The sequence below is a fragment of the Accipiter gentilis genome, chromosome 8, assembly GCF_929443795.1.
Source record: "Accipiter gentilis chromosome 8, bAccGen1.1, whole genome shotgun sequence".
Classification (NCBI taxonomy): Eukaryota; Metazoa; Chordata; class Aves; order Accipitriformes; family Accipitridae; genus Astur; species Astur gentilis.
The window spans coordinates 30,959,896-31,081,237 of record NC_064887.1 but is presented as its reverse complement, the minus strand read 5'-3'; the positions used below and the strand labels follow the sequence as shown (position 1 = coordinate 31,081,237).

Here is a 121,342-nt window from a genome sequence, read left to right as displayed (position 1 = left end):
CGAGACCTTGTGAACTTCCTCTCGGTGAACTCATTTGAAATAGCTGGCGCCCCTGCCCGTATCAATTAAATATGGAGCGTTTCACGCAAAGTAGTTCTTAGGTGTGGTAACTTAGCTCTTGGGGATTTTGAAATGTTTACAGACTTGCCAGAGGGTAGGAAAGAGGAGAAATATTTATGTGTAGAACATTCTGTCGTTTCACTTGGCTGGTAAGAATGATTAGCCCCCTTGCCCAAGGCTCCTTATCCCCTGCTCTTTAACACTAATGAATGTAAATGACATAAAGGCAGTACCGTGAGAAGTCATATACTATTGTCACACTATGACCAATACTGAATAGGGAAAAAAAAGCCCAACAAATAGAAAGCACTTTACACAGCAGGAATTACTAGGTAATCTGGGTAACATCCTTTTTCTGTTTGCTGCACTTCACTGTGCGTACAGTATTATGGTATCAGTTGATTTGTTACCTGCTCCCAAACAAGTCTCTGCAGCTCCCAGGAGATTTACATTGCAATGTTTTGGATACTCTACAAGTCTTATCCTGGGGATGGAATATTTTACTGATTGCCAATTACCTGGAAGTCCTCCTCAGCACAAGGCAGTGTAAGATTAATGTGAAATAAAGAACTTATGCACAACATCAAAATTTGGACAGTTAAAATGCTTGTGGTGAACAGGAGTGAAGCAAGCCTGTATGCAGAATGCTATCTTCAAATCCAAAAGGTTTATTACACTGCTACCAGCCGATCAGCTGGATAACACCTAACTGTAACTTGGAACCAGTTCCTATGCAAACACTATGACTTCAGGCTTGCAGTCATCAAAAAATAGTGTTGATCGGAATAATGTGTTTCATTTTATACCCTAAGCCTGTTTGGATTTCATGTTGGTGAAAATTTCAAAACCTCCCCTTCCCAGGGTGTTCTGATTCCAACTTAATTAGGAGGGCAATTTCATTTTTCGTCTTGCTAAACTGTTCCTTTTTGTTCAGATGCTTAACCAAAACATTAATAAATTGTTAACCTCCTGTGGATTAAAAACAGGCTTTTCCACCTGGCATAGCTATGTCCTTGTCTTAAGGTGAATATTTTTCTCTTGCTTTGAATTCCACATTTCATATTTTTAACCATCTTTTTAAATTACCAGTATCTGGGGCCAATAGCAGTATCAGTCCTGATTTTGGGATGGAGTGCTTAGCCCTGAGCTTTAATCCCTGTTGTGGCCAAGGTCAGGCATTCATAAATGAACACTGCTAGGAAAGCTACAGGACATGTCTTTAAATATAGTGATCCTGCCATATCCGTATGCATATGCAGGTCCGAAAGGATATATTTGAAGCTTGCGGCAAACAATGTATTCCACATTTGCATAGCTTTTGTTTAAGATACAGCGCAATGCTTTTTCCCTAGTATACACAAAGTGCTTTGTTTTGACAAGAGCTGAAAGTATTTTAGTCCAGCCTAGTGTACAGACTCACCCCTCTGCCTATTCCATGCATCTGTCAGAGATTAGAAGCATGGCTCCCTAGAGAGGTTTTTTATGAGTATGGCTTATGTTTTTGCAGTTGTTTGAATCGATGCTGGAAGACAACAGGCAGTTAGGAGAACATGAAAAACAAACGCTGGACAGACAGTTTTGGAAGAAAACTTGCTGTTACTTTATGTCCAAGAGCACATCTACAGCAGGAGAACTAGCATGGTATGGTAGTGCTGCATGGTTTTTCAGATACAGTATGAACTGTGGCTCAAGAGCTTCCAAACTGACTTTCATGGATTTGTGTAAGGATCCACATAAAGCATTTCATTATGTCTTGCACTGCACAGAGGTATATGAAGGATTTCTCTCCTCCTGTGCTCACAAAAGTTATGGAACAAGAACCTGTTAATTTGTGCCTTATTTCTCTGGTGGATTTCATTGGCCAAGATCTGATTTATTTGCTGAATTAAATATCACTACAAAAGTAACTCTGTTCCTGCTAATTTGAGAATGAGTCATCATTTTGTTGACTTCTGTAAAAAAATGAGTAGATAACCGAAATCTCCTTTTCTCCCAATCTTCTAGTTTGCACCCTCATCTTTTTCCAGTGAGAAAAAAAAATGAAAATGCCTATTTTGAGAGTTAGTATACCTGCTGGGTATTGCAGCTAAGAGGGGAAGATACATATAAAAACCTCTGGGAAAAAAAGGAAACAAACTTTATTTTGCTAACTTAAAAAATAAAAGATAATAATTAACATTAAGGTAAACAACACTTACAGAAATAAATGTTTTGTTTAGTTACTAAATAAAGTACTGTTAGGCAAATTAGATTACAAATTTGAATTGACGTGCAAGTTGTACAGGGTATTCATCCTAAAAAAATCCATACAAATTTTGCGGTAGCCACCTTGCTTGTTCTTTGAATTCATACCACCTCCTTTTGTCCATGTGACGTGACATGGTATGGAAGTTTTGTGAGAGAGGATTGTTTGCCTTCTCTCATTACAAGAACTGTTCAGCTCACACAGGTTGTCAAAACCCCTACCTTTTGCAAAGCTAGGGGATTAGGGTGAGCTGCAAGCTCTGCAACACCAGGTTATTCTTGTGTAGCTGGGATAATGTCTTCATTTCAGAAACTGGACTTAATAAATAATGGGCATGGGTAGTTGATAATTTTTGGCTTGCTGTTGTTCTTTTGTCTGTCTGACAGCCCAGAGAATAAGGGTGAAAAATTAGCAAGACTGACAATGATCATCTGTTTGTAGGTTCTCCTCCTGTTGTCTTCCCACTTCCTTTTCAAAAAGGAAAAACATTGGTTTTCAAAGTATTTGCCAATTGAAATAGCACAGCAAGTTACTCTCAGCTGAGTATGTACGTGTATATGATTCAGGTCTCTTTTTGCTCAAGTTCATGACAATGTACATGGCATGAATAGCAATGTACATATGTGCCCTCTTGTATCTCCTCTCTCTGGTTCTGACCTCAACATTCTCCTTGACAGGTTTCCAGTTTTTTATGTTTCGTGAACTCTACTAGATAAATATGCTTACGGCATGATAAAGTATATCTAAACTTAGGAAATTAAAAGTAATTGTGAAAAAAAAGTAAAAAAGAGAAATAATATCACACAGATTAGCATTTCTGGGAGAGGACACAAAGTTTATCCACGCATCTGATAGCTCCCAAAAAGATGATGGATCTGCTTTCCAGGGAATATGATTAGAGAGGGCTAATCTGAGTAGGTCATCGCAGGTCATTGCAGTCCACTCAAGTATCCCTGTATCCATTAGTGCAGTGTAATTTAAACTGAGATAGACTTTTACATTTTTCATACTCATTTTAGATGTAAGTAAAAATATGAAGGTTTTCCTTTGGCATACTTCCTCTTTTAAATGATGACGATATTTGATGAAGGATCAAGTGTGGGTAGTTGGGGCATGATTTGTACACACACTCTATTGGGTATAGCTAGGTGTATTTCTGCATACTGTTCTATAAATATGTGCTTGAGTTTAAAAATGTGAACACCTAGATGAACAAGTCATAAAGAGCCCAACACATCTATCTATAGCTCTTCAGGGCAACCAGATTGAGAGGAGAATGTCTGAGCAAATCATAGAGACTCACAGATATTTGACAAGATAGAGACTAATTACCATCAGCTCCTGAAGGTACAGAAGACACAGCCAAAAATGAGCATACTCTTGTCAATGTCAGATGAACAGAGGAGCTACGATTAAGACCTGATAGCCATTGTCTCTTGTCCTTTGTGTCATTAAGGGAAACCTTGGCCACACAATCATGCACATTCTTGGTGCATGAATGCTGATCAGACTACTTGAACACACACATCGTACTGCTTCCGACCCTGTGCGTATGAGAGTGTGAATATAAGTAAACAAAATCAGCTTTGCTTTAGAACAAAGTCACCTTCCCCTTCTATAAGATCTTACACTGAGCTTTCATCCATTGTTACTGTAATGTTATTTCCTCCACACTGTTTTTCAAAGGCAGCAGCAGATTTTCATACCTATCATTTGGGTAACTAGGGCTTTATTAGGCTTTAACTTTGTCAGAAAAGAATGTTTTATGTACTAATTTTTCAGTGACAAATTTATTAACCAAGCCTCTAAATGCCTTTCAGAAAGCTTCTGTGAAGTAGTGGTTCTCTTTGTGCTGTCTCATTGCAACTTAAAAATGGGAAAGGTGGAAGCAAAATAAGATTGGTCTTGTGAAGGACTTTGATTTAAACACATCCTCTGAATATTTACATTGCAAATGGCACAACCTTGTCCCCAGGCTTTAATACACAGAATTATGATGAGGAAAAGTGGTCAGTCATGAATTTGCCATTGTGATGGTGTGTACAGTATGTAAAGTCCAGTCCATTAATTTAACACTGCCTTGCTGAATCTGATTAATTAATGCTGACTTGGACTGACATACTCTAAAGGGCCATGTATATCTATAAGGGTAACAAAAATAGGAGTTAAAAAAACTGGGATTCTAGAGGAAAAGCTTAGAAATAGCTAAACCTGGAGAAAACTGAATGGGAGGCTGTTGGTTTTTTAAGCTACTAACACAAAACCTGGAACAAAGATAATGTAGGTGTATGTATTATGTTACAGATTTTTGTGTGATGCTTCTGCTGCTGTTCCAACTTGTGACCCATTCAGTTTAGAGGAGAGTGAAGATCCATCTATGTATTGCCATACACCAGTTGTAGATATTTATGTTCTGTGTCTAGGATTAGAACTAGTTACTTAAGGAGATGTTTATTCTTAAGAGCAAAACCTTTGCATTCTTCTATATTGATAACACAGGAACATATGGATCATATGAATGTTCTCAATTCTTGACATAATCACAGTCTCAAAGCTTCTGTCATTCGTTACCAAGTGACTCATTCTAGCAGAACATGGGGGGAAAAAAAGGGTTTTATTTAAAAGAAAGCATAATATTAGGAAGTGAATAATTATTTTGTGTGTTTCTGGTTTGTCACAAATTTCCATGCTTGCCTTTTTATGTGAGGTACTATGTTACCGTGTTAAGCTTCATCAAAGATATCCCTGAAGAAATGTAACAACCAGGATAAATGAACCAGTTCTTCCAGAACTGGAACACGAAGGGTGATTTTGAGATTAAAATTAGGTTTTTGCCACTAGCTTCATGTGTAACTTGGTAAGAATCGTTCAGGCTCCTGTGCCAAATTCTTAAGTGTAACAGCAGAAGAACAGGAATTGTTTGTCACCTTTGCGTTATCTTCTGAGCAGGGGCACTCTTCTGAGTTCCTACAGAATTTAACATACCTGGATTGCAGCATCAGTGGGAATCTCTGGTGTTATAAATTGCAAATCGTCTCCCTAACAAGATGGATTGAAGGTTTATTATTGTAAACTCTGGACATTAGGTGTGATTTATGCTGATTGGATTGGCCCTCTTTATACATTTTCAATTAAGATGAATTTTCAGGTCCCTCTTAATGCATGCTGAGGAGGGATCTGCAAACATAATTGTATTTGGAGAAAATTTCTTGGAAAGTGCTCAAATAGTCTAAAATGTGTAGGCTGTTGTATCTCTACCTTTGACAGGTGTAGGTGTCATTTAATGACTCAGCTTTCTGCCTAATACGGGGTATTTGTTTTCTAATAGCAGCACTAGGTGGCACACAAGGTCAGGTCAGAGCACCTCACTTCAGGAGCCAGGGTTTACCTGCTCCTTTGGATCACCACTTGAAATGACTGCACTGAGCCTGTGGCTCACACTCCAAGGCCTCTTGCCATCTAATTCAGCTTACTTCAAAATCCAAGAGATGCTGAAGCTGTTCCTGACGACAGCTACATTTATGTGCAATAGCCATTAGCGACGTCTAGATGTATTGTGCCACCTTCCTGCAAGCACAGTTAATTCTACTCACACTTTAGAATGAAAAATCACCAGAGAGTAAAGTGCACATAGCTGACAACAAGCAGCCTCAGTGTGGAAGTTCATCCATTCTTACTTCTCATAACTTACAAGGAAGATGGAGGCTTGGTGGTCTGTGGGGTTGATTGGATGCTGGATGGTTCTTGCTGAGAGAGATCTGCACAGAGTCTGTGCAGTGAATTCCTGCTGTAGCCAGGTCTGTGCAATCAAGGTGAGATCCTGGAGGGGAGGAGCGTCAGTGGGGGACCACAGGTTAACACCACCACTCTGATGGAAGCTGTTTTCTGGTTCTGTTATATGTCATTTGCTTTGTCTTCTTGTACCTTAACTTGCTAGTATCAATTTTGTAGCATACTTGAAAATAAAAATGCATTTTATCAAGTAGCTGGTTTACCTTTAAAGACTTCTTTTTGGCTTCACTAGCTTTATGCAGATGTGTATATCTTTGTTTTAGACTGGTTGGTGCTGAGAAACTCACAAAGAAACTCCCTAAAACGCCCACCCTCACCCTACCTCAGAGCAAAAGGGTGATCAGCATGCCTCCAACTGCCAAATTAACTGAGGGCTCCATGCTTCAATACTCATGAACAACAGGATGGACCTAAAGATATGATGAGCCAAAGTTTGCAGTTGTCTGCATTAGTCAGATACAGTCAGGTCAGTTGAAGCTAAAGCTGAATGTAAAGTTCCGAACAGATTTCTAATTACTGAAAGCCTTGGCCAAACCTGGTGTATGAAATTCAAAGTAGTGTTTCTGAAGGGAAACTGTCTTAGCTGTACTTATTCAGTGGTGGATAATAAAGCAGCTCACTCTGAGGAAGACACTGCAGAGCTCCCATACACTGAATATTTGAAGCCACAGGAAGAATTTGAGAATGTTTTGCAAACTAATGTAAATTCTCTCTATATGAAAGTATTATACTAACATTTGTTTAGGTACATCTGTGCTCAGGCCCAGCTTGATGGTTTTGCAGATGTGAATCCACATGACATGCCTCATTCCAGGATAACTCTGCTTACCCATGTGCTCTCTGCTGCTCGACATGCTGTTGACTGAGTAGGACCTCTCTTTCTTCAGTTCTGGCTCAGAACCAGCATATTTCCACCTGAAGTTTCATGATCCTGATATTAACATCTAACTATCTACTTATGTATGTCTCACTTCTAGCAAAGGTTTTAGCTGTATCTTGTATCTCTTTTAGTGAAAAACACAGCACAGTGGCATTTATGCCTCATGTACATGCCTGTCACTATCCAAAAAATTTCCCCAGTCCTTCAGGCAAACAAAGACAAAGGAGTGGCTGAGCAGGAACACAGCTAGGAAGCTATGAGGCATCAAGACAAGTCAGCAGATAAATCATCTGAGAGAAGAGCAAAGAGTTAAAGCTGATAGCCTAGTCAAGCCATCTTTCCACAGGGTGAAGACCTGTATGGGACTGTGTCCTGGGAAAATACCCAAGAATTGCAGTCTTTGGTGAACATTAGCAAGGTAAAAATTAAATCCAGAATCAACAAGGACTCAGAGAATCATGAGTCAGCTGATGCGAGGACATTTTTGTCATGCAGAAGAGCAGCTGGCTGCCAGAGAGTGACAAGCATCCTGATGGAAAGCTTCATTCCTAATCATCCAGCTTCATTAACAATAATTTCTTAAGCCCGAGCGGGTCCAGTTGTATAGAGAAAACCTCAGCTGGTAAGTATTTCTCCTTTGGTTTCTTTTATCTTTCTTGGTTGCGAGTAATTGTTATACACTGTGATGCAGATTGTGTTTGCCTTGCTTTTCGTGCATGATATTGGCTCATATCATACTGGACGGATGTACTTATATAGATACAGAGAGTGTGTGTGCACATATATGGTACATCCAACCACATTAACATGTATTTACGGGAGTTTCGGAGAGTCTAGTGTGAAAGAAATAATTTGCAGTGTTTGAAACTCTAGACTTAATTCCAACCTGGATAAGAAATCTATAGTATTGTCCTAGGTTCAGCTGGGATAGGGTTAATTTTCACAGGAACATGGGAGGGGGCACAGCCAGGACAGCTGACCTGAACTAGCCAAGGAGCTATTCCATACTATGTGCCATCATGCTCAGTATATAAATGGGGAGTGGGCTGCAGGGAGGCTCTCTGCTCTCTCTCTGCTCTCGGTGGTGGAGGTGGTGGAGTGTTGGGTTCTGGCTGGTGAGCAGTTTCACTGTGCATCACTCATTTTGTATATTCTTTTGTTAGTACCATTGTTGTTGTAACTTGTCTTTTTGTGTTATTCCAGTAAACTGTCCTTACCTCAAGCCACGAAGTTCCATTATTTTTTTCTTTTCTCCTTTCTGATTCCCCTCCCCATCCCACTGGAGCAGGGTGGGGAGGAGTGAGCGAACGGCTGCATGATGCTTTATTACTGGCTGGGCTTAAACCATGACACTCCTTTTTGGCGCCCAATGTCTGGCATGAAGGGTTGAGATAACAACAGACCTGGTCAGAGTGTGTTAAAACCAATTTGTTGTATGCATTTCTTATATTAGTTAAATAGTCACTAGTCACAATGTTGGTTCATTTGTTCACATGGTGGCGTTGTGTAAGTTCTTATATGCTCTATATATTCCCTGCAGTTATGTTTATCATCTCCGGGAAAGGGACCCGGATTATCATTTTGCTCTACTGGGTAATGTCGACTTATGAAATTATTACATTACTGGTCACGAGGTTAAGCTGGTATCTGTATGTGGCATTGATATCATTCCCATACCTCAGGTAACTTCTATCAGAATTTATTGGTAATTGCACCCAATCTATGGGGAAGTCAGGGGGGGATACTTCCTCCCATTCATTCACCTCCTCTTTCTCCTTCCAGCTAATTACAACAGCTTTTGAGAATTCTGAATATCCTTGGGATGTGCAAGCCAGCATGCTGTTAGTGCTATGTCTTCTGAATGTGTTTCAGGTCTTGTTTAGGGCTACAAAAAATTTTTTTAAGAACACCGTCAAGAGATCTGCCCCAAGGCTGGATAGTCATGAGTGGCATGGCATGTGGGAGAAGATGGGCAAGTATCTAGAGAACTTCTCACCTCCAATGGTTTGGAGCTTCACTCCTGAACAACTTCAGGACCCTGATAGAGTGATAGAATATTTGAAAGGAAAATGCTGTGGCTATTCCAGAGAGGCACAACTTACCGCACTGTGCTGGGCCCTGGCCAGTATCTACCAAACACTGCTTGATATTATGCAGCACCCTCAGGGGGAAGGGAGGGAAAACAGACCAACAGGCACTGCGGCTACCCCAACCCTGGAGACAGGCACTGCAGCTGAACCAGAGAACCAACCTGTGCCAGTATCAGTCACCCCTATACAGAAGAAGAAATACACAAAGAAATCAGTTTGCTTAGTGAGGGATGAAAGTGAACCAGGGTCATCATGAGAATGGGAGGAAGATGCAGAACCTGAAATAATCACCCGATCTCTATCCCTGAGGGAGTTGCATGACATGCAAAAAGATTTTGGCCGCCAGCCAGGTCAGCACTTTGTTACCTGGCTGCTCCGATGCTGGGATAAAGGGGACAGTAGTTTGGAATTAAAGGGTGGGGAAGCCAAGCGGCTGGGATCCCTGTCTGGGGAAGGGGGCATTGACAAGGTGATTGGGAGAAAAACACAAGTCCTCAGCCTCTGGAGGAGACTTCTGTCAGGTGTGAAGGAAAGATACCCCTTCAAGGATGATGTTACATGCCACTTAGGCAAGTGGACCACCATGGAGAGAGGTATCCAGTACCTGAGGGAATTAGCCATGCTGGAGGTGATGTATAATGATCCAGAAGATGAGTAGTCACCTACAGATCCAGATGAAGTCCAATGCACACAACCCATGTGGCGGAAGTGTCTATGAAGTGCACCACTGACCTATGCCAACTCATTGGCAGTAATGTCCTGGAAAGAAGGCTGTGGACAAAGAGTGGACGAACTGGCTGTCCAACTCCAGCAATACGAAGGAAGTCTCTCTTCCTCCCTACGGCTCTGTGTCTCAGCTGTAGAGGAATTGTCCTGGGAGTTCCAGCAATTCAAAGTGGATACGTCCTTCTCCCCACCTGTACAGGCCCACATTGCAGCTATTAGGAGTAAGCGTTCCTCTGCTCAAGAGAGAGGAGATAAAAGGTACACACGATGGGGTACCCTGTGGTTTTACCTGGGTGACCATGGAGAGGACATGAGGACATAGGATGGAGAACCTACCTCAACCCTAGATGCATGGGTATGTGAGTTGTGAGAAAAAGCAGTCAGAAAATAGGATTTTTCCTGGAAAAATACTGCTCCAATTTCCTGCGAACAGTCCCCCAGACAGAGTAGAAGGGCTGATCTCATTTCTGATCCTCTTAAAGGGACTTCTGATTCACATTTGTGAAAAGTGAGTAATGGATACTCTGACCAGGATTAGAGGGACCCTGCCTCCAGCCAGGTGGAGGAAAGGGACAACTGGGTCTACTGGATGGTGTGGATTCGATGGCTTGGCACATCAGACCTACAGGAATATAAGGCTCTAGCGGACACTGGTGCACAATATACCCTAATGCTATCAAGCTATAAAGGGTGGAACCCATCTGTATTTCTGGTGTGACAGTGGTGCTCCCAAGAGCTAACTGTATTGGAAGCTGAAGTGAGTCTAACTGGGAATGAGTGGCATAAACACCCCATTGTGACTGGCCCAGAGTCACACAAGTATGTAATTTCTGAAAGGTCTAGCTGTAAATAAAATTTTAGATAAAATGTAGAGAAAATCTTTAAATTAACCGTTTTTGGAACTTGTGGTCATCTCAATTTAGACATAGATTATTTCAAGCTAATAAACCAAGGGATTCATATGGATGCAGAGGCTTTGTGTAGTGCTGATGGTTTCAGACTGTCACCATGCCTTGTGGATCCCATTTGCACCAGGGGCCTGTTGCACTCAAAGAAGGTAAAATTAATGATGGCAGATCAATTTCCCGTCCCTCCTTCTCATCCTTTCCTCCTGCATTTCCATCCAATCACTTCAGTCTGTGGATGAGAAAATGGTACAGATATTTCTCTAACTTGGGAAGGAAGTTCAAGACTATATGTGTGGGTGCTGGGCAGCATAATCTGAGGCATTGCATAACTGCAATAAAAACATACAGAGCTGTTCTGGCATTGTCAAAGTTGGCATTGAAGAGAAACAGCGTGCTTTGCTAGAACAAACAGTTCCCTATTAAGACACAGTGCAAACACAGGGATGTCCTCCTGGAGATTCTTCCAATTCTGTGGAGCTTTTACCACTGTGCTAAATTTAAATTGGAAATATAATTTCCATTTAATTATTAGGAAAGGAGCAGTTAGGTTTTTCTACCTAATCTTTCCTTGCTAATGACTCTCTGAGTCATGACACCTGTCTGGCAGATGAATAAAATGTACTGTGTATGTATAAAACTTAAAAATCTACTGATAATGGGTATTCCTAGTGTGAAATAAGGGTGCTGTGTGGGGAGTAGGAGTTAGTTATTTCTACTCAAGATTTTCCTAAGTTTCAGTAAGCATGTCAGGAAGAATGGGTTCACTTTGGCAACCAGTGTTTTTTGACAAGAAAAGCAAGCACTATTAACCTGGATTTATAAACTGAGCTCAGTTTGAACTATAACAATTGGGACTTTCAAATATGTTGGAATTACTGTTCAGTTCTTAGAAACAATTAAATATCTGGATGTTTTACACTGAAGAATAAAAAATTCAAAAGAAAAATGTTTAGGGTAAAAGGGTCTGGGTCCAAGATATATTTTTTAAGACTTAAAAAGTGAATCAAGCTTTCAAAACTTCAGATGTTGTTTGGTTCAAGCTTGGGTTAAGAATGCCACTTTATACCCAGGAATAGTAATCCACGCCTCCAAAATTCTAACATACCTTTATTATAAAAATCTTCAGGGATTTTTACAACACTAGTGGCTGAAGAGATGACAGCATATTATAAAACAAAGTTTGAGTGAAGCATTGTCTGTCAAAAGGATGAAATCCTGCCATCTCAAGTGCAAAACTCCTTGAAATTTCCAGTAGACTGATAATGGATTGATGAACAGTAAATCAAAGATAATCAACAATAATGGTTTCCTTACAGAAGTAACTACCCAGTCAGTTGTGATTAGTAAGTTAGTTGATTATCTCTAAGTGAATACTAATTAAATTTTGGACATTTGGAAAAAAATTATAATGATCGAACTGCTTTGATAAGGATTGTGAATATTTTTAAACCGATAAACTGATTATTTGTGGTGGCTTCCTAAGAGGATATTGTATTCCTTTGAATTTGTGGTAATACAAAAAAGGGGCATAAAGTTTAAAGTTACAGTAAAGTTTAAAGATACAGTAATATTTCATTATGTTTTTCTTCTACTGCTGGTTTTAAGCTTTGAATTGATGAACTGTTACAGAGGTCTGTATATGGAGAAGCCTGAAATGACATTATATGGCAGGAGTTTGTGAGGGCAGAAAGGCATAGAATTAAACATGCAGTAATGCATAGATGAAGAAATCAGGACAAAAATACACAAAATGAAATTCAGGATGGGAAATGCAAAAATTTGCAGCCAAAATAAAATTATCTGAAAAGTGTAGAGAGAAATAGGGAAGGAATTATGCCATTGAAATTCTGGTATAACAATTCACAGCAAGTTTGTCACAAATCCCCCAAACAACCCAATATGATTTTGAGGATGGTCCCATCACCCACCAGAGTGGGACGTGGTAAGTTTTAGTGCAATTACACCTAGATCATGGCATTCCCTTCTGAGCAGAACACAGCTGGAAGAAGTTCAGAGCAGACTCAGAAATAAAAAAGGTAAGTGGCTGGAAGGTTTCGGTTATGAGAGGGTATTGAAGTAGGTAAATATACTGCATAACTTGACTAAATGAGAACTCACTGGACAGCAAACTATCTATGGACACGGGAAGGGTATTTACAGTAGGATGGAAGAAGAGTTTCAGGTGTCTTTAAAAATAGCAGCCAAAGTAATGGAAGAAACACGCATCAGGATAAATCCTTTTAACAATGATGTCTCACAAGACATCACATTTTCTCTCTGGAAGTGGTGCAAACATAGGAGAGTGCTGAACAGCGCACAAGGAATGGGGGAGGAGGTGGCCTGGTAGCAAGAAGCAAAGCAGGCACAAGCAAGAAGCAGGAGAGGGGGGAAAAAAGAATTGTCCTGTTCTCTCTTTTTCCCAATCATGCTTGACTGGTCCTCCCATTACTGCAGTGGAACTGACTTCTGGAGGACAATCATTCTGCTGACCAGTGGTGGTTTCATCTACTAGAGCCTTTCCAGGTCCAGCTTATTTGAATATCTTATCTCAGCGACTGAGAATTCATTCGGTCCTGCTTAGAACATACATTCCATAGGAATGACAGCAGATCTTTAGTTAGCAGCCCACACATTAATTGCCTTTTTTCAAGCGATTGGTAGCAGGGAGCTCTGATGTTAAGAGAGCCTGAATTCAAGACTGGCCTGGGACCAGAAGGGATGCATGCCCATCCAGAGTAGTCAGAGGAATAAATGCCCATTGCCTACAGTGACACCAACTAATGGGGTACTCATTTCAGAAATGATAATATTCCAGGTCTATTCTTTAGTGATGTGTTATATTTCTAATGCAACAACAGAAAAAAAATCAGAAGGCTTGAGAACATAACTGGAAAGATGGAGTATGAGTGGAAAAGGCTTATGGCAGAAGGATTTGTTTGATGACCTTTACCCATTGGTATTGTTATAATAAATTCTAAGGAAATACACCTAGGAAATTGGTTGTTTGAAACAAATAATGGCCTGAAAGAGCAGTTTGCAGCCTTAGGCAAAGCTTAAAACCAAATACGTAGCAAATTAATCATTAACCACAGTAATGACTTTTTTTCCAACAGTTTATTACAAGAAAAGCAGTCTTTTAATGTCATGTCTGAGAATTATTACTCAACCTTTGGAAATTTCTCCTGGTTAGGCTTAGGATGGTTTACACATACAGAATGGAGAAAGGATTTTGTCTCAAAAAAATGAACGTGTGAACACGAGAATTAATTCCCCTGAGGGAAATACAAGATCCCATAGGATTTTGAATGAAAGTAGAAGGTGGCCACCTATGACCCATTTCAGACCAGCCTTTAAGCATACAATTAAAATAAAGCATATGCTTAAATTTCTTTGACGTCAATGGGACATCAACAGGGCTTAAATGATGTCCTGATTAGAGGAGCTTCCACCACCTCGTAATTCTACTGATTTAAAACCAGACCAAAACAGAAGTTCTTAAACCCAATGTGCCCTTCTATGGGGTATTAAAGTTCTACTGGCAAATATGTGCACAATAGAATAAAAATGGAGTGACAAGTCATATTCGGAACCAGAGCTAGCTGGATTATTTATTGCAAATTTTTGTAAAGCTTTTGCACAATTTCCTACACAGGAAGCTTCATGTGGGGATGTACAGAAAGATGTTTCATTAGGGGAGAGGCAGCAGGGAAAATTTGTACATCCATTGAATTAGATGCCATCCTGCCACATAACAAGGGAGGGAAGAGGTAGCCAGCAAGGAAACGAGTTTTATTCTGATAAGCATAATGCTGGAATGTTCTTGGCATCAAATTAGAGGGACTACTGATGTAAACTGTGCTGAATTTGTTGTCAAGTCCGGTTTGCTCTTCAGCAAGAGATTTCTGCTTGCTGAGATTTGAGTAGTGACGCTTACTGAAGGCTGGTAATGATTTATGTTACTTCTGTAGTTTAAAAAGAAACAAACAAGCAGAACAAAAGAAAGGTCGGGATCTGTAAACCCACAGGTGAAGAATGCAACTGCTGTTGAGGCACCTGGTTTATATTCAGTGCTGTTTTCACAAGTGCTGCTATGCAGAACTCCACCAAATAAAAGGAAGAACAAAGAAAAGATAAATTCTGGAAACATCTCAAGCATAAGACCTGCTTTGTTCTCTTTTATTTCCTGCTTCTTTACCATTTCTAATAACTTGTTACCATAATAATTCTTCACTGGGGTCTTTATGGAAGTTTGAATATATCCTGTCTACTGTTTTTCTCATGTGTTTCATTCAATTGACTGCTCCGTCAAGTATCCTGACGTAAGACTATGTCCTTCTACCAGTAATGGACTGGTTATCTTCCTGAAACATTCCACTGTCACATATTAACAAAAAATATAGTTTATACTTCTATCTGTAATTATTTTTTCTTCAGCTGTTTTACTTGGCAACTTTGCAGGCGTAAGCCCTGTTGTACTGATGGTAAATATGGAGTTATGTCCCTTAAGAGAATTTAATTTGGGCATATCCGGGAATATAAAGAAGCATAATCATTGAAGACTAAGCTGTTGCACCCATTTAGTAATTAATAAAAGGGATTATGCTCTATCAAATAATAACATCCTCTACTAATTCATGTATAAGGTTTGTTTTATCTGGCAAATTGCTGTATATTCTTTTCCAGTAGGCAGTGATACTTGTAAGGGGCAAGTAGATTAAGCATGAAGCTAAAGGGTGTTTCAAAAATTGCAGCACTATCTTCTGATATATTTAGGCTGCGTTTACTGAAATGGGGGTTGCAGCCTGCTCTTTTCTAGCCAAAAAAAGCTTCTTTTTCTGGTCTTCTGCAATCTGATTTTCAGTTCTCGTCTGAGGCACTGGTAAGTGAGACTTGCAGTTTAAAGGGAGGATTATGGAGGGAGCCCCTACCAGAAGAGTGAGAGACACTGCCTGGTGGGGAGGAAGCCACAATATTCGATGAGATGGTTGTGCCTTCATTCACTGCTGCCTCATTGTTGTTGGTCAGTAGTATACACTGGAGAAAAGAAAATAAGAAAAGGTCAAATATCCTGTCCAGCATTCAGCAAGCAATGGTTTAAGAACTTACTGAGGCTGAGGTAATGCCCATAATGTTGCATTTAATGACTGCACATGGATATATCCTTCATGTATTTCTCTAATCTCTGAGTTCAAGTTACTTTACTGTATCTTCTGTAAGAATCTCCACAATTTCCTTACGTGACAAAAACCTACCTGATTCTAGAAGGGTACAGTTCATTATTGTGAGACTTGATGAGTGGAAAGCCTAAGGCACAACCAGTGTTAATTTAGGAATCATCCGTCACAAAGATTTTAATTCTTTATTAATTTAGCTACAACAGATCTCCCCAGATCACTGTGTCCCAGTGCAGGGCATGTACCTTTATTGCTGCAGGACAGGGTTCATAGAGACAAAAGTCTTTTCTTGCCTCATACAGACTTGAGCAGCAGCACTAGGGATGCAAGACTGGGGCGAGGCAACCCGCTTTGTGCCCTTACTGATGTACTCTTACAGTCTTAGACTAGTCAGTTTGGCACTCCACACTGCTCAGGCACTCCTCCCACTTCTCATCTCTTTAGACCAAATTATCTGGGGAAACATATCTGCTAGCTGTGCTTTTGGAGGTCCGTCACATTGGGGCCTTAGGCTTGGTGGAAGCCTAACAACTCAAATAACAAAAATGACAACTCTTTGGAAGGAAAAAAATAAAATAATCTGACCCCAGAAACTTTCAGTCTGCTCTAGTGTTGAATTGATGGAACAAAGCACATTGTGTGTCAGTCTGCCTGCAAGTTGAAATAGCCTCTGCTGCTAATGTTCCTGCTTTAGAGATTATCATTATAATTAAAAAAAACAACTGAGAGTTTAAGAGAATGAGGGAAGGTATAGGAAAATCACGTGGATAATATTTGTAACTCAAAGTTGTGCAATAAGGCAAATCAAAGGATATTCCCAAGCCCCAGGTTCTGAGACATGAAATGCAGATTTTTTTTTCATTCTATACTGGGTTGCCCAGGTTTGTCTGAAAAATTGTAAAAAATATTTCTGAATGCATCATGAGTTATCAGCATTTCTATGTTGATCTCTGTGTTGGTTGCTTCAGATATTTCTAGGTTTTACTTCTATTTCTTAAATTCTACTTGCAAAGTTGACTGTCACTTTGTTATTTTGAGGAGAGTGACAGATTGTTGTGGGGTGGGGTGATGTTGGTGATGTTTGTTTGGTCTTAATATTTTCCAGCCATTTCTGGGAGCAGATGTCTTTAATGATTAGAATACTTCAGAAATAAATAATGGAAGTATTCAGAACAGTATATATAACTTCCAGGATCAACTTGATGAGTAACAGCAACTCAAAAATTCAGCTTTCAAATAGTGAGAAATCTTCCGGTTTACTCTTATTCTGGAGTGCCTTAGACCATTTATAAGATAAAGAAAGGATTTCATAGTTTCTCAGTGAGAGATGTGTAGGTCTGTATAATCTCTGAGAAACAGCTGGATCCTAATTTTCTTGGGTTTATTTGTATATTAAGACAAACATTTGAGACATGTTTAACTTCAAGGTGATCTATTCCTTATAGTGCAAAACAAAAACAAAGCCAGGAAAAGATACAGTTTTCTCATTCTGCAAGTGTAAAAATTGTTCACTTCTGCGTGTATTCTGCAAATTTGGACCCAAATCTTCCCAGGCTTTAAAAATTGCAGGTTGAGAGATTGTTCCATACAAGACTTATTTTTGATTATTAGATGCTTGGTACCAGATAGCATTTGTACATTGAGGTTCAGCTGTTCTAGAAGTATTTTGAAAATTCAAATTCAGCCTCTGTACACCAAAATGTGTTCATTTCCTTGTAACAGAAAAGGATTGTGGGACCGTAACTCTTCCTGGTAGAACAATGTCTTATTTGAGTTTAACTTGTTTTACGGAGTGCTTCCTTGTGGTTAGGAAATATTTTTATGAGCTTTGTTTTTGTCATAATAATATAGTATATTTAGGGCATTAGGGAATAAAGTTTCCTGATAGTTGAAGACTCTTTAATAGTATGTAGGAACTTTACTGAATATACACTGAACATATTAAAAAATAAAGCCACCTCTCTGTCTCATGTAGTTTCTCATATTGGCCTTTGATGTAGCTTTTTATGTCTAACAGTTTATGGACATGATACAAGTGAAGTAACATTCAGGAGAATGAAGACAAAATAACCCAAAGAGATTAAAGTAGAATTTATCAGCAGAAGATCCAATACCTAGCAAATACATTTCTCAAGAGCTTCTTCATGATGGTCTGTCACACCTGGATTCCAGGACAGCAAGCACTCCCTGGAGAATTATCTGCTCTTTAGCAGCAGGCGGCACTCTTTGGAAATAGCACCTGAGCTTTTCACTACTCCTAGGTTTCCATTTTAATTTCTCATATGGGTGTGGAGTCTCTTCTTGTGGTCACAGCAAAGCTCAGATTGATTTTAGTCAAAGGAGAAGCAGAAGAGTAATGGGCATTGTGAAAGAAACACCAAATCCCTTTAGCATACAGGGAGAATTGGAAATCTGGGCTTAAATAACAAAGACAGGGGAGAAGACTAGAGTTGAAATGTTCATTGAAGGGGATGCAGCTGAAAAAATGCTTAACCTTCTTATTCTTACACATTTTCACTTTCTTAACTGCCTAAGCAAATAGTTCCACTACAAAAAGAATTATATTAATCTGAATAAGAAAGACATTTCTGGAGTATTTTAAATGTTTAATTGAAACAGACTTCTTTTTACTGCAAAAGAAGAAACACTTAAAAAAAATACTTCAGAAGAAAAACTAATGCCAAAATGAGACATTGGAGATTTGCTTACAGTTGTATGTTACAGTAGTGGAAATTTTGTTGTAAATAATACAATGAGAATCTTTGCCATCACAAAAAAGAAAAAGAAAAAAAAAAAAAAAGAAGGACATTGTAAGAGAAAAGCATTCAGTTAGGAGAGGAAATGTGCAAGTTACCCTTTAACTGGAGTGTGGCCTTTGAAGAACCGGAAGTGTTCAGAAAATCAGTGACCCATGATGTTAATAATAGTGTGTCAAGAGAATGTTTATTATGCAATAATTCTCAAAAGGGCAAACCAGGTTGTCCAAACACTACCTTCAGCTTTTTAAGAAATATTTTATCTCCTGAAAAGTGTCTCTCATATAAACTATGGGTTCCTTTCAGTTTTCTTGTGATACTTGTGTGAGTTCCTTGCAGAAAACATCATTTGCCTGATTGAAGCCTTAGCCCTCTCTGGGACTATACACTCAAGCACAGCAAGTGTTCAAACTGCTCCATACTGTCAATGTCAGAAACTTATTCCTAAAAATTCCGTATTTTTTTTGAATCATGCAGTTTTTCCATAAGTCTCTTTGCACACGAAATACTTCAAAAAATAGAATAAGCAGTGAGTCCTGCAAATACTTATTCCCCAAAGTAGTAGCATTTTCTTTATTTGAACACCTTCCATGAATAAAGATTTGTAAGAAGGAACATGACTGTAAAGGATGGGACATGATGAAGTCCCCGAATGCCCTATATTTATATTCTTGTTATTGCTGTGATGAACAGAGTACAGTCCCAATGTGTACTTCTCTGCTTTTCAGTAACGTGGCCTTCCACACTCCTGGATACTTTGCTTTGAATGTTTTGAACCACTGTACTGTTTAGAGGTGGGGATGACTTAACTTCTTTTCATTTTTGTGTTGATGCCATTTTTTCAGGTCATGAAGTCTTCACTAGTTACTGACTTTTAGTTTTAATTTCAAACTGAAATGTATTTTATATAGTTTTCTGTTTACACTGTCTTTTTCTGTTCCTTTAGATGTGTACAAGGTGTAACAGGAGCACTCTAGAATGACAGCATATTGTAGGAAATCTAAATAAATTTAATGTATCCATCCTCCATACAGCAGAAGCCAATGAGATTCCCACAGTGGAGCCATTCTTCACGGGATGGGGTTAGAGGGAAAGTCTTGCCTAAAGTTGTGTCTGAGCTTTGATGCTCTCACAGTCCACTAAAACAGCCTCTGTAATTCGTCATACTTTCCCTTACAAGTCTGCTTCAGAAAAGACCTTTGACTGCTTTGTACTTCACAATGCCGTTTCCCACACCCTCTAATTGTCTCACCGCAGTTCATGGCTTGTTTCCATTGTGGACCAGCAGCTGTCAGGGACAAAAGCTAAGAAGGCAGCTCATGGTTTGCGGGCTCTGGCAGATCGAAACACACATACCATGTGTTGATCAGCGGAGGGCAGAACTGACATCTCACACTGGGGTAATGCAGAATGAACAGCAGCAGCAGGTAGTTGTTAGTGGGTTGAAATCGTCTGAACACCCTCCCCCCCCCCCAACCCAACAAACTTCACATAAAAGAGAATGGAAGGAGGTTTCTTAACCTGTATCATTCAGAGATTAGTTGATGAGGCACCCCACAAAATCTTACACAGGCATGATGAGGTAAGTAGGGACCTGCAGTGTGTGTGGAAGAATGAGAGATGAGGGAAAGCATCTGCTAAACTTGTTTTGTCACAGGAAAAAAAATATCATGAAACCCTACCCATAATTTTCTTTAAGAAATAGGATTAAGACCAAAAATAACTTTCATAACAGTATATAAAATAACAGGAACAGTCATAACGTAAAGAAAGCATTTCTTCTTGTGTCAAAAGAAGAGAAGAGGAATTTTTGCTGGCTAGGTAGTCAGCTCCTTATCAAGAGTCTGCCTTGTTTCCTTGGACAGGGAGAAATCAGACTTTTGCTATTCAGAACTAAGTCAGGGAGTTTTGATGGAAATACTGGAGTTCCCCTGCTTGCTGGGTCTTGTGTTTATTTTTGCATTTGCTCTCTGTAAAATCACAAAGAATATAACTAGAGCCATACCCTGTGAATCGTGTTTTCCCTAAATTTAAAATGCCAAGAAAGAGAGTTGGAGATTAAGCCTTGGTTTGCAGATAACCCTTCCTCGGCGCAGTTCAGGGACAGCTAATCAAGCCTGTGAGCAACTTGTGGCTCTCCAGAAGTCTGCACGTGGCTGGAGCAGGAGTGCGCCAAGGTGGAGATGCCTGGGAGAAAGTCGAGCGACAAGACCCCCAGGAACACAGCTCATACCTGCGCTGGAGTGGTGGGTGCTTACGGTCACTTCTGAAACATATGCAGCTTCTGGAAACTCTGCCTCTCCAGCACTCAGCAGTATATAGTACGTGTCTTGGACACTTCAAAATAAGATAATTTGGGGGATTTAGAGCAAAGGAAAGGTGGTCATACCCTCAGCCTTGCCAGTCAATCACCAGTCAAAAGGAAGAAAGTAACTAACTTGCTAAGAGCAATCATATTCATGCCTTTTGTCATTTCTACATGTCTCAAGACCATTATTGAGCTCTTCTGACACATTTTAAATAGTCTTTTCCTACCAAAAGACGAGTCGATGGTGATCTTCAGACAGCAGTTGACGTGAAAGTCAAAAGGACCTGAATAATGACACCATTGTGGTTTTGCTGCATTTTTCTGCTGAATGTTCCCTCAAATAGGCATGATGAGGAAGTGGGTGAAGAGGTTGTCCACATCAAGTAAGTGCTTTCTGAGCTGGCAGTCCTAGGTTTGCTTTCTAAACATAAGCTTGCCCTTCTTTGTGGCAGCACTTACAGTACAGCACTTTCCTACCATGCCTTTTTTCCTTACAAGATGAGACAGAAAACTAGGTTAAAAATAATGGCCAGAGTTGCTCAGCTCTTGCAGTGCATCATAGCAGGAGACCAGTAAGATGATGGAGAAAATGAGGTTTCTGGCTTGCATTGCTTTGCACTGAGGAGTGGCTTGCTGTCCTCTAACTGTGGCTACTAGTTTACTACACATTAAGGAAACTTGTTAACAGAATGTGAATGCCTCTTATTTACCTCTCACTTGTGGAAGTGTACCCTTTGTTTTCCTGTGCTTTGAGGAGGTCCTAGTTGTCATTTAAGCAGTTTTTTAACCTTTTTTTTACCTTTGCTTTTTTATGGCTACATTTTTCAAAGATGTTAGTTCCTATTTAGATGCTAAGTACATGCAAAGCCACAGCAAATTCCAACAAAACTGGGTATTTGGAAAGAGCTTGATGTGAACATCGAAGTGAAACTCAGTCTCATGTTTTGGTGCATCTAGAGAAGAACTGGCTTCTTTGAGATCTGTTATGGTGAGAGCGCTCGTTATGGGTGAGCAGCAGCTGAGGTTCAAGCCTGTCTGGTTCTCCCACTGACTCACTGTGAAGTCCACAAACCCAGGTGGGAGATATTTTTTGGGGTGTTAATGATGCAGCAAATAATACAATACTTCAATTTATAAATATACTTCAGTGTATTCCAAAATACTTCAGTTTTAAATCCTTTAAAGCAAAACAGAAAAAATATGGAAGGGGACTTTAAGGTCATCTTAAATCTTCACAAAGGGCAAAAGTGATAGAATTAATAAAAATTGTGTTGCCATTAAAACCCACCAAAACCAGCCAGCCGCTTCCCTTAATCCACTCCTTCTCACTTCCCCTTCCTCCAGGAAAGGCCATTGCACACAGCCAAAATGTGCGACTTTTAACTTCCTATGTGCCAGATGAGAAGCCAGTGGCATAATTTGAATAAGGCGTGATGGGGGTGTGGTTCAGACTAAAATATTTAATAATGATGAAGTATGAGGGGAAGCACTAGCCTGACAGTGAAAAGACTTACAGTGACAAGGAATGAATTCCATGTGTGCTGCTTTCCATTTGTAAGCCTTAGAATGGTAAAATACTTACTTGGAAGTCAGATTCTGCACTCAGAGACTTTCTTCTCACTGAGCTGAAGGATTTTTATGTGGACCAAGACACAGAGACCTCACAGGCATCCAGCAAGCCCACGTGTGTGGCTCAGTGCAGAGCCATGCAGGTATGCTAGGCTGGGCCCAGGCAGTGCAGCCATGAGTATGGGGCACTGACCCCAAACTACTGCCTCATGTCCCTGATCGTTAGTGTACACTGTTGGTATAGAGCTTCTGGATCCAAATGGTTTACTGATTTACTGTGCTACCAATTTAGGTATCTCTGCATCAGTGTGGGCATAATTTCATTCTGTCACTCTCCCAACTGGATGCTTTTTTTTGTAATTCGAGCCCATGGAAGGGAAGCATCACCTGACAGTTTTAAAAGGATTTGTGGCAAATGTTGTGTTTAATGGACAGAATTGCTGTTCCTGTCCATAGTTCTGAGAGTTTTGGATGCTTCTTGAGTCCTGATAAACCCCTGGCATGAGGCCCAAAGCATCCTGCTCCGCCACAGACCAGAGGGCTGGTGCTCTTCCAGCTGCATCGGGAAGCGGTCACGGGGTGAGGCGGCTGTGTCAGGTCGGGAGACTGACACCGGTGACAGGCAGGACTCGAGCACTTCAGCCTCCCGGGCACTGCTGGGGCCCGCACTGCCGCCCTAACACGCCGGGGACCGGCTGCTAAGCAGGGGCTTGGCCACCACGAGCGGCTGCTCGCCTGGTCCCACAGCACCCAGCGCAGTGCTGCTGGCGGCACTCGGGGGCAGATCAATGCAGTATGGCATAACACGAATATCCACAGATTGTCACTGCAGCAATGGAAGATGTGGATTTTTTCCTGTAAGTTATTTTAACGCAAACTTCCATTTAGCCGCCTGTTAGACAAATGATTTTTTTTTTTTTTTTTTTTTTTTTGTCACAGTCAGTACCTGGTTGCTTTCTACGGCTTCAACATTAACGCTGCTCGTGAAGAGGCCCCGCGGAGAGCCGGGAAACCGCGAGGAGGGCCAGCACCGCCCGTACCGCCCGCCCGTACCGCCCGGCCGCCGCCGCCGCCGCCGCCACCCCTCTCCTCACGGGAGCGCGGGCCGCGGCTGTTGGGCGGGCAGGTCGACCTTAAGGCTGCCGGCCGCTCCTCAAGACTGCCTTCAGCCTCCGTGGAGCCTGGCCGCCGCCTCGCCATCGCCGTACGTTCCGCCCGAGCGGCCGAAGACAGAAAGCCGTACCAAACCCCGGCGCCTGCCACCCCGCAGCCACCCCAGCCGGCCAGCGCCTCACGCCTCCTTAAGAGGCGGCGATCAGCTGACGGCTGGCACCTCCCCCGCCGCGCGGGTGAAAAGCGCCGTATGCCCGCAATGGGGAACGGGACCCTGCCCCAGCCGAGAGGGATGGCCGAGCCAGCGGGACACCAGGCGACCGTAAGCGCCGTGTGTCCCTCTCACGCGCTCATCGGCGGCTCCTCCGCGGGGTGGGAGGCGAGGCGAGGCCTGACAGGGCGGGGGGGGGGGGGGTGGTGCGCGGCTGCTGCGCGGCTGCTGCGCCCGGCCCCGCGGCCGGGCGGGCGCGCGGGCAGGGCGCGAAGGGCCCGGGCTGAGGCGGCTGAAGCACCCGCAGGGGCGGGCCAGAGCGCGGCGGTGAGGAGAGGGGCCGGCCGCCCTCCCTCTCTCCCTGCCCCCGCGGTAGGGCAGGGGGACGGTCGAGCCCCCTTCTGTGAGGGGCGCCCAGAAGGGCGGCCGGGGCCGGGGGAGAGGCGTCTTCCCGCGGGCGCCGCGTCAGGCACCTGCCGCCGCGCTGCCTGCCCGCGCCCCGCTGCGGGCAGCGCGGCCGTGGCCGCCGAGGAAGGCGCGCTGTCCGCTCGCCTCTCTGTCAGAAACGCGGTCGCCGTCCGGCGTCCGGCCTCCCCAAGCAGTACGCGCGCAAAACGAAGCTTTGGTGAGGTAAAAGGGGACAGGGAGGCGTGAAAAAGGCGTTCGCAACGCCTGCCACGTGTGCCCGAGCAGCGCAACGTGTGCGGCGAGAGGTACGAGGGCATGGTGGTGATGGTGCAGCAAGTGGAAGGAGGGACCGCAGAAGTTACGTAAACTGCATTACTCATTATCAGTCCCTCGGTCTTGGGGTGCTAGGTTCGTGCTTGCCTTCGCCCACTGTCACTGGGAACTGCTTTTGACAACAGTTACTGCGAACTCTGCCATCTCATTTGCTTATCCCTGTATAGCATGTGTGATGAAGCAATCATTTTGAAATTTTTGGGGAAGTAAAACAATACATCTGTTAAGGAAAAATTTCACAAAATGTCTGTGACAGCGGCTTTTCTTTTGGGCCTGATACAAAAAAAAAAAGTGCGTAAGAGTTCCTGTTTGTGACTTACAGCAGGCATTTGTTAGCATATATTAGAAGTGTGATCACAGACCATAATCTCTTGTTTTCATGGGGTTACGTGTTCTTCTTTGGGAACAAACTTGCACACTTTTAATGGTGGAGGTTAATTTGTTGTCCTGATTGACCTCTGGTTGGTCCTGCTGCATCATTTGGAGAAGCTGCTGCCTCAGTGGTATGATCAGTTCCAGTTCCAGTGCTGTGGTTGCACTACCCCCCCAGTAGCTCAGGGGTTTGCATTGGTATGAGGTCTGTCACCTTCCCTTGAGCAGCCACTGACAGGGGGTTTGAACTGCTGTGTGGGGCTGTGAAGTTGGAGCTGCTGAGGCTCCAGCACCTGTTGGCTGTGTGACCCCTGCAGAGCTGGTCACAACTTGTCGGTTGGCACCTCGTGTCATACCTTTGGGGAAAATCCCTTTGGCCACCTGAACTGTGGAGTGTGAAACTTCCAATCTAGAGACTCCTTGCTGATGAAAGCATGAAAACTCTGCAACTGGATAAAGATCCAATCCCAAGTGAGGAGCAATGATGTGGGTAGGACTTCTAACTGCAGTGGATGTTCCTGGCAGGAAGATGGTCTTCTGCACCTCAGTAGGCTCAGATACTTAGTGTATGAAACAGCTGATTCATAGGATCAGCTTCTTTGTGGTTACTAAGAGTTTAGACTACTAAGAATTTCAGAGTGAAAACACGAACCTAAAACTGATGTGCTTATTTTATTTTCTTTCTGTTAGGGGGAAGGTTTTGAATATACCGTGTAGAGTTAAGTGCTCCTCTGCCATTGTTGTCTCTCAAAATCACCACATTATCCCTTTATGACCACCTTTCTGTGCTCTCTTGTTCTGCTATGGCAGGGATACATAACAAAAGAGAAATGGAAATACTTATTTATGCCTGAATCACATAATTTAATCTCCTCATGCATGGCCAGTTAATCTGCACTGGAAAAATACCAGTTTGATTCTTGGCACCAAGTGCTGTTGATGACTTGTTTTTCTTGGAAGAATTAGACCAAAAAAAAAAAAAAAATAAATTTCTAATGCTGCTGTTCACTAAGGTTGCATACTTTATTTCATCTTAACTTGAATGTATTTTACTGACCATAGTTATCATAAAGTGTCCTTGGATTTTCATGATACTTTGAATAGATGACTTTTGTCATCTGACCTAAAATAGCTACAGTAGGAAATGTTTCAGCCAATCTGTTTTTGCTTTAGTATACTTCAGTTCATAACTTTTAGTCATACATAGGGGGAAAAATAATGAGTATGGAGTGAGCCCTCACTATTTCCTCCAGAAGTATTTGTGCAAAGCCATTGAGCAGGCTTCACCAACATCTTGGGTGGCCTCTACTCTCTTCCTTGGCATTTATTCCTGACAGTACTAAGGGACTGAATACAGTGCAATGTAGCAATGACTTTCCAGGTGCACATTGCTTCAGAGGTAATAGGAGATGTCTCTGAGTCTATTTTAATTGATGTGCAATATTCAGATATGTGGCAACTTTGGTTACTTCCATATAGGTTGGAAGAGGACAGCCTTGACAGTAGAACTGGAGCTGTTCTAGAGACTTGGGAACTGTGAATTCACATTGAATTAAGTTACTTGAATGGCTTCGCCTGGAACATATTGGAGATAGACTTGTGTAGCAGCCAGAGAAGGAGGTGTCTCCTGCTTGTACCCAGAAGTTCAAGTGTATGAAAACTGACTACAAAATATGAGAAAATACTTGGTTTCCCATGGAAACCTTCTAGCACAACAGGTAGAAGCTCAGAGTATGGTACTGTTGTGGTTCAACCCTAGCTGGCAACTAAGCCCCACACAGCTGCTCGCTCACCTCTCTCACAGTGGGATGGAGGAGAGAATCAGAAAGGTAAAAGTGAGAAAACTCTTGTGGGCTGAGATAAAGACAGTGTAATAGGTAAAGCTAAAGCTGCGCATGCAAGCAAAGGAAAACAAGGAATTCACTCAGTACTTCCCGTTGGCAGGCAGGTGTTCAGCCATCTCCAGGAAAGCAGGGCTCCATCACGCACAAGGGTTACTTGGGAAGACAAACACCATCACTCTGAACGTCCCCCCACCGTTCATTCTTCTTCCCCCAGCTCTATATGCTGAGCATGACATCATATGGTCTGGAATATCCCTTTGGTCTGTTGGGGTCAGCTGTCCCAGCTGTGTCCCCTCCCAGCTTCTTGTACACACCCAGCCTGATTGCTGGTGGGGTAGTGCGAGAAGCAGAAAAGGCCTTGATTCTTCATTACTGCTGAGCAGTGCTTACAAACATCCCTGTATTACCAACACTGTTTCCAGCACAAATCCAAAACACAACCCCATACTAGCTACTGTGAAGAAAATTAACTCTATCCCAGCCAGAACCAGCACAGGTATGGCCCATGGTTAGTGTGTGAAGTTGTGAGATGGGAGATTAAGTTCAAAATTATTCTTTACCTGATGAAAAGCACTGATGTAGATCAAAGTCTTCTTATCCTTCAGGGCAGTATCCTAAGAAGGGGACTGACCTTCAGTGAGCAAAACCAAATTCTTGACTAATTGTTTACTTGACACTGATGGGGAAGCCCACGTTTCAGTGGTTGCTTTAAAGACAAGTACATATGAAAAATATGTCACTCACAGTCCAGAGATGATTTAAGCAACAAAATCAAGTATTTTCCTACAGCTGTGGTTCAGCAGGTGTTTCATCTCCCAGCTAAAGCCTAGGGGACCAGTCATGAGACACATTTTGAAACTGAGTTTACAACTGGCCTGTTTTTGTTTCATTTGCCTCTTTCTAAACAGAAGCTCCCTGTAATCTGTGGAAGTATTTCTCTTTGATTTCATGGGCAGTGGCAGCAGAATTGGCTATCATCTTCCTGAGAGGTGATGAACTGTTGTGTATGTTCACTATGCCTCTGATATAACTGCGCCTTTCTCACTAGTCTAAAAAACAGATCCCAGAACCTGTCTTAGTAATGGAAATGATCTCATCACTGCCCTAGGTTATAATAACGTGATGTAGTAACAGAATACTTTCAAAAGAACTCTCTTTTTTTTTTTTTTTCCTTCTTTTCTTAAAAAAACCCAAAACACAACCCAAAAAACCAAAAAAAAACCACCCTGGTATTCAGACTTTCCTGAGGGCTTTCATTTACTGTTTACCTCAGAGAAATGATACGAATTTCCTGACTGTACCAATTTCCAGTAGCCTGTGTGTCAATGTCTGGAGCAGCATTACTCAGCCCATGGTGCAGGGACAGGAGGTGGTCTCTAGGAGATGTGAAAGTGGTCCACAAAGCAGGAGCAAACAAAGCACCAGGAAGCTCCAAAAAATAAATTCTGTTGTTTTAAATGGGTTGTAGGGAAAGTAAAAGTAACTAATGAACATTTAAACTTTAGCATAATTTTTTAAAATGGAAAATACTGTGGCAATATTGAAGGTGAGAATTGGTGGACTTTCCTTAGAAATATCAATTAGTTCTTCAGCATGGAAGTATTATATAGAATGAGATGATTTCTACAAAAAAAAACAACCAAAAAACCACAGTGTTCGTGAAGGCAAAAATATCAGACGTATATTGATAGATGATGTGGCCATCACTGTACAGATTTTATTCATTTTCTCTAAGGTTTATAATGAAAGCCATGAGCTATTGCCGCTGGTAATTCTGAAGCCTGTTTTGGTCCTGTATCAGCTGTCAGGTTTGGCTGGGGGCATGGACACTGCAGTTTTTCTCCCAATACGTTTTCCTTTCCCATAAAGATGGTTGCTGAGATGACACTTTCCATCTCAGCTCATGCTTTTGCTGTGTGCTGGGGTTTCCAAGACTGTCGGTGTGTGCAGTGACGGAAGCTTTTGAGATCTGGACTGACAAATGGAGACATTGTAGAAGTCAATGTGTGAGTGAGTTGCCCAGACTCTACAAGTAATCCCTGGAGGAAAAACAGGCTCTTCTAGGGTAAAGTTAATGTGATTCTAAAGCAGATATCCAACAAGCCACATAAATTTTGCGCTAGAAGTGCCCCTCTGTCTGCTGGCTAAGCACGGATGAAGACTTCTATATGGTAGGCGTTAGAAGTTAAGAGAGGTGAATCCTGCCTCTGGTGTGTTGTGTGTCTGAGTGCAGTAGTTTCTTGTGCAGGCTGCACAGCTCTGTTTGCGAGCACTCTTTTGAGATGCAATTTCCTTTCACATGAGTGGTAGCATTGGTAATGGTGCATCCTAGAGCTTAGAGCAAAGAATACAGTGCTGCTTTTTGTCTGCTGATAACAAAAACTAGTTTGGCAGACATTTATAGGCTCAATTACTAAATTAAATGTTGCTAATTTTTTATTTTCATCACCTCAGGATGCTGAAAGCATATTTTCAAAATATAAAGTAGGCTTTTTGCAAACAAGAATCCTTGTCTCTCCATCGTTCCAGCTTCCATCCCTAAATATGCAGATTTAGGAAGGAGACAGAAAATACAGGGTCAAATCTTCCACATACACAAGTTCAGAACTATACATGATTTGACTCAGTCACATTTGTGTGTTTTGTGGTTATCTGATAGTAAAGCCATTGAACTGACTCATGTTTGATATTTATCTAATATTTTCCTTAAAATGATCTCAACATAAATCAGTAAAACTTTTATTTCTTTTCTTAGTAGTATTATCAGTCAGTTACAACAGTGCTTATATCCTTAGCCAAGTTCTGTAGTAATAAATAATCCTTTTATATTTACAGTGATTATAAAGTTATATATTTGTTTGCACACACATGCAGATTATAATAAGATCTGTACAAATGTGTATTTCTTGTAATAAGTGGCAGTCACAGTCCCCAAGGGACTGCATTTTAGAAGACATGCATGATGAACAAGACTGATAAGTGGAATGTTGGGGTAGATGGAGATGATGGAGTAAGAAGCACAGTGAATGCATATGTATAGGCTGTCTCATCCTGTCTGGTCCATTGCATTGGCCAGACCATTAAATAGAAAGATCTGGCTTTTGGAAAGCTTTGTAGGTTAAGTGTGTGTGTGTTGGGGTTTTTTTGGTTGATTTTTTCCCCCTTTTTTTCTCTTTTTTTTTTTTCTTCCCTGTTGCTGTGTCTGTGTCTCAAGGATATAGATTGTAAACGGGGCTTAACTACTAGAACAGTACTTTTCATGCATTTAGCTTACTGCATTGTCAATTGGATGCTAAAAGTAAATGCCCCCAAGTAGGGGATTAATTTTGGCCTGTTCCAAACTCCATTAATGTCAGTAGGAAAACAAACAACACTCATGGGCAATTGTACCAGACACTGAGAAGCTCTTGCTGTGGCCTGAACCATTCATTACTTTGCATGCTCTGTCAGAAAAAATTGTGCCTTTGTAGTCAACATGCAAAAGTGTAACTCTATGCAAAATCAGCAGCTGCTGCCTAACGTTGCAGTCATGTTAGGAAAAAAGACAAAACACAGAACTACAAATCATTTTGGGGAGAAGGTGACTGTGTAGACTTGTGGAATGTAACTAATCAGAAACTTTCTGGTTGTTACTCTTGTGTACCATCTTCTAAAAATAACCTCTAATGGAGAACTGTAAAAGATAATGCACTTTTGAAGCACTTCTATTCTTTAACATTTCATAAATATGGATGCCTGCTTACATAAACATGTGCAATAATGATCATATTTTGACCTGGGAAATATCTATAAAATATAAAACTAACCATTCTTATGCTGCTGTTTTGTTTAAGTTCTTTTTTTGTCCTAACCCAAAGAGAGTTGATAATGAGTTTCTAACCTTAGTGCAACACTCCTTTATCTTTTGATAAAGGCATGAATCTGCTAAGTTTTCACAACCAAGGTGTTTCGGGGATGTTGTCTTATGTGGAAAAATACATTTTCTTCAAGTAACCAAACCCCTGCAACTATGAATCAAGGACAATGCTAGTGGAAAACCTCAAGAAAAATGAGAATAGTAGCTTGTACAACATCTATGAGGAAGATGCTAGGAAACAAGTCCTAGCTTTTCTTATAACCAGTTTATTTTTATGGGTTTGTGTTTGTGTTCAATGATGATACTTGCAGACTCTTTTTTTTTTTTTTTTTTTTTTTAACCAGGCAATTTAACGTTCCAGTAGGACGTTGGTGTGATGTCTGTGCTGACAGTAATGAAAACCAGTTCTTTACTAATTGCAAAATATGCCAGTATCTTGTGTTTCTCTGGCATTTTCCACTTTAAATAGCACAGACCTTCCTGGTAAGTGACCAATTACATTTAACTATGACATACTCTCAAGTATTATTTTGCTTTTTGTACTTAAATTCCTTTTTCCAATAATCCCTAATTTATTAATTTAATGAGCTCTTCAACATTCTCAACTCTCCCGTGGCTTAGTGAATATAGGTTTAATTTTTGTAAGGGTGTTTTTGATATAGAGAAATAAAACAGCTTCTTCCTAGTCATTAAGTCAAATCTGAATCAAAATTATGTATAGAAACCTGAAACCATGTCTCGTAGTCTCACCTTAAACATTCTCCCCTCCCAAATCCACAGTGTTGTAAAAAAGTGGCCACTATAATTACGGTGAATTTTATTACGTGTTGTTTGTTTGTCTGAAAAGAATTAAGGCATGGGTGGGGGTTTTTTTCTTCTTATCTTTTATGTGCTTCTGAGGATTATCTCTTATAATTTAGGAACTGAAATAATGCAAGCATAAAAAAGATGTTTGATATGGCTAAAGCAGAAGGAAAACAAAGTTTTGTTGCTTGTAACACTTCTTTTACCAATGAGTGCAAAGTAAGGAGGATCATATGAACTGAGCCTGGCTTCTCCCTTCAGTTCCTTCTTCTCTTTAAAATTACTGCTTTACGTAGGTCTGTCTATGATCAGCTGTGACACTGTGTAAGTGTTTCTGAAAGAAGCTCAGAAAAAATGGTGTTAAGTGGAGCGCAGCAGGACAGTGCTGGCTAACACACTGGTGTGCGCAGGTGGAGAGCAGTGTCCAACCTCTTTTCTATATAATTAAGATGAAGAATTTGACTGGTTGGTTTTTTTTTTTTGTTTGTTTGTTTTAATGCTAGAGCAGAATATATGGTTGGTTGTGGGGCAGTCCTGCTTCTTGGTATCACTTTTTGTGCATAAATGAAGGGCCAGAGAAAGAACAAACATCAGGGATGAGGGAGACCAAAATTCATATGCCTGCTCTGAAATGAATAGTGTGGGAAGGTGAACATTATTCTCCCTCAGCTGAGAGTGACCTGGCCACATACAGACTGGCTGTTTTGAATTAACTTCAGGTTGAGTAAAAGTGTGATTAAACTCTCCCAAAAAGAGTTTTACTAAAAACCTGGTGTAGTTCTCTAATGACAGCTTTTTGCTTTGACAAATTGACATTTTTCTGAAGAAAAAGTCTTGTTGAAAAGTGCTTGAACATCTCCACTGTGTATTCCTTTGTCCTGTAATATGTGTCAGTCATTTCCCTTTCAGCACAGAGCTGGCACATCAACTGGTGTTTTAAGGTGCTGAGAAAGAGTTTGAGTTTGCAAGGGAGCCCTTGGTGTCTTTAAGAAATAGTTAAATTAAAAGCTTAGACAGCTTGGTAAGAGAGTAGTCATAGTTCATTTAAGTTTTGCTGAACTTTCTCTGGCTGACCGATCCTCTGTGCCTCAGAGCAGAGCATGAAAGTCCCCCTTATGTCCCTAATTTTGCAAAGCTGTTTTAACGAGGGAATATGTAAATTTGGGTTTGCTTCCTGGCTTTGATTGCTGTCCATTTGCTTCTTGAGTCATTGTTTGTGGGTCCTTAGTGTATTAGATTGTTTGTATCACATTACTGAAGGCCACATTTATGGTCTGGGTAGTTAGCAGTTACTGCTTTTTTTGTTAGTTTTGTGGTTTTTGTTTGCTTTATGTAACCATTGGTGTAGCTAGCCTCTTAGTACTGGTAGAATCAGATTACAGTAAGGTTTGACATATTTTCTTGCTTATGATAAATAGAAAAATTTCCAATAATTGTATTAAATCAGAATGTTATTTTCAGTTTTAACCCATCTCCAAAACCTTAGTTGGTAATGTTGTGCATCCATTAGTAGTGGTTTAGGTCCTTCCCCTCATCCTCTCGGGGCTTCACTGTCTTGATAACAGTAGCACTTGAGATAGTTGTCTGAAAATGAAGCGTCACCCACTTCAAAACTTTCTTCCTAAATCAGCAGAGAGATTGCACTACAGCTCTTACAGCAGCTTGCTGTTTTTGCTGCTGTTACTCTGAACTCAGCTGAAATGGTGGAGCAGAAGATTCAAGCCCTTTTGATGCTGCTACCATAGGCCTGGGAAAAGAGCAGGCGCAGGCACTTGTTGGCTGGAGCACGGATGGCAGAGATGACTGGGGGACAGTGAGAGCTTCAGAGAAGTCATGAGAGACATGGTACAGAAAGCGGAAACTCAAGAAGGGGCAGAATAATGTGCCACTCCCTTGTAAAGTCTCCAAGCAGGAAGACGAGTTGCTGCTTACTCTTTCCAGGCAGGAGAGGAGGCCTGCAGAGGAGCTGCAACAGAGTCTTACTTGAATTCGTAGAGAAAAATCAAAACCCCTGAGTAAATGCTTTGCTGATGTGTTTGGCTTCAAACACAAGCTGGTGTTTGAACTTGGGAGCTTTTTTGTAACTGCTCAAATCCTGGACTGAAGGCCTCTTTGGCTAGAGGCTTGTCTGTGTGGGGTCAGGCAGGTTTTGCACCAAGACGTGTGGCTTTGTGTGGAAGCCAAGTGTTAGATACATGATGAAGACCATTGGTATTGATGCACTTTCTACTGGAAAAGTGTCCAACTGGAGACTTCTCAAGAAAATGCGTAGGGCAGTTGGGCTATCCTGCTAGGTCTAGTATTTTTTATTAAATCAGTTGATTATAAAATTATTTATATATGAAAAATACAAAGAAATCTTTAATAGTACAAGTTTACCACTTAGTCTCTCCCCTCCAGAGTATAATATATGCAGTAGGGATGGCTGTATTTGCCTTTGTGTCTATGTGTTTGTGTGAAACATACATTTATGTTACTTACTCAGACTCCAGCTTGGCAATAGCCATAAAATATTTCCATATAAATTTTACTTGCGTCATTTAAAAGAGGCTGAAAAATCTCAGCGTCAGAAGTTTCTTCATGACTACTTTTACTAGAAAGTCCTGACAAATTTCCTTGAGTCACTCTAACTACTTTGTCATGCTTTTAATGTTATGACCATATAGACCAAAGGAAGTGCAGCACAATTGTCCCCTTTATTGCAGACAGTGACCAGAGCTCATGTTTTGAGTAAACAGTCCCAAACCAGAACATAAAAGTTGTAATGTTGAGTCATGTTGTACAGACACTGAGTGTAAGATGATGAAACACACCTTTTGTGTGCAGTCCTTTCTCCATCCCTCAAGTGCTAGCGTGACAGTAGCCTGTGTGTGCTGGCTGGCATTACAGTTGGCACCGAAATGCCAGGAAATTCGGGAAAAAAAGAGCAGTTTGGATAACTTGCTCTGGATAGTAAATGAATTGAAAAAGAATTCAAAAAGATATTTAAAGGAAACATTCACCTAACTTTCAGCTAAATTTGTTTTATTGTTGACATGTGTTATCTGAACAAACCCAGCTGTTAATTTCACCAGCTCCTTGCATTTTTAGCTATTACTGTGGTTGTTCTTTTGTGTGTAACCACTGCATAACTGTAATGCAGAAGGATTGTTAACTGCAATTGCAGCCTGAGAGCATTGGGCAGCTTTGCATGCTTGTCTCTTCTCCGAAAGGTCAAACATAAATACTTAAATAAAATTTTATTCTAATTCTTTCCATAAAGTGTTTTATTTTAAACCATCCCTATCTTACAGCAGGGAAGCAAAACGAGGAGTGAGGGTGTAGGTAAGTTAAAGATATGTAATAAACAAGCTCTCATTATTTTAATAAAATCTTTAAAAGGCATTGGCCCAGAAATATTTAGGAGTTGGATGACATCCCTGTCGTCACCAAGGGAGAGTAAAGGATTTGGATTGAGATCTTTGGAGTCTAAATGTAGTATCCTAAAACATTCAGCAACAGTTCTTTTCACAGTACCAATGAGGCTTCTTAAAGTGGGTTCCTGGTGGTTTTGGCAGGGAACAGCTCCTGACCAGCACACTGCAGCACAGTAGAGGAAATGAAAAGTTTTGGCAAAGATCCAGGTAAGAATGAAATGCAGGGGAGATTTTTTTTTTTTCTTCCCTTCACCTAAGTTTTAAAGAAATATATTCAACAAACAACTCTGTCCAGTCAGGTGTTGCACTTGAGATGTAGATAATTTAATTTTAGCAGTTATTATTTGTTTTCATTTTTGGCAGGACTTCTAAAGCTGCCACTGGTATTGAGTTTTTCCATTCTGGAGAGCCTGGCTTGGCACCTCAAATGTGCTAGGTACTTGGTGCACCCATTATCTTGAAGTGTGAGTTTTTGTTCTCTGCTGCCTTAAGTTGGGCTTCAAAAAGTAAGAATACACTTAAACAAGTGACTGTCATACATAAAACGTTTATTTGTGGAATAACTACATTCTGAAATCCTTACGAGCAGAAATGCTGGGCATTTTTTAATCTTGCTTTTTCTTATTTGCAGTGTGCATATAACAAATAGCCTGCATAGATGATCTTCTTGAAATGATATAGGTGGACTTGACTAGTGTACTGTAATTGTTTTTACAGGGAATATATCCTAAAAATTCTTCTTTTATGGAACTTCCACCAGATTTTTCACATTCTTCTTTGAGTTTTGGCCTCCTTGTTGGAAAAACAAGCTAGCTGGTTCCCACATAAGCTACAGGGTGTCTGACCTACACAGTGGGGATTACTGATCAGCTGCTTGAGATATTTTTTTTTTTGACAAATTTTGAGACTCTGCCACCTAATCTGATCTGTCTTGTGGCTTGGATTTCTGTAGAAAAAGAGAGTGATCTTTGCCATTTTTTACAAATTATTCTTGGAGTCCCTCAAATTACTTTTTTTTTTTTTTTTTTTTTTTTTACATTCAAGGCTGATTTTTAGTTCCAGTGCAATTTCAAGTGAAGTGAAATACAAGACATTGGAGAAAAGTTTTATGTAAAGGTATTAACTCAAGGAACTCTTTCATTCTCAGAATACATTAACTTTTTACTTTGGATTTACTCAGTTCCACTTTCTAATATTTCTGTAAGTTTGCCATACAGTAAAATCATGTATGATGACATGGCTTTTTCTCCTAACCTCTCAGAAGCTGTTGCAGTGAGTGTTTCTTGTTAACTGGCCTTTGCGTAAGCAGTTTAATTGTAAGATAAACCATCATGCCCTGAATCAGCTGCCTCTTCCTTCAAGCCTGTAGTTAGTGTTCATAGTGAAAATACAGTACTCGGCTGGTTAGGAAATGTACTGGGAACTTCCATGACCGATGTGAAATAGATGCAGGTATTCAGGCAGAAATGCTTCCAGCCTCTTGAGTATTACTGTTAGTAAGGCCATTCCTTGTAGAATGTAATATAGGGATTTTCTTCTTCCTCTTGGACTAATCCAGCTTAATTAAGTTTCTTTCAGGAGCATGTCTGATTTCTGCTGACTCAGTAAGGCTTGCCTCCTGTCATAGGAGGTTACTGTAACATGGAGCTCTCCAGGAGGTGCTGGGCAGCTGTATATAGAGAACTGGCCTGGTTATTTTACCACTTCTGTCTTCCTCATTTTTGGCCTCTAAAGTAGCCTCCAGCACTAGATAAGGTGTAAATTAACCTTGTGTTGTGGTTTAACCCCAGCCAGCAACTAAGCACCATGCAGCTGCTCTCTCACTTCCCTCCCCGCCCCCAAGTGGGATGGGGGAGAAAATCGGGAAAAGAAGTAAAACTCAGGGGTTGACATAACAGTTTAATAGAACAGAAAAGAATCTAATAGTGGTAATGATAACACTAATAAAATGACAACACTAATAAGAGGATTGGAATATACAAATGATGCACAGTGCAATTGCTCACTACCTGCTGGCCAACGCCCAGTTAGTCCCCGAGTGGCAATCTCCCTGCCTCTACTCCCCCCAGTTCCTATACTAGATGGGACATCACATGGTATGGAATACCCCGTTGGCCAGTTTGGGTCAGCTGCCCTGGCTCCATCCTGTGCCAACTTCTTGTACCCCTCCAGCTTTCTTTCTGGCTGGGCATTAGAAGCTGGAAAATCCCTGACTTCAGACAGAACAGTACTTAGCAACAACTGAAAACATCAGTGTTATCAAAATTCTTCTCATACCTAACTCAAAAACATAGCACTGTACCAGCTACCAGGAAGACAATTAACTCTATCCCAGCTGAAACCAGGACACCTTTCTCGAGATTTCTGTGATGTTTCCAGAGTTTCAGCCCTGCTAGGGTATTTTATAGTACTCTCCTTTCATTGAAAAGAAATCTTAGTTACTCTGTGTCACCTGTAGTTTCAGGTTGGTTACAGGCTGACAGGTCATCTTTCAAAAAGAGATTCACAATCTTTTCATCTGTTACATCCTCTTTAGCAGGAAGTCAAATGTGGTTTCCCAATCTTAAAATCTCCTGTCTAGCTGTTTACGCTGTGTGAACTTCCTTGCCAAACTTCACCCCAGAGCACCCTCCAAAAATGTGGCACAAAGGTTGAGCTTTTTGCGTTTCTGCTCAGACTCCTTCCTTCCACCTGTGCTCTCCTGGCAAGGCATGGGAAGAACAGTCAGTGCATGTCAGCGAAGCATATACTTTTTCATTTTTGTTGAAAAAGGAGTGATGGGTGCTTTACACAAAGTAAGGCGTAAACCTTGTTTGTTGTGTGGGAAGACCTAAATTAAGAAATAACATTACTGTGATTTTCCAGGATGCTAGGCAAAATCATGTAGAAACAGATTATTTATTATTTCTGTTATACAATCACAAGATCAATCTGTAACCAAATAAAATTCTGTAATCTGATTTGATAAAAATGGATGGTGACATTCATACCAAAAGCCTGAGTCAATATTGAGCTTATTCTGTACCTCTTAATCTTATCACGTTAGATCAAACATTAATGACTGTACCAGTGAGTCGCACTTATTCACTTTTTTTAATTGTCTGTGTCTTTGATTTGTAAGAACTGTCCAGCTTGATATAAACAATCTCCCTTTTATGATTTTTCTTACAACCTTGGGGACGTATTCTGGTGGTGATATTTATACTGTGTTATGGTTTACTCATTTTCAGAGCTTTTCCGCTCAGTAAGACTAACTGTGGAGTAAGCTTATACTCAGCATGAAATAGGAACATATCATTATTCTTGTCTTTTGTCCTCGATATATCCTGTAAAACTGAATTATCTGTAGGAGTTTACTGGATCAACACTGAGAATGAAAATGTTCCAGTAATAATCGCTGTCCATGCATGTGTGTGTAACTTCTTTTTGTGGAATTGCTCTGGTAGTGTCCGACTTTAGAGACAGTAATCCCTTATCCATTTCAGTCTGTCACCACAAGTGAAAATGAGCTAAGATCACACAAGAGTCTTGATTTAAACAGCAATCCACCAATCAACTAATAGCTTGTTACTTTTGATGTCTGAAACTGTGCCTGACAATTAAATGCTCTTGGCCTGACAAAAGTAGTATTAACTTTTGGGTGAAAGTGAGATTTAGGAATTTAGTAGAAAGCTGTCTTTGTATTATGTGACCAAGCTAAACTGTGGCCTGTTCAAGAGGCTATGTTTGCTCTGTTATTTTGTAAACTTGGACAATTTGTAGACTTGGACATTTGTCAATAAAACATTAAGAAATATATTGTTAATCAGTCTTGCTGGTTTAGTTAATTTTGGTGTATGAATTGACAGAATTTATGCTCGTGGTGTTCCAGAGGCACTGCCTGTGACGTGCTTTGATAGTCCTTTAGGAAGGAATGCTATCAGCCCTGGGAACGGCACAGTTCACAAACAATGCGATACCACCAGATATCAGGCAAACAAAACAATACGTGTTAATAATATTAAAGTGTCCTTGAAGATCTGCTTAGAGGCACTACTTCTGCAATCTATCAAGGGTTGGCCTGCCACCAGCTTCAGCTCCAGTTCAGTTCTTCTTACGTGCTTGTGATACAGTCCTTAATTAGTTGTTGATTTTTTTTCCATTAGGCTTTGTGGGATGGACAGTGTATAGTGGCAGTGTTAAATGAGATAATTCTGGTATCACAGCTCTATTTACTGCAGATGTTTGAAGTAAATATTTTTCAAGACTTTCTTTGCGGCTCTGCATGAGCTTCTGTTTGTGCTGTATTTGGCTCCTCTGCTGCACTAAGACTTTAGATACAGAAATATATTAGCGTGCTTAACCCAAACTCCATTGATAATGTAGTGCAGGCTTGCAGAGGGTGTGGTGTAATTATGCTAGGGTCAGGTAACTCTGATTTGAATTAAATCCACTGTAATGACGTAAGTATTCAAGTCACTTAAACACAGATGTCTGCTACCACTTCAGGTGTCCTGCTGGCTTCTGGCAGAGCATTGGATACCTGTCCATCTGCCAGCCCCAGGTACACTCACATGTCTGAAATAAATAGCACTGGATGCCTGTCTTTGGGTACCTGCTTCTGTTTATCACATACTGAAAGACTGTAATTAAGACACCAAACCAAGTGCTCCAATTTGGAGAAATATCAGCATGACTAGGCTGGGATCTGTCATGCTGTTGGTTGGAGCTGTGTAGAAAACCAGGATATTAGGCTTTGTGTATCACATCAGGGTCTTCTTGCTCCCTGGTCCTTTTCTCCCTATTCAGAGACTCTGCCTGTATGTCTTTAGCTTGTAGTTTGTGCATGTGTGTTTGTGATACAATTGTTAATTATATGATTGCATATTTGTCTGTCTGCATGATCCTTGCCTCATTCAACACGGAGGACAGATGGTGCTTGGGGATTCATTACGGCTCTGTAGCCAAAGAGACTGTTTGCAGGATCGCAAATGTATTCCCTGCAGATGTTGAAATAGATGAGGTGGGGGGTTATAGGAAAAGAGAGAATGATCTCATGTCTAAGCCAGTTGACCAGTTGAGTGATGATCTGGAGAACTGGAACTCTGCCTCTAGGATGCTAGACAAATAACTCAAACCAGGCTTCTTATCCTAGGCCTAACCCATTTTCTTGTTTCTGCAGATAGAGCAGTATCCTCAGCTTGGTTTCATGTATCATCTTAAAATGAGCGTGGTAACTTGTTGGTAGTTGACTGTGCAGTTAGGGGAAATGGTGTATTTTCTGTTTTATGACTTACAAATTTCCTCTTCATTACAGTGTTTGGATAACCCTCACTGTTGCCTTTTCTTGATTGCCTTTGAAGTTTGCAACAGTTCCTCAAAAACTGGTATGTCAGGGATGTTTACCAAGGTTCTCCTACTTTAAGTAGGACCCAAGGTAACATAAACTCGAATGTAACAAACCAGCTATACAGTTATGTCTATAAACACAATGTTACTTCCCTCCCATCTGCCTGTTTACACCACAGCTGAATTTGGCTGATAGAATGTTAATAAAAATAAGTCTTTGCAATTATTATTGCAGTAAGAGAAATAATGGTGGATATGTGTTAGAGATCTTCCTTTAGGTCTGAAAGGCAGCCTACTTTCTATGATAAAGATGTCTTGTTCCTGTTGTCCTAGTACTGAGCTGCCTTGAATGAAAACTATGAACTGAATGTATGTTAAAGTCTTTCTTATTCAGACTTCCTTAGATAAAACCAAATAAATAAAGGCAGGGTAATTTCTAGCCTCAAGCTATTGTTAGGGCTGACAGGATTAAAGAAGGGATATCGTAATGTTCTAGTGATCATAACGAAACAAAATTTTTATGGAAATGCCTGCATATAATTGCTCAAGAAATGATCATTCCTTAAGGTTTATTCTGCCCTTTCAAAATTGAGGGTTAGGAATCATTTCCTTGAGAATAAACCCCATGTGGTGTTTTTTTTCTTTTCACTCTGAAGCTTCTGCTGATGGTTCAGGTCTGGCCATGGTCCAGCTGAATCTAAGAATTGATCCTGTCCAGCAGTTTCCCTGGTTTTTTAGAGATGCAGAAAGGAATAACCTCTGTTAGTGTATTTTACTTTGATGATTGGAAACAGTTTTGAAGTTTAAGGCCTCTGGTGGCCCCTGATTTCAGTAGAAATCTTCACAAAGTGTTCAGAAAACAGCAGCCTATGAGAACCTGCTTAAATCCTGGCAGCTGGTTTGCAGTTTGCCCATTAAAGCTTCTTGTGAATCTCTAGAAAACTGGGGTGGCTGGGGAGGCTGTACACAGCTTTAGTTGGAATTCCCAGGTTTACAGAGGGCACTGTTGCTGCTCGTTTATAGTTAAATGAGCAGCTACTAAGTTCTGTGCTATTGCTGCAGATTAGATGCTGGAATTTGTTGCCTGTTATTTTCTTAGGTGCAGTTAGGTGCAACTTTGGGAATTTGCTGTTTGTGGAAAAAGCTTTCAAAGTGAAGGTGGTATGAACAGCTGCGTTTAAATGGCTAAACAGATCTTTACTACGAAAGGTTGCAGTTGTCTGGTGCAAGTTGCTGACTATTGTGCTTGTGCTCTCCAACTGGCTTTTCAGTTCTAAAATTCATCTCCCTTGGTGTGAGTACAGGACATATCCTTGAAAGGAGGATACAAAGAGAACCTTCATCTCTGTCCTGTCCTGACCATATGAGCATCTTAATATAGAAGCAAAGCATGGGAACCAAGAATTTGTTACTACAGTAAAAAGACTATTAACTAAGCACTGGGGTTTTTGTTTTTGTTTTTGTTTTTTTTTTGTTTGGTTGTTTTTTTTTACTAGCACTGTAATGCACGGAAGCATATACATTTGAATGTATGTAATGGATAAATATAATTGTGCTATTCTTTTTGTTTATTTGTAGAGCTGCTAGAAACACTTGGATGACTAGAATTCAAGATACTTGGTTTGTGCTTTTACTCTGAGGTAGAGGAAATAAGCACAAGAAATTTCTCTAGTTCAGGCAAGTAAATATCTCTACCTCCATAGCTTGTGTGAAATTAAGTTCATGGTAAACAAATGAATTGTAGGAACCTTCCTAAAGTGAGGGAACTAATTTGCTCTGTTAAAAAATATAGTTTAAAAGAACATAAGAATTTTACTTAGATTTTTTTCTTTATTTAACAGTTAAAGGATCTGTCATACTGAACTCTGAAGAACTGGGAAGCCTCTTCTGTGTAGAACTGAAATAGACATTTGACAGTTGTCTTGAATACAAATTAAGGCAAAAATGTCTGTCATAGATCCCTATCAACACATTGTGGTAAGTAGCTTTGAATCTTCTATGTATACTGTCTTGTACAATCTATACTGTCTTGTATAATGTATTCTATTAGAAGATACTCTAAATAAGCACACAGCATTAGAGTTATGACTACTTCCTTAGAGAAATGGTAAGCATGGTTAGAACAAATTTCTTCAGAAATTTATTTGAATGAAATTTGAAAGATTCAAGTTAGCTTTTGAAAAGCGTATTGCGGCTTTGAGTGTGGCTGCTCATGTGCAAGTCAAAATGAAATACGGGCTCCTAACAACCTCATGGGTACAGTGTCATAAGGTATCATTTTAAAGGACTTGCCTGTTCAAGTTGTTTCATCAAAATGCCTGTAGTTGACTGTTTCATACAAACTTTTCCACACACTGATTGTCAAACTGAACTGTAGTCTACAAAAGTATCATCATGTGTCTAAGTTTCTCCCTTGCAGTACAATTTTTTTTTATACAATTCCAGTTACCGAATAACTCTTTTTTTTTTTCCCTTTTCATTAGTATGGATAGAGGGATAAGTTGGCAATTTTTGATATTTAGATCTTAAACTAGTGTGTAGCAGTGATGTTGATTCAAAGAGACTCTTCAAAATACAGCCTGCAAACTCTAGGTAAAGGTCAGTGAAATGATCTGCGCCACTCAACAATGCACTGCTGCCAAAAACTTCTGCTCCCTCCTTCCTGCTTTATTCCAATGTTCCTGCTGCATCCCTAGTACCAGCTCTCAAACATACCTGGTCAGAGTGAGCCAATTGACACTGAATTGGCAGAAAAACAGTTCAGTGCAAAAGATTAGTTCTCTGCGGTCAGAGCTGGCCCAAGGGAAGGGTACAATCATGTGAGCACAAACTGTAAAAGTAGAGAAGTAGGGGCAAGGGAAGGAGAAGGGAAATGGGACCAGAACTGCCCTTTGTATGGCAGGCCAGTAGAGTGGCTCAGCTGCTTGTTGAATGCTGTCTTTCAGCTGTAATACTCACACGTATCTTTGCTTGAGTGACTTTCCAAAGTAAACACTGAAATTGCAATTCCTGCTCAAACTGAAATCTTGGAACAAGCTGGGTGTGTTCATATCAAGCACTTTTCGTAACAGTCCCAGAATCTCATGGCGGGAAAAGTGATAAGTACTCAAAGGTAGTTACCATACACTTGTCATAATGTTGAACTTCTACGTTGCTAAAAATACAGCATATGCTTCCTTGAAATGATCTCTTATCATTTATGTGGTTTCTACCCCACACAGTCACATCCTTTACATGTGTTTGCAGCCAGCAGATGTCAAACTTGTGTTTTACTCACTCTGTAGTTTTGTGAATGCTGCTGTAAAGACAAGTTTCAGGTTGACGCCTGTATTTAAGTGTTAAAACAATACACTTAATCCTTTCTGCATCAGTGCCCTCTCCTGGATGGAATGCCTGAGCTGATCTGCACTTTTTTGGGAGGGGTCTCTGTTATATTTCATTGAATCATTCACATAAAAGATCTTTTTTGATATCAATATATATACCATAATGAACAAAATGGAGCCTTAGAAGTATACGTAGTTACATTTCTCTGACAATGCTGAACTGCTGCTGTGGGAATGTTGGTAATGCAGGAAGGAACACTGTTAATACAAGAGCTGATCCTATAATTGCTTAAAGTGAACAGAAATCTCTGAGGCTTCTTAATTCAAAAATTGAAATTGCATGGAAAGCTTTACTAAAACTTAGAACAGTCAAGGGCAGCAGGCTCATATCAATGCAAAAATCTTGGATTTTTAATGATGTTTGGCATTAAAGGACTCAGAAGAATTCTGCATTTTCCAAAAGTCGTTCTGTTAACTATTACGTGTTTTCTGATCTCTCTTTTTTTTTTTTTTTTTTTTTCTCCTCATTTTATGGAAGACTTGGAGGAGTGAAATAAGACATTCACAAAGTTATTGCAGGTACAGACAGAACAGACTGTACCAAAAATGCTTTTAGTTTCAGAGAATGAAGAATTAAAATGTATTATGCATCTTCAGTTATATTGATCTGGGGGATAAATATAACAATGGGAGAAATCACTTCAAGATAATTTGTGTGTGTGTATGCACAAATGTTTGTCTTAACTGTAAAACCCAGTGAAAGAAGAACATGGACTTAATGAAAATCTGTTACTTAAGAAAACAGGCAAACATTTTCATTTGTCTAGCCTAATCTTCATCTCAAGTGTCCTTAACGTTAAGGATGTAAAAGTAATAAATACTTATTACACAATCTATCTATATGAGAGCTTCCTGACTGGTAATTTGTGTGCAAGTATATCTCCTGATTGAGTTACATTTTGTGACTTGGCATTCTGCTATATGAAAAGTATTGTATTCAATGCATGCAAATCCCTTGCTTTCTCCATAAGTGTGGAAAGTTTGTAGGTAAAACCCAATTGTGTTACAGGAGATATTAGCACCTTGTTCTGTTTCCCAGTCCCATAATGGGATGGTAATGGTGTTTATGTACATACAAATGCATGTGTGATATGTAAAATAGAGGAAATCAGATAATTAGAGAAATTTTACTGGAAGGAATAAAAAGCAGTCAAAGGTGGAAGAAGAACAAAGGAGGCAGGAGAAGGATTTAGAAGAGATGGAGAGCTGTGGTGTGAGAACGGGAGATATTGAACCACGGCTGTGCAGGATACTTGGAAAAACCTTGTGTATTGAACCAGTAGAGAGTGAATACTGTCCACAGGAGTTTCTGTAATTCAGAAAAACCCATGTTCAGAGAGTGCATATTGAAAACTAATTTTTTTTCCCTCTCCTTTCTTCTCTAAATTTGTGGAGAAAGAGGAAGTTAAATGAAACACATATGTAAAGCTAGGTCACTTTGGATGATAGGATTTAGGTTTTTGATTTAATTGTGAGCTTCTGAAATTTTTAACCTGGCTTAGGTTTGTTTTTTTTTTTTTAAAGGTATGCAGATGTTACTCCACTCAGTGTTGCAATGTTTAAGTGATTTATATACCATCGTCTATTTTTCAGAAGTAATTGAGGAGTTGGCAATGTACAGATTTTTATCAAGGCTTAAGGTGAACATAAGTTACTTTAGAAAATGCAGCTTAGTCATCTAAACTAGCAAGGGCTGGATTTAAAAAGGTAATCAGAGTCAATACATTTCTTGTGGTATTTTCAGGGGGCATCTAACTTCTTTAGAACTCAGTCTTTCTAAAAACTAACCAAGAAATGGTTCTGAAAGTTGTGTTAGCTGTTAATATGGACATTTAGGCCTTTAAATACCCTTAGAAACTGGATATTAAGTGGAAAATTGCCTTAATTTCTAATTGCACTTAAGTTGCATGAAAAACATTTATTTTGGGGTAAGAAGAGAGACTTTTGAGCTTCCTGTGTATCTCTGTGTGGCTTTTCCTAAGAGGGAGATAGTTTATTTTATTAGTTGCAAATTTCTTCCAAGTGTGTGATTATGGCCAAATATTAATAACTTTATCATTATAAGTCTCTGTGTTATTTTGGGTGAGGCACAGGGAAAGAAGATAATGTTTTTCTGTTCTGCCAGACCTCTGTGTACTTGCATTCATTTCAGAGGATACCAGAGCTTAAACTAGACTTAACTTTCTTGGCAGAACAACAGCTGGAATGTGAGGGGGTTTGCTGCTTAAACCAATAAAAAGCAGTTCTCATAATAGTATTAACAAAACAGTTATTGACTTGTAATAGAAAGTAGTGATGATCTCTGTACTGCTGTAATGAGAATACACTATCAAGTGATGGTTTGGCCTTGTTTTAGTGGTGGGCATTTTATTTAGGCATATGAGTTTCATGAACAGGACTAAGAGATGCAAGAATTTTACTTCACAGAAGTGCTTTTTGTCAGTGAGCGTCTTGTAGTATCCCCATTTTACAGCCAGGACTCTGGGGCACCAGAATTGCACATAATTTCCACATAGGAGCTGAGAACTAAATCCAGCATGCCCGTGTCCCATGCTTGTAACTTAATTATAACTCCATCCTCCCCTTTGTTGCTAAATGTTCAGTGATCTCTGATCTGTGGTCTCTAGTGGGGACAGGCTCGCTCTTAACAGCTAAGAATAAGGAGAAGGGTGGTGTGTTTGTACTTTGGGCTGTTTCTCTTAATTATAAGGTTGTATATGACAAAGGAACTACATCAGTCTGTGTGAACAAACTCTGAGGCCAGTGCTGCATTGTGAAACCAACACTTAAGTGATCTGACGTGTGTGAAAGTGGCACACACCAATAAAACAGCTTTGAGCGCTTTCAAGAAGCAAACTGAAAACAAGGGACAGTGACAGTTGTTCTTTCCTGGAGATTCGGAGCTTGTAAAAATTCTTGAAGCAGGGTAAATGACAGAACTGGGGTAACTTTACGTAGCTGTGATGGAAAACTCTGGATTTTTTTATTTTATTTTTTTTCCTCCATGTGGCAGAGGCAGAATTTTGTTCAGGGAGAAGTCCCATCTTCTTTCTCATTCATCCATCCACTCTTAGAAGCTGCGATACAAATGGTGATGGATGTCACTAAATCATTGGTATGTCTTCCATGTCAGCACAAGGCAGGCTGTCTCATAGGTGTTGCTTCTTCACACCTTTGAATTCCCACATCTAAACCCCTTCTGTTGGCTTTGATACTTTTGAGGTGAATTAACAGTCCTGGTTGGGAGAATCAGTTAGAGTCTGGATTCCATTTTTACTGCAGTTAGTGAACCACTTGCTGCACAATGACAATTTCAGTATACCACTTGTAAGGTAATAGTTTACATTGCCACAGTTTCCCCCCTGCCTGCTTACTTGTTCTTTGAACCAGACAACTCCTACAGCTTACAGGGGAAAAATTACAGAGTTGAAATTTACTGCTGGGCAGACTTATCATGAAATGAGCCTCCAGCAGTTGTCACAATATGTGGGTGATTACAGCCTTAATAAAGATACGACAATTCAGTGTCTGGGTCAGCCAGTGTCTTCAGTGAAGTCATACCCTCAGTATCACTGTGGGCATTTTCTCCTAGATATTTTGGCATGGTGATGTGGCTATGCCTTTGCAGACCTCTAGACTACAGACTTGTGGAGGAGTTTGTGTTGGTATCATTTGTGTTGTTTTTAATGTGTCCTGACTCAACTGTTACTTAAGCATTCACAAGCCACTTTTGCTGTTTTTAGAAGATTGTTTTTGGCTTTTTTCTTTTTTTGAGAAAATGATATATAATGTATAAGAAATTCATTTTTTTTTTAATTTCTATTAGAAGGATCCAGTTTGGTTCTAGTCTTTGGGTGTAAGTGTGTTTGTAGATGTGAAATAAATGAGGCTTGGCTGAAACAACCAGTTCTGAAGTAGCTATGAGAACCAGCTGAAGGCCCTTATAAAGTCTGGCAGTTGAAATAGCAGTAGCTTAAATGGAGGCATGTGCCACTGTTGAAAACTAAGCCATGTATGGGTTGAAGGGTTTTGCTGGCTTATCTGTTTGTTCCTTTAAAAAGTTGTTTGGTTGTGTTTTTTTTTAAGGAGGAAAAAAAAAGGGAAGTATCCAGATGAAAATATAGCATGAAAGCACCTTCTGGTGCCTGAATTTCTGTTGCAGGAGAGCAAGCTGGTGCCTCCACGTTGTACAAACACATGAGTCAATGTCTAGGTACTGTGGGCAGTTAGACAGCTTGAGTGCCTTAAGACTGGCTTTAAGATAGCAGTGTAGATAGATCTAAGTGCTGAGAGGCAATTGTGTGAGATCCAATCCTGGCTCTAACACATAGAACTTAAAACTTACCCGCAACCTCTGTACTGTGTCCCGGTGAAGGCCAATGTTGTCTGCCTTGCAATATGCAGTGGTGGTTCTCATAATGGTATTCAGTAGGTTGGTCAAACTTACAGCTATATAGACAAAGTAACGATAGATGCGAGTTACTGACCTCTTCTCATTAAAGTTTTTACTTTTGTTCTTAATTTCATCTTTTCCTACTTCCCTAGTTCATTTGGGACAGACCTGCTCTTAGAAAGGCAACTCCTGCTGTGTGCTTGGGCTTTGCAGGAAACAGGAAGCTCCAGAAACTGCATGAAATTTGCTTGTGAATGTTTTAACAGCTTGCTTTTCACCTTCCCTCTATTGTCTTAAGGACACTTGCACTTTGAATATTGATGTGTACTAAGAAAATATATTCCATGCATTACTAACTATATCCCTTGTGTGTGCAGCATGTTCATATCTGTTCCAGAACATATACTTTGAAGTAATTGCACCCATTCTTTTTACTGAGGGAAGGTAATTACAAAGGCAAGCACACTATAAAATAGCCCCCTCTTTATTTTTTTTCTTACCATACTAAGTTGTCCCTGACTGACTAAATGCCTTACAGCAGGTTTGGTAGAGAGGAGGAGTGTTATTCATTGAGATTAGTAGGTGTGGCTGCTGGAAAATCAAGCAACCCTAGTATAAGGTCTGACCTTTCAGTAAAGCTACAGGGTGCAGTTCAGCTTTAAGATGCTCTATCCAGTATGAGTTTCACTTACATTTTGACTGGGTGATTTCTCTCTCTCAGTTTTTGGACAAAATGAAACCTATTTTGATAGTTGCTTTTTGGTTCTGGAGCTTAATCACCTTTAACTCTCTGATTTCCAGGTGGAACACCAGTATTCACACATATTCACTGTGACAGTAAGAAAAGCCACAAATGTCACAAAAGGAGCAATTGGTGACATGCGTGAGTATATCTCTTTCTATTTTGTCTCTTTTTTTTTTTCTTTTTTTTTTTTTTTCTTTTTCTAGGAGACTGTTGCTATAGCCAGGGGGAGATGACACATCAAGCTTGTCATGCATTGAATGATTGTTAGTGGGTTGGTGTGGTAGTTTTGTTGGTTTTTTTTTTTTGTCTTCCTTGTTAAAGCTAGGGCAATGTACCCATTTCATTGCTCACTCACTCTAATACAGAAAGCAAATTTGCCGCTCCTTCTTTCCATTGATCCAAAAAAGCTGAGTGAGTTGTAAGCAATTTGCCTACAAGCAAGCAACACCTACACTTAGATTTTTGGCTCAGTCGGAAGTGCTGTTCTGAGTATAGTGAAACTGGCAATTGCTGTATCTTCAAAAGGCTGTGGTTTGGTGGTGGGAGCACTTAAAAAAGAAAGAAGCCCAGAGCTCTGCTGAGTCAATGCAGTAAGAGGAATCGCACAAAAAAAAAAAAAAAAAAAAAAAAAAAAAAAAAAAGACCAAAATGGATGAGCAGATCTCATGGTGGAGAGCTATATGAGACACCAGGACTTCTTCCCCTTTCTGTTAGGCTTCTGAGCCTCTGGACTTAGTAGCTGAACAGGAAACCACTAGGAAGAATGACTCATAAAAACTCTTGTCTGCTTGTAAGGGGGGGAAGAGGGAGAGAATAATATATTGGCTGAATCTGTAAAAAGAATATTGCTGCTTCCTTGATTATGATTATTTTGCTGTCAGGTTGTCTCTCCCTTTCCCTGGTGCCTCATGCAGAGTGTTGCATAGCCTGACTTGCAGGCTCAGGCTAGGAGGATGTGTGGTGCCTCTTGCTCTCTTATCAGGCTTGTTTGGCAGGCAGTTTTTTCTCTCCCAGCATGTTCCTGGAAACTGCTTTCAGGTCAAACTACAGCAGCTGTTTTGACACACAGCTTTGCTTCAGTGGGTTGACAGGTTTTTTTATAAGTAGTGTCTACTGTTTGATATTAAACTTGGGGAGTAAGTGGGAGGGACAGTTGGAAGGGGAGTGTTCAAGAACCCCAAGTGTGATGGAAGAGAGAGGAGCCCTGCCAGAAGGGGAGAAGAAGGAATTAGGAATCTGTTTAGCATCTACTGTGGGGTGAAGCAAAGGAGCACACAGAGAAGATGCAGTGGAGTGTTATGTTGGTGGCCTCTGAGAGGGTCTTTACATAAGAAGACCTTGGGAAGAGTGCTGTAAAGAGTAGAACAAGGGGCCCACAGGTTTGCATGTGTAAGAAGATGGGTTAAATGGAAAAACACAGGTTCTTGGACACAGAGGTCTCTGTCATGAGACAGTGTAGGAAACATGGGAAGGGAAGAAAGGGGGTTGAAATGGGAACCCCATGATATGATATTAAAGGGACTATGGAAAGGGTGAAGAAAGCTGGAAGACCATGGCATTCTTTTATTTTCTCCCCCACCCCACCCCAGACAAGTACGGTCCTGTAGTATAAATTCCAAATATTATCCATCAATATAATTGGACTTTTTTCCAGACAAAACTCATCTTACCAAATCATCAAAACCAAAAAGCTACTCAAGAAGAACTTTTTATTTTGATAAAACCTGACAGAACTATGCTCAAGGGCCACTGAAACCTGTTTGGTTTCCTGTCTGAGGCAGTTACAAGTGCTCTGTAACCTGAGGCACCTGCGGTCTGGGGCATCTCTGAGCGAGCTTCCAAGTTCCTGGGGCTGCTTCTTGGAGTCCTGGCAAATCCCCTGAAGTGAAAAAAACAGATCATTGCTTCTGTTTTTATTTTGGGAAAATGAAAAATGTTTTTATTTCCCACATATATACAAAGCGTGGTGTGGTGGAGCCTGGAAGCTATTTGATCAAATCAGTAATCATGTTAATTACAAGAAAGAAGCATGAAGCTGTAAGCAGTGGAGGATCTTTACAGCTGATTGTGCCAGCCAATATATATATTTTTCTTTTTTTTTTTTTTAAATTTGATTTACCAAAACTTTAACTTCTTGAAGGAATTTTTGAACTTTTACATTGGGTTTCTGATCTCAAGGATAGGATTCCCTGCCAGGGGGGGTGGCTGTCATTACATAATATGAGATGCCTTGGTTGGGTTGGATACTTGAGTGTTGCTCTCGCATGACAGACACTACCAAACTGTTGACTGTTCTGGTAGGTTTCTCCTAATTTATTCTGTTGTTGTTGTTCCAGTTTGTGTAGACAATGACTGCTCTGTGGGCAAGAGAGGTAATTCTGCATTGTGGTGGTGATGGAGGTCCTGGTAAACATGGGAGATTTTGTATAATGTTCTGCTTTTCTTCTTTTTTCCATATCAGTCTTTCCAAGACTTTCTGGAATAGCTGAGTAAATCTAAGTTTACTAAATATGTGGAAGTGCTTATTTTGCTGTTTGTGTGATATTTTTCATCTTAAGAATTTGAGGTCCACCTCTGCTCAAGGAGTTTTACATGAGAGGTCTGGTGTGCATGATGCCCCAACTCTGTGGGTGGTCATGGAGGGCCTGATTTCTGTGGCATAGTTATCCATATGTCTGTCTTCTCAAGCCTAGGCTGGGGAGATACACAGTATTTTAAGCAAGTTTTTCAAGATTTCTTGAGCTCTTCATTAATGGAGAGCATAAATGGTTGTGCCATCCTTAAAACTAGGTAATAGATGCCCACTACACTGTAACTTTCACAGGCAATGTGTTTCCTTGAGTGAACGGTTCACATGCACAACACTACTGATTCAAGACATATTTTTAGTGTCCTGGCTGATCTGGGTGGCTGGAACAACAGAGAAAGCTGGAGCTAGCATAGCTTCCAGCCCTCTATTTTTATTTTATTTGGCTGAGATTTCCCATTGTCTCTGTAAACTTTAAAATTTTTGTAGAGTGATCTGAAAAAGACAAGCAATCAAATCTGAATCTGGGTCATACCAGGATCTGAGTAGCTAAGCTACAGTAGCTGGTTTTGTTTCTCACTGATAAAGCACATCAAAATAAATGAAAATGACAATAATTGCATCATAAAAATTTTCCATGCAAATGCTTTTCACATATGAAGGAAGTTAGTCTACTTACACCAATTTGTCATCCTGTGAATGGTATGTGGGGATGATAAATGAGAATTACTGTAAGAATGCATGACCCAGAATGTTGCGGGGGGAGGTTTTGATAGCAGACTCCCTCTTTCCCAGGAGTTCATTCAAGTGCCTTCTTATTTCACATATCTACCCATTTACTGTTGCCTTTGCATAGGAGTACTTCCTTTACAGATTTCACTTTTTTTTTATGGTGTCCCTTTTAAGGTGACTCTCTCACTCTAGATACTGTCCTATCAACATCCAATCAATACAGCTCTATCTTTACAAAAGATTTAAATTCTATTTTAGTGACTACTTTTCTAATAGCTGTGCTGAACTCTTCTGGCCAAGTCTTTTTATGGGCTGGAAGATTTATGAAATGAGCAACTGCAGCAGATGTGTGGTGGGTTGACCTTGGCTGGCTGCCAGGTGCCCACCAAGCTGCTCTATCACTCCCCCTCCATCAATAGGTTGGGGGGAGAAAATATGATGAAAAGTTCTTATGGGTCAAGATGAGGACAGGGAGATCGCTTACCTATTACTGTCACAGGCAAAACAGACTCAATTTGAGGAAATTAATTTATTGCCGATTAACTGTAACAGACAAGGATAGTTAGAAATAAAACTAAAACCACCTTCCCCCTTACATCTCCCTTCTTCCCAGGCTCAACTTCACTCCTGACTCTTCTGTATCCCCCCTGAGCGATGCAGGGTGATGGGGAATGGGGGTTGCAGTCAGTTCATAACATGTTGTCTCTGCCACTCCTTCTTCCTCACACTTTTCCCCTGCTCCGGTGTATGATCCCTCCCATGGCATAAAGTCTTTGATGACTTTCTCCAATGTGGGCCTTTCCCATGGGCTGCAGTCCTTCAAGAACTGCTCCAGCATGGCCCCTTTCCATGGGGTACAGTTCTTCAGGAACATACTGCTCCAGCATGGCTCCTCTCCACAGGCCACAGGTCCTGCCAGAAGATTTATTCCTGTGCAGGCTCCTCTCTACAGGCTGCAGCTCCTAACAGGAATCTGCTCCTGCATGGGCTTTATGCAGGCTGTGATTTCCTTCAGGGCACATCTACCTGCTCCAGCGTGGGATCCTCCACAGGCTTCAATGTGGATCTCTGCTCCACTGTGGTCCCCATGGGCTGCACGGGGACACCCTGCATCACTATGGGGGAATCTCTGCTCTAGCACCTGGAGTACCTCCTCCCCCTCTTTCTTCACTGATTTGGTATCTGCACAGTTGCTTCTCTCACATTTTCTCCTTCCTCTCTCACAGCTACTGTGCTGTGGTTTTTATACTTTCTTAAATGTTATCACAGAGGTACCACCAGTGCCGCTGATGGCCTCAGCCTTGGCTAGCAGCTGGTCTGTCTTGGAGCCAGCTAAAACTGACTTTGTCTGACATGGGGGCAGCTTCTGGTATCTTCTCACAGAAGCCACCCCTGCAGCACCTCCATCCCCCCCCCCCCCTCCCCTGCCCCCAACCTGCCACATAAACTCAACACAAGATGGAGTATCTCAAAATCTGCATGGTTTTGGTGAGGATTTATTTATCTTAATTGCTTAGATTTCTGCAGTTCTCAGGAGTCAATAGACCTTGTAAGATCACTTCTCTGACTGGAGCTTTTGGAAAAGACCTTGCTTCTAGTCCAGTGAGTTCTTACATAGTGGATGTTTAGTTTTGCATCTAGTCCAGATACCACAGCATACTGTAGAGCCTTTCCTTACTTCCATGACAGTACAAGAACTTGTAGAAAAAAACTACAATCCCAAACTGCAGCATTCTGGAACAGAAATGCTTGCAGACTGTGGTGGTTCTTTCCATAGGATCTCTCGCCTTCTGGATTTTCAGGGGGCTTGGTGGAAAACTGGGCCAAAGGAAGCACTGTAAAATTTGTCTATTTTTCTTTAAGTATACTGGCTTTCAAAACAATTGGTAGCATCTACGAAGGAGACCAGTTGTATGACTCTACTCTTAATGATCACTAAACTTGCTTAATCCTGTTTTGGATTTGCAGCTTTTATTTGCTTCATCTACTTTTGATGCTATGATAATAAACAGTGTAATTTCAAGCATTTTAAGGAAAAAGTCTTTAAACATTTTTATTTTTAAGTTTAGATAGCTTGTGGCACTGGTACCAGCTTCTGGTACTCCCAGTTTCTGTCCAGCTATTTGGAATTAAGGATGTATTTTCACTGGAGTCAGGCTGCTCAGATAAACAAGTTAAAGTATTTGGAGCAGTCCGGTCAACAGAGCTCAACCCTGGCTGCAAAACTTGTTAACATGGAGATGGAAAGCAGCTCCTGTAGGTGGCTGTTGGTACAGTTAGCCTGTGCTGCTGCAACCAGCAATAGACATCCCCCACAAGTCAAGGAGACTTTCTTCCTTTGGGGCAGTGTCTCTGATGTGCTTCCTGGTTGCCTCCTGCTTCTCCAAAGGAAATGAGAAGCTGTTGCATTGCGTGGGACGAGCGTGCACCTTTCCCTGCCTGCAGCACCAGCCTGGCCCTGTCTGTAGGTTCTGCTTCAGCACTGCGGAGGGAAAGAGGAAGTGATGTCCACTGCAGTTTCAGTCCCCGTTTCTCTCTTCATAGGCCTTTGCCCTGGGGTTGTGTTCACTATGAGCCATAGCTCTTGGTGTTGAAGCTGGCTTATTTAAAGCCAGAGTCACAGTAGTCTAGTGCTGTTTAGGTATACGTGTGGAGTGTTTTAGACCTCAGCTAGCTGAAGGGAAGGAATTGGAGATTTGCCTGCTTATGTTAGAGCAGGGACACAACAGTTTGTGTTACAGCAGCTCATTCAGGACTAATCCAGCTGTTCTCTGTATCACAGCTGGCTGGTCTTGCACCCTTACTTAGCTACAGTATGCTTGATTTAACTGTTGAAGTGTCATCAGATAATGCTTTTCCTGCAGTGCCCTGAAGCAGGTCCTGATTTTTCCAAGGGAGCTTCAAGAAGAAAACAAGCCAAACTACTCCCCATTGCCAGCCTAACAACCTGGAAAAAGTAGGTCAGAGTTGGCCAGTCTTCCCAGTCCTACAAGTTGCACGTGCAGATCTTCATGTGGGCAGGAGCCATAAGATGTACTATGTGCCTAACAGAGCAAAGCAGAGGAGGAGGGATGGAAGTACCTTGCAGGAAGGAGATAGAAATATTCCTATTTGGACCAATGCTGCTCCAGTCTGTACTAGAGTGGCCTGGATGGGCAACTGAGTCCCAGGATGACAAAGCTCTGTGGGCTTCAGTAACCCCTTTTGATTTGACTCTTCCCAAAAGCCCTTGTACCAGCCCGGCTGTTGATCATGTCTTGTAGTGGTCCATGCTCCATCGGCAGCCATAGCCTCATACTGAAATATGTCTCCTTAAAAGATGTGTATCTTCAAAAATGAACAATACAAGTTACAGCTGCTTATGAAATATCTACTGCAGATCTCAGTCTAACATTGAGGAAGCTGTAGACTAGATTTCAGTTTCCTTGACACATGCAATATTTTTGCCCTGTTTTGGGTTAGCCAGAAGCAGTGCTGGGTTGTGAAAGTTGTGTTTGAAGCAGGCTCATGTGTTCCATGGTGAAACTGATCCAGAACATGCTGTTCTTTCCAGTTGCAAGAAGTATCTTTTCAATGAGAACCAAATTCTGTCTCTGAATACTTGCCATGTAGTTATTGAGGCAGGGACTGTTTCTGTAAAATGTTAGTGAAAACTTGTTTTCATCCTAGAGGAAGGCTCTCCTGTTACTCTGTAATGATAACATCAAAGCAGTCATGCTGTCTTAGACCAAGGATCCATCTTGTCTGGTGCTCTGATTGAAGGACCTCCTTGTCTCTCTGCTCGAGGCCCTTGCCATGCCGTGACCAACTGCAGCCCCAGAAGAATGGAGTTTGCTGGTGATGGGGAGCTGTTTTTGTTTCATGTGCTGTCATGTCTCCAGGCAGAACTTCGTGGTGGGGCTTTCCTGCAGGGAGTTGTGGATGCCACTGTTTCTCCAGTTTGAGCCTTTCAGTCCCTCTGTTTAGGAGGGGTATCCCTCCTTTTATTCCATTTGTCCTCTGTAATAATTTGATTTCTTCCTGCTTTCTTTTCTTTTCCCTCTTATCCCCTCTCCTGGGGAGGCCTTTGAAGTTGTGTTAGGATCAGGCATTAGCCCAACCCTAAGGGAGAATCGGGAGGAACATAAGTCATAGTCAGATACAAAGGAAAAATATGAACAGGGTAAGCATGTGATACTTTCCTCTGATCCTTTCCAAGCACTCAGCTGTCTTCAGTAAGGGACTCCCTGAGCTGGATGTGCTTCCGATTGTAATTAGTAGCCTTCACTGAGTTTCTCTTGCATAAACTTCACTGGTTTTCCTTGAATCCACATAAGTCTTCTCATCCACAGCTCCTTTCATAAGGAGTTCTGCAGGTTGCTATCTACTGCATAAAGAAGACTTTTAATTTATTTTGGAAGTGTTTTTTTTTCTGAAGTGTGATTTGAAGCATCCTCCAGTTACTGTCTTGCATTTTGCAGGATGCTAACTGTCCCACATATCAGTCTCTATCAAAGAAAAGTTCTTACAAATAAATAAATAAATGTGTTCATTTACGTATTTGTGACTGAACGTGTTCTGAAAAGGAAGAAAATAATCATCAACCTTCCTCATTTCATCACTACAGTAAGGAATGCTTTTGTAAAGCCTGTCATGAAAAACTATGCTCTATCAAAGCATCCAGCCAACAGTGTTACAGGACAGTTGAAATACAGGGAATGTCTGCTTAATGCTAGGTTGTGCCATGCTTAGTTGGACAGATTAACTCACACGCACGACCATCTCTTTCCCTTTGTGGACCTGTTAACGTTGATGTGCATATGCTGTTCTGACTAAGGGTTTTGCAATCCATTTTTCAGTCCTGTAAATGAAATGCCTAGAATAACGCAACTGAGCGTTGAGGTTGGGGCAGAAACAATTCACAGGTGTCACTATTTTTGAGTTTCCTGTAATTGCTTGCAGTAGCAATGATGATGGTTTTGCCAAGATGTGATGTTTATGTAGCCAGCCTGAGCCTATATTTAGCTATGGTTCTGCCCAGTTAGGACAGCTCCAGGTTTTTAAAATGTTCCTGGCAATTGTCTGAATTGAAAAATCAAGGGAAGAACCTCTTCTCACTCAAAGGCCTGGAGGCTGTGCTTCAGCAATGTAGTAAATCAAGCTCTAGGGCTGCTGGTAGAGGACCAAAACCTCTAAAGCCTCTTGATACCAAACACAGATCCAGTGTAAACTTGTTCTGCGGATACAGAAAATGTTGCCAGTTTAAATTTGTATTAGCAGACCTTATGCCAGACTAGGAATAATCTATACTCCATTAACTAATATAAATCTGGAATAAAAGTCATATTGTGGGTTTTGAGTAATTTACCAGGAATGTGATGATATGCCTAAACCTACCCTAGACCAAATTATCACTGCCCAGATCTGGCATTACCATGGACCCACAGTCATAGATGAACTAGGCAGCCATGCTGCCTGTTCCTTTTCTCCTGCTTGTGTCTTTGTTGGCAGAATGAGACATTTCACAAGTTTAACACTGAAAAAGCTCTTAAGAGCTAGGCATTTAAATTAATTAAAAAAAACCCAAACCCCTTAGATTCTGGCACACTACTAGAAAAACAGATTTTTCTCTGGGTTATTGCAAGCTAATAGTTTAGTCACTTTTCACTGCTGCCTGTCTGCAAAGGGAACTGTACAGATAACCTAGAGAACTGAAAATTTTTTTGGTCTTGGCACTTCTACACATTTGGTTTGAATGTATGAAGGGTTCAGCTGACTTGTTTGGGTTTTTTTTTTCCTTTCAAGGCTGGATCAGTGAAACTGCTAGTGGTGTCCCACCCCACCAGTGCCTGTGCTGGGAGTTCAGTTCTTTCCTTCGCTTAAGTAATGCACTAGAGATGAAAAGCACTGTAATACAAGGCACTAATAATCTGTAATAAATTTATTACCCCATCACAGGATTTCTCATAGCATAGCTGCTGCTTTGGGAGCTGCCTTACTTCACTTGTAGTCACCTTCCGCTCATGAAATCTCTCACTGCATCATCCCCTTTGCAAAATCCCTCTTGAAGATGAATGTCAGAAGCCCTGGCATTCCCTTTAGTACCTTAAACACAGGCAACAAATAACCTGTCACCTCCTCCTTGGGACCCCTTACTAGCAATCTCTGTGTATACTCCTGGATATTTTTGGGTTCTCTGTGGCCTTCTGGCTTGTCTGCAGACTCTTAGTCTGGCATCTGTGTTAGTGCTGGACTATGAATTTGTCTGAAGACTCTCAGAAATATCTGCCCCATATGAATGAGAGGCCTGAATTCATAACAGACTCGGCTACAGTCCTGTTTGAAAATGGAAATTCACAATGAATCTAAAAAGACAGATCAAAAGTTCAGCCTTGTTGCTGTTAGCTGCTGCAGTGTTTTATGGTATTGAATGGAGGACTGGTGATTGTGTGCCTGCGGTATTTTTTAACACAAAGATTACCTGAGAGGGTGATGAGATTCTTTTGTATGTGGCAGTCTGACACAGCCAGTTCTGCTCCTGGCATTCCTGTGCTCCTCCTGTGCTCTTCAGGTGGCAGAAGAACTTCCTGGTTTCCAAAAATCATACCACCAGCCTCCTCTGCAGCAAAGGCTACATACTTGTTTGTTGCCTGTGAATTGGCAGGGAGGTTATACCAAGCTGATGTCTTACCCTGAGCACCAGCATCCTAATTGGACTGTTTACGGTCCCCTCCATCCAGTCACACGACAAAGTAGCATTGCTGGCTGCTCTATGCGGGACCTTGCGGCTCTGCCTTTTTTCCATTCCTCCTCGCCCATCTGATCCTGAATTAATTAATCAATTAATGGTTCCTATGTTCTCTTGAGCACTGGAGACACCTTTTTTTAGAGCCTTGTGTTAGTCTGTCCTTTCACTATTTTGCAGCAGAGCGAGGGTAAGCCAAATCTAAATAATTCATTTATTTGTTAATATGTTATTTGGGAAACATTAATTATTTGGGAATTATTTATATTTGACAATTAATGGTAAATACTGTTTTTAAGGATTCCCTTTTTTAAAACTGGAAAATCACATTCAGCTAGGAAAAAACATGATTTTAAAATTCATTACATTTTCACCTGACTGTGGCAGAGTGACAAAATTGTATTTCTATGCCACTGTGAAGCATATTGTCCAGTGAGCCGCATAAAATTCACTGTTTGAATAAAAATTCAGTTAAATTTTTAAGCACACAACAAAACTATGTTTCTGGCCTAGGAGGAGAGTCATGAAGCTCACACCATGCTGGATTACTGTGTTCGATACTAGTTAGTGTTCAGCCTGTTGAAAACGCCTTCGTGCCACCTGTTTTGGGTTTCTCCAGGCAAACAGGTTTGATAACTTCCATAAAATTCAAAGGAGCCCTGCAGCCAGACAGCAGCGAGTATGTGCTGCACAGCCTGCTTGAGCTCCGTTCCCCAACCTGAACTGCTTGTGTATAAGGCATAGCTGGTGTTTTTTAGCTTTCTTCCCCTTGGAGGAGAGGGAGGTAGTCCAGCAATTCCCATTATTAGCTTGGCCTCAGTCAGGCCGCTCGGCTGCATGTCATTTTGTGCTGATCAAGTTGTACTGTAGTGCAGTAAGCCAAAAAAATGGTGGAAAGTAGGCAAAGATGGTCATTTGGGACCTAGTAAGATTTTATGAATGGGGCTGCACTTAATGGTGGAGGATGTTGGTTAACTGGAAGGCAGAAAACTCCAATGAACCAAACTAACATAGTTCTTTAAGGAAATTCTGCCATGTACTTGCTGGAATATTCCTGTAAATGCATGAACATAGTATCTGGAGATCATGGGTCCAAAAAATCTGGATCCAGATTTACTTTTTATAATGGTGATGCATATATTAACTGAAATTAAAGTTAATATAGCTTCATTTAATATCCATTATGACCACAAGTGTTTACGATGTGCTCTTGTAAAAAAAAGACAAATTCTTATGGTGCAGAATTTTTTTGTAGCAAACCAGATTTTGGAATACTTCAAGTACTTTGCATTTCTTTCAACTTTTGATGGATAAATGAGATGAATTTTAATGTATGATGGCAGTGGCTTCATCCTTGGTATTTAATATTTGAACAGGCTTTCTATAGTTTCTTTATGTCTCTTATGCTTTTGAAATAAATAATTGAAACTGGAATGACTGAAATACAAATTATATGTCTCGAATATTAATTATATTAATATGGGGGCCTGATGACAGTCATCTCGCCAAATTAGTAACATAAGATCAAATGGTTTCAAGTCATTGTAGAAAATTTTACAGGTTTCTTTAACAGACAGATTGCTTAAAGCATTACTCATTTTTAATGTGAAAATGATTGATCCTAATTACTGTCCATTGTGTGTTTCACTTCATGATTCACAATGTAATTTAGAGAAAGAATTCTACAGCAATTACTTAAGCAGGAGATAAAACAAACAAGGAAAAGTCATTGAATCCTTACTTCCTACCTCTCAGCCATTTCTTAAGCCAGTGTGTTTAAAAATAACAGTTTAGATGCAGACTCTGCTTTTGTTATTGGATATCTGTATTCAGCCCCTGCAGATTTCGTGGATGCTGTAAATCTTACAAAAGGATTATTATGAACATTTTGTTAATCACCTTCATAATTTATCTAGCTATAAGCTGCTAATTGAAGGACCCTCTGTTAGTTCCAATGACATCAGTGCTGAAACTCTTAATTTTATTTTTTCATGTAAAGGTGGGGTTTTAGATACACTTGTACTTAATTGTCAGTTCATATTCGTTTTTTACTGATAAATGCTAATGGAGCCTGGTCTCTCTATTCCAAAGCGTTACCTGTGCCATTATGTATGAAGCTCTTTGATGCTGGGAGAAGTATGACGTTTCAGTTGCATACATATTTTCAGGCAGTTACTGTAGGTAGTCAAAGAGTGCCAGGAAGAGAGCAATATGGAATCATACTATACAGTCACTGTCTTATGGTAGTGCATGTGTCCATTTGCAAACCTTCCAAGTTGTCCATTTGCAAACGTTCCAAACTTTATCTGTGTTAAAAAGTTGAGATGCACTGCAGATAACTAGCCTGCAAATTATGGAGGAGTCATGGAATGCTTGTGCAAAGAATAGCCCAGAGCCTAGCTGAGCTGTATAGAAACTTTGTTTTCTTCAGAAGTGACTGAGGAAGAAGTACAAACTCTTACACGTTGCTTATTTTTAAAAGTCTATGGTTGGTATTTGAAGTAAGCTGCTAAAATAAATGAGCAATTCCATGACAATGTTGTCTCTACGTAGATAATTCTCTTGTATTGATTACACTCATAAAACATCAGTTTTTGACCCATAAACCATTTCATAAAGATGCTTCCTTTTAAAATCAAAATATAGATAACAGCAGTGATCAAGCTACTTCTCACTTACATTTTCAGATTAGTTTTTTTGAAAAACGTACTTGGCAAAACAACTAACAAAAACACAAAGAGAAATAAATACTCTATACAAAAGGATACACACTCTGTCTGTTTTATCTGCATTTGATAACTTTAACATTTTGAAATACATTAAGTGAATACTTCTGCATTACTTGCCAGATTGCTGGTAGCTAGTTTCTGGTCCCCAACCAATAATAATGAGGAGTAAGATTTTCATTAATACAGTATAGCTTATAGCAATATCTTAATCAGAGCACACAGTCGTCCAGTACTTTTTGTCTTCATCTGAAGAAGGAAGTTACAAAAGAATAGATTTTTGTTTTCTTAATTGAAAATAGCACAAAATAAACTTTCAAACATGAAAGGGCAGATGATTAACTCTTTGCCTCGGGTTAAAAAAGATAATAAAGGCAGGGATTGAGGGGGTGGCTTGGCAATAATGAGTTACAAAGACTGATTTTTCTAAGTTTAGTTGTTCTGTGCCTTGGGTTTAGTTTCTGTTTCAACACTTATTTGGAGTCTGTCTGATAGGAAGTTAGTAATGGCATCTATATGCCAGCTGTGCAGTGGTATGGGGTTTCCATATGCTTCAGGGTTTTGAATACAGATAGAAACCATTTGCTGTTTGTTTTTAAAAGAAAACAATAGAATTTTGTAACTTACAGTTAGGGCTGATCACATAATCACATAAAAAAATTGAACAGAAAAGGAAGCATTGACGTTTTGCCCAGAACACTGATCAGCACCATTATTTTGGTTAAAAACCAAGCTTTTGTAGGCAAGGTCAGTTTCTTGGCAGAGCAAGTCTGTAGTGCTTATTGCCAAAGTAGTGCTTGATATCCAGACTTACCAGATGAGATCTTGTCAATTCTGATTTTGGTAGATATTTTGCTGTCTAGTTTCAAGGGGCCTTGATTTCCTTCTTTCTGGCACAATTTTGTGTAGTAATTCAAGGCAGCTAACATATTCAATAAAGGTTGGCAATTAGTTACATCTAACACTGAGAAAACAGATTTAAAATACACTTGGGGGTTGATCCCCCTGTTCCCCTGACTTTAAATGAGAGAGAAGATCAGACATAAATACTTAGGAGCTAATAAAGATTGCTATTTAAAGGCTTCGTACACTGATCCCTGACTTTAAATAGCTGCTTGTTAATTATACAGGTAGCAGTGTGACCTGCTAAATTGTAGCAACTGGCTAAGTCCCACAGACACGGAGCACGGTGTAAAACTCCTTAAGAAGGTCTGTGGAGCATTGTAGCAGTCCAAGGAAACCTTCACACAGTGAAATCTGTGAATCGCGAAGTCTGTTTACATACAAAATTTTAACTGAGGGAGCCTGAGTCTAGGAGAAGGTTTGTTTGCTGTCCCTAAAGTTTCCTTAGCTAGAGGAATACTTAGTTCAAAGCATGACCCTTCTGTGTTATTTTGCATTTCCAGAGATATTTGAAGTACTTTGTGGGTAAGTTTGGTATCTTTTATGTTTGGCGATGGCATCGGAAGGTACATTAGATCTGTCTGATTTTCCCCACTGGAATTGCTGGGAGGCCAAACATTTTGAGTATTGATTTTGTTCTGCCCTGGTATAGATACAGTAATGGGTTTTAATCTGTTTCAATAAGAGACCTTTAAGGAAAGGATTCTTGTTTGTGGTGGGTTTTGTATTTGCTTGAAAATGTTTCACTAGAGCAGAGGACAAACTTTGAAGAGAGGATGCTGGAAAGATGTGCATGTTTTACCACAGCAGAGTAGGTGGGTTTTCATGATCACCAAAATGACAGAAATAACTTCCCATGCTCTGCTGTGAAGCATCTGAGCAATGTTTTAGAGAAGTCTGCCTTGGTGCAATTTGACAGAAAAAACTCTCATTGGACAGAAAAAACCTCACTGGACAGAGAAATTTTACATCCATTAACCGGTTAGAAAGGTGGGATTTTTAGGGCAGCCAACAATGCATTCTTTGCTCTCAGGAATGGCTATTATTAGACCCATCAGATGAGTTTTGTCAAGGTGTATTTTATTCCTTCTGATAATTCTGATTAGCTATAGTTGGCATATGTTTCTATATTTTCAGTTAGTGTTCTGTGCATTTGTTATTCAAATATACTGCGTAAATGAAATCTTGATTCTGTGGTGACCTCCACAAAGATCTGGTAATTGCAGTGGTTTCAGATTTGAACAGCTCTCCTTACACTGTGTTTAGCAGTACATAAGTGGTCTGACTGACTTCCTTGATGATTGCCAAACCAGCAAAGGTGAAAGAGGATCCAAAACTGTATACCAAGCTGCTTGTTTTCGTTAACTGAAGACTGTTTTTGAGGAATACTTACTTCTGTGACACAAGCCAAAGTAATTAAAGGCTAGAAAGAGAGGAAGGGGTAAAAGTTTTTAAAAATAATTACCACTGCCTGGTAGAAGCATACATATTTCAAATAAACTTGAATCAGTCCCTGTGCCATTCTGTTTGTTGAAGGCTTTTTTCCTCCTCTCTTAAAAGCATAATGTCTGGGGTTTTTTGGGAGATTGTTAATATCAATGTATGATTCATGTCATTATATTTCTGTATTTTATATAGCTGAATATTTTTCTGTCATAGACCATGAGGTGATCTGTGGTTTCACATAATGGTATTGATTATTGCAACCCAAACTTGAGTTTTACCTAACTTCAGCATCTGTTTTGCTCTGTAGTTGACACTCCAGATCCCTATGTGGAGCTGTTCATCCCATCCGCTCCTGATTGCAGGAAGAGAACGAAACATTTCAATAATGATGTGAATCCTGTGTGGAATGAGACCTTTGAGTTCATTTTGGACCCCAACCAAGAGAATGTTCTTGAGGTAAACCACATGGCTGAGCTGTATCTGTGAAAATGGAAGTTGTGCAATGTCTATAACATTAAAGTAACAGTAGCTTGTACATGTATGGCATCTGTTGTCTCAAGATGACAACTTTTTTTTAAAACATTAAAGGCTGGTTTTTGCCTTTAGGCATGGGGCTAAGCAAGAGGTGTTGTACAAATTGCATTATTCATGGAGTAGCCTTGAGAGTTATTATAGGATGTGCCTCTGAGTCATCCCTCGGACTGCTCCTGAAGGCTAGTAGCTTACTATTCTTCACATCAGCCATACATTATTTTCTCCCTGCTTCCTACACTGATTCAACTATTATGAACAGTGAATAGGTTGGGGTAAAGTCAAGTCTCTGCCCATTCCCTGCTTCTCCCTGAGGAGACAGAAAGCAGAAGCATGGTTCTGCTCTGTCCTCTATGCCTGGAGCCAAGGGCTGTGTAGCCCACCCAGTGTTGTTTTGGGTACTCTTATTCCACGTGCAGGCTAGTTGACTAAGCCACCATTAAGTCTCAGTATGTTAAACCTTTCTGGGTTGTGTACCAAAGGTGAGTGTTAAGTGTAACTATTTTATAAGTAGGCATGGCAAGCATTTAAGGTTATCTATAGTCCTTTGTTAGCTTGGTTCTTCATAGGGGATGGCCCTAACACATGAAGTCTTCTGACCTGAGCTTATGGAGTTTCAGTTTAAATTGGCCAACTGGGACAGAGGCTAAAGCCTGTGAAGCTTTTCATTGAACTAGTAACCATAATCTCTTGGGGCTAAACTGTTCAAGATCTGAAAATTGGATTGTGCTTCCTACAAGGCTCCCTGTGTTCTTGGGGACAGGGGTAGGTTCTACAGTTCGGGGAGGAAGAATCCCATGATCAGCTCAATGGTGCATGAAGAACTATCATATGCATCCTGCAAAAGAAACAGCAATACTAGGGAATTCACAGGAATTCACAGCTTTGCAGAAAGCAAATTACTCAAAATAGCTTCCACCAGCTGGTCAGGTGCGACAGTCACCTGAGTTGATTCTTACTAAATGTTTTGGTCATAGACATGCAAACTGGCCACATGAAACTCGATAAAAGTTTGAAATCTCTAACTTAGTTCTTGCTTTCTAATAACAAGTCAGGCAAATAGATATCAGGAATTCGAAAGAGGAATGGAATGATTCTGGCTTCTGCATGAAAAAGCGTTTATGGAAATAGGAAGAAGAAAAGAACTTGGGTTCATCAGCTGCCTTTGTTGCAGTATGGGGACTAAAAATTGTTTCAATTTTGCCTGATAAAGACTTTGTGGATTCTAACAAAAGTCCTGGGGCAGAGAGTTTTACCTCTCTCTTTGCAGATCCCGTGCTTTTTTGGAAGATCTGCAGGAGCTACAGCTGGCTAAATAACTGATGTGATCTATAGCTGCTCTAATGATGCTCAAAAGAGAAGTGGAATGGTAAACTGAGGAATAACAAATAATAGTTAAAATATATTCCCTTGTTTTTACTGGCATTGTGTGAAGACTGGGTCAGATTCTGCTTGTAGTTACATTAGGCAGCTTCCCTAATACTGTATGAATTTGTTGAGTACAAAATTTGGTTCAAGGATTTTTAAAGGATAAGTTATTAAAGTCACAAACAGCAGTGGCCAATGGCTTACCTCCTGCCTTCTTGGGAACACTACCACCTCTTATACTCTGTATCTTTATGCATTCTGATGTGAAGAAGTTGAGATACTGGTAAGGCATTACTTTCTTACTGTTACATGGTCTCAGATATTTTTGACCATGTGGAGGCCTGCCTCATTTGCTTCCTTCTGTGGTAACAATGTGACTAGCTCATTTCCCACCAGGGTGAGAACCTCCTGCTGCTAAAACATCTTTTGTAATTTGGCTAACATTTTGTAAGGTGTTTCTCATTTTTTAGCATGGTTTTATGCAGTCGTTATAAAGTACAGGATTTTATGAGCTGGCAAGCTGTTGATTTCCAGCACAGTATGGCCATAGCATACTGCCAGGTTCTGCAAATCTCTATCTCCTGTAACAGGACACAAGATTGATTTAAGTAGAATTCAGAAATATATCTTTACAATAACTAAAGGCTGTTGCTGTTCTCTGAGACACATGCTGTAAGATTCCATGAAAATTACCTGCAAAGAGCTAGTGATACCATGTAATAATGGTTAATTGTGGACCTGATTGATATGCATATTTGCATACACATATGTGGTGTTCACAGTAAACAATATCTTCACCGTGAAAGGTATAGTCTTCAGGTTAAAACTGATGTTTGTGTTCTGCCACTGTTGTACACACATGCAGTGCTTTGGATTCTGCATGGAGTGCAGTGTCAGAATTCAAATATGCGAAACCACCTCCCCACCGAAAACCTCTTTGTGAATTTCCAAGCTCACACAGACTCCACAATCCTCTTGACTCCTCAGATTATTTTAATCTAGATCTTTAACTCTATCCCAAGTGCCGTTTTCACTCTAAAGTGTAAGAAGTTCTCCAAAATCCCATTAAGAAGTTTTTGTTATTGCTATTGGTTTTAAAAGACAGCCCTCAGAGATTACATCAATGGGCATAAAGTTCTGCAAGGAAACAGAATAACGTAGATGCCATTAAAATAATGAGTTGTGTCCTAAAATACAGTTCATCATTTCAAAGGGTTGCTTGTGGCACAGGATGAAGAAGATTCTTTATAGCTGAGAAGAGGCTGAACCCAGATGTAGCAACTAGTTATTCAAGTGATTGTATCTTGATTCTTTTTTTTTAATGCAAAAGATATGGTCCAAGCTGCAAACATACGATATTTTAGAAGATAGAATTCCACAAAGTGGAAAAAAAATCATAAGCCAAATTTAATAGAAACCATGGAAATGTTAGTTTGAAATTCTTTCTGAATATCTTACTTCAGAACTTGGAAGGCTGCCATGGAGAAAAAAAAGACTGCTAGATGTAGACCCACATGGGTTAGAGTAAAAGTGTTGAACAGTGTTCTGCGGTATCCACATACATCTTTGGACAGTATCACATTTTGAAAAGGTATATGCTCTGACATGGAGAATATGAGAAAAGACATGAAGATCTGGCTGGATACAGAGAAAAGCTTTGTGTAATTTGGAATGTTGCACTTTTTGCCAAATCATTGCTATAAAAAATCTTGGGCTGCAGATACAAGGCTAGGATGTATGGATGCTGTCTTCACTGAAAAGTTGCTGGGTTTTGGCATATCGCATTTAAAACTATATAAGTTTCTCCATAGAGAAGTTTTACTAACTGGAACTTTGAAGTAATTGCATATTTTATACGTATAATTTAAAGTTACTATGTCTGCTTAGAAAGATGGTGAAATCTACTGACAGACGGGTGCTAGGATAAAAAACCCTTTGTAAATGATACTGTCATACTCATGCAACTGATTGCCTTGAAGGTGCCACCTACACTATACATGAGCTTATCCTGTTTTAAAAGAACATGTCTGTTGGCATGGGCATTAACTGGGTTGGGCCTATTACTTTTCCATATAATTTTTTTTTTACTTTAGGCATAGGCTGTATGGAATTAAAAAGGGATTTTTCAAAATAGATTTGAATACCCGTATATCTTTTCTAGGTTACTTTGATGGATGCCAATTACGTTATGGATGAGACTCTTGGCACATCTACATTTCCTATATCTTCTCTAAAACTGGGAGAGAAGAAGGAGGTCCAGTTAACTTTCAATGATGTAAGTTGCAACTTTCATATCTTTGCATTTGTTGGTGCAGCTTTGAACATGATGGAAAGTTCTTAAAAGAGCACCTGAACTGAAAGACCTAAACTATTGTGTAGACCAGGACGTACCATATTTCAGACCTTTATCAGGTGTCTGAATTTTATGTGTGCCACATTCTGGTTAGATAAATCTTCTTCACATATCAGTAGAGGATGGTGCTTGTAAAGGCTAAGTGATGTGTCCTAAGGACTCTCACTGAGTTTGATGTTACTCGAGTATTCCCTCATTCATTTTGCTGAAGCATAAGAAAAACATTAGGCCTGCTCTTGATACTCGTTAGAAGTACATGTTTCTAGCTGAAAGGAAATACAAGACTATTTCTGATCCCATCAGTCTACCTCAGTACTATGTATGTGTTTGTTTTCTTAATATAGAGATAAGTTTTGAATTCAAGAAGGGATTAGAATATATCATGGAGGGGGTAAGGGTGGCAGCCTTTCAATCGGGAAATAGCTGAATATTTGGGGGCATGGGTAGGAGTATCTCAGGTGAGGATTGTTCTCTGCATACCCTGTTCTGAAGCGTTTTCCAAGCATTCACTGTTGCCCGTGGTTAAACACAAAGTGCTGGCCTAAAGGCACTGTATTTATCTTCTTACAGCCCTGCTGAGGGGACAGTTAAGAAAAACAGTGCCACTGAATGCCTTAGTGTCCCTGCTGAGAGAATTCTCTTTAAAAAAGTCTAGTTTCAAACTTCCGTTTGCTAAACCAGTTTCTGCTCCACTTGTTTCAATTTAGTTTAATGGTCTTTGTTAGCTTGAGAGGTTATGTAGAGTTTGCTGGTCAGTATATTACCTCTACTACTGATGCCTGTGGCTTCCAGAAAGCTAACAGAAATTCTTTTTTATTAGATGTTTAACTTTCAATAAATGGCTTGTTGTAACACAACCCTAGTTAACGTGCAATAACGCATTAATTGGATTATTCTCTTTAAACACGTATACAAAACAGATGGAGCCAGTTTAACAGGGATTGTCTGCCTGCACGGTAACTCCTGGAAATTGTTTTTAAATCTGTGTGTAATTGAGCTTGTTCTGCACGTATTAAAATGTTGTCATTTATTAGAATAGTGTATCACAGGGCATTCTGAACATAATTCAGTACATATAGTCATATCCATCACATCTGGTTATCTTTATATTATATATATATTGTATCCATATACTATATGTATAAATTCTGTCTGCATTTCTGTTTTGGACTATGGTTTATTATATGGTCAGAGGTCTTGATTTGTGACTGCTCTGCTGTCTTCCATGTGATAATGAAAGTGTGGTTACAGCAAACAACTGGTTAAGGCCTATTTATTGGAAATCAGAGAGTTTAATATGTAAGATTTAGTATTTAATTAGATGTAGCCTTAGGGCAGTTGGAATTTTGATACCCTAATTTTTTTTATTTTTTTTTTTAAAGTTACTGCATATTTTTGAGTTTCCGCATATTTATTTCACTAAGTGCTTCAGTAACTCTTGGACTTCCAGAGTGTGGGCTGACTGCAGATGGCTGGTTCTGCCAGGTATGAGGTGAGGTAGTGAGAAAGAGCTGATGAATAGTTTGAAAACACAGTTTACAAAGCTTGTGCCAATAATATAAGGCCTTGCCACATAACAGATATGCTTTAACTTCTCATCAGCACTCAGCAAAGCTTGGTAGAGAACACAGGGGAAAAAAATCAGTGAAAAAAGCCAAATACACTCTCAAATTTATAAGGAAGTAGTAACAGAACATCAAGTCAGGTTGAGCCCAGTGTAGACAATTTGCATACACAACATGTATTCCTGAGATTTCTGTGGCAGTATGTATAAGGTATAGAAAATGGCATGCTATTTCCCTATTGGAACGTTTCACTTCAAGGGTTTATTTAATACTGTGTGTGTACATTTTTTTTGAACCATTGGATCACTGCATGGTTTCTGAAGTGCTTTCTAAATTAGTAATATCAGGTGCTGGAATAATGTAATTACTACCCTGTCTTTGAAGTATTTCCGTAAATGACTCTTCACTCTGTTTCTTCATGTTCTTCCTTTGTTATTTCTTTGCCTTTTCTTTCTCCCACCACCCTGTTAATACACTACCTCATTTACAATTCCCATTTCAGAGGGCAGGAGAGGAGTGCCAGATTTTACCTGGCCTGTTGGCAGGTACGCGAGATATGAGAGGCCAGAGGCATCTTTGCACTTCCATATCCTTAACTACTCCGTATAAGTGTCAAGCAAACGTTCAGTCTGAGGTGTTCTAGCTCTGTTCCTAGTGATCACATACCACAAATGAGGAGGATAATCCGTTTATAGCTAGAGGCAGGGTGAAACAAGACACTGTGTGAGTCTGCTACACTCCCACAAGGCTGTACCAATGTGTCAGTGACCATTGCATATGAGAGAGCTTGGGGAGATGAAAATGTCTGTCCATTCTGTCTTAGTTCTAGCAACCTCGTACTCTTGGATTTTGCCTAGCGTGCAATTGGTGCGTTAACCTTCATTTTTTTATGTTTTGCGTGCAGGCAACCCCTTGTAAGTGCTCTATGAAAGGCAGAGGAGACCAACCCATAGCTTATGGGTCAGGTAGTTCTCTGTGGTCTCCAAGTGAAATCGTTAATGTAGTGACATTTATTAGTTTACTTGTATCTTTCAGAAACTTGCAAGCAATCACTCTTCCTGATTGATAATTTAAGCATATTTAACTGTGGAAAGACACTTGGTGGCTCATGTGGAACACAGACCAGTCATTCCCTTACAAGTCTCTGTTTCAGGTACAAGTTAAGTGTGAAGTTTACCCAGTGAACTGGGAAGCAAGTGGAAGATAGACTGTGGCTGGCAATAGAAACAAAGGATCCTAAGTGTGTGAAGACAATTAGATCCCTTCAGGCCAAAGATTAATAGCGCTCTCAAAAAGGGATTGCCAGTGAAAGAAAGCCAAGACAATGGGATCTGATGAATGAAAGTCAGGACCTAGCAGCACCTAGCAGCATTTTCTACTGTATTCAGTGGTAGTGGTGGATTTTCGAATCACACTGTGTACTTTAAAAAAAAAAAATTCTGTAGAAAAGAAACTCATTCATGTATTTCAGAAATGTCCCCCTTTAAAAAAAGTGATTTAAAGAAAAATTCTGATAGCAATAGTTAGTTTATGTTCCAGGTGTATTTGTGTTTTTTTCCCTCTGTAAGTGGTGTAACCATATTTAAATATTTCTTGTTTAGGTCACTGAAATTATTTTGGAATTGTCCCTTGAAGTATGGTAAGTATCTCATATTTTTTTAAAAAAGGTGGAAAATGTGTTAGCAGCAAAGGTATTTTTTATTTTACTCTGTTCGTTAGAATTTTCTTTAAAACATGTCAGGTATAGAGTGCAAAAATTCCTTGTTTTAATATAGAAATACCAAGTACTGTAAAGTCAGGAAATTTTAAAATTGAGAGTTCTTTTCACATTGTAATTCCATCACTGACTTAAACACCATTACTTGTATTAGGAGGTGTGCCCTTTCCAAATATTTTCAGAAACAAGGCCATTGTATATGAATTTCTCATCCTGGTTTATGCTAAGTGCTTTCCTTTTCAAGGGCTTTTTCTCTAATAAACTCACAGGCATCAGGTTCAGCTGTTATCCTCATTATTTTACCTTCTATGGTAACTTTGCATCTCACATTAACTTTCAGCATATATGGATACTCATTACAAAGCTGCCCATGAAATGTATTTGAATGTTAATACCATGTAGTGCTGAAGTCAAAGGTGAAGATCTCAGTAAGGCCAGGATTTCACCATGTGTAAAGCTAAGCAGATGCCTACCTTTTTTTTTTTCTCCTTTATTTTTGTTTCCTCTCTAGCTGTCTTTCTCCCTCTTTCTTAGCCTATCTAGGTGAAAGACCAAAAATGACCTTGAGGCATAATCAGAAAAATACCTTTTAAGTCTAAAAACTAATTACTGGGAACAAGGCATTTAAAGAGTCTTTTTTTTTGTCTGTAACCATAAATAGCAGTGGTGAGCACTGTAACTGTAAATATAGAACTCTTTCATAATGACTTCAGAGACTGACAAACATTGCCCAGGGATAATTTCTGCTCATCATTTTGTACCAGTAAAGATGCATATGTGGGTGGTCCTTGAGACCACCCCTAAACCTTCCAGGGCTTGTGCATTACAAGTATTTCCTATCTCTGACATTAAATGAACAGAAGATACTTGGCTATGTCTTGCTGCTCTTAGGCAATAGGCATTGAAATACGTTAAACAAAAGGATCTGATCAAGTTCTGCTCTGTTATTCTCGGATGGCTGCGCAAATTTTGGATTCTGCGTGGACCTCTTGTTCATGGTATCATATATACCTTCATGGAACATTGCTTCTAGGCAGTGTTTTTCCCCCTTTTTCTTAATCCCATTATTTTATTACATAATAGTTTTTTAAAAAATCTGAGGAATTATTATCTATGCCTAAATAGATCCATTTTGCCATTGTGTGTTTTCCATAAAGGACTCTTAAAAATGCTGCCTTTTGATTACATGTCAAAGTATCCGCAAACATTTTTAGCTCATCTTTGTAAATATGAGAATTTCAATGAGGCAGATACCAGGATGAATTTGTACACACCTCCTTGGTGCTGTCTGCTAGAGGCAGTGCTGCTGGGAGGTATTTTAGTTCAAACCCTTTGAATGACATACAGGCTCTGTGAGTTAACTAGTCCAAATGAGGTGACAGTTCCGATTGTTTATCCTGCCTTGATACCTGAAATAAGAAGTGAGAGCTGAAGTTGTAGTTTTTATTTAAGTACAGTATTGAGGTCTTTACGCAGCCCTTCATATATTTTTGATCACACAATATGGGGAAAAAGCTGGAGAAAATAGATTAGTCTTTTCTGTGGCCAGCCAGTACAATTTGTGCTGACATCCATACAGTTTTTGATTGTAAGACTGAATGGATACAGAGTCAAAATTACCCTCTCCTACCTTAACATGAACCTCTAACTTAAGATGAGTGTATGTTAGTAGGAATGTATGAAAATTTTTCATTGCAGTTCATTGTTCAGTGGATAAGCAGAGAATTCAAATTTCTAGCCTGTAAGTTTGTAATTGTATGTGAGTGGTGAATTCACTTGCTATATTTTAATTTAGGTCTTTTTAAGACCACATAATATAGCACTAGAAGCTGCATATTTTGTGTTTGGTTTTCACTACTATTTGAACAATGAGGTTTCTATATAAAATGCATGTTTTAAAGACACAGTGTGCCATTGTTCTTTGCGTCCATCACTCCATGGAATCAGCTAATGCAATCTTGTCACGTGAATAATCATTATTTTATTTTATTTTATTTTATCTTATGTAGGTTAATGAGGAATTTAGTCTTACAACCACTCATTTCCAAAGGTGATATTTTTAATTATGTTTTGAATTATGCCTTTTGTTAAAGCCTGTCTGTTTTGCAAAATAGCTCTTCAACTGATCTCCGGTTCAGCATGGCTTTATGTGATGAGGAGAAGAAATTTCGGCAACAGCGAAAAGATAATATCATGCACAGTATGAAATCATTTCTGGGAGAGGAAAACAGTAAGAACTTGACCACTTCCCGTGATGTAAGTTTGGAGAGTTCACATCAAGATTAGTATCCCCTTAGGAGTCCTTCATTTGTCCCTCAAAAGGATGAATGAGACATATGAAGTAGAAGGGTTCAATGTAAAGAGATGGCAGAAGCAAAAAACTTTCTTTTTCCTCCATAAGCATACAATATTTAAGCTGGAGAATAATTTTTCTTGTGCTCTAAAGTTTAAGGAGACAAAATCCTGTGCCAAAATGAAGCTGCACTTAAATAAGATAGGCCCATTATGTGCAAAAGGACAGTACTGTGTAAATGCCATCATAGGATAGAAATCACAGCTTTTCATTTGCACTGGCACCTTAAACTTCTGTAACTTTTATCGGGTACTTTGTTGTTTTAATCTTTAGCAGGCTGTGCCCAGGTTAAAATTGGGCAAAAATGATAAATCCATACTTTTCATTTTGCTCTGATGCCAAATTCCATGCTTTGTTAAGCTGTTGGTTCTGAGCTGAGATCATCATCTGAAAAATGCCTAAAGGGGCTGGGAAATACCTGCTGCACAACAAGCTTGCAGTAGCTCTGGGCACATGCCTAACTGCAGAATCTGCCGTTGCATGCTTGATATCCAGCCTGTGCTCTTAAAATGGCCTTGTCTGTATGGCCTTCATGTCTAAAAGATTAGGCAGGAAATTAGGTGGTTTAATGTTAGAATCAGATTAGAAATTATTTTCTTTCTTTCCTTTCTACTTTTCCTTTAGCCCATTTTATAGGGTTAGCATTACGAAGTTTATTTCTTAGAGAATGTGAGAAACTGCAGCTTTCATTGACTTGCTGGTGCTCTGTACTAAGCCAACACAAAGTTAAGCCTACAGATCTAGATGGACTGATGGTAGTGTGGGTCACATCAAAGTGAGGAAGAGTGCCAAAGCCTATTGATCTTTCCAGTGATTTCATAAAACACTTAATTGATTATTTTATTTCTATAAAATTGTTTAAGGCAAGAAAAATTATAAAAATAAACCAAGCAAATGTTCAAAACACATTATTTTGAATTAATTAAGGATACACTTGGTGCAGATCTACTTGTTTTGTAGTAGTTTTTCCATCTTCCTCTTTCTTCCTTGCTTGTTCCCTCTCCCTGCTCCCAGAACCGTGACAGGAAGACTGTGTGTGTGTGTGGGTGTATCAAGCAATGAATAGAATCAATGAATTAATCTGGCTTGATTAATTCATTGATATTGATTCCTTTTGTGCATTTTTAGTAGAAGCAGAATGTGACAGTCTTTTGCAGAATCTGGAACCAACACTGAAGAATTGCTTTTAAATTTCTATGAAGTTTTGAGCAGGTGGTAAATATGCTATTGTTGTATACTTTTGAACTCTGTCTCGCATAATAAGATGTGCTTGTCTGAGCTTTCTGAAGATGAAAGAATTTAACAAGTGTCATACATATTTTGTTTGTAGTGATATAAATTGCGCATATTGAGAAGGAACATTTTCAAGTTTTTTAAATTTTCTGTTCAGTTATTTTAATCTTAACACGTGCAAATCTTACTAGAGTAGATATTTGTGAATGTGACATTGGTCTGATCTTCTACAGCAGAATAATATCTTCCTCAGAAAGGATGCAGATATTCTGCCAAGATCCAGTTAGAACTGGAGTGATACTCAGTGCCTGAAGTATCAGTTCTATGGAGGTGGTATGTGTGCATGAATTATTATAAATGTTAGGTAAGATTTCATATTCTTTTTGTCATCATCTTCCCTTGGTATCCCTCACTGTCTCAAATATGGAAATTTTATCAGTTAAATTGCATCTTCCAAGACCAGACAGTAATCTCTAATTGTAGGCTTATCAACCCTAGGAAGGACTGAGGTAATGTAATCCTCCCGTTTTTCACATGCCAAGCGTGTATTTCTAAGCTGACTTGTCAGAATTTTTAGCTGCTTCTAGCAATGAAAGAAACTTTTTTGTTCAAATTAAAATAGAGTTTTGTCCTTGTAGCCTGTCATTTTCACTTTTATTGCTAGAGATGGAAGATAGCAGGAGGATTTATAGGATGTTTGTAGTCTTAACATGGCATCAGAAGTTGGGAGACATAATGAGTATTCATAGCTGCCTGTGAGTCATTGTTTAATCTTAAGCAAGTCATTTAACTTAAAGTTCACCTAAGTTTCTTCATCTGTGAATAGCAACACATGTGCCTTGCAGGGATGCTATGAGACTTTAATACCTGTGAAATAATTATACATCCCTGGATGGGGAAGTGAGTACTTCCAAATTTCCTTGCTTAATCTTGAGGCAGATTCTGAAAACACAGAGGATGAGATTTGCTCAGTTTATTTTTATGATTTTTCTTGCTTTAAACAGTTTTATAGAAATATCATAATCAATTAAAGAATGCATATAGTTCTCTAAGACTGGATTTGCAGAACAATTTTCTAATAATCATCTGTGTGCCCCTTGGCAATTTTTTTCCACCACAGGTATTCTTGTCCAGATTTTGCGCACTGTGTTTCCAGGCCATTTGGATAAAACCATCTGCACCACTCATTCCCCAAACAAGATGTAGTATGTTGTATCTTTTTTTTGGCAGATTACTGGAAAATATGATTGAGATGCCTTTTTCAGAGCTTGCTTTCTTAACACATATCTTGCTTCCCAAATCCTTTTCACATTCATGCCCAGTTCGGTGATTAAGCAATCAGCACATGTTGAGATGAGGCGCTCATTGATTGAAGTGGAACTGTATGCTGCTGAGCTTGTCCACACAGTACAGTGCCCCATGGATCCTAGAAACAGTACAGATGTACTGCCAAAACACTTCATCAGCATTGTTAAATCCTGTTCAGTGGAGTTTGTTTGGATGATATCTAAGCTGGTTTGTTTAAAACTAGCTTGGGTCCCTCAGCACTGTGCCATGCAGACCAACCATAGGGAAAAGAAAGTCATGCTGGCATGGCCTTTTGGTTGTTCAGAAGTGGGCACAACCATATAGAATTGAGTGTGGCAATGTGGCCAGGGATTAGAGCAATGGACTTTTGTCTCCAAGACTTTTGAACAATTCAATTCACATTTTTGCTGTTGACTCACCACATCACTTTCTTTTGAGTCACTTACCCTTTTGGTCTAAGTTTACTAACCTGCTTGAACCGGGTTTAGTACCTCTGCCACTGTTTTACTGATTATGTGCAAAGGACTTCAGGTTCAGAGCACCTCAAAGAGTAGAGTGCATCAGCTCCAGCCTGCGTACATGGAGAAGCGTGCATGCCTTGGTATCCTAGCTCTTCTCCATTCTTTCTCAATTGTGAGATGGCTTCTTGGTTCTTTTCCCTTTGTACTCTGTCTGCAGCTACTTCCCCTCTGCCTCTGTCCTATTCATACTAGAGGGCAAATTGTAAGATGGGTGTATGTAATTTCAAATTGTTTCATTTCTTGCCCTTAAATGTGTTGGAAACTGAATTTCAGCTAAAAAGCTGCTTTAACAAACCTACCTGCTTGGAAATGTGCTCTACCTTCCCCTCTGCAAAGCAGGAAAGGACTCTTAACCTTCATCACCTGACTTATGCCTACAAGTCAACTTGTATTCAGTTGGCTGAAATAAATGAATATAAAAGTGCAGTAGATTCTTCTGTTCAGTTATTTTTTTCATCTAAATGATGATAAAAGCTTTATTTGCTGTGGGAAGCTTACTTAAGCTGCTGCCCTCTGCTCTAGAGCTCATCCGTTGAATTTCATTTCTGGAAATAAAGTAGTGACTGAAGTTCTTCATGCTTTGCTTTGGTATCAAGTGGAAATGAAGGGATACTATATATCCACCTACCTCTTGGTTTACCCACCCTCCCCCACTATAGGAATCTATGATTCCCAGAATGTCTGTGGATTAAGTATACAGGAAGCATTTGCAATCAGGATGCTAGTGACTCTTCTTGACATTCTTTATTGATCCTCCTTGCGGATTTCTCTGCATCCTGAAGAAAACTCAGATTTTCCCTTGTGCTCATGCCACTTCACTGATGAATAGGTTTGTTGAATAGTGGTGCTTTGGAAGTGTTCTCACATACTTTTTCCAGGCTTGCACCTGCAAACCACCGTCTTCATCCTGTTGGGATTTGTCTGTGTAGGTTAATTAGGTAGTGTTTGTAAAGAGCTTTCAAAGCCTAACGTACATTATTAAATTTATGATTAGTAATGTGGCTTTTCTGTTCAAAGCAACTGCTCCGTTATTGGGGTGTTGGCTTAACAAAACAGGCATGTCCTAAATCTTTACCTTTGTTTTGTCATTTTTTTGATAGATAGCTATCTCTGGAGGTGCATTACGAATGCTGATGCCAGTAAATACTTGTGGTTTCTATTACTAAAGCTTAACACTTATGAAGAAGATAATCAAATAATCTTACTGCATCAAGAATAAGCAGTTTTTGAGGAATGGAAGCCTTGAGAAATGTTTCTGCTTACTTGGTCATTGTGCTTGGTCATTTCCATGTGACTGTGCATTGTCCGTCCGCAGGGGAGTTTCATAGCTTGGAGTGTGGAGACTGCAGAAAGAAACTGAAATTACATGGTTTCTTTTCTTATAACTAATCCCATCTATTGGCACCTTAAATTGCATTTCAGTGAAATTTTTGACTAATTACCAGTTTGATCAGATAGGGGCTTTCTGCACAACTGTGTAATTCTTTTTATGCTTCGTAACAACCAAGAGGTTGTTACCTTATCACCATTGAACAGTGGAAAATTCTTCTTGGTTTTGGAAACTGGGAACCAGATGGGACCTTTGCTTAGTCTAAAACACTTGATGATGGTAGCAAGTGAATTTTTATTTTATTTTGTCTTCTTTCTAGATATTTGGGGAAACTATGCAGTGGAAGGGAATGGCTTTGAAGACAGGGCTGGGAAGGCTGGGAAGTAAGAAGAAAAGTATAAAATAAAACACCTGTAGATACATATTCAATATGGTGTCACTTGTAACTGGATCTGCTTTTGCTCACTTTGCTATCTCTTGGTAGCTGAGTAGGTGTACAGATACACATAAATTCTCCTTACATTTCCTGTAGTTTTTGCAAGGTAGCTGTAAATTTGAGACTGTCTTCATGCTATATAGTAATATCAGATGTTTTTATTATAAAATGTGTTTTTAAACTCCTAGCCAAAATATTCTTTGTCTCTCTTCTGTTTCTGATTAGTAAGTTTTACTGCTTTTGGCTCTGTTACAAAGATATAATTTGGATTAAAGGTGGTGTTTGGATTGCTTTAAAAACTTCTGTGGTCTTGTAACTAAATAGTTTATTTAGTAACTATATTTAATATCCTCTCTATTTTGGATTATGGATAAGAAGGACAGACATTCTAAAGAAATTCTCAGTATATTTTTATTAGAAATCTTGCTACAAGTGGTGCCGCCTTCAAATAAATTCTAATTCTTCAGATACCAGGCAATTATAGATCTAAGTAACAGGGCATCGTGGGGGCAACAACTTAATAATGCTGAGACCTGATGTGGTTTATTCACCAAATTTGTAGACTTACTGGTTGTATTTTAAGGTCTGAAGCAGTGCCACAAATCTGTGCGAGTGAACTGAACTTGAAATTTTATACATTATTTCAGTAGACAGGATGCTAAGGAGGGTCATAATGATAGTATTTGACTTTATATATATATATTATTTTATATATATATACAAAAATATATATATATTACTACTTCACCAGAAGAATCAGAGAAATCAGGCATTACCTTTCTGTGCCTGTAAGGAACCTAAAATGGAGGATTCTGCGCAGTGATAATGTTGTGCCCTATTAGCAAGTAGTAGCGAATAAAAAGTACAATATAACAGAGCCGTTACTTTCTTTCTGATCATTACCCAGAAGCTCCCAAAAGATGTGTCTCTGGTTGTGTCCTGATGTTCTGTGCAACCAAGGAGCTGCTTTCTTGTAGAGGACAGCCCCCTTGCACCCTTTTTCCTCACCTATCTTCTCAGCCTCCACCCATCCATGGCAGTGTGCGAGGCATGTGTGCTGTCCCACCAAGTCTGTGGCATTCTGATTGTGTCATAGACCTGTGACTGCACTTGAAGTTCCAATTTTTCTTTTTTGATGTCTCTGTTCATTAATATAGAGACATTTGAGGTAAGCCTCTGAACACTCTTCCTTCTGAGCAGGAACATGCAGGTCTCACTACTAACTTTAGCCCATGCATTCCTCCTGCATTTGCAACATTTGCACCCTTTGCTCATTTAGGTCCCTGTCATTGAAGTTAGTCTGAAGTATTCTTCATTAAATTAGCAAGTCTGTTCATAAACTTGTTCCTCACTCTGTTGGTCAGGTGGATTCTTTATTTCCCATGGGCCGCCTTCACCAGCAAGCAAGGCTTCATGGTCAGGAAGCCAAGAGTCTCACTAGTGACACCACCTGCACCTGATAGCATCTGCTTGAGCCATTCGTCTTCCAGACTAGAAAGATCAAGTCACCAGGCTACAGCCTTGGATGCCTGTGCCCCTTATTCTTACTCATCTGAGCACCTCTCATCTGCTCAGGGTCTCTCTCCCCTGCTTCTATCACTGTTGCCCACATGGATGACCAGTGAGGAGTAGCATCTGGAAGGCCAGGTGAGACTCAGCCATTTCTCTGTGCCATCATGGATCTGTAGTCTAGGCAAGCAGCAGACCTCCCTAAACAATCCGTCTGGCTGGCAGGTTGGCCTGTGTCCCGTGGAAGAGGGAGTCATCAGCTACTGTGCTTGTCACTTTTTAGCACTGTTTCTTATCCAGTAACCTGTGATATCTGGTCCAAAATCCTCCCTGACAGTGTTTGTTCCTTCTCTGTCACCAGGGCTCTGAAATGAGGCAAAGAGCTGCAGGTGTAAGGAGAGACTTCTCTCACTGCCAGAATTAGTATGCTTGCAGCTCCCTCTCTCCTGGGAATTCATGCTTTCTTCCTGCCCTTGTGTTGCCTCAGTCATATCTTCCTTCTTGCCTACATGGGTACTAGGCACATTTAGCTACCCTTTATGTCCCTGCATGCCAGGTGTTTTGCACCTTCTGGTTGCTCATGGTCCCTAGGTACAAGATAAATAGGAAGCTGGAAGGAAGTCTGCTCTGCCCCTCAGTGAGTTTTCCATCTTGGCAGAACCTCTCATGCTGCCAGCTGGTTCCTGGCTTCCCTTGCTCATGATTGGCAGTGCTCTCCTCCCATACTGCAATCCAAAAGTACTCTTGCCATCCAGCTCTTTGTGAAGCAGATGGGACTGAGTAAATGACATAGAGATATTATACATTGCCCTTGGGCCCAGAGAACCTAAGAGGGACAGGTAACTTCATGGGTGGGATTACAGTACTGTTCCATTCTACATACAGTGTTTAAAAGTTGTATCTCAAAGGGCTTTATTAAAGTTTCTTGCCATTCTCTTACACACATACCACTAAAAGACTGCAGAATACCTTCTTTTTGGCTTGTTAGAACTTTTGTGCACAGGTTTGGAAAAGCACAGGTTTCTTCTCTGCTGTGAGGATCTCTGGATGTTGACCTACTAATTGCACAAGGCTGGTATGTTTGACCAGTGACTGATGAATGTTGTTTATTTACTGCTTTTAAGTCTTTATCAGAATTGTTGTGGTGATATGCTATTCTTATCTATGCAGGTACCAGTGATAGCGATATTGGGTTCAGGAGGTGGATTTCGTGCCATGGTAGGGTTTGCTGGAGTCATGAAAGCACTTTATGAATCAGGAATTTTAGACTGTGCGACTTACATTGCTGGTCTCTCAGGATCCACGTGGTAAGGGTTTTTTCTTTTGTTTTTCTTCAGTTTTTCTTCAGGAAGTTCAAGAATGAATTTTCATGAGACTTGACTTTATTTCTAAGGTTATAATTCACAGCAAGTTTTAGGCATACGCTATCAGTACAGAAAAGACATATGGAGGCAGCTATCTTGCAGCATAGCGGGTCAGTGGAGCAAGTCTGCTGGTAGAGGTATTTCAGAATGCCTTGAAGGGTGAGGACAGCTCAGTCTCCAGGTGATTTTCGCAGGAGCTTTGATAGCAGGAATGGATGAAAAGAGGTGCTACACATATGCACCCACATTTCTGTATCAACAGCCAATACTGTATGTACTAGGACTGTGTAACTGATTCTGTCATCTTGATAAACAAAAAATAAAGAATTCAAGCTGTTGGTGTAAATAAAAAATATTTTTTGTGTTGTTTTATTTTCCTGATGAAATGAAAAAAAAATAAAAATTCTTTGCGATTTGAAGATGACGACTCATTCAACCCAAAATGGATTGTATACTTTTGGGGAAATTTTCAGAGATTCTCAAAGTCACTGAAAGGTCTTTTGCTCCATTTTAAACTCATTAGTCCCCTTCTTAGTGGATTTAATGGGGATGTCTAGGACCCGTTCACTGATTCTTTCTTACCATAAGGAAGTTTGGGCAGATGTATTTCAGCTTGTAGGAATGAATACCGACTGACTGCCATGCTGCAGGGCATCCTGCTACAGATTGCCTTGTATCACTCCTATTGTCACTGTTTAATTTAGAAATTACATTGGTTTTTAAAATAGTTTGTTATCACATGGGGCTAAAAATCTTCAAAGATGTCTCAATGAGAATGCCCTAATCAAATAGTTACGATGTCCTTCTGTCTGACTCAATGAATACTTCAGACCATTAACAGGAATAACAGCAACAGGAGAAAATCAGAGTGACATCACTGTGTGAAAGGCACTCTCTGGCCATTATGAGCTTAGGGTTTTGTAGGCAGGAGAATGCTTTGAACCCCAGTATTATGTCTGTCTCAACTACTCTTCTGAATGAGAGGATTTCTCTTTTCTCTGCCCAGTGCTATGAACCTGCAGCCTTTTGTCTTCTTGGCTTTTATAAAAATTGCCCTAAATTACATCTATTACAAATGTTGAAACTATTTGTTTTGATGTTTCTTAAATGAAATGATGTAACATATCTAAAAGCTGTATAATTTTCATCAGCCAAAGACATTTGACAAATTCAGTCCAAATTTCTTAACTGTTTAGACTCCTTAACACTATATTTTTTTCATTAAGTGAAAAATTGCAGACCTTTTTTTTTTTGTGTCTAAAACTTGGTTTTAATGTCAGTGGATGAGGTTGCAGTAGAGGATGTTACATCCTAAGAAAATTTTGAACTTTTCAAGGGAATATCCCAAATGTCACAAAATACGATTTTATCATAACCATACCAGTTTGAATACTGGAGCTGCATCTGAATCCAGTTTAGGGCCACTTAGTACAAGAAAGGTGTTGACAAACTGGATTAATTCTGTCAGAGTACCACCTAGGCAATTAGGGGACTAGAGCACATGAGAAAGTGAGGCAGCTGGATTTGTTCAGCCTTGAGGAGTAGGCAAAGGTAGTGGTGGTGGGAGATCTTGCTGTTATCTTCAGCTACCTAATGAGTAGCTGTAAAGAAGAATCTTTTTGGAGGTGCACAGAGAAAGGACAGGGAGTAATTGCCATAAATTACAGCGAGAGAAATTTGATTAGCTATTAAGAAAATTACTTTGCAGTGAGAATGGCCAAGCACTTGAATGTATTGCCCCATCCTTACTTGACTAGTCTGGGTAAGGTGTCATCCTCTGTCTGTGTGACTCAGTGAAAGCAGAACTTGACTGAACAAAGCCCTGAGCAACCTGATCCGACTTTTAAGTTGGCTTTGCATTGAGCAGGAATTTGGAATAGAGACCTTGAGGTTCTTTCCAGTCTAAATTACAAGATTATATGAATGTCTCATTTCTTCGAGAGTAGGGGAAGAAGGCTTTTCTTGGAATAGCTAAATATAAATGAGCAGGGAATCTGCCTGGGATGGATTTTATCCCCTGGTTTAAGGAAGCACATGAATTTTGGTTCACACATTCTAAGGAAATATTCTAACCCCAAAGTTGTTAAGTCTTTTGAAATAGATAATGATCTGTTCTATTCCTTGTGTGGCTTTTTTTCAATTACTTTTAACTTGTGTGAAGCTTGCTTCCTCCCTCCCAGGCTAGATAGAAAGCTTTCAGCATGCCAGAAGGTTTTGAAATGCCAGAACTGTCTATGAACTAGAGTAAGTTTCTCGTTTAGATGGGACTATAGAAGGTTGGCATCCCTGGAATCTGGGTTTTCTATCATTAGTGATTGGGGGGGGCAGATTTATCACTGTCTATTGAGACACCTGGATGTACTTTTGTCAAATTTGTGAAAAGTGGAAGATACCATTTGGCTGGATGAAGAGCAATTGAATAGTGCAATGTAGCGTGAAAAATTTTCACTGTGTTTCTAGGGAATGGTATGTAGTCCTGTTCTGAAAAGATGTCAGTCAGCTGGCCATGAAGTCCTTTTTTGGGAAAACCCAGGTGTGAATACATAGTTGATCTAATGTAAACCTATAAAATCTCTATTAAAATAGCAAGATTATCTGAACTGATTCAGTCAGAAACATATGTTGGAAACAGTTATATTTGAACAAATTTGCTTTTGCTGTCTTGGTGATGTCACCTATTCAAATGTTCCTTGCTTGATGAATAAATAAATTGACACTTTGACACTCCCTTTCTTTTCTTTTTTTCCATGCAGTCTATTACTTGGGAATAATGCTCTTTTCTTTTTTCTGGAGGGTGGAGAATTCCTTTCCTGGTGGGAGAGGCAGGTTTTCGCTTGTTCGCTCAGATGCATGCCTAACCTTGGAGCAATGCACTTACCTCGCTAATGGTTTCTGTTGTCTTGCTTCAACCTTGTACTGAATTCTTCATCCTGCGTTTTCCTTTCTCTGCTTACATGGAAGCTTGCTGCTGTGTTTGTTCCACCCATGAACTGACGTGCGTGCTAAGCTTTAGAGACTGCGTAAGGACTAATGAATCAAGTTCTTACATCATGCATGTGACAGGGTTCATCATGCTGTCAAGTAAGTTGCCAGGCTGTGATCTCAGGGCCAAGCATGCACAATGTGTATCTCACTGCTGTGCAGAATTATGCCTGCAGTATGGTATGTATACCTACGCCAGCTAATTGAATAAATAATAGTGAAATGAGCATCTAGTAGATTAGTATGGCCTATCTTGAGTTTTCACCCATAGTGTTACTTAAGCCAACCAAGTGCAAACCACAGTTGTCTGCATGTGTGTCTAAACTTTGTTTTGAGTAAACAAAACTTCAGTTTCCAAAGTTACTCAGTGACAAAATCAAGATTTGCCTGATAGACCTCTTCTGAATTGTCAGAGTCAATTAAATCTCTGCACAGGTTGTAGTTATTGTGCTTCACCTTATTATGAAAACATCTAGATCCTGGAAAGCATACCATATACTAACATATTTTAGGAATTTTTGAATAGTGATAATGAACTGGAGAGTGACAGAGAGAGGTACATCTTATAGTGAAAGAACTGCATGTATATACTTACAGGACCTCTAATCTGCCAAATTTAGGTGCACTGTGACAACTTGAGAAGTGCTATTTTCAGCTTATGATGATTCTGTCTATTATCCCTTAAACAGATAAATGAGAAACACCTTATAAAACAAATTATTTAGCTTTCTATGGCTTGAGAAAAAGAAAATGACAATTTACTGTATAAATGGTGAGTAAATTAATCTGATTTAATCAGTAATTGTATCAAATTATTTATGAGCTTATTGTACATTTCAGGCAGCTGACATTGAACTAGGGTTTGATACTTACACAGCCTATTTTCCATTGCAGGTACATGTCAACTTTGTATTCACACCCAGATTTTCCAGAAAAAGGACCGAAAGAGATTAATCAAGAATTGATGAACTCTGTGAGTCACAACCCACTTCTGCTGCTCACTCCTCAGAAAGTCAAACGCTACATTGAAGCACTGTGGAATAAGAAAAGCTCAGGGCAGCCTGTCACCTTCACAGACATCTTTGGAATGCTAATAGGTGAAACACTTATCCATAATGTGAGTTCATTTTTTTATGATTATTAGAGTTGTGAAACTATTGCTTAATAACTGCTGTTACTATTCTTTTGAAATGACCTTGGTAACATTTAACAAAGCATGTTTAGCAATAGGAATATTTAAAGTTATAGCTGAACAGATACTGGATAAGAAACGTAAAATCCTCTCCTTGCTCTGGGACACATTTCTGAATGGTACTCAGTTCTTTAAGAGCCAGGAAAACATGATGCATTTATGTGCAACAGAAATGAGCTCAACCGCTGGGTACTTGTAGCAAGCTCTTAACATTGTGTATCATCCATTAAAATTACTGCTCAAGCAATTTCAATAAAAATTACAAAGTGGTATAACCTCTTTATGCACATTTTGCTATAAGAAAAGCAGCATTTGCTTAAAAAAATACTAATTTCAAGGTGGAAGATCCACATCTTTATTATTACTTGTTTTTCTGAGAAACAGGACAATAGGAGGTCTTCATACTGTTGTATTTTATTATTGAAAAATCCTAATTGACTGAATCAGGCACAGAGACTTCATATGAGTCAGGTGAACAGAATTTCGATTTGGTCTTATGGCAAGATTAAAATGTGTTAATAGATTCACAGACATGTTTTATACACTTGTATCTTTCATGAGTATACATTGCCATTAGGTTTTGAACACTTTAAAATACTGAAAAACAGGCAACGCAGCTTTTAGTAATTGTGATATATAAGCTAAGTTTCTGACGATGAAGGGGTGTTAATGATCATGTGGGGTTGGTTAGAAGTCCCTGTTTACTAAGGAGTTACACAAATGCACAGACGTTCAGCTTAAATCTGAACCTGACACAATCAGGGAAGAATGGAAATAAGGGTCTTGGTTATTCACAGATAACACATCTTAGTACTATTATGTCATAATGACTTTCAGTCTTTCTAGATTGCAGACGCCAGAATATTTTCTGGGGGAGATGCAGATCCTTTGTTAGCAAATGTAAGCCTCTCAATAGTCCATTTGCTTTTCTTAGTTATCTTTGCTGACTTCTCAGAAACAGCACAGATTGAAAAACGTTACATGATCATTAATGGCAGTTCTGCCTAAGAGGGGTTTTTCCTTGTTTTAGTCTTGTACAGTAGCAGAAGGAAAGAAATTGCTTTGTCCAACACTACTGTTTTCTTTTTGGCCATGTTATTTTGGATTCTGTAACACATGCTTATTGCATCTTCCTATCATGTCTTCTCCCACTCCTTCCTTCCTGAATTGTGCAGTTAAAAGGCATTCAAGTAGATTACTTCCTTTTACAAATTCTTCTGTTCTGTTTTGCTTGGAAGTAACCGAGTTTGTCCATTTTTCTGCTCTTTGAGAATTTCAGAGAAATGAGTAGTCTCCCAAATATCAGCAGGCCTTTATAGGATCCGTTTGGACGTAATGTCTTTCTTTTTCATGTAGAGAATGGACACCACTTTGAGCAACATGAAAGAGAAAATCAATAATGCACAATGTGCTCTCCCACTCTTTACCTGTCTCCATGTCAAACCAGATGTCTCAGAGCTTATGTTTGCAGGTATGTTTTCAATCTGTGTACCGAGTCACTTGTGAAAAGAAGAGAGGAGTGCATCGCTGCCAAAAAAAAGCCTATTTTTTTTAATACTTCAGAGAATAGTTGTATCATGCAGCTTGGTCCACTTTGAAATTATTAGTCTTATGGCAAGGATTAGGAAGGAATTTTCCATGATATGAAACATTCTTTGGGGCTTAACAAAATTTGCATTGTTATGAACTGAATACAGGGAGATTTTTATTTATAAAAAGAATAGGAAGCTGTGATGCTGAAGGATATCAGGCATATCATAAGGACTGTTCTGGTGGGTTTTAAAAAATGGCTGGGAAGTGGACACATTGGTGTTCATTGGCTTCTGGGAATCTGACAGTAGAGTCTGATAACAAGAAGTTACTCAAGGATAAGGGAGCACATACTTAGGTAGGTGGATACTTATTCGATTGGTGCACTATTTACACCAGGGTTACAGGGCTGTGGAGAACAGGCATCAAATGGACATATTTGTCATGGCATACCACTAAGCATTTTCTTGGCTTTGAAGATGCATCTTTTCCTGTCCATGGAAAGACAAACAGACTGTGTTTTAGGTGAACGGCCTTTTATTTCTCCATAATTCTTGGGTTTGGAGACTTATTCTTAGACCATTTTGTAAGCTTTTTTTTTTTTTTTTTTACCTGAAAATAAATCTAACACCATAACAGCCTCTTTAGGTTTCTGTGAAATGTTAAGTGGTGGCCAAGTTTTGTTCTCTATATCTTACAAAAAAAAAAGATTCCTTACCAATTGAAAAGTATTGCTTATTCATGAAGTAGCTAAGTGCATTGCAGGAGTCGAAACGAAAAGAAAGCTGGTGTTTTTCCAACAGCAGAAAGCTGCTTAACATTAGTTTATCAAACAGGTAAAGGGAAATGTCTTCAGTCATACAGAATTATTCCTCTTTCTAAGAAGAGTGAAATTAGAATTGAACAAACAAATTAGATATACTACCTCTTTTTTACTTCTTGCACAGTGTGAAGTACTGTTGGTAACACAAAAGGGGCTTTTGCTTTTATTTATTCCATAGGTTTTAATCCCATCTAGTAGCCTTAATTGAGAGTGGGTCCAATTGTGTTAGATGCTGTACAAAGAAAAGGATATGTATATCTAATATATAAGACCGAGAAGGGAAACAACAAGTGACTTGCCTGAGGTTTATAAGTCAGACATTGTATCCACATTTCCTAAAAAGGTTATTTGGAATAGTTGCTGTCAAAACTTTGTTCATAATGGAAAATGAGGTTGTAAATTAGGTTAAATTTTTCATGGGAGAAGTCTACTTTCCTCCTTAGGAAACTGAAACCTTTTTCTTTGAAAATAAAGTATTTTGGGTTTTGATGAGCTTCTGTTTTCTGAAAAATTTTATTTGGGTTACTTATTTACTGTTTGAAAACCAAAATTATCTTTAGTTAATAATGACCTTTTCTAAGCAAGACCAGAAGGACCTGAAGGCTGGTCTAATTTCTCTAGCCTTACCAATTGGTCTAAAAAAGGTATTGCCTCTGCCAATGGATCTTGGTTTTGCTTTTTTGAGGCTATCATCTATATCATTATATAGGATGCTAGATCTTGATCATTTCTATTGTAAGCTTTTTTTCTCCTTTTAGAATGGAACAGCTATTCTTGATGTGAAATATATAGTAAGTTTTGAACAGAAATTTTTACACTTTCTTATTTACTAGATTATAGATGTAGGTGAGATCTTTAATGTTGTTTCAAGTTGAAATGCATTAATTATATCAGATAACATTCCTTCTGGGAGTGATGGTGCAAGATTTCATGCAGCTGCTAATAGCTTTCATGCCCCAGGCTCTGCATGTTTTCTCTACCAATAGCATTTTTGACCCAGGTGGCGCCAGCCTTACCCAGAACTGCAGTAATCATTTTAACTGAACGTAATTACAGTGATTTAGTTAAAGACAGGTTTTGTTTTTTTTTTTAGTTACTGTAGCTTCTTTAATGATAAGAAATTACCTGAAGGTACTGATATTCAGTGTTAAAAGGGGGAGTGGCATTTAATGTTTGGCTTTGGTATCGCGTGCTTCCATCCCCTAACAGCCTTGTTCACCAGCTTTGCTGCTGCTGCAATGCCAGACCAGTCAAAATTTGGACTGGGGTTTTGCTCTTGAAAATCATGATAGTAAACTTATGTCTGTGAGAGGGTGAGTGTGTGTGTTGCTCCATACCAGTCAGTGCTACAGAATTCCTTTGGGAATCAGGGCTGCCTTGAGGTATGGATATTTAGCACTCAGATCCCACGCTCCAGGTTTCAGAGGGATCCTTCAGTCGGTTCTTGGTTAGCCATGTTCATCACACATACGGATTGGTTATGTGGTTTTGATCTGCCTGCATGCAGCAAGGCTGGACTGTAAAGTGAATCTGGTCTCAATGTGTGAATACAGTCCATGCATATATATGCCCAATCCTGAATCTGCCAAATGCTTAATGTTGGCAAAATATTACCTCTCTGTCTTCCCTCCTGAGAACAGGAAAAATCTGTTGAATCTTCAGCTGGTATGAAGCAGTGTAGAGTTATGATTGAACTTACATCGAGGCCACATCCAAAATGCAGTGAGCACAGCTGAGAGGTTTGACTTTACATTTTGGATTAAGCCACAGCCAAGAAACTAGCCTGGTTTACTGGGATATAAACACTATGTATTTCTCTTGGTATAGAGTTCTTGTCTCTTGGGACATCAAGTCCTGCTCATTTAAATGGCCACTGTCTCAAGGAGCTTCTGAAATGGCAGAAGCTAATGCTGAAGCCCTTTAATTTTAAAGCAGAATTATTTCCCTAAGCAGGATATGTGATTTGAGAAATCATCTTCTTCAGTGCAAATACAAAATGAAAGCGGACTATCACAGATTAAATTAATTCTAAATCTAAATTCAGTTTTGCTGTCAACATGGTTCTGAATACGTTTGCCAATTCCTGTTTATATATCTAAAGGGAAATACCATTAAATTCCTGGACTGGGTCTTCAAAGGAATTTCCTTCTGCTCCAATAAATGTGAAGATTTGTGGGTGGTTTATTTGGAAAGTAGGATGTTGTATTTGACTTAGCATAGATAAGCGTTGCCCCATGAAACAAAACTCTCAGCAGTCATGATTAAATCTTTCCTTTTCAGGACGAGTGGTTAACCTGATGCTTAACATTTCAAGAGAAACACTGAATATCTTGAGGAGTGGATGGAATCCTGTGACTTTGGGGGACTTTTCAAAGCTGTTTCTTTTGCCTTTCTATTTCAGAATTATTTCTTATTTGTTTATAGAAGCAGTCAAATCAATCAGTACTAAAAATATCAAAGATAAAATGGATGAATGGATGAAATACTAAAAATGTAGGGTATTTTTTGTTATTGTTCCCTTTTTGAAATGAATTCTCTGATGTAAGCAATTCCACTGGTATCAAAGAAAATATTTCAAAATCAGCTAAAAGCCATTTTCAAAAGTCATACATCGTAGAATGTAAATCACTTCTGAAATTTTCTGCTAAGATCAGAAAATGCATTTGAACATTTTATTCCGTATTTTTATTGAGCTCTCTATTCCACAAAATGGCATGTACTTTCAAAAATATATTTGGCATTGTTTGGTATTAGCAAGTTTCTCAGCTGCCTCTCAGCTTTGCCTTTTCATATTGGATTTCACTAGAAACTTAAGGTTTTGTTGGAGTCCAAATGCCTCTCCTAGAATATTTCACAACTTTTGTGATATTAAATAATTTTTCTTCCACCTTTGTTACTGCCCTCCACATTTTTCATAGGATGACAGTGAAAGAAAAGAAACTTGGAACTTAGACCCATGTTGCATTTCATGTGACAGGGATCATATTGAAGCATGAGATGAAAACCAGATGTCATTTTTTCTCATTTGTGATCACTACTTTTGTACTTCTGTTTTTACAAGATCATATTTTTTCACTGAAGTATGTTGTGACAAGAGAGAATGAGAATAAGAATTCCTCTTCTGCTGAGACATTAGACTGTCCTTCATTTGAAATCAAAATTTTGACTTCTGTACAACCTAGGAGATACTTCTCTTGGTTATTTAGCTTCCCATTTAACTAAAATCTCTTTGCTTGGATGGAGGTTTCACTCATTTATGTATTTTCATCCTGTTTCTATTCAGGTTGAGTTTGCTAACTAAACACCATTTTGTTTCTTGTTTTGCAGACTGGGTGGAATTCAGTCCATATGAGATTGGTATGGCAAAATATGGTACTTTTATGTCTCCTGATTTGTTTGGAAGCAAATTTTTTATGGGGACAGTGGTGAAGAAGTATAGTGAAAATCCCTTGCATTTCTTGATGGGTGAGTATGTGACAGAAAGAAACTTTAAAATAATTTCAGCAGTTCATGGACAAGGGCTTCTAAATGCAATCACACAAAGTGTGAGACAAGAAGTAGGGTTCTCAATTTGTTGGAAGACATCCATTTGAAAGATTTCATGGACGTGGATTGGCATTCCCTGTTTTTTCTATTCTGGTGTATACATATGAACTTATGACTTAGCATGTTCCAAAATCAGGGGTGTGTTCGGAGAGCAAGCAACTGCTTAAACAGTGCAGTATATATTTTTTTTCTTCTACTGCTTCCATTTATTTTTTACTTTTTCCCTTTCAGGCGTCTGGGGCAGTGCATTTTCTATATTATTTAACAGAGTGCTTGGCGTCTCCAATTCTCAAAATAAAGGTCCCACCATGGAAGAAGAATTAGGTAATATTAAACAATTACTAGTAAGATTCAGTGCACTCTCTGTGGAAGGATGGCACTCTGCTGGTAGTAATTTTAAGAATGTGGAATTCAAGTAACATTAATTGCTGACATTGCTAGATGCTGATGAGGTCAGGGAGAGAGGGCTAGTAATTTTCTTTCTTTCACTTTTGTTTCTGATCCAGTATCAGAGGTATTGAAAGTCACATGCATATATCCAACTGTTTTCATTAAGTCAAAAGAATCCAACTCCCTTTTTTGTGTGGTTATGCTAGTTTTGGAGATCAGAAGCTGATAAATACTTAATAGTTACTTGTGTAGTCTCTTGACACTGGACTGTATTATTCAAGGGATTAGTAAAATAAAACCAAGTTTTATCATCTCTGGATTGTTAGATTGTTCCATTCTAACCACAAGTCACCTGTTGGTATCTGTTCCTTTGCTTACTAATTTAATGATTTCGTTTTCATTCCTAATGCACAAATGGCACAATGACTGTAAGGAAAGAATTGTAGCTTGGTTTGAATAGACTTTATTGTGTTTTATTCGAGAACGCAGTTGATAATGAAAGGGGTTTTTATACTTCTTTACCTATTCAGAAGATGGCATTGCAGGAAAATATATAACCAATAAATAAATTGTACTAGACAGCCAGATTTTTCTGAAGAGCGTGGAGAGAAAATGCACATTGAATTAATTTAAAAAAAAAAAACAACAAAAAAAACCCCAAGCCCCTTAGCTGTCTCTGCCTCCTAATAGATGGTATTCAGCTGTTTGATAATGTACTTATTTATGGATGAAAATGAGACCTGTGCCTCCAGGTTCGTATTTCTGATACAACTCATGAGTGTTAACACCTACTAATGGAGAATCTCTGTCAATAAATTTGGTAGTGGAAAAGTCTGTATTACTGCTTTTTAAGATGTTGAGAGACAGAATGTTCTCTCTCATGTGTGGCTCATTTGACATATAATTTTAAAAATATGCTTTGATGTGGGATTAGATATGAAAATACTAATGTGACTTGAACCACAATCTATTACCAGAGCTGAAGATGTCCCAGTGAAACCTTGGTACCACCAAAGTGAATGGCAGAATGCCAGTGAACATCAGAAGAGCCAGTGTTGCACCCAGTATGTGTAAATCACACCTGGAGCAGTATATAATAAATTTTGCATAGGGGTTGCTTTAAAGAAATGATTTGATGTCCAAAAAGTGCATTTGCTGGTTAGCTTCCTCTTTTGGTCACTAATTTTTATTTGACCTGTCTCCCACATCATTGCTCAAGAATTTGTACGTGTTTGTCTTTGGTGTGTGTTTGTCCATTAACTGTATTTGAGTAGTGATTGAGGACCCACTGAGTATTAAAAAGAAGTTGTATTTAAGGAAAAAATACATGATGACTAAGCTCTTCTGTTTCTGTGGGGATTTTTTCAATGTTGTTTCTAAGTCTGAGAGGGCATAATCCTCTTCAGGAAAAAAGCAACAGTGGTGGTCATCTGTATCCAGTATTCATTACCAAGGATAATAAAGCTGTGTTTTTTTACACTTGATAGTATAGTGACTCTCTCTTCAATCTTCTCTTTCAACCAGGCGTGCTTATAGGAATTAGATTTAGACTTAAGGAAAAAGTGCCAAGTGTAATTGCCATTGTTTTGATACTGCATTTGGTAAAAATTACAGCATTTGTTGGAAATAACAGCCCAAAGCAGGGGTATGCCACCAGAGACCAACATCTACATTATGCTTCTGTGAGAAAAAGTAGTTGGGGTTTTTTCCAATTTGTAATGGGAAAAACAATGTTCAAATTCATTAGGAAATAACCCTCATTCAGTTTATTTTATCTGTCTTCAAATTTCACTTATTGGTGATTCCTAGTATACATTATACTAGGGAATAAAGGGTTTTAGTTTTCAAAAGTCTTCTCTTGGATACATTTGCATCACTGGAATTCAGCCCCTGTCTCCAGTCTCTGTAGGATATAAGCTTTGAAGATGAGACTGCTCACAAAACATTGGAAATTTACTGTGTTTCAAGAAGGGCTTCTCTCCATAATTACCGAAAATAATGTTGATAGCCTATAATCCATTAGCACATGAATTCACCTCCACTGCAAATCTTACCTGAGCAATGGAATGTGTTGCTTTTTCAGTATTCTTTTGACTTTGAAATAATGCCTTGAGATAGCAATGAACAGTTAACAATGACTTTGTGGTTGTTTTGGAAACAAAGGTGTTAACCCTAACAAAACACAGATTTTTGCCAGGAAAATTCACTCATTTCTGTTTTTATTTCTCTCACTTTACGTTATGAGATGAAAACTGTTGTCTTTTCTACCCATGTAACTGCACTGGCCTTTATTTTTCACACATTATCCAGTAGAACTTTTATAACCATCTTGGCCTTTGTTTTTCCCCCACTATTTTTAAGGGTACCCATTTATATATGTACGAATGAGATTAAGTGTTACTCTTTTTATTTTTTTTTAATTAGCAGGTAATTAGCAGAAATTAACATTGTCTTCCTAGTTTACTAGGAGTTATTGAGAGGACAGAAGCTATACATCTAAATTTTAATCAAGGTCAATGAAATGTGTCAGATATGTGGTGCAGAGGTAAGTGGTAGGTACTGCTTTAGGATTAAATTTTGTTTTCTCAGCCCTTTGGCTAATCTGCTTAGTGCAGGAGCTTTGCAAAAATTGCAGGCTAAAGCCAATATATTCTGATCAGATTCTGAACATAGAGATGGCCACTGCAGATTGAATGTCTTCAGCTGTATTTTCTGTTATGAAGACTATGATAGTTCCATGACACAAATTGTTTTGAAATTCTTAGCTGTTCTGACAATTAAACCCTAGCAGTTTAAAGTAATTTTATATTTCTTTCAACAGAGAATATTAGGCTAAAGCACCTTGTAAGCAATGACAGTTCAGACAGTGAAGATGAATCACAGCATCCAAAAGGTAAGGAAATCCTCATATTTTATTTCATAGTTTACTTTTTTCATCAGCTTTCGTGTAGCATTGTCAAGTTTGTGGATGTTGGTTATTAGACATAGCCGGGTTTCCTTAGTCTTATCAATAGTCTGTTATAACTGAGAACTCTGCTCTCATTTATACCAATGGTAAAACTTAATTACCTAGGCCCAGGGTCTTAAAGGAGCCAGTGGCTCAGCAAAATAGAGAAATGTTGAACAAGAGACCTCTGGAGGGCCTTTGGCCTGACTTCATGCCTCCTGCTCAAGCTGATGAGCAAATGATTCTCTCACACCACACATCTTCAGTCTTGGTGTCAGCCCAACAGTGCTTTGCAGAGGTGTGCAATTTCACATATATCCAAAAATCAGGCTTGCTGAGCCAGTGATCTCCAGAAGTCTGTTTTCAGCAAGCTACTGAGCTCAGAGGTGCGTTCGAATTGTTACCAGCCCAGGAAACTAACACTATCCATTGTTTTCAAGGGTTCCTTGATCAAATATTTACCTGAGAATGGTTTACTTTGTGTTTCCAGCGTTCATAGATGTCTTCTAGCACCTTTACAAATGTCATCTGATACAGGAAATTCCTAGTGCTTGGCACATTATTTTAAACAATGCCCAAATCCAGTTTCCCAGAAGAGGCACAACCACAAGGGAACATTGGGCAGTGGGAAGAAAAGATCCTACTGAAAATTATCTTTAGGTACCTAAACCACCTGAGGATTTCTGTGATTTTGGCCAGGGTCTCTGTCTGATCCTAATAATGCTTTCTGTATTTGATGATACTTTTGGGCACAGCAGTGATTTTCACCTGAAGAAATTGATTATGTTTTTAACAACTAAAGCAAAGATGGGAATGCAGCTCTTTGTAATTTTAGGATCTACAACAAGAAAAGCAAATCTTGTGTGATGAGACAGTGAAATTATGTCATTAGCTCAGTTAAATGATTACTTCTTCAATTCCCCTTATGTGTAAAATAATAGGGAGAGGGTGATACCACATTTTGTGTTTATTTGCTGATTTCCTGTTTAAGCACTACAGCCAGCACAAAACACTACATACAAAACACTACATTTCTCTCAGTTTGTAGCCATAGCAGACAACCTACAAATCTGTGATTTGTAAACACTTGATAATCCCTCTCACTTCTATAGAATATTATTGTATAGATGTTGAACCTCTAAACTTTGCGGTGTTTGATGCTTGCTTTCTCTCTATTTATATATAAATCAAGTCCTTTAAAGCCTGGATTAGAGGCACATTTCAGTGCTGGATTTAAAGGATCAAACCTGAGCCTGAATTATCTTCTTCTACAAAACACCCCAAAAAGTCAAGTTTTGGCAGTTTACTAATGCAAGGTGATGCCAATCCAAGTCATTTTTACTGCGACGCCTAGCTATAGACATCTAAGTCTGGATGTTTTGTTGTACTCTTTAGTTAATTAAAACTAGATATTGATTGTAGTCTACAGTTTACTGTAAGGATATTTTCAGATATTTTAAAATTCCCATGCTATGGTATTCTCTTTCATGCAGACTAACTTTGCCTTCTTAAGGAAGGCTGAGTTTTCTAGCAATCAGCAAAGGATGGAGAAGGGTATCAGTACACATCCAGATGAATTTAGGTCTACATAGAGTATAGAACTTGGCAACTCAAGTCTGTTCCCTGAGCCCAGGAGAGTTTGCATTCTGGGTGCTAGCACAGATAAAGCCATATGCTCGTTGCCCTTTCCATCCAGACTAAGTAAGTCCAGCTCAGGTCATCTAACACATTTCCAGTCTATTTGCCTGATGGACACATCCACACAGCCATACCGCAGATGGAAAATTTCACTGGCCTGTGAATTTAAGAGGATGGTTTCTCTCCATTCCTCTGAAATTTTTGTAGCAAAGTTCCTTCGTTCAGTCCATGACTCCTTGAAAGAAGGCTGTGATGCGGTTCCTTTTATTTTAATAGGTTCTTTATTTTAGTAGACCCAGAAATCTTGGTTTTATACTTTATATGTTAACTGTCTCACCATTAGTTTTTTTCATTTTCCTCTACAGGCACTGAAAATGCTGAGGCAAATCAAGAATATCAGAACAGCAGCCAAGAAAGCTGGGTGCAGCGAATGCTGATGGCTTTGGTGGGTGATAGTGCCCTTTTCAACACCAGGGAAGGGCGTGCTGGGAAAGTGCACAACTTCATGCTGGGATTGAACCTCAACAGCTGTTACCCACTCTCTCCTCTGGCAGACCTGCTTACTCAGGAGTCGGTAGAGGATGATGAACTAGATGCAGCTGTTGCAGGTTAGTTCACAGAAAGCCTATGTTGCTGCATATTCATTAGTAAAACCAGAAACAATGAGTTCTCATTGGGATAACATGGAACTATGAGGCTTACAACAGCACGTACCTGAAGGCAGGAGAACGTTTCTGTAGTGGCAGTCATGACTATTGATCAGAAGCAGAGGTTGTGAGGTGACTGGGTGTCTCAAAGGGCACCGCACAGTGACTTCTGTCTGCTGCCTACCTCTCCTGTCCCCTGTCAGAGTGTGCAGAACACTCAGTATCTTTTGGAAGGGAAGTGGCTCTTTATTTTGGAGGAATTGCTTGCAGAGGTTACCAAGCTGCTTTTGTGTATGGTACCCTTCGTTAAGGCCACTTTCTCACTCTCTTGGACTTCTACAAAGGGTATCCTGTGTTGTTCCTTTTCTTTTATTGGTGCTAAGCCTTCTGGTGGAAATAAAACCTTTCTGTGTTCTCCTGTAGGGCTTCCCTTTTGAAAAATTTTGTAGCTCTTCTGCTGTCTTTGTCTTCCTCTGGAAAATATGCAGAGACAACACACTTCTCTACTTGTAAATCCTTGCTTTGCTGACACCATGTTCTTCCCAGTGTGACTATCTGTCAGGTGCATTCACATTTCATGTGTGACTGATGGTAGATGTATCCACATGTCATGTTGGCTAAAGCAGGAAGCAGGAATGCAGATGGAAAATAAGAATTTCAGAAAAATGTTAATTTGCAAAAGAAGCTCAGTATCTTCCCCCACTCCATGAAGTATATGGTGTCTGGAACAGTTGCTACAAATACTTAGGAATCATATTCGATTAGTATTTTGAAGATTTGCTATAGACAGTGTTCATTACAATCCTCTCAGTGAAAGCCAACTAATTTCTTAGTATTCTTCTGGCACTGCTGCTTTTTTTTTCTTCCTCAGTAGACAGCAGAGCATTGAGTTAAGGATGTGAGTTGCCCTATAGAAGTTATGTCACAGTGAAGATGCATACTTGGTGGAGCTTCCACATACAGTTCCTGTGATATAAACTGTAATGCTTCTGGATTATTATGAATTACTACTAACAGACATCAAGCTGATGAACTACAAATCTCTGAAAGTGGTGTTCCCTCCATATTCTTGTGTAGCAGCACAGCACTACCAACCATCCCTCATAATAATAGTAGTCACTTCAGCCCTTATTTTCTGTTCAGAGGAAAGAGATTGTCCTGGCTGGTCATTATGCAATAGTAAGTACCAGATGTCGTTTAAAAGCTTAAGCAGCAGACGCGCTCTAATGTGTATTTGTTAATGTAACAAATCCCTTTGAGTGGTTGTGTAGTAATTTCCATCTGTACTCCACTTTCTAAATATTTTTATCATCTCAGAGGTGTTTACAACTGGGTAATCTCAATATTTATAGTAGTTGTAAAAGAGGCAGGAAAGTGGGTAGTAAATTTATGTTTGGAAAAAATGACAGTTGATGAGAATTTTGCATAATTAAGATGTGAATAATCTTCAGAATCAACTATCAACTTCCTGAGTGTTAATTTTAATTGAAATAAAATGCTGGTTTGACAGAATGAGCCTGTACCTCTGAGACAATCACTTTTGAGTGCCTGAAATTTCTTTGGGTAGAATGTCTGGCAAAAGTTTGACATAACTGCAATTTTTTCAGCATTAGCTGAAGCCCACACTCATAAACCTGAACTAACAACTCAAATCTAACAGGATGAGTAGTTGCAATATTATGGTCAAGAACAGTTAAAAACCCCTTGAAATTTCAGTAAATATAAAATTCAATCATTCAGTAGTGTGATAGGTGTATCCACATTTCAATGCTGTGAATTTTGCTAATATGTGTAAGAGCCTAGGAGCCCAGAGGAGTGGATAGAAAGGAAACTTTGGTGTAAATTTAAAATACTATATATTACCAAGGCACTGGTTGCATTTAAGCTTTGCATATTTATTCCTACCACTAGCAGTTTACCTAACAGCTTGTGTACAAAGAGAAGTCTGAATTGCTTTAGGACTTTATTACCAGATGAATCAAAAAGGACATAAATAATACTTTACATCTCCAGTTGTCTCAAACCTTCTGTAGACCCACTGAGTTGCACTGCAGAGGATGAACTGTGGCAGGCCTAAGCCAATGTTACAGTTATTACTGAGGATTGAATTTAGGGTCTGCAGTGCATACAGCAGAGATCCCAGCTGCTTGATCTGAAAGTAAAATGCTTGGCTTTGCTTTGCTATGGATTCTGTTTATGCTGAGCATTTTCTTAGTTGATCTCAAATATGCTTTAAAACTTTACACCCCTTGAATGATTTCATTATGAACTCAAGAGTTGTTCTGTTTCTGTGCCTTGATATTACAACACATCAAAATCACTTGAGAAAATGCCAAGTGAATAACAATAGGGAAAAAAACCCTCATAATCTCTGCTTCCTTATTTCAGTATTGTTGAAACTCTGTTATAGTAGATGCATGTCAATAGCAAATGCCCTTTTCATTTCCCATCCTTCCACTGAAGCTGCCATCTGTGACAAAGTTTGGTCTCTAGAACATGCTGTCTTTTTTATTTCTGAACAATTCTTAATATCTGTTTGTGTATCCGATTACTGCAAATCAGATAGGCGTGCTGTGCTGTTTTCACACAGAGCTGTACTCGTAAACATCTTGTGCTTCTCCCAGTTTGCTGTTTGGTGGACTGAAAGCTTCTTGTAATAGGGATGCATCTTTCATAAAAGCAGTCCATATGGGCTGAAAATTAGTGTCCCAGGCTCTCAGAGCATAAATACTCCAGTTGGTCTCCATACTGTTTGATGAATAATGATGGTTGACTTATCAGGGCTGCTAAAGTATATAGAATTATTGTCCTGGATTCATGTGTTGTAAACTATAAAAAGAATAAAGCTTTCTTATCCAGCCCTTCAGAATAACTACAGCACAGGCTATAGAGTAGGTGACGCTTCTTTTAGCATCAGGGATGGTTATTGCACGTTACAACTCTCCCAGGAGCAATTGCAGGCTCACCTGCGGTGTCCTGAACCACAGTTCAGTCTGCCTGCTTGCCTTGTCTCACCGGGCTATTCTGTGTTGCTTCTGGCCTCTGGGCCCAGATCCTGTGTAAATCAAATCAAATTACATGCTGAGTCTGCCTTTAAAACCATGTTGTTAAAATAACACTGAATTATCTTAATTGCTTTTGAATTCTGACCCCATAACATGGACACAAGTTGTATTTTGGAACTTTTCTTCTCAGTTCAAAGATTAGAAAGGAACTTCTAAAATGAATTATAATAAAAAGAAAAACCTTTAAGTTGAATTTCTCCTGTAATCACAGAAGAGCATGACTAATAAAAACAGTCTATGTTTTCATTATAAATTTATGATGTTTTATCCTTTAAAATATCATAAAATTATTATGATAAATTTGATTATAGAGTCATAAAGGTTCTAAGCAATAGGAACCATCTTGTTCTTCAAGATGCCTTTTTGGTAGGAAGTTTGTGTAAGCAGTAACACTCCTATCACAAACATTATTATAGGTGGTACTATTCTAGTTTAAAGGATCACTGTTGACTTTCAAATTAAAATTTTGTAAATAAGATACAAAACTTGAACAAAAACGTTTTTACAATTTTTAGAAATTCTATTGAGAACAAGGGTTAAATCATGTTTGAAATGTTTTTAAAAAAGGAGGGGGAAAACAAAACTGATCTAATTGTATAAAAGGATCTGTAATAAGTATTTTTTACCAGTGGTTTTTTAATGATGATGAATTTTTATAGGCACTAATATATTTTCCTTGATTTATGCTAATTCATGGTTACGAAATATATCTGGTTCTAAAATAGGTCAATAAACACACTTAGCCCTTTTGCAATAGGCAATAATTTGAAAGTGTTTTCTGCCTTAGAAATCAAGGCAAATATTAGGAATCTGGTACCTCATTTCTTAGCAAAGTGCCCTCTAATAAATAATAACAAAAATAAAAAGTCAAAATATCTGTTCTGAGATTTTTTTTGCTGCTCATAACAATAAATTTTTCTCATGGATCCTGAAATGATAGGAACTAGAGTTTGAATAATTTTTGATGGATTTTCTTCACATTAAAATATCTTTTTTTCAGATTACTTCTGTTGCCAATAAGTAGTTGCTAGGAAATTTAATTTTACAAGAAATAATTACATTATTCTATTCAGCATTCCTTAGATTACACTGCCCTCTACAGATATGAGCATTAGTTTTTAGTCAAAAGGGAAAAAGATGCACTGGAAATATTTTTAAGATCTAGAGCAAGAAAAGACCATCAGGAGAAAAATTTTAAGTACTGCAGGGATTGTTTAGTAGTATCCAGAGTCTTGGATAAGTGCAAAGACAGTTATGAAAAATTGCTTGTTTTTTCCTGACCTGCCCCCAGGGAATACTGAGGTTAAAGGGGAAACATCATCTTCTTCAGCCCTCAGTTTGGGCATAGAGATAGGAAACTATTTTATATTATAATGTGACAGTAAAAACAGCAGGTGGCTTACATGTAATTCTGCCCAATGCTTAGATTTTAGATATGGATATGGGCTACCGTTTCTTTTTGTTTGTAGTATAGTAGTGAGAATGAGGTCATGAGGTTTGGTGTAGGCTGAAAAACAAGACTTGATACTGCTAATTCTAATGGACAGAAGCAGACACAGACAAGCATCATGCAAGAGCAGAGCCACATCAAGGCTTTTTAGGCCAATTTCTGATATTTGGGGAAGAGGAGCGGGGAAGGCCGAGGGATTGGGGGGGAATCTGAGGGAAGAGATTTGGGCAAGTGTTATAGGACACTGTGGAGATGTCTCTTAACATCCCATAAACACCTTCCTTTGTGTATGGTTTGTTAGGGATGGTGAGGTAAAGGTGGGAAGACTAGGGTCAAACCTGGGCATTTTTCCCCTTCGGTTTTGCCTCTGGCCACCTCTCCTTCTGCCTTGGGACAGGGTGTTTTTGTACTTGACTTACTGAGGTCCCTACCAGCTCTGTTTTTTTACCTCATTCTCCAGTTGTTAAGATGAAAGTTAAGGTTACTCATGAGTTCATGGTAAGTTTTGCTGGGTTACTGTGCCTTTTAAATTCTGTGGAATCTTCAGTACTTGGGGAAACACCGGAAAGCCCATCAAAATTTCAGTTCTTAACTCATGTGTTCCTGTTCCTGTTTTGTTTTGTTTTGTTTTCATTTGTTCTACACAGATCCTGATGAGTTTGAGAGGATATATGAGCCACTAGATGTGAAGAGCAAAAAGATTCATATAGTGGACAGTGGGCTTACATTTAACCTGCCGTACCCACTTATCTTAAGACCTCAGAGAGGCGTTGATCTCATCATCTCTTTTGATTTTTCAGCAAGGCCAAGTGATTCCAGTCCTCCTTTCAAAGTGAGTAAGATAGGCCATTCCTTTCTTTGTGTTCATAAACTTAAGTTGACTCAGTTGTATTCTTGCAGTCAGGTTGGTTGCACATTTCATGGTTCCAGAAGGCCTTAGTGCTATTGTATCGACAGCATTGGTGCAATTTGTTTCCACGTCAAGGCAGAATATTGCACTCTGCCTCAGTTCCTGTTTACGTGACTCACATGAGACAACTGACACAACAAAGAAGGCCAATGTAATTCTTCTGAAGTAGTAGCTCTGTTGTTTTTATGGAAGTCTTGCCTTCACACTGAATTGCAGAATTTTATTTTATGTCAGTATTAAACAATTAAGTCAGTCATTTACTATTGTGCTAGTACTCTAGCTCCGTACAGTTGTTCTCCTCTGTGATGCTGGGGTGTAAATGAATGGTTTTCTGTCATCATCTTGCAGAAATATGTCTCAGTCACTCTGGTATTGCTAAATATATAACATTTTGGAAGTGGGGCTAACTGTTTAGTTACATCTCACTAGGACAATCCCAGTACTGGTTTAAGTAGGATTCCTAAATCCATTCAGGCCAGAGCAAAGTAACAACAGAAAATCTGGATTAAATGATGTGGCTGTTTTCTGTAGCAGGAGTGGAAAGCACAGCTGTCAGTCTGTATGACCTATACAACCTATGCATTGAGACAGCTCCAACTGATCAGAAAGGCTTAATGTTGGATCATTTTGGTAACTGAGAAAAAGCAGCTCTTATGAGACTATTGTGAGGTTCTCAAAAAGGAAGCAATATTTGTTTGAAACCCAAGTGGATTTTTTAAAATAATTTTTAAGGAAACCAAGAAAACATGCCTGTTTGAGAATCAACTGGCATTCATTGTTGCTTTACAGAGAAATTTCAATTAGAACAGAATATTTTTTTCCTTCCTCTTGCTATCAAGGGACAAAACCCCCAAACAACATTAGAAAGTAACAGCAGGAGCAAAATGAACTCTACATCAGTGTTGTCAAATGCAAAGTAGAACAAGCTTCAGGAGAAAAAAAAAGGAGTAACTTCTGTAATCTCTAGGTCTCTTGGGGACTACCTGGAAGAATAAAGCACTGAGAAGACTCTTACTAATGCTGAGATCCTTCATTTTCCTTAATTGACTGAATCCCACAGTTTGTTTCTTCCTTTAATTTTCTATGTAAGAATTTGTCTCCTTTTTTGTCATGACTAAGTATGTTCCCCATCAGCTAAATTTACTGACACAGCACTGCCATCTCCTCTAAAACATCTTCTTTTTCCTCCCTTTGTTGATGTTCTGCACATGGAGCCTGTGCAAAAGGCTGTGTATAGTCATCTCTGTTACTCTTAGCCTATGCATTGAGCTTTCTGTCTCCATCAGCTGCAATTTTCTGTGTCGTTTTGGGGAACATACCATAACATGGAGAGATTGATGGGAAGTCAAGTGGTATCCTGAAGGTTTTTCTGTAAACCGTAATTTTAAAAAGGCAAAATCCTTTTATGCAAGAAAAAATGGTGGGAAAATTAAATGGCGCCTTAGGTTTTCATGAAGTCACTGTTGAAGGGAATGGTTCATTATTTCTGAAGTGGAAATATGTGTATAATAAAAAGAGTGACGTAGTTCCAGCTAATACACAGGTATAGTCCAAAAGCAGAGGCTGTATGCTAATGGCCTAAAGGACAGAAACCAGTTTTGTTTACTGGCTGTGCAATCCCATTGGTTCTGCTTGCATTACAATGAGTAAATGCCAATTCAAGAGTTGGCCTATATCTATGGTAGCACATTAATATACTTTTATTACTCCATCACAGAGGGAAATCAGCCAGCTGAAGTCAATGACTCTACTCTTGTTTTATCATTTTACACCCACTATCTTTTAATCTCTTGCGTATCCAAAACAGTTTCCCAAAGAAGGGTCCTATTTCATTCAAAACCAAGATTAAAGATGTTGACCTTCCCTCTCCTCCCTCTCACACACCCTCATTACACGCTTTTGAGTCATTATTTACAAATTATTTTGTTTACTGAGTTGTCCCGAGGAAAAAAAAGCCTGTTTTCCAGACTTACTTCTTTACTTAACATGCTTTCAAATGCTGTTCTGTGCTATGATGTGACTCTGAACATAACAACGCGTGGATTGGTGTTTATTAACTCTCACTGGTTTCCATAGCACTGATAGTCAGTTTGCAAGTAAAATTACGGATGGTTTTTTCTAGCTGTCAGCTCTGTAAATTCACCCAAGGATTTATGTGACAGACCAGCTCTTTCCTTCCTGTGAATCACCGCAGGTGGTGAAGATTGGGCAGGCTGAATTAGGTGCTCAGTTTGCCATACTGGGTCATCTATACAAAGATTGACTTGATCAGTCCTTCTGCTGTAAAAAAGCATGAGTTAATAAAACTGCTTCTAGTAACCATTTTGACCTGTGTCTCTCAACATAAAATCTCACTTTGCAGTGGATGCTTATATGCACCTAAGTCTTTGTTATCTTTCCAGGAAATTTTGCTTGCTGAAAAATGGGCCAAAATGAACAAGCTTCCTTTCCCCAAAATAGACCCAAATGTATTTGATCGAGAGGGCATGAAGGAATGCTATGTTTTCAAACCAAAGGATACCTCTTCAGAGAAAGACTGTCCAACTATAATTCATTTTGTTTTGGCCAACATCAACTTCCGGAAGTACAAAGCTCCAGGTGAGCACACAGTTTCTGATGCTAAATCTAGCTGTTCCTTTGAAGCTTTATAATGCGCTGTTGATTATATACTAGAAATGTTTTGTCTCTGAAATACCTCTTAAGTCTGTCTGTAGTAGTTAGGGATTTCAAAGGAGCCATTAAAAAATAAGACGGTAAGTCCTCAGACCTAACATTTAGATTGTATTTTTGTAAAGCCCTAAATCTGCCATACAGAAGGTGCAGAGGTTTACTTCAGTGTCTGCCTGACTGTTATGACGTACATTTGTTCTGTATGCAGGTGTTCCAAGAGAAACACAGGAAGAGAAGGATTTTGCAGACTTTGACATTTTTGATGATCCGAATACACCATTCTCTACCTTCAACTTCCAGTATTCCAATGAGGCTTTCAAAAGGCTTCATGATTTAATGGAGTTCAACACCCTCAATAACATAGATGTATGTATTGCCAGTGTGGAAGGGGCTTAAAGGGTCTAGATTGTTGAATGGGAAAGTAGGTGGTGTGAATAAAGCTCTGTATCTGCCATACAGAAGGTACAGGGGTTTACTTCAGTGTTTGCCTGATTGTTGTGACATACAAAGTGCTTCCTGCATTTAGTTGCGTTCCTTGCTATTCTCAAAGTTGAGGCTGGATCCAAAGCCCATTATAGTCAGTGGAAAAAACCTGCTTTATTTTAAAGAGGGCTGGAGTATACCCTAAGTGAGTTCTTCATGAGCTGGTGTAGAAGCAGGCACAATCTGTGGCATGGTCAACTTGCATCCTTCCAGCCTGGGAGGGAAAGAAGAGTCCAGTCACTGTAGGTAGTACAGTGTCTGGACTTACTTGAAGACAATTGCATGAGATACACTGAGAGAATTAAGTGAAGAGAATTTGGTATTTTCACTTGACCTCTATTTCTAAAGTACTGAAATAGCAGTGTTGTAGGAAGTATTACCATATATGATCCCCTGTCAATAATAAAACACTAAGCAAATACACAGCTGAAAAAGCCAGAAGTGCTTTCCAGTAGAAAAATGTCTGAAGAAGAGTATTTCTGGGGCTAAGAAGATTGTTGTAATATTGTGGCCATCTTCTAAATGGAAGGACTATTGCCTGTGCTTGTTAGGATCCATTCCAATTCATATTCTTTTCTAATTTGGTTTCTGTGTTGTTTTTGCCATTTTACTATCAAAAGCCCTGCAGGGTAACTGAGTAAAGGTGACTATAGGATGTACACATTATGTTCAGGATTTTGTACTCAATTCTTTATGTATGATGATTTTCTAACTGGAAGAAAGGAAATTGGAAATTTTCTGTAAAGATTTCTGGAAATTTCTTTATCAACTAACTCAATAATAATTATTTTTTATTGATACCAGCTGTAACATGACACCATGATCCCAGCATCTGTAGAGTGAATTGCCATATTCACAAGTGTAAATTATCATCCCAAATAAAGAAATGATTTTTTTTCTCAATATAGTAAAGAAATCTTGTTATTTCAGGACAAAGGAAGCAAAAGTGAAGATTTAATCTTTCTCAAGATAATAATTATTTTCTATATCCTTTAAGTATGGATTTTCTCAGTATTTTGATTTACCCTTCAGAATTTCATTGGGACTCAGTTTAAATGGTTTATATTCTTGGGTGACTTCTTTGATGTTGGTGGCATCCTGTTGTATCTTTATTAACTACATTAAAATCAGCGCTTTATATAATTGAGAAATAGTATTCTTCGTAATAGTCAGCAGTCACTTTGTTCAATGATGGAGCAGTGTTAAAAGTAGGAGCAACAGTTGTTAACATCTGAAGGGGTCTTTTCTATCAGTTAAGAAATCATTAAGATGTAGTTATTTCCCTGAATGACACATTGTTCACTGTTTTCTAGGTGATCAAGCAAGCTATGATGGAAAGCATTGAATACAGGAAAGAGAATCCATCTCGCTGCTCTGTGTCTCTTAGCAGTGTTGAAGCAAGGAGATTCTTTAATAAGAACAATCTTAACAGCAACCATACGTAGATGATGTGTCTTACGTCCCACTCCTTCAAGAAACTGGTTCTATCTTTATTACTGGAGTCAAAAAGACATGATCAGAGCATCACTACTCTTGAACAGGGCTATGCAAAACTCCTGAAAACATTTTCTTGTGAATTTTCAAATTTCAATATAATTTTGTACTTCCATTTTTTTGAACTAAAAACATTGAAAACATTTCAGTATGCTGATATCCTTATTTTAAAAGCTATGGAATTAGTTTATTTTTACTATGGTTTTTGGGTTCAATGTCTTTTCTTTTCCTTACAAAATTGTAAACACTGGTTTCTCGCAGTGGGGCAATTGTCTGATTTTTAATTGATGTAAACGGGGCATATCTTGAAACATAAGATGGAATTAGAAACACAATAGAATAAAACTTTAGTAGTAGAGACAATGTATACCTGGGCTTGGGCCCAGATTCCACTCTGCTTTGTATCAATGAGAAGATTTTCTCTGACTTTGGTTTGAAAAGTCAATAATTGCTAACCTCTGCTAGGCAACAGCAACTCCCTATTATATAAAGTTGCTTGGGTGCTTACAAGCTCTGCGAAGATTGATTTATTGTACTGGAAAGGGTTTTGCTCAGTAATAACCATTGGCTCTATTGGCCTTACCAAAACTCCATCATCAAGCTGTGTTTCAAATTTCACTTTTCTTGCATGAGTGGTGTCTCAAAAAAAACCAACCCACTTTTCATAAAAATGGGTATCGAAGAAATGGGGTTTATACATCTTTGATATTATAAGTAGGATCCTCAGCTGGTTATTAATACTGGTGGAGCTCTTGTAACTGATGCTAAGAAGGATCTGCTCTTGAATCTTTTAATCTCAAATATTTTTACAAAAATTGAAGCCCACTTTACTACTGCTGTTTAAGAATGTATGTATCCACTCAGCAAAAAATCCAGCCTCTTCTATTTTCTTTTTCTCTTTTGTTCCACAAAATTACATTTCGTGAATTCTTGAGCTAGTAGCACCTGCGTGTTAAATTATTGTTAGTTCATGTTTTTCTGACCAAAATGTTTATAGATAAATTAAAAGCAATTTTGCATTTGATCATGGTTAAAAGTATCACATTTCTGCAAAGGGACAGTGGCAATGTTTACTGGGAATAGACAAAATGTTCCTAGGTAAGAATGTGAAGTAGTTCATGTGTTAAGGGCTATTTTTAAAAAATCTATTTTTAGTACGTTGCATAATGAAAGACTGTGCATAGACGTAGATTATTTTAGTACCATCTCAACAAGTGTTAACTCTGCAAATGCATAGAAAAATGGAGTTGCACCTCTGAAAACTTACAGCCTTCTTTGAAATAATGTAATTGGCAAGGGTGTAACATGGGAAAAAGCAAAAGGAACTGACGAGGTCACTGATGGCCTTGCACTGTGTGCAAGATCTAGGAGTCAGACACGTTTTCGGGCTGCTTGGCTGGCTTGTTTCATTTTTTTAATGTTCGTGGGATTAACTCTCAGCAGATGCACCTGACAGTCCCGGCAGTTTTTCCTTAGCTGCTTTCTTCTGGAGTTTGAAGAAGGTGATAGGGGCTGAGTAATTTATTTCAAGGTGAGATTGCCGTCTCTGAGAGTTAATGCAAGAGCACATACAAAGGTGTTTGCGGAGGTGAGAGGGGGAGAACACGTCCCCAGCTGCCCTGCGGATCACTTGTCCGACGCTCCGCATCATATGGAGAAGAAAAGCACTCCTTTCACTAGGATTATCATCGTGGTGAAAACAAAGCATGTTTTAAGTAGGATTATTTGCAGTATTGTGGTCAGAAGGCACGCGTGTTTCTCTTCAAGAGCTGTAAGTGGAATTCCTGTTGCTGTTAACAGTGTTTGGATTTCGCCCTCTATCTTTCTGATAGGGCTGTCAGGATCCTACCAGGCGCAAAGATCATGGTCACCATGAATGCCATCACTTTGTGCAGAGACTATTTGAAACAGCTGATCTTTTGTTTGATAGTTTTCTGACAATTTTTACAATAACTGCTCGTTTATCAGAGTTTATTGCTAATTCAGTGGCTGTCCCTTTTATTGTGAATTATCGAGCTATTTTTAGTTGTGAAAATCTCTAAGCCCATGGGAAGGAAGTAATTATAATGCATTTCTTTTAACAGCCACTGCATCATCCCTCCTTAAATCTACATGCAATGTTACATGATTAATAATATTTTCTGTATTGATCAATAGGTTTTATTTCTGTTTGAGTTAGTGCATGTTTAAAATCAAGAGAGAAAATAAAAGTAACTTATGTTAGTGTTGCATAATTTAAACATTTTCAATAAATTTTGGAATACAGGAGGGAACTGGTACTGTCATTTTATTGTAGTAGTTTCTTTTTATTTTTTTTTCCTTTTGTTAACATGATATTTTTATTTTCTCTTTTATAATCTGTACCTATGCTGTTTCTGGAAGTGTCTTATCATGCTTGATACGGTTTATATTATCACAGTGTTATCAGACTATAAAAAATAAAACCTAACTATATTTGGCACCTACTGTTTTCAGACAGTTTTTTTGATCATTTACATGGTATTTTCACTTTTAATGTGAAGAGATGTTGAACAGCTCAGTGGTGTGTGGAACCTGGTGGGACAGCTCACAAGCAGGAAATTCAAGGTTTTGCTTGTTATTTTTTTTTTAGTTTAGATGTTAAAACTACAACTTTTTTGAGCAGTTCAGTGTGTGGGGATAGCACATCAATCCATTTTTATTCCTACTTATACATTTTGTTATCTGCCACTCTGCCAGATATTTTGTGCTGTTCTGTTAAGAGCTGCTATGGCCAATTACAGTATGGGCATTGGGTCTTTGCTGCCTTTAATCTCGGATTTCTTAAAAAAACAGGTCAAGGAGGGAAGTGTCTCCAAACCTGTTCAGATCAAATAGCTGCTGGCCTGTTGCTTCTGATTGCTGAAAGACAGGAGGAATCTGTCATTTGCAGGTACTTCAAAATGCAGGGGCATCATTCTGATGGAAATGTGTAAATATTTTTCTTCCATTACTGTATGGTGAATAAGTCTAAGAGTCAGTTATGACCAGCAGGTCTAAGAGTACAATATTAGAGGCATCAGAGACTTGTGATCTAAAATGTCTGTGGAGGGAGTGATGAGTGTCTCAATATACACCAAATTCTCGTGAGCCAACACTGCTGGGACCTTGCAGTACTGTAGGTACTAGTACGGATTTCTCATTTTGGAGCAAAGGGTCTCTCTGCCAGGGCAGGACTCCCTCTTCCTCTGCTAAAATCAAATTTGTCATACCCCCCCCCCCCCCCCCCCTAGTTCTAACTTCTTCAAACATTTGAAGTGGCTTGGGCTCCCCAGAAGCTCACTGGTAAGTTCATAACTGTAGTTTCACTACAGTCTCAAACAAAAAGCCTCTCTTAATTTTGTGTCCATAAACTTAAAATGGAAAAATCCATCTTAGTATGATCAGAAACTTAGAAATTGAAACCTTATTTCATGAAGTTCAGCTGCAGAGCAGAATACTAGGATTTACAGTCGTAGTCACACATTATATTAAAAATTGTGTCAAAGGAGAATAATAATTCAGAAAAAAACCTCTTCCACTTCTGACGACTGATGTGGAACCACATTTTTTTCCTTAGCCTAAAAAGTTAGTCCTTTGTTTCTCATCTTCCCTTCCTTCAGTCCCTGGTTCATCTGGTTTACGCCTGCAATATTTCTTTCCAGCCGAATGTATTATACCTAGAAGGCAGTAAAAGGTGGCTTTAGAGAATGAATTATTTCAGATATCGGAAATTCTTTTAGGTGATGCCTGCAGGATATGGAAGTGCTGTCATGCTAGCCCGGAGTGACTGCAAAGAGCTCAGCCTTACAGGTAAGTATGACCCCTGAAAAGCAGATGTGGACTATGCATCTGTCCTGCTCCAGGGAAGCCTGGCACCAAACCTGGCCCTGAGATTGCGGGTTTTTTCTGTAGGACTTTCGGGCAGTCTGCAGCTGCTGGGATAGGTATCTGAAATCTTTGCTTGTCTTTTTGCTTTAGCAGCAGAAGTGAATGCTCAGAATAAAATCCTATTGATCTGGAAAGCATGAGAGCATGAGAGTGTTGACCTCAAGAGTGTTTGAATCAGTGAGAAGAAAATTCATTTTGGCAGGGAAACGGAGCGGCAACGAACGCGCTTTCTGGTTTGACCTGGCGTATTTTGTCTGTGGGATGAAACTTGAGAAGGCAGTGTGAACAGGCTACGGTATTCTCTCTAACACAACCCCGATCACCCACAGATCTCTGCTTTTGGAGCAGCAATAGGCTCGTTTTTGATGAGAGCTGTTTAGCTGCTCTGTACAGACAAATGGATGTGAGATCAGTAACACTGCGGAGTGAGTTGTGCAACCACATGCCTTTACATAACACGTTTGCTGTGATGCTCACTCAAAGCAAAAACATGTAGACGTTTCCTGAAGCTGTAAGTTCACCCATCACTCTTACTGCTTTTGCACTTCACGTACGGGCTAGATCTGTGTATTCATGTGACTCATCCAGTTAAGTTATATACACTGGCCTTTCTCACGCTAGGTAAAAAGTAAAGACTGTCATGGTTCACTGCAAGGAATTCCCCATGACAACAAACCCAGACTATTTTGCATGCGAAGAACAGGCAGTGAAGCATTGAAGTTGACAGAGCAACTTTTTAATGTTTAGACTAACCAAAAAATACGGTGTTTGGTACAACGGGAACAGGAATTCCTTATGTGACCATTTAACCCGTGAGTGCCAAGCCACGCCAACTTGGCTCAGACAGAAATAAGGGACCAGAGGCTAAGCCAAAAGAGTTCTGTTCTCTTTAGGTTTTGTCAGGAGATGTATGGGAATAGAGGGAGACCCAAAGCGGGCAGCCATGCGCTGGAGGGGTGACCTGGACCCCAGGGGTGCCACAAATACAGCTGGTTCTGAGCAATGGGGGGGGGCAGGGGGGGCAAACAGGGTGCTGAAAGAGAAGCCCCAGCTGCGGTGCGGCCAGCGGGTGCTGGTGTGAGGGCTGGGCTGGGAGGGATGCCCAATTTTTGCAGATGGGGACCATCCTGCTGGCGCTTTGGGCTTCCCCGCGGCTCCGTCTGCACCTGGAGTCATCAGCCCCATTTGTGAGGTCTTCCTGAGACCTGCCAGAAAAACCTCGGGGTACTGAATATTGGCCCAACGTCATGTTCAAAAAATATTTTGCCTTTAATGAGAGTAATGCTCTTCCAGTGTGTCCTCCTTGAAGCTTGTGGCCAAGCTAGGAGCAGAAACCCGAGTGCTTTGGGATGGGTTCGGCCCTTGTGTTCCCCTCTAATTCTCAGCCAGATGTATTTTTTTAGGCAAGTCAAAAGTGAGTACGGAAAAATAGGCAGCTGAGTTCTTATTCGGGTGTGAAACAGTAACTTCTGCCGCTTCAGAATAACTACATAAGTAAAGTTATACAATTTCTTTGTCACCATATTCTAATGTATCTTATATCTGCTCCTCACTCAGCTTTCTGGACGGGATGGGCCAGTGCTTGCTCTGCACAGGAGATGGAAACTCGCCTCTTCTGTAAGGCAGGTCATTCAGCGCTTCAGATGAGGAGGCTAATGTAGCAGGCATGTTCTGCACGTGTTCAGCTTGTGCTAAACATGTTATAGATGTTTTGTTGCCAACACGTTGTGTAGGGTGTATTCTGGGAAAAGTGAAAAGGAATTAACGTGATGACATTAAAAGAAATTGAGGCAAATGTTTTGCCAGTATGTTTGGGAACTAGAAACGCTGATACTTTGCAGCTGTGGAATTAATAAGAATCCTTCCTTCTTGTCCTGTTTTGCTGAACCCCGGGGATTTGCTACAGGACATTTTTTTCTTACGGTCAAACACTGTTTATTACAGTAACTAATCCGTGCTAGCTGTCAGCAGAAATCGGCACAGCCTGAATGGCTGAGATAGTACCTGCGTGCTGGCAGATGTGGCTGTGAAAGTCCGTCCATCTGTAGTAGCCCCAGGGCTCTTGCTTTCGGGCAGGATGCCGCGGGCGATGGCTGCGGAGGAGCCGCGACCTTGTTTGCCCATGGATCCCTGGGTGGGATGAGTGAACACGGTGGGAGCAGAGGCTGAAACAAGATCTGGATCAGTGGGTGGAAAACCCCACTGGTGCTGAAGTGAGACAAGTGCCATGGGCCACATCCAAAGTTTGGTTTTGCCATCCCATTGCAGTACTTGCAGCTGATGATTAAGGCTGGGAGGAACCGATGGCCCAAAAGCCTGCGCAGTGTTTAGCATGTTCCCATTTGCCTAGTAAAGCTGTTGAAAAACACCAAGTAAGAAGTTTTGCCTCCAGTAACCTCTTCCCATTTTGAACTGGTGCTTGTTTGACCTTGCAGAGGTCCAAAATTTAGTAACGCTGATTAACTCTCATTTGCCTTTCCTCCCTCAGCTTCAATTCCCTTTTAACATCTTGTATAAAGCCATATTTCCCCCCCCCCCCTTTTTAGGTGGAGAAATTTCTTTCAAGCTGGTTTAGGGCGGGTTTCAATAACCCACCAGACTGTAGCCCTTCTTCTGTTATTGCATGCCTGTGGGTCTTTTCTTTCTCTTTTTTTCAGGCAGTGTGGGTCAAGGGCTTGCCAGAAAATAAATGAGATCATCATTTGGCATCTGAAATCCTCACTGTGTCTTTATCGGTCATTTCCTTTTCTTCTTTTATTTTTTATTTTCTTTTTGAGCCTGAACTGTTTCTTCATTAGTCTGATGTGCTACGCCAAGCAAATGCTGTTTGCCAGCAGGCATGCGGTGACCCTGCGAGCGATGGCGTGCTGACGGCACGCATGCTGCGGGAGGTCTGTGCAGCCGTGGGCTTTGGCAGCGAGACGCAGAAGCTGTTTGTCTGTGTTCTATGCTCTTAATTCCCCAAGAGGAACATCTGTACTCTCTTTTCCTTGTCACTCTTCTGAAAGAAGATAGGGAAACGACACCTAGATTAGTAAGATGCCTGTAATTAGTAGGCTTCATTAAGTCACTAATGGGTAATGGCTGCATCCAGCAGTAAAGGAGTTGTGGAAACGATGGGTCGCATTATGAAATATGACGAATAGAAATAGCAAAAGGTCACAGCTAGTTTTTCTTTATTCTACAGAAGAACAGCTTAAAATTCAGCTCGCTTTCCTGCCCACCCAACATGCTTGTCTTCCCTGCTTGGACGTACAGAGTGAGAGCAGGCGGACAGTTAGTGTCCGCTGAGACACTGTTCTCCAGACCAGTGTGAGGGTCAGGCATGTTGCGCCTTTTTCTGATTTAGTTACACAAAGCTTTGTAATGCAGCTGTGAGCTGGGATAGCCAGAAGATCTGGCTAAGAACTGTCATTTCTCAGGAGCAAACTCAACCCACTTTTCTTATCATCCCTGTAGGCCAATGCACGTTTCCAGCTAAAGAAAATATTAAAAGTAAAAAGGATCATTGCCCTGATGTTTAGTTGATGTGTCAGTAAAGGCAGCAGAGTGACGGGGTCAGTGTTTGTCTTTTTGCTTGTAAAAGATTTGGTACTAGTAGCAAGAAGGGTGAGGTGTGCATGCAGCAAAATGTGACGAAAGTGACCTAGGTTTAATAAAATGGCTAAAAACTGGGAGGACATGGGAAATAGGTAAACACTGAGGGATACCTGTTTGCCTGGTGTGTGCTTTACACACTAACAGAGGTAGAAAGCCTCTTGCCGTCTTGAAGGCTGTAGCCTCAGGTGTTTCATACAGCATACACTTTAATATAGATGTTTTTCTTGTAAGCAATAATAACTAGCTGCCCACAATATCAGCCAAATTTCAATCAGTTTGAATGAAAATTCAAAGGCATGGACTTTATTCTACAGTTGTGTTTTACACTAAAACCAGCCATTCTTTCTTCTGCCATGAGTTACCCTTCTGTCAAACCAAGGCAGTTCTGACCCATCCCTGACACAGCATAACCCAGGCAGCGAGCGGTCTTTTGTCAGTGTCTTTTTTTTTTTTTTTTTTTTTTCCTTTTTACTTAATGCTTTGTGTTCAAAGCACATTTTGGTGCAATGACTTCAAGGGATTTACCAAGAAAGATTTGGACCGGACCAACGACATGGCTGCTATGCAGAGGAGAAAACAGGTCAGCTGATGTCAGTGGAGCTGATTGAAATAAAATAAGCCCAGGAGCATGGTGCTTTGTTCTGCAGCCTGAATCGGAACATGTGGATGGGGGTACGTGAAGGCTGCCAGAGAGCTTAAGTGACAGGCGGTGGGTTCGCTTCCCTGGCTAACCGCTGTAATCTGGTCAATAGGGAATGCATGTGTCATCTAAACAACATCCCCCAGACAATGTTTTATTTCTTAAACAGAAGTTAACAGGAAGGAGATAATACAAAAAAAAAAAAGGCAAGCTGTAAACGCAGTGGCTCCTTCTGTGCGTGTGGCTGGAAGGGTGAGGCCAAAGCTCTTCTTGCAAAAATATATAGTGGTGGCTAAGCTGGAAAAACATCCACAGAAAACAATGCGCAGATATGTTGCTAACTTGAACCTAGCATATAGACTTGAAGAGAATTTGCTATTTTAACTTTGGTTTCCTTTCAAATCAGAATGAGCAGTTGGAGTCCTGTAGCAGAACCACTTCTAAACAAACAGCTCACTTTGGTAAAGTTTTAACATTTCACTCCAATGTAAAATACCAACATTTATGTTCCACAGTGTGATGAAAGCCAACTTTTCTGCTATGTTGTATAATGTAATAAAAGTCAGATTGAAAAATTCAACTTTATTGAAATGTCTTTTTTAATTGCCTGTGATGTTGTAAGATGCACTTAGCAAAAATATGTTGACTTAATGGATGCAAATGAATCACAGTTTTCTGATGGTAAACTGTCACAGTGGAAAACAGCCTTTGATAATATTTTCCTAGTTCCCTGTGTGGCAGGACACTGAGGAAAGCTCTTGCAAAACACAAAACTTTGTCTTATGAATCTACAGGTTATACCCAAGTGACAGTCTTTTGCCTTCTAAGTAAACACAGGTTGTTCAGGAAAAATAAAAATAATTCAAAAATCCAGCCTTCGTCTCCCAGCAGAAGGAGGAAACAGTGCTCAAGAGCCTCCCCAAGGCTTTGGCTCCTTCGGTGTTTGCATCACCACCAGCTGCCCCCTCCTCGCTGCTGTAGACTGATGGTTTTTAGCAGTGATGTAATCCAGTGTGGTAAGGACAGTCCCGGGGAGCAATGGGCTGCTCTCTGGAAAGCCTGGGCAAGCTCTAGCCTTGCTCATCCCACGGAGGTGACAAAGCCCTTCCACAAGATAGAACAAGGTGCTAAAGGCTGTGATAAATGAGCTCAGGATATGGGGATTTAATGATTCATGAGATTTCTCCTGGATGGGCAAACACACTTTTTGCAGGACATTAACACTAAGTGCCTCTGAGCAGTCTGGGCGCTCATCAGGTGAGGAGGATGCAACCTCCTGTAACCGAACTGGTCCTTTCCCTGACTTGAGGACAGGCCACCACAGAATCAGTCCGTCAAGCTGCAAAAAAGCTAATTAACCTTGGAATAGAAAGGATTTCAGTGTAAAACTGAACATGTTTCTGTCTTCCTTTATGGTAAAGCATGTCTGCCAATTTGTCGTAAGCGATCTTATCCCAAAAAGTTTTCTGCTTCTCAGTGGTATTGCAGTAAAAATAATTGTAAGTACTATTTCTTTGCAGTAGAATTATGTATATGGATACGAGACACTGTTGAACAGCTTTGTGTTTTGTGGACTAAGTTTAAGGAAAACATGGAGAAGACATTGTCAGTGCCTCCATGCCCTGAGCCTCTGAGCTTACCCTGGTTTGCTCCACCTGTAGGTGCTGTTCAAGACTGTTAGTTTAGTTAGTTAAAGTATGGTTATTTTCTAAGTAACTTACATATCAGTCCACCTGCTTCATAGCAATCTATGGCTGTAAATATCCTTGCCAGCCTGCAACTCATGTTATGAATGAGGACAACTGCGTGTAAAAATAAAAAGAAAATAAACCTCTGCTTCTAAAAGTAGGAAAATTCAGACTTCCAGTGGGTTTGTGGTGATGACAAGTCAAGGGAGAGCTGCTCATCCTTTCTCTTATCTAGTAAGAATTGCAATGAGTCAGTGTCCACAGTGGAGAGCAGCCTTGGCCACGTTGTTGATAGCTGCAGCGTGTGATCCTGATGCATCTCCTCCGCCAGGGCCATTGGCGTACACGTGTCTTAGGTTCCTGCCATATCTGTATTTGGGCCACTGGAGGACAGTTATGTCCTCTAGGGTTTCTGCTTGTATTTTACATCTAATAAACTCCCATGCCACTGTCATGTTACAAATGGTTTGATAGTAGTTTTGGGTGAATTTCAGCCATAGGCTTAAAAAAATAAAGAAAACGTAGGACATCTATGCACCAAGTGAGTCAGCTCCTGGGATCAATCCTTGCTGAGGATTCGGTCACAGGAATGGAAGGTAAATCCACGGGGAACAGGGTTTCCTTCACAGGCGTGTTAATATTTTGCTCTGTGCCTTATTAGTTTTCTTGCCTTTAGGTATTTTCAGCTGTAAAGACCTAATAGATAGATTGCTAATATGTCGTTATGTATCCCTCTGGTCTGAGTAGACAAGAAAGAAAATGAGACTTTCTAGTTGGACTTAATTTTGACACAGAAGAATTTTATATGTAGATACATACATACATATATCTATAGCAGTTGTTCTTCAGAAGTGACAGATCCAACATAACATTCAAAATGTGTTGAATTTAATATCAGATGGTGGAGGAACCCCCGGCTTTTTGTGGGCTTTGGGTTGTGTCTCAGGCAATGCCTTCTGGATGTGCTCTACTGCAGATTGCCACAACTTCAACTGCTGTCATTGACATACCATACTTTCATACATAAAATCTGTTGGTTAGCTCTTTAAAAAAAATAAGGTTGATTCAGATGTAGTATAGATTATTTACATGCACTGACAATATGATGGGAGGTTTGAACTCCAACCCTTTTTTTACCAGGAGTAAAAATTCCTGCCACTATTTCCTAAACTTGCTTGCTCTTCTCTCCCATCTTTATTTTGCCTTTCAGCGTATCTTCCCCACACATAGCCATAGGTATCTCTAACAGCTGGACATCCATCAAAAGACTAACGGAAGTCATCCTGCCCTTTTTTTCCTAGTTGCTAGCTAGTAATGCTTTCAGACTGCCCAGTTATTCAGCCAAACAGGAATACTAATTAGCCATCATGTTTTTCCCAGGTCTGTACAGCATTGTTTTAAGTCTCCAGCCCAGAACTAAACAAACTTTTAGTTCCTTCTTAGTTAATATTTAGCCATGTAAATAAGGCTGTGATTATTTCACAGGTTGTTTTGTAATAGTCACCTGTTTTATTTTTTCTTCCTGACAACAAATTACAAAATCCTGTGGCTGGAAGACAACTAATATATTGTATCAAACTGTAGTTCATATTCATCTGGATTTCTGCTTAAGTAGAGTCACACCAGGATCTGTATTTTTATGCAAAACAACCTCTCTCCAATTAATAGCTAAATTTGTTTTGGAATTCACCAAGTAGGTCCATAATGAGAGATGTTTCAGAATTTAAGGAAACTTCCAGAATTGTGTAAAAACTACTAGAAATGTCTCCAAAGGTCACAAATTTTGTAAGGGTAAGAATTTTTAACAATTACTTTAACAGTTCCTTGTTTTAGAATTAATATAGGGTATTTTTATTTGATGTAAAAAAAAAAAAAAAAAAAAAAAGAGTCCAAAGAAAGCTTTGTCAGTGCAAATAGGTTAATTTTAAATTCTATTTCTGGAAAGTCTTAATTCCATATAATGTTACTTGGTAAGAGTTTGAACCGATTAGGCAGTTGAGGGTAAGGCTTGGTGCTGAAATCCCACGTGGTTAAGGTTCTGCAAACACTTAACTGCAGTGATGACCATGGAAGGAATAACAACATATTTTTTTCCTGACTTACTTTTACAGATCCTTGACTCGAAGGTGAGGCTAATTCACCCACATGGACTACTCTTGTTATTGCAGTGAGGGTGTTAATTAAAGTCAGTTTTAGCTCTAAAATGGATGTGAATGTAAATTTGCAAGTTAAGTCTGGTCCTGCCCCTACGCTGTAGAGGGGAAACCAAGCAGCATTTCTGCAGGTGTTGGTTGATTGCAGGGGCCTGTGTGGGTACGCGGCTCGCTGGAGAAGACCACTTCCCAGCTGAGAACAGGTCCTCCCATCACTAAGCTAACATTGGTTGTTGGCTCTTTGGCATCTGGATGCAGAAATGGGGTTGTTTCAGAGGGAGCTGGAAACGATCCTGGTTGCCAAAGAAGTCACTGCACTCCTTTGGGGGTGGTGGTGCATTGTTTGTCGTGACTGTTGAGGATTGAGCAAGAGAGCAGTAGGGCCATACCCACGGTGGGACTGGGGGTCTGCCTAGTGTCTCATAAGCAGAGAGCTACTGCTTTAGTGCTGAGCTGAGCCCCAAACCCTTCCCTCCTTTGGGCTGTGTGGGGTGACTGGTGCTAATGCAAATGCTACCCAGGCCATATATAAAACCCTACTTGGGTTAGTCCATCAGTATGGACACAAAATCTATGTAGCGGCCCAGAAGTCCAACATTTTTTCCACTGTTTCCCCTTTATAAATTCTGTTATGTCCTGCATTTGCAGCAATGGTCAAATTTTGCTCCTTGTCCTCCTAAACAAAATGATGCAGCCATACTATTCTAGTTGCTTGAAGGTCTGTCCAGTTGATCCTTCCAAAAGTGTTCAACTGCCCTCTGTATGTTGTCATCTGAATCAGAATTATAGAAAAGATAAGGCAGACCGAGTAATACAGGGCTGTGTGGAGGAATATGTCATTCCAGGCACTGTAAAGACTTTTCATTCTGGTGGGTGAAGTGTTTAAATTCAAATGTCATTTTTGTGAGTACTTTGAAGAAATTTGTTTATCTGTTACACTGCTTGGCACTCACAATAAATGGTGTAAATAAATAAAGAGCACGCAATATGTTGGATAAGAGGTTAATTTTCCCATACTTGAAAAATCTCATAGTGAAGACGGAGAGTGCTGTTCTAAAGTAATTTATGCTTAGGAGTAAAATGTAGAAGGCACAAAAAACAGTAGAGGTTTCCAATTATTGCTTGCTAGTAAGCAGATCAAGCAAATTGCAAAGGCAGCTGGAGGTGACTTTAGACATAAGTAAAAAAAAAAGTGCTATAAGGAATGGAAGAATATAATAGGCTTTTGCCATATTAATATATGCATGAAAAACTCCCCTTTTAAGTGAAATAATTCAACCGTATTGTTAAGCTTCATGGGGAGAATAAATATATTCTCCTGTTTGCAGAATTTCCAGTTAAATCAGCACCTTGCTGGCAAACTAGCTACTTAAATCTGTGTTGGTTTTTACCATCATTGCATGAAGATTGCCTGTTGTGCTAATGGCTTTTGAGTCTGTTGTCATCCTGCTGTTAGGTGGAGAGCAATTGAAGGGGAAAAAGAAGAAAAACTGTGTGCATCATGCAGACAGAGAAAAAGCCTAAGTCGCAGGATGAAAAGCAACCCATAGACTTTGCAGGAATCATGTGTAAAGGAAAGAAGACCATGTGGCTGTATTTGACTTTACTGCTCTGTTATCTTGCTATTATGCCATGAAAATAGTTTAATTAAAACACTTAAAGCACTCCAGATGGAACATGGCTTTAAAGCAGGTGTATGCAGCATGAAGCCTACACCGTGAAACCTCCAGAGCTCTTTTTCCCTCTTGAGGAGACAGAAGAAGGTCCATTGGGCTCAGTGCAGAATGAAATCTCGGAGTTTTCTCAAAAGCAAGTTTATATATTGGTAGCCCCCCCCCGCCCCCGCAGTTTTTGGTTTTTTATTTTTTAGCAAGCGACAGCCATGAGGAAGACTGCAATGAATCTAGACAAATACCATTTAATAAAGTTGTTAAAAGAGTGCTTCAGCTTCAACTCCTTTCCCTTGATAAAATCATGGGGTGGATTTATGAGATGTTTTCCTTGCTGCTTATTGGGGTTAAGCTTGGTATGTCCTTCATTCGTGTTCAGAAAAACTTTAATACAAGCAGATATAGAAAAATCAGCCCATAATAGTTACAGGTCTTAGTCAGTGACTGGGTACTCTGAAGTACTGGCTTATCAATCTCTCAAAATCTTGCAAATATTTTGTTTATTTGTATAAAAATCTATTTTTTAAATGCTTATAATGTCTTGGCCTCAGTGAAATCTCTTGGCAGTGAATT

At 39.6% G+C, this 121,342-nt stretch overlaps 1 protein-coding gene across 1 annotated transcript; it reads left to right on the top strand.

The window, feature by feature from the left end:
* Window positions 1-23,875: 23,875 nt before the first annotated feature.
* On the top strand, window positions 23,876-108,549 carry PLA2G4A (phospholipase A2 group IVA). The gene is made up of 18 exons (XM_049808661.1): window positions 23,876-23,943; window positions 42,035-42,170; window positions 48,774-48,855; window positions 64,083-64,231; window positions 67,836-67,949; window positions 71,194-71,231; window positions 73,424-73,565; window positions 81,170-81,306; window positions 85,240-85,462; window positions 86,894-87,008; window positions 91,218-91,355; window positions 91,668-91,760; window positions 94,648-94,719; window positions 96,777-97,019; window positions 102,221-102,405; window positions 104,886-105,081; window positions 105,362-105,519; window positions 106,950-108,549. The coding sequence occupies exons 2-18, from the start codon at window positions 42,138-42,140 to the stop codon at window positions 107,079-107,081; spliced, it is 2,250 nt and encodes a 749-aa protein (XP_049664618.1). The 5' UTR covers window positions 23,876-23,943; window positions 42,035-42,137; the 3' UTR covers window positions 107,082-108,549.
* The last annotated feature ends 12,793 nt before the right edge of the window (window positions 108,550-121,342 follow it).

What these genes read in the sequence shown, in the direction of transcription:
- PLA2G4A (XM_049808661.1), top strand. Translation starts at nt 42,138, where the DNA reads ATGTCTGTCATAGATCCCTATCAACACATTGTG. An exon ending in GTGAAACACTTATCCATAAT is followed by an intron (nt 85,463 to 86,893) that starts GTGAGTTCATTT and finishes TTTTTCATGTAG; the next exon opens with AGAATGGACACCACTTTGAG. An exon ending in ATTCCAGTCCTCCTTTCAAA is followed by an intron (nt 102,406 to 104,885) that starts GTGAGTAAGATA and finishes TTATCTTTCCAG; the next exon opens with GAAATTTTGCTTGCTGAAAA.